We start from the raw sequence: 143821 nt of genomic DNA on the forward strand, positions 1-143821 counted from the left end.
CCCTAGACTGTAAGCCCATTGTGGGCAGGAACTGTCTCTATTGCTGTACTGTGCTTTCCAAGCGCTTAGTACAGGGCTCTGTGCACAGTAAGTGCTCAATAAATACGATTGAATGAATGACTTTTCATTATTGGGACCTTCACCCCTTCTACTACAATAGAATCTTTTCCTGCCTTTGGAATATTGTCCTGCCTTCTAGACACCTCTACCAGAATGTCACACCGACACTTCAAACTTAACATAACCAAAACAGAAGTCCTCACCTTCTCATGCACACCCTGTTCTCCCCATGACGTTCTCATCACTATAGACAGTACCACGCTCCTCCCTGTCTCACAAGCCCACGGTAACCTTGGCATTATCCTCAACTCATCTCTCTCATTCAACCCACATAATCAATCTGTCAACAAATGCTGCCAGATCTACCTTCACAGCATCTTTAGAATCCACCCTTTCCTTTCCAACCAAACTGCTACCAAGACTGAGCCAAGCACACATCACTTCCCACTTGACTACTCCATCAGCCTCCTCGCTGATATCCCTGCCTCTCCCCTCTCCGGTCCAAACTATTTCACTCTGCTGCCCAGATCATTTTTAAGAAAAAACATTCAGTCTATATCATCTGACTCAAGAACCTCTAGTCACTGCCCATTAAATAGAAACTCCTTACCAAAGGCTTTAAGGCACTTAATCAGCTCTCTCCCTTACCTTACCTCATTGATTTCCTACCACGACCCAACAAATCAATCTGCTCACTATAACTAGATCTCCTCCATCTTGTCCCTGACACTTTGCCCATGTCATTCCTCTGCCCTGGAACTCCCTTCCCCTTCAAATCCGACCCTTCACCACTCTCCCCACCTTCAAACAACTCCTTAAATGGCATCTCTTCCAGGAGACCTCCCCAGACTAAGCCTTTTATTCCCTCTATTTGCCTTCCCCTTTCTATAGACTGTGTACTTGGCTTTGTAACCCTTACGGACTTTGATACACACCCCAAAACCGCAGAACCTAATGTAAATATTCCTATACTCAACTATTTCCCTTATCGGTAATCTATTTTAGTGTTTGTCTTCCTGTAGACTATAAGCAACTGCGGCCAGGGAATGCAACTACCAACTCTGTTGTAGTGTATGTCCCCAAGTGTTTAATACAGTACTCTGCATATAGTAAGCACTCAATAAATTCAATGGATTGATAGGACAAGTCCAGTTTATTTAAAGTTATAGATTATGTCATATTCAACCACTGTTTTATGGCACTAATTTACAGAAACCTCTCCCCGACCATACCCCAGTTCTTTTTTAAAATGCCAGTGCTTTCTGCTAGTATTTATCTGGTATTTGCTCCACTGCAATTTTCCTAACATCTTTACTTCCTTTTGCATTTGTAAAGTTGAGGGTTCAGGATTAGCAATTATGATCAAATCTCAAAAGTGAGAAGTCATCGGTGCCATTTCCTGAACTTGAAACTTATCCTCTTGGTAAGTTTCACCCTGATTCCACCCCATCCACAGTCTTCCTTTTTAAGAAAACAGGACTTGCCAGGTGCTCTGCACTTTGAATTTCCACTATGAACAGCTTTCTCCAGCTGCTCTGGGATTGTCAACCTCTTGGATTGTCAATTCCCAGATGATGCTTTCTCGCTGGTCTGTGCTGAGGACGGGTAGAACCCTGCAGTAGTTCTGTCCTAGATCAGATAGATTCAAAGCTGCTATATTGTTCATTTTTTGCAATTTTCTATTTTTTATTTACATCCACAGCCTCCAGGCAATGGAAACATTTTTAATGAACTAATACAAATGCTACATATTAATTTTAAACAGCTTACATAGTCAGCTGTGAAATTATGGTTTGGTTTAAAAAATGGCTCAATAATTTATGACTATTACCTCCATATGTAAGATAAAATAGTGATTTTAAATAACCAAATATATAATTATCATCATCACCATCAGAAAACAATCTGATACCCCTGGGTGCAAGCTGAATTCCAATGGCAATCAGCAAATAATTTTCTCTATTTGTATTCCTCATTAAACAATTGCATAGGCACTAATTTGAGGTTGCCTTGCTCCACAGCATCAGGTACTAGCTGTCAATGGAGGGAGAATACAAAGTTAAATAGACTAATTACTTAAAGTGTGGAGCATTTAGAATAATCCACACTTAATGCAGTACGGCTTAAGTGTGTCATTCTGTAGAAAGAACAGAACAATTTCTACGTAACAATAATTCCCTCATCCTGGACTCTATTTGACTAGCTTCAAAAGCTAGGATGTTCTCGAAAAAAATACAAGCTAGCTTCGCCACACACAACCCAATGTAACTGGACTTACATGTACTTCACAACATAGAAGAATCTTGCTCCACATTTATAAACTCAGCTGTTTTGAACCAAACAGATTGCATCCTTAAAATATATGCAACACCCCCAATTGATGAACAAATCAATGGAATTTGAATGCCTACTGTGTGCAGAGCACTGTACTAATGTTTTGTAAGTCCTCCTCCCACCTTACCTCACTGATTTACTATTACGACCCACTCACTTCACTCCTCTAACGCCAACCTGACTGTACCTTGATCTCAACTGTCTCGTTGCCCACCTCTTGCCCGCATCCTCTCTCCGGTCTGGAACTCCCACCGGCCTTCATCGCTGTGGAAAACCCCCTTCTCTTGGAAACATTATCTAACTTTGGCTTCACTGATACCGTCTTCTCCTGGTTCTCCTCCTATCTCTCTGGCCGCTCCCTTCTCAGTCTCTCTAACAGGCTCCTCCTCTGACTCCCACCCTCTAACTGTGAGAGCCCCTCAAGGCTCAGTTCTGGGTCCCCTTCTATTCTCCATCTACACCCACTCCCTTGGAGAACTCATTCTCTCCCATGGCTTCAAGTACTATCTCTTTGTGGATGATTCCCAAATCTACAACTCCAGCCCTGATCGCTCTCCTTCTCGGCAGTCTTGTATTTCCTCCTGCCATCGGGACATCTCTATTTGTATGTTCCGCCGATAACCTCAAACTTAATATATCCAAACCAGAACTCCATCTTTCCATCCAATTTCTGTCCTTCTCCCTGACTTCTCTAATGCTGTAGATAGCTCTATCATCCTCCCCATCGCACAAACCCGTAACCTTGGCATTATCATTGATTCATATCTCTCGTTCAACCCACACGTTCAATCGGTCATGAAATCCCGATGGTTCTACTTTCCCCACATCACTAAAATCGCACCTTTCCATCCAAACTGCAACTACACTGATCCGAGCACTGATCCGAGTCTCACCTTGACTACCTTATCAGCCTCTTTGCTGACCTTCCTGCCTCCTGTCTCTCCCCACTTCAGTCCATAGCTCACTCCGTTGCCCACATCATTTTTCTGAAAAATTGTTCGGTTCATGTTTCCCCTACTCCTCAAACATGTCCAGTGGTTGGACATCCACTTCCTATCAAACAAAAACTCCTTATCATTGGTTTTAAAGCACTCAATCAGGAGAGTGCTCTGCACAGTAAGCGTACAATGAGTTTATTGGATGAAACTCCCCCTCCCCTCATTTCCACAGACCGGCACGCTTCCCACCCTCAAAGCTTTACTAAAATCATGTCTCCTTCAAGAGGCCTTCCCAGACGAGGTCCTCATTAGCTCTACTCACCCTCTCTTCTGTGTTGCCTATGATTAATCAATTGTATTTACTGAGTGCTTACTGTGCGCAGAGCGCTGTACTAACCCCTCGGGAGAGTACAATACATTGAACTGTCCCCCTTAAGCAGCTGATATTCACCCCACCCTCAGCCCCCTCCTATCTTACCTCACTCATTTCTTACCGCAACCCAGCCCACATACTTTGTTCCTCTAATGTCGACCTACTCACTGTTAAAAGATTTAATTCTTGTAAAGTGGCAAGCAGTGTAGCCTACAGGAAAGAGCAGAGGCTGGAATTCAGAGGACTTGAGTTCTAATCCCAGGTATCCCACTTGCCTGCTGTGTGACCTTGGGCAATTCACTGATTTCTCTGTGCCTCAGATTGCTCACAGTTTTAACCCGCATTTTACAGATGAGGTAACTGAGCACAGAGAAGTTAAGTGACTTGTTCAAGGTCACACAGCAGACAAGTGGTGAAGTCATGACTAGAACTTAGTTTTTTCTTCCCCTCCTCAAAAATCAGGGTGAGAAAACTACACAATGAAGGCAGTCAGAGTAAATATCTTAAAACCCACATGTCCACTTGAGGGTATAGTACATTTTAAGCACTTAGTAAACACTATAGTTTGGTCCTATGTCTCCCAAACCAAGCCTAGCTAGATGTTAAGCCAGTTTAGACAGTTCACTGATGTTCCCTTAGCCCCTCATTTCTGCCTATTTTGATCTGTGAGGCCCCCTGGGTGCCCTTTAGACCAAAAAGGGATCCTGGGCCATATAACCTCTCTCTGCCCCAGCCTCCAAAACGTGCTCCCTACTTTTCTGGCAGGGGTGGTAGAATCTAGCTAAAAAGGTGACTTCTGGGGCAGCAAGCTTCCCCTGTTCCTGCTTTCCTGGCAGATTCATTCATTCATTCATTCATTCATTCAATAGTATTTATTTAGTGCTTACTATTTGCAGAGCACCGTATTAAGCGCTTGGAATGTACAATTCGGCAACAGAAGACATCCAGGGGGAGATGTCCTGGAGGCAGGAGGAGATACGAGCCTGGAGGGAGGAGGAGAGATTCTAAGCGCTTAGTACAGTGCCCTGCACACAGTAAGTGCTCAATAAATACAATTGAATGAATGAATCTAAGCTCCTTTTGGGCAGGGAATGTAACTACCAACTCTGCTATATTGTACTCTCCCAAGCACTTAGTACAGTATTCCGCCCACCAGGTCAGTGGTGGAAGAACTCCATTCCCCTTCTAGGAAAGCAGATTTCTCCTTAGGTGAAACCCTGACTGAACCTTGAGTTTGCTAATCTGCTACCCTGCCCTGGTCCCAGCCTGGGTGTCTCATGAAACACAGTATAAATGTGGTGAGGTTGTTTAATTTCTGCTTAAGCTATATCTGGGGGTTAAAAAAACCCAAAAAGCGAGGTGAACTAATCTGGGGCTTTTTCAGTCTAAGCCTATTTCCATCCCCTTCCTCCAAGTAAAAGCCTTAGGGCACCCATGCAGCCTTGCAAAACGCTTGTGTAACCAGGCATTCAGCTGTCCAGTTACAGCTTTAAACCTCTGTGTCTTTAAATATCTTTCTCTGTGCCTCAGTCTTTGTAGCCCTCTGTTGGAATTCTTTTCACTTCGTAATATTGCCTAAATCTTGACTTTGGTCATTATTCAGTTTCAGGATCTCATTCAGCCATGATTACTGGGGCTTTCACAGAGTTAGCAAACTGATCGTGGCCAACTTTTACACTCCCACTTTTTTTCTGGATCGCTCTGAAAATAGGATGGGTCATTCTCAGTCCTAGTTTGGGGTTATGTAGCTAGCGGCCCCATCCGTCTCTTGAAGCGAAAGCTCTCAAGTCTCATAGATGGCTTTCAGGAGGCAGTTTTATAATCAGCAATTCCTGGGAACTGGTCTTCTAAATCTGCCTGACTATGTAAGTGGCTTTCTGGCAGCCCTGCAACATCTCCCAAAGCAACTCTGGTCACCTATATGTGCCCGTCTTCTGTGCTGTTTTCTGACTTGATCTCCCTAGTTGTGCGGAGGACAATTGTATTTTTTTTTCTTCCTGTGGTTATTCTTAGGGTTTTTTTTATTTTTTATTTTCTGCAATAAAGAAGAAGAGACTTCCCCGGGCTTTACTAAGCCACCCTGAACAACATAAGTAGAGAAATGGGTGAAGGCACAATAGCATCTGCTGCTGTTGAGGTCCCGGTCATTTCGTTCTGTGTCTAAAATGGCCACCCATCCTCCAATCTGGCCACCACTCAGTGGAATACCACCAAGTTAAGGAGAAATCAGGAGAAAGGAGTATAGTTGGCCGAGTGCTACTGTAAAAACAACTCAAGCCCGTGTCCTACTTGGAATAAGACACATCTTTCCTTTCCTAGCCATTGTCGACTGAGAAATACTCCCCTGGAGAGCAAGGAGCCAAAAAAGCACTATTCTACTTTCCGGGACACAGCGTACAAGATTCTCTCTTAACATACTAGCAACCACTACAATCTCATTGTCAACAGCTTTGAACTGAAAGACAACTCTAAATGCGTCAAATACCCTAAGTTTTCCTGGAGAACACGGACGGGAGAGGTGATCGCTTAGAACCTCAGAGAGTCCTTGGGTTAAGCCCTGTTAGCTAAATCAGAGCTAGACTACGGACAGTTCTTCAAAGTAGGAGGTCCTTTTGCAAATCCTTGGGAAACAGTGTTTGAAAAGCAGCATGGCCTAGTAGGAAGAGTAAAGGTCTGGGAGTCCAAGATGCTGTGTTCAAATCCCAGCTCTGCTACATTCATTCAATCGTATTTATTGAGCGCTTACTATGTGCAGAGCACCTCACTAAGCGCTTGACGTCTGTTGTGTGACTTTGGGCAAGTCACTTTACTTTTCTGTGCCTCAGTTGCCCCATTTATAAAATGGGGATTAAGTCCTTGAGCCCCAGGTGAGACGTGGACTGTGTCCAGCCTGATTAGCTCGTATGTGCCCTAGTGCTTAGTATAGCGCCTGGCACATAATAGTTTACAAATACTATTTTTTAAAAAAAGTCCTGGCTGCCTCAATGGTAGTCCCACTACCATCTCTCAGTTCAATTCTCGACCTTCTAGTCTACCTAAATGGCCAATTTCACTAAGTTATCTCAGGTCCTGGCCCTACCGTTACTTTCTCCTTGTTTGGATCGGAGCCACGGTGTTGTCTCTGCCCTATCCTCTTGAATCTTTTTTCTGTTATCTTTTAGGGGGAACCATCTGGCTAGGCTTTTTAATGCCAAGGGCCTCTGAGCCCAGTTCAGTGTCTGCAACAACCGACTCATCATCCTTATCTGGACTCCTGCTCAGCTCCCACTCTCTGACAGCTACCTCTGGAAAGGTAATGGGACGCAGTCCAAGAGGTAGATCCAAATTAGGGTTGACACCCTACGTTCCTTAACTCAAGTTGTCCCTGATAGCCCTCTGAGTTATTAATAAACCCAGGGACGCTGTCAGGAACTCTGAAATCTAAGACGCCAACATAAGTAGTATCGGACACTTCCGAGGCAAAGTCCCCCGAAGCAATACAGTGAGCACCTTAGGGCACTTCTACTGCCTGGTTTGAAGATGTCATTATTCGGGCCACATTCAATATGCCTTCTAACCACCGTGAAAATGTGACAGCTTTGCACTATCATTTATATTTGACTTCAACATCCCTGGGGAAGCATCAAGAAACATGCCGGCCACACTAGACATTTTTTATTTCTCTGTGACCATATTAAAAACTGAAAATTTCGCTATAAAAAATACCAACTCGATGCAACACACTGCGATATTGTAGTAGATATTCAGAAAAAGAAATCTGCAGCATATCCCACTTGCTGCCACAAGATATTTTGTTGAAAAGTTCCAGTCCTTCAGAACTGAATAATAATGACCTTCTATAATCTGTCAGCTTTCTCTGTCCAATAATTATAATATCTAGGAAATGCTTATTAATAGTCCCTGGCAACAGGTACTCTTTGTTACCTGGATATTTTCTTTACTGAAGGAGGAAAAACCAACAAGCTCAGGATCAACAACAACACTGGGAACCCACACGACAACAGCACAATTCACTGAAACAGTGATGGAACCAAAAAAAATTCAACATCACTAACATGGCTTGTGCGTTTTCCAACATCCATTTCTCGCACTTCTCATGCCGATTCTGTCTTCCCTTTAGAAATTTATCTTGGTTCTTTGATCCCAAAGGAAAGGCTGTAGATGCCAGTCGGCTTTTGCTGTTTACCTCGCAACCGCTTAATTTAAAATTGAAGTATTTCTGAACATAGCATCTCCGCCTCTTATTACAGTAAATATGTTCCTCGCTTTGTGACATAGTTTAGATGCAAAGCAAAGTTAAATTTAGAATAGGATTTTAACCTTTCAATAAAATCAGAACTGTAGCATTTGGAAAGAAGTATTTGGAAGTATTTCTAGTATTTGGAAAGAAAACGATTCCTCTCTGCAGACTTTGGTACTCTTGTCCAAATATTCCCAAAGATCGAACCAACACAGAGCACAATACTATAGGCAGAGACACAGAGCTTCAAATTAATTTGTAGCATCCATTTCATAACATTTAGATTGAAGGGACAGTTCAAAATGGCCATGAGGGATTTAAATTTTTCTGCCAGCTCACGTACTATTACAATTATCAGGAAAGTGTTTTAATGTCTATTCAGAAATGCCATTTATTGGGCGTACAGACCTTCACCCATTGGAAGGAGACACACATTTGTTTAGGTCTGAAAGCAAGGAACAAATTGATACTGCCAGAAGCTCCTTTTAATTGTTCATTAACCCTCTCATAATTACACTCTTTCAGAATTCAAATTATCCCTTAACCAAATAGCAACGTCTTCTAATTGGATGGATAACACAATAGCTTCTTAATTCAAATTATGCTGTTTTGCAAAATCTTTTATAGACACTTCACACCACCTCAATTGGATGAGAAACAAGTGTCTGCCACCTCCCTCCTCTACCAATTTCCCCCTGTGCATAATCAGTTATTTGGTTCTCAATAGCGACTCCCATTTCATATGAATCTTCAGGAATATTTGGAATTCCACGCATTCACATGATCAACATGGTGACAAGCAACTGTGACAGAGTTACAACTCTCCAAAATCTAGGGCTCAGGTCCCAATAGCAGTTGTTTCTAGTTAGTATTTTTAATAACTTCTTCATAAATTAAAAAAATTAAAAACGATTAAGTTCTTGGTCCCCACTATAGTAACGATTAAAAGAACATGCAAGTAAATTCATTGAAATGTCTGCACCAATATCTCGAAAGCAACATGGCATAGTGGAAAAAGCACAGGCCTGGGAGTCAGAGGACCTGGGTTCTAATGACTTGGCTGTGTCACCTTGGGCAAGTCACTTCACTTTGTACCTCAGTTTCCTCGGCCGCCAAATGGGATTCACTACATGCTCTCCCCCCTATTTCGCATGTGAGCCCCATGTGGGACCTCATTATCCTGTATCCACCCCAGCACTTAGTACAGTGCTTGGCACACAGTAAATGCTTAACAAATACTGCAATTATTATCATTATTAAGATAATTCCTCATCAGCATCAGTATCAGACACATAGATTTAGTTTTAATGTGTGCTATAGTTACAATCACGTCTGCAGTCTTTCCACTTACACTATGATCGACTCCTTCCCACGGGTTCTCGGTCCTCAAGTTTTGGGGACTGGGTCGAAGTACCTCCTTCATTCTCCATAGGATTCTCCATCATCAACACCACTAGAGAAGCAGGGTGGCTCAATGGAAAGAGCCCGGGCTTGGGAGTCAGAGGACTTGGGTTCTAATCCTGGCTCCGCCACGTGTCTGCTGCGTGACCTTGGGCAAATCACTTAATAATAATACTGTTGGTATTTGTTAAGCGCTTACTATGTGCAGAGCACTGTTCTAAGCGCTGGGGGAGACACAGGGGTCATCAGGTTGTCCCACGTGGGGCTCACAGTCTTCATCCCCATTTTACAGATGAGGGAACTGAGGCACAGAGAAGTGAAGTGACAGTTACCTCATCATTAAAAGTGTGAGCCCTGCGTAGGACAAACTTATTACCCTCTGTCTACCGAGGCCCTTAGAACAGTGCTTGGCACATAGAAAACGCTTAACAAATATCATCATTATTATTACTATCTTTAAACTAAACCGCAGTTTTAAGATTGAGGCAGTAGATGGCATCAGAGTGACTAGGCCAGTAAATTGTGAGAAATTCAAATTGAGTACTTCTCTAAACGATATTATTCTTCAGCCCAGTTATACTTAGAATTCCCTTCTCCTCTTTCCCTAAATTAACTTCCTCTCTCTGAGTCATTGCTTCTTAAAAAAAAAAATTAGACCCCAACTGCGTGCAGAACGAGGCACAGGTACAGCAGCATTATGTACATCTTAAGCGCTCGGTACAGTGCTCTGAACACAGTAAGCGCTAAATAAATACGATTGAGTGAATTATGTTCCTATCAATTGTAGGATCATGAAAGGCAGTAGGTGCACTACGTTTTCCCAGAGATTTACAGGTTATAAATGAGGATCCATTCCAGAACTTCCAGAAAAATAACATGAATTCCTTTAGGTGCTGTATGTCGTATGTTTAACCTCACTAAGCGATTGTTTAATCTTTGTAAATGCAATTCAAAGCCCGTTATCACACTATTAAACGAGTTGAAATATTTGCCGGGGCCTGAAGAAGTTTGTTTTGTTGACTGGTAATGATTTCCAGGAGTCAAATTAAATAATGTTTCTGATCTGCATGCCCAGGCACTACACGATCTTTGAAGATCACCTGCCATCACACATTACCCTAGGCATACATCACATCATGATACATCATGAGCTGAGTCAGATTAAAATGGTAGAGAGGGTGCTTTTAATGAGTGTGATATGAGCTGGGGCGTGGGCCTGTGGGGAGCAGAGGCTGGAGACTGGGTGGGAGCGGATGCCAGAGGCCGGGAAGGAGCGGAGGCCAGAGGCCACAACCCATCTTCAACCTCCCAGCTGTTTCTACTGGGGAAGGAGCAGCAATTCAGGTCATGTGAGATCTGGGCCAGCCCACTCAAGCCCAAGATCAATAGGGGGGCTCACTATGACCACACCTAGAGGGGAATGGTCAAATGCCAACACAGCAGGTCTCCGGCCTGCTTCCTCCTGCTCTCCAAGGGCTTACAGACTGAAAAATAAGAAACGTCATTACTGGCTAATGGTCCAACCAGTCCCGGAGCCTGTCCCTGACAAGAGGAATGTAATGCTTAATGACTGCCCTCCAACCTAAATCGTTAGGAATGTACCATCCAACCTCCCTAACATTTCCCTGTTCAACCCTAGCCTTCCCCCTAGAAGCCCAAGATGGGCCATTTTTTCCTTAACATATTTACTTTTGAACTTTCCGATGCACTTTCCAACATAGGAATTAGTATCCAGGCACTCCATACTAGAATTTGACTCGAATCAGGGTAGAAATCCAGAGCACAGGGAAGTAGCTAAAGTTATATCAACATAGATGGGTCTCCCCTCAAATGCCCTTTACAAATATCAACTTTGCAGCAGAGAGGTGGTACATGTCAAGGATGAACTACACGCCTTATTTTGTCTTCAGGCCCAGCCTGGCTCGCTACCACTCTTTGACTAACCTTATCTCTTATCCACAGTTACCAGAAAATCATTTCTGTCTGAACTAATTATCTCTGAAAGCTGAGAAATTAGGCCTTCGCCTTTTCCACCGTGGCTTCACAGACCATTCACTGCATGGCCCATGTCAAGCTCCACAGTTTGTTCTCCAAGAAAGTAAGCCAAAATACTATCCTCAGCCTGAATAGGTCATAATGGCCTATGACTGATAACAATGCTGGTGGTAAAAAGGGAGGGTTTCACTCTATCTCAAGTTTAACAAATATAAAATTCAGCATATCCCTCTTCAGGGTCTAAACTCACCACATTTTCCTCACTCAAAATTTTATAACCAAATACAGGAGCTAGAATTGGCATCCTAGCACAACCCCAAAAAATTAAAATGACAAACCTGAAAACAGAAAGATCTACACAATTATCTGAACAATACCTTGAACTAAACCCACTCCACCACCACCCCCACACAGAAAAAATCTGCTTTTTGTTAAATCTGGTACTATGGCTATTACACCACTTTAGGTGACTTGTTTCTATAAGAAAAGTAGAGTGACAACAATGCCATTAAAAAGCTGAATACAACGAAACACTGCAAACTGTGATTCGTGTAGGGTGGTGTGGCAGCGAGGTCACAGAATCTTTCCTCAAACATTGTTGCACTGCCCTGAAGACTTCTAACTTGGCATAAGAGGTTTCTGGACATGCACAATGAGTCTACAGGTTCTCCCCATGGCCACCTGTTTATAACTCTGATAATGATATTGAACATCTTGTTGATCTGTTTATTTTCCCGGGATGAGCCTGTGGAGTGTTTGAGATTAGGCAAACTGTCAACATTTGCTGGAGGACATTAATAGTTATGTCTGTAGCAGATTTAGCACAGCATTTTAGCAGAACAATCACGAATCTGAGGACACAAGTGAAACACAGCCACTCTCTTGCCACTGGCAGCTACATTTTGTACCCTAAATTCATTCAATCGTATTTATTGAGCACTTACTGTGTGCAGAGCACTCTACTAAGCACTTGGAATGTAAAATTCGGCAACAGATAGAGTCAATCCCTGCCCGACAACAGGCTCATACGGTATGTACAGGTGAGCCAATTCTTGATAAGCAAGTCACCCACATTTTTCTTCTACGTCTTTATTAGTAGAAAATTGAAAATGCATTCAGCCTTCACGGTAGCGGAAAATACCTACCCCAAAAATGGCACAATTGGCAGATTCACAGTGAATCACTAAAGTCAGTGGAGGAAACTGGGATTAGGAGATTGTTGCCAACATAGTGTGTGGAAAATGTTTCGTGTAGAACTAATGCTATTTGGGGATCTGTTTTATTGCAGCATTCCTATGCAGGCAGAAATAAATCACCCGTGCGTGTCCATCACCAGAGAGATGGAGAGACAGGAAGAGACAGGGAGAGACAGAGAGGGCCCAGGTCTCAGTCATCTAGTGGTGGGAGGTCATGTACAGGACCGTGACTAAAGAGGAGAACGAGAATGAGCCGTGGCTGAGCTGTTGCCACTGTGGGGAGGAGGGAGGAAGGGAGGTTACCGCTTAGAATGGGGACCCGGGCAAGGCCTCCATCTGTGGCTTTATTCACATTAATATCTGTCTCCCCCTCAGGATCGGAAACTCGTTATGGGCAGGGAACGTGCCTGCTAATTCAATTGTACTGCACTCTCTCAAGTGCTTATTACAGTGCTCTACACATAGTAAGCGCTCGATAAATACAGTTGATTAAAGCAAGACCAGGCTGGGGCCACTACTGGCAGACCTTGGGGTATGCGGTGAGCCCCTGGGCCGTCCATCTTCTGCTATTTTGGTGCACTCTGCCTCCTCTCTTCACACCTTTCAGGTAGAGAGGGTCCCGGGGCATCCCGATCCCATCCTCTGACCAGCCACGGTCACGGGGGTGACCGTCATGGAAAACCTCGCTGCACCTCCGGGTGGCAAGGCAGATTCCAATCTTTTCCTCATCACAGCGACCTCCTCGGCAATTAACTGATGATGGGGGCCATAATCCCCATCGCGGAAGTAAAGTGGATCAGAGGGAGCATGGGGACCTGGATTCTAATCCAAGCAGGCCACTTGCCTGCTAGATGTGACCATGGGAGAGTCATTTAACTCCTCTAGCCTCAGTTTCCTCATCTGTAAAATGTGGATTCACTACCTCTTCTCTCCTACCGTGAGTCTCATGTGAGTTTCATCTAAGAGATTATGCCTGATCTGATTACCTTGTATCTACCACAGTGCTTGGCAAATAGTAAGTGCTTAATAAAACCTACAAGCATCATTATCATCACTGTTAATACCAAATACCACTATTATTATTACTTTCTTCACGGTGAAGGCACCCTTGGAGTGAATTAATTTTCAGGCAGGCTGACGACGTGTTAAAAGCTGACCTTAGGGAAAAAATATAATTTTGTAAAACTGCAATAAAGAACTTACAAAAACGGTGTCATCTGTAATGCTCTCAATTCACCAAAAAATATATTATTAATTTAGTAAATATCAGTTTTCAGAAAGTTCAATCAATCAGTAGTATTTACTGAGGGTGAAGCACTGTACTAATCACTTGGGAGAGGATAATAAAAGTCTCAAGGAGTTTGCAATTTGGACAGGTAGACACAAAAACTATCTATAAATAGTGTGGGTAAGGGGAGAGCAGAAAGGTGTTCAAGTATTTTACAATGAAGAGGGAGAATGTGTAACTGAATATACAAATGAAAATTCCAAACAAGTGCTAATGCTAGGAAAGAAAATAAATAGGTGCAAGGGTGGCTGTTGATTGATGCGCCTGGGTTGTTTGAATAATTAGCAGAAGTTTTCCTGAAGGTGAAATTTTAGCGGGGCTCTGAAAATGGGGCAAGTTATGGTCTAATGGGTTTGGTGGGGAAGTTACAAGCTGGGGAAACTGCAAGAACAAAGGGAGGAGGCAGGAGAGTAAAAAGCAAAGTGCAGATAAAAGGTGAGCTTGGGACAGGTGTATAGTGCCAGCTGGAATGTAGTGGGTTAAGAGAGTTACTTTGTAGAACTTGGAGAGTTGATTTAGAAATAGCAATCAAAAAAGAAGTCTCCTTAATTTGTTGTTTTTCAATCATCAAAATTCACTTTTCGAAATACCATTCCAAGAAACCATATTTTGTGGATCATTATTTGTGACAGTGCTGCATTTTGAACATGGAGGAATGATCTTCATTAAAGAATGAATGTGGAAATTGGCAAATGTTCATTGCATCTCCTTTATTTCAGAGTCCCTAATAGAGTAAAAGGGTTTTGTTTACACGCGTCCCCCCCCCGCAACTCAGCCTCCCTTCCACTCCCCCCAGCCCCATTCAGAACCAAACTGGGACTTTGTTTTCTGAGGGGAAAGAAAGAAAGAAATAAAACACAAATAAACTAAGCTGAAGACTGCCCGTGAAGGATAGAAAAATAAAGTTTAACAAAATTTGGATCAGTTTTCATTTCTTTTTCTCCTACTCAGGCTTTTCTCTTTCATTTTTTGTTGCAGCACAGGGTTTGTAACATGGACTAAGCCAGTAGTTCTGGTTGAAAACTAGGGGTAGAGGTAGGGATAGAGGAAAAGGAGGGGTGGGGGGAAAACAACAGGTCAACAAAATCTAAAAACTAAACAAAGGAATAGCATAGACACAGAGAAGGAAAAGAAACCCACCAATTAAATTTCCAACTCAGCAACTTTTGGGATAAATTTCTGAGCCTTATGCACCTCTCAATGAGAGGCAACAAGGCCTTCTAAAAAAGGCCAGGAATGGAAGACCTACACTCTGGTTCCGCCTCTGCCACTTGCTTGCTGTGTGACCCTGGGGTGCCACTTAACCTCCCTGGACCTCAATTTCCTCATCGGCAAAATGGGGATAAAATACCTGTTCTCCCTCCCTCTTAAATGGTGAGCCCAGTACTGCGATTCTCGTATATAATAATAATGTTGGTATTTGTTAAGCGCTTACTATGTGCCGAGCACTGTTCTAAGCGCTGGGGTAGACATAGGGGAATCAGGTTGTGCCACGTGGGGCTCACAGTCTTAATCCCCATTTTACAGATGAGGGAACTGAGGCACAGAGAAGTTAAGTGACTTGCCCACAGTCACACAGCGGACAAGTGGCAGAGCTGGGATTCAAACTCATGAGCCCTGACTCCAAAGCCCATGCTCTTTCCACTGAGCCACGCTGTATATAATAATTACGGTATTGTTAAGCGCTTACTCTGTGCCTAGCACTATTCTATGCACTAGGGTAAATACAGGATAATCAGGTTGTCCCAAATGGGGCTCACACTTTTAATCCCCATTTTACAGATGACGTAACAGGCACAGAGAAGTTAAGTGACTTGCCCAAGGTCACACAGCAGACAAGTGGCGGAGGCGGAATTAGAACCCAAGTCCTCTGACTCCCAAGCCCAGGCTCTCTATCCCAGAATTTAGCACATGATAAGCAGTTAACACTGTTATTGGTATTTTCTAAGTGAAGAATTTAAACATCATGCTTTGAATTCAAAGTTCAAAGTTGATGCTGCCTGAAATTTTGAAACGATGCACTCTAACGATTTTATTAAGGCATTCTTAACTGTAAAGAGCTGTCAATAGGGAATATTCAAGAAAAAGTAAAGGGTGTGTCTCCAAGTTATTCCATTTTCAGTCCACGGAGAAAACCTGTGGTAAGTCCAGAGAATTCCATTTTACACTGATTCACCAGCATGGGGAAAGTGGACTAGGTTTCAGCTATTACCCTTTGGAGCTAAATCTGTATATTGGGCCTTCCCCACACCCCATCAGGTCTCAAAGTGAACACTTGCTTATCAGTTCCATGGGTGAGGTTAAGAAGATATTAATTCCACTTTGCTTCTCAGCGGGCACATGAAACTCAACAGCAGGAATGCCCGAAAAAAGGAACCTCCATCTTGTACTACCATGTTGTTCTTTGACCGCCCCCCCCAAGCTGTGGCATGTCATTTTAAAAAATACAAGCCCCATTAAGCAAATTATATTCCCTCAAACAACAATATGAAGCAAAATCACCTAATAATGACCTACAATACACTCTCTATCCATTTTTAACTAAGTGCCTAAATACTCAAGAGTATTTACCGAGAAACTGTGTAGCCCATTGGGTAGACCCTGGGTTCTAATCGCTGCTCTGCCACTTGTCTACTATGTGACCTTGGGCAAGTACCTTCTCTTCTTCATACCTCAGTTACCTCATCTCTAAAAGAGAAGCAGCATGGCTTAGTGGAAAGAGCCCGGGCTTGGGAGTCAGAGGTCGTGGGTTCTAATCCCAGCTCCGCCACTTGGCAGCTGGGTGACTTTGGGCAAGTCACTTAACTTCTCTGGGCCTCAGTTACCTCCTCTGGAAAATGGGGATTAAGACTGTGAGCCCCATGTAGGACAACGTGGTGGCCTTGTATCTAACCCAGTGCTTAGAACAGTGCTTGGCACGTAGTAAGCACTTACCAACATTATTATTATTATTATTAAAATGGGGATTAAGACAGCGAGCTCTCTCTAGCACAGGGCCTGTGTCCAACCTGATTAACTTGTATCTACCCCAGCACTTAGTACAGTGACTGACACAGAGCAAGCATTTAATGAGATACCATAAAAATAAAATAAATACACCAGAGCCATACCGCAACCCTAATTTGAATTTTCTTCACTACCATGTTACAAAATGAGCTTTCCCTCGACTCTCCAGCATCACCCCAGTGAAATGAAATCGTATCTACTGCTCTGTGCCTCCGTTACCTCATCTGTAAAATGGGGATGAAGACTGTGAGCCTCCCGTGGGACAACCTGATCACCTTGTATCCTCCCCAGAGCTTAGAACAGTGCCTTGCACATAGTAAGCGCTTAACAAAAGTCATCATCATTATTATTATTATTATATTTCCCTGAATAGGGGCTATTTCCGGGAGCTTGAAATTACCTGTACCTGGGAGAGGTGTCCCAGTCTTCGCCCTGGAGGCCTGTGGAGTTGGGAAGGACCAAGATCACTCCCTTGGGAGAATAGCCAAAGTCCATTCAGGTCTTCCCGACCAGGGTCGGAGGAGACTTTGTTTGGACAAGGAGACTGTTAGAACCGTTGGGGTCACCTGAGGTCAGGAGAAAAAGCCCCTCCTCCCCTCCCACCTGCTGTGCCCATGAGCCATCCTGACCAATCAGCTTCCAACTACCCCTTCTTGCCCCGCCCCTAGCCGGTCATTCATTCATTCATGAATTCATCCATCCATCCATCCATCCATCCATCCATCCATCCATCCATCCATCCATCCACTCACCCACTCACTCATTCCTTCAATCGTATTTAATAAGAAGAAGAATCATGCTGTTGGCATTTGTTAAGCGCTTACTATGTGCCAAGCACTGTTCTAAGCGCCAGGGTAGATACAGGGGAATCAGGTTGTCCCACGTGGAGCTCACAGTCTTCAACCCCATTTTCCAGATGTAAGTGAGGCCCGGGGAAGTGATTTGCCCAAGGTCACACAGCTGACATTCATTCATTCATTCATTCAATCAGTTCCCTCATCTGTAAAATGGGGATTAAAACTGTGAGCCCCACATGAGCCCCATATTATTATGACAGTCAAGAGGGGGTAGAGTGGTGGGAAGACAGACTAATATAAATAAATGACAGATATGCACATAAGTGCAGCGTGGCTCAGTGGAAAGAGCCTGGGCTTGGGAGTCAGAGGTCATGGGTTCTAACCCCCGTTCTGCCACTTGTCTGCTGTGTGAACTTGGGCAAGCTGCTTAACTTCTCTGTGCCTCAGTTACCTCATCTGTAAAATGGGGATGAAGACTGTGATTCCCATGGGGGACAGCCTGATGACCCTGTATCTACCCCAGTGCTTAGAACAGTGCTTGGCAGAGAGTAAGCGCTTAACAAATACCATCATTATTATTCAGCGCTTAGAACAGTGCTTGGCATATAGTAAGCGCTTAACAAATACCATCGTCATCATCATAAGTGCTGATGGGTTGGGAGAGGGGGTGAATGGAGAGAGAGAGAGTCAGGGTGATGCAGAAGGGAGTGGGGGAAGAGGAAAGGGGGGCTTAATCAGGGAAAGCCTCTTGGAGGAGGTGGGCCTTCAATAAACTTTGAAGTGAGGAAAAGAGTTATTGTCAGCGGGACTTGAGGAGGGAGGGCAGTCCAGACAGGTGACATCGAGGCCCCCCTGCAACGCTTCATACTATTCATCCATTCATTCAATCGTATTTATTGAGCGCTTCGTATGTGCAGAGCACTGTACTGAGTGCTTGGAAAGTACACTTCTGCAACTGATAGAGACCATCCCTACCCAACAACGGGCTCACAGTCTAGAGCAGCAGCGTGGCTCAGTGGCAAGAGCCCGGGTTTAGGAGTCAAAGGTCATGGGTTCTAATCCCCGCTCCTCCACCTGCCCGCCAGGTGACTTTGAGTAAGTCACTTCACTTCTCGATGCCTCAGTTCCCTCTTCTGGAAAATGGGGATGAAGACTGTGAGCCTTAAGTGGGACAACCTGGTGGCCTCGTATCTACCCCGGCGCTTAGGGCAGTGGCTGGCACATAGTAAACGCTTAACAAATATCATCATTTTATTATTATTATTAGAAGGGGGGGAGACAGACAACAGAATGGGGATGAAGACTGTGAGCCTCAAGTGGGACAACCTGGTGGCCTCGTATCTACTCCGGCGCCTAGAGCAGTGGCTGGCACATAGTAAGCGCTTAACAAATACCATCATTTTATTATTATTAGAAGGGGGGAGACAACTAAAGAAAACAGACAGACAACAGAATGGGGATGAAGACTGTGAGCCTCGAGTGGGACAACCTGGTGGCCCCGTATCTACCCCGGCACCTAGAGCAGTGCCCGGCACATAGTAAGCGCTTAACAAATACCGACATTTTCTTATTCTTAGAAGGGGGGAGACAGTCAACAAAAGAAAACAAGAGAGACAACGGAATGGGGATGAAGACCGAGAGCCCCACATGGGACAAGCTGATGACCTTAGATCTACTCCAGTGCTTAGAACGGTGCTTGGCACATAGTAAGCGCTTAGCAAATACTATCATCGTTATTATTATTATTATTATCATTAAAACAAAAAAGTAGACAGGCATCACGACTTCTACTACTTCTGTGCGGGTTTTTTCTTTCTCCTTAGAGTGTTCCACCCTCTCTGCTCCCCTTTCCCCACTCCCTAGTCCTCCCCTTCTTCCCCCCACCTGCCTCCCCACGTCTTCCCCTTCTCTCCCTTTCCCTGGATTCATCCATTCATTCGTTCAATCGTATTTATTGAGCGCTTACTCTGTGCAGAGCACTGGACTAAGCGCTGGGCCTGGACCATTCGGCCACAGAGAGAGAGAGAGAGAGAGAGAGAGACCGTCCCTGCCCAGTGACGGGCAGAGCAAAACAGGACAAAACAAGGACAAGACGACATCATCGAGATAAATAGGATCAAGGGGCTGGGCACCTCATTAACAGAATAAACAGGGTACTAAAGAATGAACGCGAAGGCGCAGAGGGCTGAGGGGCGGGGTAGGGGGAGGAGCAGAGGGAGGGGAGGAGAGGAGGAGGAGGAGGAGGAGTGGAATGGTTAGCGCCGGTCCCCGCCCCGTCCCCGCCCTGTCAGTCCTGCGGCGTTCGGCGGCCGGGCCTGCTCCGCGCCGGGTAAGGCCGGCAGAGCCTCGGCGCCCTCCTCTTCCCCCCTCTGCCCTCCTCCTCCCCCCTCTGCCCTTCTGTTCCCCCCTCTGCTCCCCTCTGCCTTCCCCCCCCGCCCTCCTCCTCCTCCTCCTCCTCCCTCCTCTAGCCTCCTCCTCCCTCCCTCTGCCCTCCTCCTGCTCCCTCTGCCCTCCTCCTCCCTCCTCTTCCTCCCTCTGCCCTCCTCCTCCCTCCTCTTCCTCCCTCTGCCCTCCTCCTCCTCTTCCTCCCTCTGCCCTCCTCCTCCTCTTCCTCCCTCTGCCCTCCTCCTCCTCCTCCCTCTGCCCGCCTCCTCCTCCCTCTGCCCGCCTCCTCCTCCCTCTGCCCTCCTTCTCCCTCTGCCCTCCTTCTCCCTCCCTCTGCCCTCCTTCTCCCTCCCTCTGCCCTCCTCCTGCTCCCTCTGCCCTCCTCCTGCTCCCTCTGCCCTCCTCCTCCCTCCTCTTCCTCCCTCTGCCCTCCTCCTCCTCCTCTTCCTCCCTTTGCCCTCCTCCTCCTCCTCCTCCTCCCTCCTCCTCCCTCTGCCCTCCTCCTCCTCCCTCTGCCCGCCTCCTCCTCCCTCTGCCCGCCTCCTCCTCCCTCTGCCCTCCTTCTCCCTCTGCCCGCCTCCTCCTCCCTCTGCCCTCCTTCTCCCTCCCTCTGCCCTCCTCCTGCTCCCTCTGCCCTCCTCCTGCTCCCTCTGCCCTCCTCCTCCCTCCTCTTCCTCCCTCTGCCCTCCTCCTCCTCCTCTTCCTCCCTTTGCCCTCCTCCTCCTCCTCCTCCTCCCTCCTCCTCCCTCTGCCCTCCTCCTCCTCCCTCTGCCCGCCTCCTCCTCCCTCTGCCCGCCTCCTCCTCCCTCTGCCCTCCTTCTCCCTCTGCCCTCCTTCTCCCTCCCTCTGCCCTCCTTCTCCCTCCCTCTGCCCTCCTCCTGCTCCCTCTGCCCTCCTCCTCCCTCCTCTTCCTCCCTCTGCCCTCCTCCTCCTCCTCTTCCTCCCTTTGCCCTCCTCCTCCTCCTCCTCCCTCCTCCTCCCTCTGCCCTCCTCCTCCTCCCTCTGCCCGCCTCCTCCTCCCTCTGCCCGCCTCCTCCTCCCTCTGCCCTCCTTCTCCCTCCCTCTGCCCTCCTCCTGCTCCCTCTGCCCTCCTCCTCTTCCTCCCTCTGACCTCCTCCCTCTGCCCTCCTCCTCCCTCCCTCTGCCCCCCTCCTCCCTCCTCCTCCTCCCCCCCGTGCCCTCCTCTTCCCCTCCCGTGCCGTCCTCCTCCCTCCTGGGCGCTTCCCGGTCCGGCCGGTTTCCCGCTGGCCCCCGCCCGTCCCCGGCCGGAGAAGCAGTTGGGCCTGGTGGGGAGAGGCCGGGCCGGCCAGACGGAAGGCCCTGGGGGCGAATCCCGCCGGCCCTGCCGGGTGACCTCGAGCAAGTCCCTCTGCTTTTCCCTTTCGGTGGCACCCTGTCGCTTTCCCTCTCGGGGCCTCCAGTCCCCCTTCTTTTTTTTTTTTTTTAGTGGTATTTGTAAGTACTTGCTATGTGCACTGGCATAAAGTTGGGGTTTAGAGACAAGGTAATCGGGAGGGGGGGCACATTTCCTTACCCACGTGGGGCTCGTAGGCTTATTTTACGGAGAATAATAATGATGATGATGGTATTTGTAAGCGCTTACCATGGGCAGAGCACTGTTCTAAGCGCAGGGGTAGATACAGGGTTATCAGGTTGTCCCACGTAGGGCCCACAGTCTTCATCCCCATTTTACAGATGAGGTCACTGAGGCCGGATTAGAACCCACGACCTCTGACTCCCAACCCGGGCTCCTTCCGCTAAGCCACGGATGAGGTGACGGAGGCACAGAAGTGAAGTGACTTACCCAAGGTCACACGGCTCGCTACGGGTGAGGCCAGGATTAGAACCCGAGTCCTTTGACTCCTAGTCTCCTGCTTTTCCCAATAGGCCAAACTGTCTCTTTGTTATTAAAATAGGGGTAAGGTACCTGATCTCCATTCATTCAATAGTATTTGTTGAGCGCTTATTATGTGCAGATCACTGTACTAAGCGCTTGGAATGTACAATTCGGCGATAGATAGGAACGATCCCTGCCCAACGGGCTCGCAGTCTAATCGGGGGAGACAGACGGCAGAGCGGAACGGAACAAAAACAAGGCTACTTTGTATGTACGTTCCAAGCGCTTAGTACAGTGCTCTGCACATAGTAAGTGCTCAATAAATACTATTGAACGAATGAATGTTATTAATCTTGTGTGAGACAGGGACTGACCGATGTAATTATCTTCTGTCTATCCCAACCCTTAGCACGACTTGGCCTCTATTTTAGAAGGTTACAGGGGACATCTCTAAGAGTGGGTACGTTGTGCTTCGACAAGCTTTTTTATCTTCTCCAGATAAGACACCAGAAGAATGTTAAAGGACGAGGCTACCTGAGGAAGATGAAATTCGGCTGCCTTTCTTTCCGGCAACCCTACGCGGGGTTGATCTTAAACCGAGTCAAAACCGTAGAAACTCGTTGGCGCCCTTTCCTCGTAGAGCACAAGAACCACACCGTTGCCGTTCACGTAGCTCACAGAGACTGGGAAGACGAAGCCTGGAAAGATATTCTGGAGAATAGACTTGGGATGGCACCCATTCAAGTACAGGCATTATTGCAAGAAGGGGAAAAATTTGGCAGAGGTGTTATTGCGGGTGAGTGATACTGACATATTAAATAACCCAAAACGTATATACCAACTCAGGAGCCAATAGGTAGATGTATTTCTTTTCCAAAATAAGGATTAAGATTTGATCCTGCGAGGGGTAGATAAATTGCCTCCTAAATAATCACTTGATTCACATATCATCTAACTCTGTGTCAGAGTGGAACTACAGTCATTTCTGTTAGAACGTAGGTTTTTGATACACAATTGGGAAGCAGCATGGCGTAGTGGTTAGAGCATGGGCCTGGGAGTCAGAAGGTCATGGATTCTAATCCCACCCCCACCACTTCTCCGCTTTGTGATCTTGGGCAAGTTACTACACTTCTTTGTGCCTCGGTTATTTCATCTGTAAATTTGGGGTTGAGACTGTGAGCCCCACATGGGACAGGGACTGGGCCCGACCCAATTTGCTTGTATCCACCCCAGCGCTTAGTACAGAGCCTGGCACTTAATAAGCACTTAACAAATACCACAATTATTATTATTATTATTACTATTATTACAACTCGGTGGATACTTTAGGCAATAGTTAACCTCACAATGCAAGAAGATTCAGTATAGGAAGAAATAGGCCCGTTATGCGGTGTCGGACAAGGTGAGGTGCCGCTTCAATTCCCAGCTTCATCATTACTGTTTCGTATCATATAGTACTGAATATTCCTTCGTGTTTTTGCCAATTTACAGTATTTAAATCAGTTAAATAACGTTGAGTTTCAAGAGCGTAAAGCATACCACTAATAGTGGGCCTAACGATAATGTGGGAATTTCTATCAGAAAATGCTGGTCGTGGTGGTAACTTGGAACCATCTACCCCATCGCTCATTAATTGCCACTGAGTCAGTGGTTACTGTAATGTGATTTTTCCAGACCATGAAATTCTTCAAGTACACAACTACATTCTTATAGCACAAATGCCTTTCAATGTGGCGTAGTTGAATTCTAGCCCCTCTACCTTTTTTTCCTCTTGGGTGAAAGGGACAACAGCCTGAACCTACTGGAATTTGAGGACATGAAATCAAGTCCATTTTATGAAAGCCCAGATATTAAGATCATTTCCAACTCTCTAGATGGACCTGAGGAAGACTACATTTTTAGGCAATCTTTCTTGTAATAATCTTGTCTTTTGAAATGAATTTTGATAGATCGCCCCTAACATTAAGTGCCAAATAAGCATTAACAAGTGGTCATGCTGCTTTGGATAGAAATCTTTTGAGATCCACATACGTTAGTTCTGTCTCCAGGAGCCCTGACTGGCATTTAGTAATGAGAGTTGTACTGCTGTCTATTGAGATCCCCCTGGACCTCCCGTGTGTATACACACATACCTCCCTCCACACCCCACGACAACCAACAGTCTAGAAGGGCAGACAAACATTAATATAAATAAATTATGAATATATGAGTGCTGCAGAGCTGAGGAGCAAGTGCAAGGTGACGCAGAAGGGAGTGAGAGAAGCGGAAATGAGAGCCTTGTTGGGGAAGGCCTCCAGGAGGAGACTTTGAAGGTGGGTAGAGTGATCATCTCTTGGATAAGAAGAAGTAGGATGTTCCAGGCCAGAGGCAGGATGTGGGAAAGAGGTCAGTGGAGAGATAGACAAGATTGAGGGAACGAAGTGTACCGGCTGGATTATAGTAGAAAATCAGGGTAGGAAGGTAGGAGGGGGCAAACTAAGGAGTTCCTGTTTGATGTGGAGGTGGTTGGGCAACTGCTGTACTCGTTTGAGGAGTGGAGAAACATGGACTGCCTGTTTTTATAGAAAAATGATCTGGGCACCAGAGTGAAATTTGGACTGGAGTGGGGAGAGACAGGAGCCAGGGAGGTCAGCAAGGAAGCTGATACAGTAATCAAGGCAGGATAGAGCAAGTGCTTGGATTAATGTAGCAGTTTGGATGGAGATGGAGAGGAAAGGGTGGATTTTAGTGACGTTGTGAAGGTTGAATTGACTAGATTGAATTTGTAGGTTGAATGAGAGGGATGAGTCGAGGATAACACTAAGGTTAGACTTGTGAGACAGGGAGGATGGTGGTGCTGTCTACAGTGACAGAAAAGTCAAGGAGAGGCAGTGTGATAAGGAGTTCATTAGGGCAAGAGATGGGGGAGGCGGGGGCCAGGGTGTTTGAGAAGGGAGTTAAGCGTCTGAAACAACTGATGAGGACAGTGGACATGAGAATCAATAGGGACGGAGAAATAATGTTAGCAGGTTGAGGAGAGAGCAGAGTTAAAGCGTGCTAGAATGAACTTGATTAGGACTAGGTGGACCTGTAGTGTTAACAGATAGTAATATTTACAGTCTGGAACAGTTAAACTGTTCACAATCAATCAATTGATCAGCGGTATTTATTAAGCACTTACTTTGTAGCAGAGCACTGTACTAAGCGCTTGGGAGAGAACAGTACAATAGAATTAGCAGACGCATTCCTTGCCCTTATCGAGTTTACAGTCTCCGTCGACACCTCGACTCTCATTTATTTAATAGCATATAATAGTCTTCTTGGGTTTTTTTTTTTAATAACAGTTGTGTTTTTAAAGTATGTGGAAAATTGTTGATTTTGTGAATCTGTGTTTGATTTCTGTATTTATGCACAGGGCTTGTTGACATTGAGGAGACATCAAAGTGTCCAGAAGATCTATCTCCTGAAGAGATGGTGGAACTTGAAAATAAAGCTGTATTGACCAACCTGGACCAAAAGTACTTGACTACTGTTTCAAATCCTAGATGGTTATTGGAACCAATTCCCGCTAAAGGGGGAAAAGATATATTTCAGGTAGATATCCCCAAAGAACTGATCCCTTTGGAGAAGTAAATAAAGTTGTGCCTTGGAGAAAACCTTGGTTACTGTTCCAGATGACTTTCACTTATTCTCTTTATACATAAGTAAAAAAATAATAATTTTGGTGTCTGTGAAGCCCTTGTTTTATGTCGTGCGCTGTACTATCACTGGGGTAGATTTAGGATAATCAGTTCCCACATGGAGCCCACAGAGTAAGCAGGAGGGAGAACAGGTATTGATCCCCCATTTTGCAGATGAGGGAACTGAGGCACAGAGCAGTTAAGTAACTTTTCCAAGTTCACACAGCAGCTCAGTGGTGCAGCCAGTCTTAGAAGCCAAGGCCTCAGACTCCCAGGCCCAGGCTCTTTCCACTAAGCCTCGCCGCTTCCCATAAATAATTCTCAAAATTGTTATTGATTTCAGTTCACTGAACATACTATGTTAGAGTTGTTGCTGAAAGCCTAAGCAGTCTTGAATTCTATACTTTTTTTTAAAAACTAGCAGTCAATGAAGGGAATGACTATTTTAGGTTACTGAAAAAAATATCCAGAATAGTTCATTCTATTCCAACTGAAAATTGTTAGTAAATGTATTTTGCTATTCAAAAAACTGAAAATTGTTCATAAATGTAATTTGCAAGATTCTTTTGGTATTAATGTTATCGCTCATTTGGATTGTGTTTTTCCCAGAATGTAATAAAATAATTGTCTAAAACAGTTTTTATGCTCGGACTGAATTATATATTTTTCCTATCCTAAGTTTAGAAGGACAAAAAGCAAACAATACTAGGAAAATACTGGATTTGGATCTGAATTCTAAGCTCACGCCATCCAATAATGGTAAGATGTTTCACTAGAATCTAAATAGTGCTAAGTAAAAAGAAACGGGTATTTCTCTGGGTACTTTTAACGTGTTAAAAGCGTATTTCATAGCATTGTCTAGGTCTGACAGATCCGAAGGATGTGTCGCTTGTACAAATCCTTTGCTTCGAAGAACTTGAAAAATAATATTTTTATTCAGTTAATAGTATTTACTGAGCACCTACTGCATGCAGAGCTCTGCTAAACGTTTGAGGGATACTGTTGGCTTAAAAGGGCTTTAAAAGGGATGATTCCTTACGATCTAACGGAGGAGACAGACAAGTAAATTACAGATAGAAGAAAGAAGAGGAAGAAAAGATGGATCTGGGGGATGAGAAAGTGCTTAAATATTATTTTGAAAATCAGTATATATTTATAAAAGGCTTCCGGGTGCATAAGTGTGGCGGCTGTGGTATTTTGGAGTTGGTGAAGTCAGGGTTGACCTCATATCTTTTGCCTCTCAAAAACAGGGCCTGATTGGGCTCCTGCCTCTGTTTTAGAGAAGCAACGTGGCTCCGTGGAAAGAGCCTGGGCTTGGGAGTCAGAGGGCATGGGTTCGAATCCTGGCTCTGCCACTTGTCAGCTGACTTTGAGCAAGTCACTTAACTTCTCTGTGCCTCAGTGACCTCATCTGTAAAATGGGGGATTAGAACTGTGAGCCCCACGTGGGACATCCTGATCAGCTTGTCTCCCCCCCAGCGCTTAGAACAGTACTTTGCATATAGCGCTTAACAAATACCACCATTATTATTATATTCCCCGGGACATCATACACACATAGAGTTAAAGTAATGACGTCATAGGTGATTTTTGCTTCAGGTTGTTTTTTTCAACCACCCTGCCGGCTGCTGCATTGCCTCCACCAGGCAGAACTCTGGAGGTCCAGTCAGCCCCGCAGCACTTATGTACATTTCTGTAATTTATTTATATTAATGCCCGTCTCCCTTTCTAGACCGTAAGCTGGCTGTGGGTAGAGATTGTCTATTGTTATATTGTACTCTCCCGAGCACTTAGTACAGTGCTCCGTACACAGGCACTCAATAAATACGACTGAATGAAGGCCAAGTGCCCCAGGAGCCACCCCTACCCGAAATCAGAGGGGCTGATGCGGTTGCTTGCCCCACGAGCCGCTTCTCGGAGCTCCAGATTAGTTGCTGCATCTTCTTGGAGTTCCAGGTTGGGTTCCTCCTTCCATCCCATCAGGAGCTGATTTGACCCCATATAGGTCCAAACCGGAGGTAGCCATTCCGAGGCGTTGTGACACGTATGGGTTACCGCTCTGGAGTTGTGGCGTCACGCACCCCTGCCAGAGCAGGACCTGATGCTCACAGTTGCCGTTGTCGCCCCAGGTAGCTCCCGTCGGCTCTCACCCTCCCTGACAAGTTGGGTGGGCAAAACTAATGCTGCGTGCCCCGGGGCCTAGCCATTAAGCGAACATATTTGCTCACCACCGAGGCTGCCCTCTGACAAAGTACCCCCTGCGCCTCGGCTCTGGGATCCCAATCTATTCCTCACTAGCCTCCTTTGAGAAGGGAAATGGCAGTCGCCTCAGAGACAAGCTGATCGGTGGATATCTGTGAGAAGAGCAGCAGCGTGGCTCAGTGGAAAGAGCACGGGCTTTGGAGTCAGAGGTCAATGGTTCGAATCCCTGCTCTGCCCCTTGTCAGCTGTGTGACCGTGGGCAAGTCACTTAACTTCTCCGCACCTCAGTTCCATCATCTGTAAAATGGGGATTAAAACGGTGAGCCCCACGTGGGACAACCTGATCACCCTGTATCTCCCCCCAGCGCTTAGAACAGCGCTCTGCACGTAGTAAGCGCTTAACCAATACCAACATTATTATTATCTTTGAGAAGGCCAACCTCTGAGAACTTGAAAAATAATATTTTTATTCAGTTAATAGTATTTACTGAGCACCTACTGCATGCAGAGTTCTGCTAAACGTTTGAGGGATACTGTTGGCTTAAAAGGGCTTTAAAAGGGATGATTCCTTACAATCTAACGGAGGAGACAGACAAGTAAATTACAGATAGAAGGAAGAAGAGGAAGAAAAGATGGATCTGGGGGATGAGAAAGTGCTTAAATATTATTTTGAAAATCAGTATATATTTATAAAAGGCTTCCGGATGCAGAGGTGTGGCGGAGAAGGTGTGATAGAGAAGGCCAACCTCTATCAGGTAACACTTGGAGGTGACGGTTAACCTCGTAGCCCGAAGCCAGGCCGGACCTAGAAATGGTGTACTGACTGCTAGTGAAGATGAGGGAGATCCAGTGGGAGAGCTAAAGTGGAGCAGAAAGTCTGCGGAGTTGAAAAATGACAAGAAGCTGGTGGCAGGAGGAATATCGGGAGCAAATGTGGGGCTTTTCCCCTGCCTAGGTTGCTATTTACAGCTCCCCCTTCTCCTCCCGGGTCATGGACCCAACTCAAATCTGGATCCAGACAACTTGAGCCCAGGCAACCCAGAACGTCAGTCCCTCTGCCACGGGGACTGACGGGCCTTTCGTCCCTTGATGACAAACTGGAAAAAAGGCCTCATTTTGCATCAGATTGTTTAAATAGTTTAATTTTATTCCTTTTTAAAAAGACAAAATATAGGTTAAGCCATTACCCAATCTCAGTCAGTCGAGCTCTGAGGCCTGGGAGGTCGCTTGACTTGCAGTTGACTGATGATGCCTGTTCCACACAGGTTCATCTAGGGCAAGGCTGACCTGATGAAGTGCGATTTCGGTCAGCAGGTTCTAAGGCGTAGCTGAAGCTGCAGCCGTCAGCACTGCCAGACAGCCATTATAAAAAGACATTAAAGTACTATCTGTTGCCGAATTGTACTTTCCAAATGCTTAGTACAGTGCTCTGCACATAGTAAGCACTCAATAAATACAATTAAATGAATTAAAGTTATAAACTGAGCATTTAAATGTGGTAACTCCATTAAAATGGTTCAAATCCTGTGGCTGAATGGAATAGATAATAATGTTGGTATTTAAGCGCTTGCTGTGTGCCAAGCACTAAGCGCTGGGGTAGATACAAGGTCATCAGGTTGTCCCACTTAGGGCTCACAGTCTTCATCCCCACTTTAGAGATGAGGGAACTGAGGCACAGAGAAGTTAAGTGACTTGCCCAAGGTCACACAGCTACCAAGCGGCAGAGCTGGGATTAGAACCCATGATCTCTGTCTCCCAAGCCCGGGCTCTTTCCACTGAGCCACGCTGCTTCTCTTCTAGATGCTGCTTCTAGATGAACCTGCTGGGTTTGGGATTCCCCAGACCATGGAGATTTTATGTGTTTTTTTGTGGATTGTTTCTTTTCTAGAAGGTGTTTGCAGATCATTTTGCTGGTTTCTTGAGTCCCTCGGCGAAATCGATTTTCTTGGCACTACCATTTTTCTTTTCTGAGAAGTTCAGGTGCAGTTTGGCTGAGTATTCTTTTTTGATTGCTACTCTTCTCTTTATTCTTTGAAGGAGGAAAGAGAAATCTCTTCTAAAATTTGGGTTGTGGTAAAACTGGTTTATTTTGTTAGATATAGAAATCACTAATTTTTAAATAATAGCCAATCTTTATTTGATTGCTAGCACTGTATGTAAAAAATACAAAAATCCCTCCCTCTCAAACTGTTGAATTTTCAATCTGCTGCAAATTCATTATGAACCACACTTTAGAATCTATGGTTTAGTCATTAGTCTGTAATTTCTAATAATAGGCTATAGTCCTCCTGCTTCGGGATATATGAAATTCATTACCAGGTTTCATAACCTTGCTTAATTTGCATATTTAAATAAAAGGTAGATTACCATCCTCTTTGCAGTTAGCACATTAAATACATTCAATTTAAGATAATATATGCATTTAATTTCTAATAGGCAATTAATTTCCTTTAAAATAGACTGGGCTCTTGAAATTTTCAGGCAGATTATCTTTCATATCATCTAAATGGTAATTCAACTGATCTGCCTCGGAAAAATGAATCATTCAAAACGTTGACGATACAGGTCCCAAGTATAAACCTTAATACCTAATTTTTAAACATTCTTTATCATCACCTGCAATTCACCCTTTGTAATATGAAAACATCCCCCTCTAGACAGTAAGCGTGTTGTGGGCTGGGAATGAGTCTGTTATATCGTACTCTCCCACATGCTTAGTACAGTGCTCTGCACACGGTAAGCGCTCGATAACTACGATTGACCGATTGTTACAGTGATGTCACAAACTGACTACTGTGAGTGGAAGGGGAGGTTAAATAATCTATTTAGACTTAATATAAATTGCATGTAACACTTTATGCCACCCCTCTCTCCCATGAAATATTCTAGCTCATTTTACTGTAATTTTTTAATTAGAAAAGGCTAATGATGATTGAGTCAACAGTTAGCACTATTAATTTCAAAGTTAAGCAACGATCAGTTACAAAGTGTGGATTTGATCCCTTTCGAGACAAAGAAGGGACTATGTACTTATTAGTACCAGGAGAGGTTAGTTTAGATTGAAGGCAAGTATCATGTGACTTGCTTCTGTTGGATTCCCCCCAGGCACTTAGTACTGCGTTGGACACTGGGTAAGCGCTCAGAAATGCAATTGATGATCACTATGGTGTTGTGCTAGGCCCTTAGGAACATTTGATAAAAGTAAAAGATGCAGTCTCTGCGAAAGAAGCAGTCTCTTATGAGAACCAGGATGGCCTAGTGGATAGAACACAGGCCTGGGAGTCAGAAGGACCTAGTTTCTAGTCCCTGCTCTGCCTGCTCTATGACCTTGGGCAAGTCACTTCTCTGTCCCTCCGTTTCCTCATCTGTAAAATGGGGATTAAGACTGTGAGCCCCAGGTGGGACATGAACTGTGTCCAACCTGGTTAGCTGGTATCTACTTCAGCGCTTAGACTAGTGCTTGGCACATAGTAAGTGCTTAAAAAAAATCGTAAAAAAGGACACAAAATGCGAATACAGAGTAGATAAGAGTAAGAGCACTGATACCAATGAAAAACGGCAGTGAAATAAACAGATATACACACGACTATCCTAATTTGGTCACCGAGCATGTGAGAATGTTTGAACACCCTACCAACTTCTCCACATCTGGGTCCAGAGCCTGTGGTTTATTGAAATGCAATGACAACATGTGTAGCCAATTATATGCCTGCCTTGAAGCTATGCGGACATCTGCTAATAGAAGATGTGATCGCATCTCAAAAGAGCATCCACATTTAACCCTATGTTTGCAGTCCTGAATTGATACCCTTCTCTGACGACGCCTTAGTTCCTTTTATGGTTCAAGAACTTTCCTGAGAGAATGTGATTTTTCACAAATTAATACATAGATTTTTTTTTACAATTACCAACCCTCTGACAGAGGTCTGTTCCTTGGATTTCATCCATTGTGCTAACTCCTCAAGCCAAGCAACCTTCGGAGAGGGTCTCATTTTGCTGTTTTGATTCAGAGAAAACAACCAGTGATTTCAAAATTTCTCCATATTTCAGTGGGCTTTGCACCTGATTAAAAATGTCAGGATCAACTTACTGTGTAGCAAATTCATCTCAAGTAACTAAGCCGTGACTATGAGGATATTTTAATTACTTCTATTTCCTACCATGATAAATTAATTTCAAAAATATATTTTGAGCATTGGTTATTTTTCACATACTTGGTTTTAGGCAATGTTTCTGAAATTTGGTGATTCTAAAGAACACTGTGATGTGGGATTGCAAGATGTTTGAACGGTAATTAAGATCTGGAACCTCAATTTTATTAGTACCATTTATAACTCCAGCATGTCATTAATTTACTTGTAAAAGTTTGTTTCTGCACATTTATTTTTAAAGGTAAATTGTTTAGATCTCATGCCTTACAAAAATAAAACCTATTTTTGGTATCCCTACTCTTAAATACTTTATCTACATGTTAAAATGAGTTCATTTTAAATGAATTGGGATTTTCTAAGTGTTTCCTTGGAAAATGTTTTTATTTGTAGGTGCTTTTGGAAAATTCCAATTGTTGTATGAACTTGTCTTCCAAAACTTCTACCCTCTGTATAACTTAAGTGAATGAGACCCGTCTTTTCTATTTTGGGTCTGTTGATTTTATTGGTCTTTTATCCTCAATGAGATTTAAGTCTATTGTGACTATGCCTAGCTAGGTGTAGAATATGCTTCCCATGAATTTATGAACTTGTAAGTTTTTTCTTGTGATTATAAATGTGAACCGCTGCAAGTGGAATCATCCATTAGATCATGTTGCAAGTCCAGTATCATGCAACGTGGCTCAGTGGAAAGAGCATGGGCTTGGGAGTCAGAGGTCATGGGTTCGAATCCCGGCTCGGCCACTCGTCAGCTGTGTGACTTTGGGCAAGTCACTTGACTTCTCGGTGCCTCAGTCACCTCATCTGTAAAATGGGGATTAAGACTGTGAGCCCCACGTGGGACGACTTGATTACCCTGTGTCTACCCCAGCGCTTAGAACAGTGCTCGGCACATAGTAAGCACTTAACAAATACCAACATTATTATTATTATTATGAGTGACTGAAAATCACTTTCACAGGAAGAAAAGGTTAACAAACGCGCTTTCTGTTATGGGATCTTGAAAGCACATCATTTGCCCTTTATAAGCTTTCTTGGAGATAGCACACATTGATGAAAACTAGGAAATTCAGGAAAAAGATCATCTGAATCAGAACTTTCATGCAGCACAAAACAAAAACAGCAAAACAGCACAAAGTACGTGGGTGACCTGCTGAAGCTTAGCATTTCATAGGTTCTGTTCAAATCCCGCAGTTCGTCCAACAGAAAGTTTGTGAACCAAGAGACCTGGGTTCTAGTCCTGGTTCCGCCTGTACCATTAAACCTCAAGCATTATCATATATTCCTCTGCCAAGGTGTTCAATCCTGAGGTTTCAGGACTAAGGGTCACCTGTTTTTCTCGACGGGAGACTTCATCGACATCATCAGATTTTGTTAACCCCGGGCACTTGATTTCTTTTTTTTAATGTCTGGCACCATAACGCATTATAAACGTTACCATAGGTTCTTTAAAATTAATTCTTCACCAGAACAACGTAAAGCAAGCCTCTTACAGAGCTGAAAAGCAAGAAAAAATGTGAACCATTATCTTTATTCTGCCAGTAAAACTGCAGGTATTCGTAATTTCAGTGTATAGACATTTTTACGATATCGGTGGAATCCTGGATGTTCACTCGCCTGAGGAGGGAGGCCCATTAGGGGGTGGAGTTGGAGCGTTACTTGCAGAACAGTTGCAGTTAGGGCAGTGGTAGTTGGATGGAGTTTGGTGATGATGGGAAGGAGCCCTTGACATTGAGATGGCAGATGCAGCTGCCAGCATATGCATCGACAACCACGGGTTGCAGAATGGCAGCAGGCTGGCTAGATGAGCTTGTACAGACGATAATTCCGGGTACGCGGGTGGGAAAGATGGAAGCCCCATCACAGGCCCAAAAGGACTACTTCGTACAGGAGGCATAACACGATAAAGGGAAGTAGCGGATGTTGTCACGGAGTCTATATCACGAGCATTAGCTTGAGCAAGGCAACTTTGCTGGGGTAGGAGAATGGGGGCCAGCTGGTTATGGGTCGCATTCTGCTCCGAGACCGAGTGTTCCGGTGGTCTCACTGAGGTTGCCGGCGGCGCAGAAAACCCACTTCTTATTTGAGGAGTGGCGCTGATTTGTCGCTTGCTGAGGGTAAACTTCACAGAAGACTTTTGCCCCTCCTCATTCGGTGATGTAGAAAACACATTTTTCTCGATGGCCTCAACTGGCGAAGCTACGTTCTGACCGTTTGGATTTTCGGTGGTCTTGGGGTATTCTTGAAAGAACGAGAAAGAAACTGGAGAGGCGTTCTTAATGCCTACTCTTCTCTTCAGCCTTACAAGCAGGTGAGGACAGCCTCTTTTAAAATTGGGATTGTGATAGAACTGTAACTAAAAACAGAGAATTATTCAGTTCGGAAAAATAATCGTTTGGCAACAAATCGACTGATTTATCATTGAACGGACCTATTTTTAAAATGTCAGAGGGAAATACTTTAAAACAAAACTTAAAGCATACTGAAGCAAGTGGAAATTTGGGGCAATTAAGTGTCTTAACAATTTTCAGTTTAACAACTCGTGATTCAGTACAGTGATCTGTCCAGAGAAGCGCACAATAAGTATCCTTGACGACTACAAAACCCTTGGTAAACCAGCAGCACGTGACGAATACGATAACAATTAGTGGTTAATTATTTTCTGGGTTTAAACTACTTTCAATATGTTCTGGATTTTAGTAATCAAGGTGTGGAATAACCAAATCAATCAATCAATAGTATCGAGTGCTTACTGCCTTGGGAGAATACAGTACAATAGGGTTGGAAGATACAATAGGGTTGGAAGACACATTTCCTGTCTACAAGGAGCTTACAGCCTAGAGGATGCATTAAGGATGAAAAAGAAGTGTCTCAATTTTTTGCTATAGTTGTCTCAAAAAGTCACAGTATAACCTAATCACAATAAATGCTCTCATTAAAATTTCATTTTCCATGTATTTCATTCTTTTCCAGGTACCTCTGCCTAATTTTTAAAGTTGCAGCCGTAAAGGTATCGTATATGCAATGCTAAATTTTATATTCTAAGGAACTATGAGCAAGAGGTGTCACGTTTAGTTTCGTCACGTAATGGATCTGTGGTTACCTTGTTCATTGCGGAGACTGCTTTTTCTTCCGCTAGAAAATCAGCGAGAGAGGCAGATCTCTGAAACTCGTATCGTATTTTACTAAATCCATAGAGATTAAGTTGCCGGATGAAACTTTTCATACAGTCTGTTTCAAAAATTCTGAAAGGGCCTTTGCTTTCCAATACCTCTTTTTTAAACAGTTCCTCATCGATCACTATAGAATTCCCATCATTATTCCACCAAATTGACTGAAACTGATCACTTTCGATTATCTTCCAAAGTTTTTTTGGAAAGGTGAAGGCGAAAAAGTCATTACTGTCGGATCCATCAGGCCAAATATACCGGCGTTTTTTTACCAAGGGTCCTTCGGCCAAAGGCTGAAAGACGTTTTCTTCGATCACAGATCTCAAATCACAGTCACCGGCTGATGTTTGCTCGCACTCAGGTGAAAGTTTTGAACCACCACAGGTCTCTGAGTCGGTTGTTCTGGCTCGAGGAGAAGTATCCGGATTTTCTGATGACGTACTGTCCAACTCAAATTCATCCATCTTAGTTTCTTCTTTTCAGCTTCAGCCGCAGTGACTGAGCTTTGTGTGTCTGAACACTGGGGAGTAAAAGTACTCCTTAAGGTGCAAATGGAGAAAAGTTCTAGAACACCATGATCGTGCTCAAGCTGTGACATCATAAAATGCCTGGCTTCCTAGTAAGTGATATGAGAACCAGCCCAAATAAGTTATTGAAGTGAAAGGTGTGTCTTAGACTTGTCAAAATAGAACACAGTGGTATGAATTTTCACATCCTGAAACTGTAGTGCCCGTACCCAGTAGGCAATACTTTCGATTGGTAGGAATTTAGAGCACAAACTGTGGAATCAATCGATCATATTTATTGAGCATTCGGCTGTGTGTAGCTTGGGAGGGTACAATACAGGGAAAGAACTGGTACAGAGCCTTAAAGCCAGTGGTCAGGAGTTTTTGCTTGTCACCAAGGCAAATGGAGAGCCACTAGAAGTTTCTGAGGAGGGTTTATGCATGAGCAGAGTGACATTTTGGGAAGACAATCCGAGTGTTGGAGTGAACCACTGTGACACCTACCTGGGAGATGAGAGCTTCAACAAAGTGGAAAAGGAAGAGGTGAATCTGGGAAAAAAAAACCCACCGTGGAGAAAAAACTGGCAGGATCTTTTTAGCAACAATGGGTAGTTTAGAGGTAAGAATCAAAGATGCACCCAAACCTGTGGACTTCTGGGAAAGGGAGGGTAAATGGTTTTAGCAGGAATGATGAAATTAGGAGGGAAGATGAGTTGAATTTTACACATATTCAGCTGAAGATGCAGAGAGAATAGCCAAGTGGAGATGCCCTGGAGGCAAGAAGAAACATGAGATTATATAGCAAGGGAGATGCCTGGCTAGGGAGGTGTATTTGGGGTCATGCAACTAGTGGGGATAGCGGAGAGTGCATTTAGAAAAAATGCACAAAAGAGATTTACTGGGTACCTTACAGTTAGGAGATGAGATATGAAAGAGCTCAAATGAGACTGAGAAGGAGCAGAGACACAAGGTGACTACGGTGTAAGGAAAACGACAAGGGGAGACAAGAAAAGTGATATGGAAATAATTAGGGGAACCAAAGAACATAGGGAATAAGAAAGGTGGAAGAACCAACAGTGCCTAAGAGTCAACAGAGTCAAAGGCAGCAGAGGTCAAGAAAGATTGAGTAAACTCCAGTAGATTTGACTGTGAGGAGTCACTAGGGAGCATTGTTTCAGAGGAGTGAAAAGAGTGAAAACCAAGATGTGGGTCAAGAAGAAAACTGATGGCCTGGGAAAAGGTAGCAGGAATATACAAACCTGATCATTTAATCAAATGGGAATGGAGATAGGGCTATAGCTGGAGAAATGGGATCCAGTGGCTTTTGAAAAATGGGAACATGTTTGAAGGGAGAGGGGAAGGAGCCAAAGGATAGAGGAAGACTGAAGGTGGCATTAAGGGAGGGAATGAAGGGGGCAGCAGAATTTTTAAGAAGTGAGATGATGAGTAGGGAATAAATGAGATCTTAATCTAACTGCCAAAACAGACTGAACATAGGGCCAATTAACTGCACATGTAATTCCATGACTTTAACACCACATTTTGACACTGGGATTCACACAACTCTTTTCTGCTACAGCCCTTATCAAGGATCAACATACCTCTATTTGCCCTTAAATCATTGGCTCTCATATGGAACTGTTCTTGACGATCACGTAGTAACTGATAGAAAATGTAATATACTCTGGTTGGGCATGAGCAGTATTACCACCGTGTATTGGTCAGCCGTATTTGAGTACAATTAAGGTAGCTCCTCAAAAGCACGAAAAGATGGCTAAATGATAGTCTCTTGCCAGAAGTATCTCAATTAAGGTACTTTTTAATCACCATCCAAATTTTAAAATCCCTGCTCAGCCTTAGGAGGTTCAAGTAAGTTTGACTGGTCCTTGAGTTCCTGCAGGCAATGACTTGGTACTTAAAATGCTGGAAGAATTGATTTCATTTCTTAGAAAACAGCAACAACAAAGTGTGTTTTCACTTGACTTAAAACAAATCTCTCACTGTAGCATTTCCTTAGCAGAGAAAGAAGTTAACTACGATAGCATTATTTGTTGAAATGACAGATACTCACATTTGGCTATTACATGCCATTACAATGTGTTAGGACTAGGACACAACCCAGTTTAATTTGATCCTAACTTTTAAGAACTGTCGTGACCGCAACTGAATTACTCTACTTAGCAAACATCTGTGGAATTGTTATGGGCTCCAAGTTTTTCTTCCTTAAAACACTTAAAATACCTTGTATCCCTGAATAAAGTTCTAAAGATGTTTCGCTGATAATCACGAGTTTGAGCTGTTTATACAGCAGCACCAAAGACTCCATAATGGCAGAATAAGTTCAACTACTTTGATCAAATAAAATAATCTACGCATTGTGCACATGAAAAATGGGAATTTATTGAACAGCTGGGTAGGGAAAAATAGTGAATTTAGCTAAACTGTTTACACACAAAACTGGAAGAACTACACTTTTTTTTTTTCCAACAGAACATATTTGCTCCAGGCCAGTGCAAAGGTTATTACGGTTATTTACATAATTTACATGAAGTTCAATCTAGACTTTTACCTAAATTATGACCCCACCATCTTCAAGTCATACCCTGAAGAGGAGTTACCATCAACACCCCAGTCCCCCCCCCCCCCCTTTTTTTTTTTTTGGAACTAAAAAAAGATGTGTATGAGAGATCGATTTTCTCACCTCTAATCACTGGAGCAGTATGGTACTGACAATACAAACACATTTTAATTGATAGAAAAGTATCAGGGTTCCTGTCTGCTGGCAGGTAAGAACGTTTTAGACTTTTCTCAAATTCTGATTTTTCTTATAAACCTTCAAATCTGAGGATATCAAATGGATAAAGCATATTTCTCTAGGTGTTCTAGAGGCTAGAGCTGAAATAGGCTTGGGACTTCAAGAGAGTCAGTGAGATGACTCTACGGTCTGATGCTTCATTAGGGAAAGGCAGGAATCAACTAGGGAAATTTGCCTACTTCCAATGGCATTAGATTTGTTCTTCTGCTAACTAGTTATCTGCTATACCAGAGTTTAAAAGTCACCAGTTTATTGATAGGTCTAGACCTGAGTATACAGAGACCTGAATTTCAGATCGACGCAGTTTTCGATCACCGTGGTCACCCTTCTTGAGTAAAATGCCACACTAAGAATGCAGTAATGGGTTCAAAGAATCGAAAGGACATTTTCTGAAATAGTATACATTTCCACATACAGGCTTTTAAAAAAATAGTTTAACACAATATATTTATACTGTACAGAACTGGAATTTAACCGAATATATTACATTGCTAAAATATATAAATACTATACAGTTATGGATTCACTCCATTAGAAAGGTCGCCATTTAGATAGTAAGACAGCTATCAACATGCCTAAAGAACAGTAGGAACACAAGAAATAATACCTATCTTTTCAAACAAGTGGTAGGGCAGAGAAATATTTACATTTGCAGCAGACTGTAACACACACAGGAAAAATATGAGATATTCGTTTAGATGATCCGGGGATAAAAAATAACATTTCCTAGCAATATTTTTGATAGGAATGGGTAGTATTTTAAAAGCAGTCACGTAGGCCATCTGTGAACTTTACTAAACCAATTCAATTCACAGCTAGTTTGAGCTTTTGTGCGCCAATCTAAACCGTTTATGCACCCAAAAGCTGAGTGAAAATATTTCCAATATCTATATTTCATACTTTCAATTCACTGGTGTCCATCAAATCCTCCAAACAAGGCATGAGATGAAGGCATTGGGCTATCCATTTTCAGTTCCAGTTTATGGGCATGAAAGGCAGGTAGAGTGTGAGAAAGATCTCGTATATTTCCCCTACTACATATTGTCCTTCTCCTGAACTTCAGGTTCTTAATCTGGCATATCTATATTTAACTTGGGAGGTGGGATGACATACTTTCCAGGACTCTGTGTAATGACTACCCTAGTCTTTTTTCGGAACATAGGGGCGATTTTTGGAGGTTCCGGAACAGGTGTTTCTTCAGTTTCCTCGTTATCTTCATGATGCAGATCATATGAAATATTTCCATATTCCCTAAGAAATGGGAAAATTTCCAGCAGGAACTGGCAGAAGTCTTTGCGAATTCCAAACCACCCTAAAAAAACGAGGTTAAAAATTCGTTTAAAGTTTTAAGGTGTTCATTTTTTTATAACTAGGTTTCTACTTCAATATTTTTAATTATTTTCATTTATTGGGCAAGAAGACTACTACACGTTTCTTTGGAGAATCTGACCGATCAAGAACAAAAAGGTTAAAATAACCCTGAGGATTAGTTCAAAGAGCTCTTTGATCTCAAATGCACGTACAATCCAAAATTACACCTCTCTCTCTCCTATTCACCCTTTCAGAACCAACCTAAATTGGTCAAACATTTGCCTTATGTGGAAAATGGAAAGAATTTAAGGTACCCTCTTTCTCTAGATAAACCAAACTTGTGGAAAATTGCTGAGACGGTCTTAGATCTTCTTAGACCCTCACCCTAGGTTTCTGGAAATCATGAAACACTAAATGGGATATCTTAAAGTCTGATGTCACTTTGCAGCCCAGAAGCCTCCAAAGCTTCTTTTTTTGGGACTTCTCGGAGCTACCAAAATTACCTCATTCATGGCCAAGTTCACCTTGGCTAAGTGTGTATGGCTGAAAAAAACACTACAGAATCTACAAACCCAAGCATACTGCACACAGACTGTCCTTCCTCACGTTTCTCTGAAATGCCTTTTGCCTTCTCGCCTCTTGTTCTGACTGCTGCAACTGTTCTCCGATTTCATAACTAAACTAGGATGTCAAAATAGTTCAAATTACCCATATTTTAGGGCAATACAAAATTACTCTTCAGGCATTAGAAATAGGTCAAAGACTTGCTTGGACCCAACTTAAGTAGGCCCAGGCAAATCAGATATAAAATGCACCTAAATATGGAAATTGGTTGTTCCTACATGACAGATTCCTTCAGAATGCTTCCTTAACTTCTTAAACTGTCAACTAGTCAATTAAAATGTAACTCTGTTAAAGCAGTGTTTACCGTATAAAAATCAGGCACGTTACTTACAGTGGTTTCCTCCTTTCTGTCCAAAAGTGGTAGCCATTAAAGTTATCAAGGAAAGCCAAAGTGGGACAAATATAGGTATACATGAGAAAGCATTATGGCCATCCAATTTGTGCACAAGTAGTATCTAAAAGAAAACAGTTAATGTAATTACTTTCAGATTACATATCATAAATCTTGAAATATTTTAAAAGAACTCTGTTAGTGAAGAAAATGAATCCAAACGAGAAATCTCTCAGGCAAGGTCTCTTCACTCTCATTCCCACACGTGTATTCTTTCTCAGCCCCTAGTACACAATAAGCACTTAATACTCTTCCTACTCTTGTGGGGTAGACAATTGGAATTCTAGAATACAGCCCACTAACATGGCTTTAGCCTTCACCTCTCTGACTCCCAAATCTGAGTGACCCCCCTACTCTCTAAGACAGTTCTCCGTCAACTCGCCGCCTTTCCAAAATGCCTTCCTTTCCAACTTTCCCATCAAGCCTTGGCTACTGATCACTGGCTTTCAGGCTGACTACTAGATGGCCCCTTCATGAAATTGCCCTCTTCTCCCTGCTTCACCCCAGCATGTGCTCACCACTCCAATCAGTCAATCAATGGTATTTACTGAGCACTTACTCTGTGCAGAGCACTGTACCGAGCACCTGGAAGAATACAATATGTCAAAGTTGGTCGACACACGCCCTGCACACTCCCCCCACATTAACCCACTAGCTGTGCTCCACACACACCACCACTTGGGCTTACTCCAACTCTTCTTCATGGCATTTCCTTCTCCTGGGGTGCTCTCCCCTCTCAGCTTCACCACACTAGGTTCCTCTTCCCCATGAAGATCCTACTGAATGGCCACCAACTGATTAAGCTCCTCCACTCTACATCAATCCCTCCCCCGAAATTCACCAAAAATCTGGGTGTATGTTTCCTTATATTTATCTTCCTGCCTTTTCTCTATCTATATGCCTATAATCTTATAGCTATGTTCAATTTTAACCTCAAGGGCTGGGCTTAATTGTTGGGTTTTTTTGCACAGGCTTCACCAGCACCAGCTCTGATTGTCAGCCTATTGGAAATTCCTCCTCCACCACATTTCCTGGACCTCCTCCACCATCTCCTTGCAAACGGCAGGACCACGATCCAGGCTCTCATCATATCCCAATTAATCTACTCAATCGGCCTCCTTATGTTGCCTTACTTCCAGCCTATACTTCACTCTGCTTTCCAAAACATTTCTTCCCACTCCTTAAAATCTCCTCCTACTCCTAAACATGGGTTTTAAAGCACTCTATCAACTCTCTCCCTCTTACAGTCCACCCCAAGGACTCAACCTGGTAGGTCCAGCCAGGCTGGTGGCTTCTGTGCAGAGCACTGTTCTAAGCACTGGGGTAGATACAAGGTAATCAGGTTGTCCCTCGTGGCGCTCAGTCTTAACCCCGATTTTACAAATGAGCTGAGGCACAGAGAGGTTAAGTGACTTGCCCAAGGACACACAACAGACAAGTGGCGGAGCCGGGATTAGAACCCACGATCTCTGACTCCCAAGCCCGGGTTCTTTCCACTGAGCCACACTGCTTCTCACGTGACTTCTCGTGAGCACTGTTATACTCTTCTAAGTGCTTAATACAGTGCTCTACACATAGAAGGCACATGATAATCACTACAGACTGATGGCGAAAAGGGTGAAGGATTCTTTGGGCTGGAGAGCTGAGGTTGCACATGAGCTCCTCCTGATTGTCACAATGAAGACTGAGGTGGGGAAAGCTCTAAGAGGCAGAAGTGGCTCTGTTTTCTTCCCACGGTGGCTCTCGAGCTGCCGTAGATGCACTCAGCACTCGCGCGCACAGTGGTCCTCTGGTTCAAGATGATGCTACAACTCACGCAGTCCTGGCGGCTACTGCCATGTTGAGTGCGTTTACAGCAGGCTAGCAGTCACCCAGGAGAAGCTGGGTGAAAAGGTAGCTCCTTTAGACCAATCGATTTGAGGCCTTAATCCAGCCAAATGGGACTCATTTGGTCCATCTAGAACAATGCCTCAGCCAAAGACCACCACCAATAAGTCTCATGGATCATTCTATACTTCCAGGGTAAACTAAATACTCTCTGGTTTCTCAACAAAGCCAAAAGGAGTGCCCATTATAATTATGTTTTTAAAATGTCATTAAGTTTTCAAGTTTCATAAAAAAAATCATTCTTACTGTGTGATCTATTAATAGTTAATCTATTTCCTAATATTTTTCAATCTTTCTACATAGAAACAAAAAAATACACCTACAAACTAGGGAAATTGGAAGTGGCTTGAAACTTGCTTGACCAAAACAAAAGATCAATTACACAACAATTTGACTTAAGAGGAATCATTTTAGTGACGGAAAGGGTCACTGAAAATGCAAACATTTTCACATATGGGTGCTTACTTCAAATGTAAGAAGTGGAACAACAATTGTCATCCAGCTGATGGCCATCGTTATGTGTGTCCTCCTTTGCTCGGCGATCACATCCATAGAACGCAAAAATAGCACAGACCAAACTATGTAGTACAGTACTACGAGGCACAGAAAAGACATTAAAATCCAAAGTGGAACACAAACAACCTGAAGAAAAAAGAAAAAGAAAACACTGTTGCAGCTACAGTCTTTTTTGTGCTGGTTACAAATCAAAAAATTTTTTTGCAAGGACTGCAACATTATTAGATCTATTAGCGTCTGACTGTTTTTGGATATCTCCATGATGATAAAACTCACAGAACTTCAACTTAGTCTTCATCTTACAACATTCAGCAATGTTTTGAACATTCTTTCTTCACATCTAAAAGAGTAACGTCCTGAAATATGTGTGAACAATTCCGCCAGAAACTTTATGACCTATTTCTTCTTCAGGCCTTTTCAGTCTTTCCTGAAAATCTTTCATTTACTCTTGAGCCCCATGTGGGACAGCGACTATGTCTCAACTGATAATTTTGACTCTACCCCAGTACTTAACCTATGGTAAATATTTAATGTCATTATTTTAAATCTTGCAGAAGAGTGTGGATACTGTTGATTTACATGTGTTCTAAACTATCAAGATTTAAGGCTTTAAAAACTCTTCTATCCACTTAATCTATATGGAATTCATTGGGAGGGCTGATAATTACATTAGAGATTTTACTAATAGTTCTTTTCACACTCATTAAAAGTGATTTTAAGTTTTCCAAGTACAGAGTTGAAACTGTCTGGAAAATTAATCACAGTTCATTGTCATTCACGTTTAATATGATTACTGAACCTTAGGTATACCTTTCACACAATAACCAGAAGAGCTTTTTGATTCTACTGACAAAAAAATTAAAGGTAGAAACATCAAATCCCACATTTTAAAATGTATTGTTGCTCCTAACCATATTCTACCTCTATATGTGCTGCCGGCTCTCTGTCCCAACTAGATAAGAACTTACTTCTCTGAGCCTGATAGGTAATTTTTAAAATGTCTCCACTCATGAAATTCAGAGTATTTATACAATCATGAACATAGTAAATGAACATACAAGCCATGGCCAGTGGATGATCTTGTCCAGTCTTAGTGCAATGAATATAAACTGCAGAATGTTGACAGAGCACAGGATTTCTAACTAAAAATAGAAACAAGAAAGATTTGAAAGCATGAACCAGAGACATGTATGATACTTTATTAAGTTATTAATGAAAATGACACCATACTCTAATTTCAATATTCATCTAATATACTCTATGAGCTAAGCAAAATAAAATAAGTGGAGTGACTCTGAAATGAGGGCTTTCAAGTTATTCTAATACCAATACACTCTGCTTCTGAAATATCTAATTAATGTTCTTCAAACTCACCATTAATATTTAGCGTGGTCAACATTTTCCAAATGAGTAACATTTGTACACAAAATGATTCCAACATAACTAGTGGCACAGCTCAGAAAATTTTCTGAAAATCTGGGAACTGGCAACATTAAAAAACCTGGGTCTTTGGTTTCCTTTCCCACAAATGGTCCTCCTATCAAGTCCCTCTTCTCACTCCATCTCACATCTCCCTCTGCCCAGCTCTCTTTGGTCTTTAACAGCTATTCAGCGTGGTTCTTTGAATAAAGAGCAGGCCTCTATTCCAACTTTTCCCATCAGCTCTGAAATTACCAAGATTGGGCCTGGTGAGCTGTACACCTCTTAAAATATCGAGTTTAAAAGCTACAAGGCTGATGGAGTACAGGAGCAGAGCAAGGGATATGACAAAGGGCCTGGCTCCACTTGGACACTCCACTCGCTTTCAGATCAAACAGTACAGTCTGAAAAATGCAATAACTACTGGAAATATACATTCTTTTCCTGAACAAAGATGAGATACTGAATTTCTTTTCTCCTTCTGATCATTTTCCTTCATTCCCTGTCTCTTCTCCCTTTTCTGTTTCCCACCTGTGGAACTCTGTTTTCCTCTTCTCTCTCTAGTCCTCTGTCCATTTTCGTTTCACACACCCTGTCCTTTTCCCAGTCCCTCTACATGCCTCATCTTCTCGGTTTACCTTCTCATTGCCCTTTTGGCTCTTCTGCCCTTTTCACTCTGTCTAGTCCGATTCCCTTCTCCATTCCTCTGTCCCTCTTTCCCTCGCTGCAGTTTAACTTTTTAATTGTTGCTTTCTTTCCTCTTTCTCCTTCCACTTATCCATTTCTCATGCCTATTTTTTTTAGATTGTAAGCTACACAAGAGCAGGGATCATGTGTACTTAATAATAATAATGGTGGTACCTGTTAACGGCTTACTATGTGCAAAGCACCGTTCTAAGCGCTGGGGGGATACAAGGTGATCAGCTTGTCCCACGTGGGGCTCACAGCTTTAACCATTTTACAGATGAGGGAACTGAGGCACAGAGAAGTTAAGTGACTTGCCCAAAGTCACACAACTGGCAAGTGGCAGAGCCGGGATTAGAATACACAACCTCTGACTCCCAAGCCCGGGCTCTTTCCACTGAGCCACGCTGCTTCTCTACTATTGTACTCTCCCAAACTTCCGGTTCAGTGCTCTGCACACAGTAAGCACTAACCAGATACCGTTGATTAACTGGTTCCTCTCAACCAGTATGCCCAGGGCTCCCTAGATATATGGGTAAGTTAAGGTCTCAACTCTTTCTAGATACCTTTTTATATTTCTCTCTATCTCTGCCATTTTGTTCGTTCAGATTCACACTCTCTCCTTCTTTCAGCCCCCTTTCGAATTCTCAGCAGTTCTCAGGCTTTTGTTCCTGGATGACTTTACTAGTTCCTCAAATCTATTCTTCCTGCCCCTGCTTCACTCTGGTCTCTAACTGGAGGCTGCACATGCCAATTAAACAGCCCCTCCTCCTGCTTTATGAGAACATGACTGAAGTAACAGCACGGGCCTGGGAGTAAGAGGACCTGGGTTCTGATTCCAGCTCCACCTCTTGCTTGCTATGTGACCTTGGGCAAGTCACTTTAATTTCTCTGTGCCTCGGTTCCCTCATCTGCAAAAGGGGAACTCAATCTCTCTTCTTCCTCCTACTCAGACTGCAAGACTCAGTACAGGGCTTGACACATAACAAGAGCTTAACAAATATCACAATTATTATTATTACTCTAGGATTACGATTATGAAAAGTAAAATACTTCTACAAATGTATTTGAGATGAATCTTTCCATTTTAATATTCTTAGATTGTAAACTCTTTGAGGGCAGGGACTGTGTCTACCAACTCTATTGTATTGTCCTCTCCCAAGTGTTTAGGACAGTGCTCTGCACACAGTGTTTAATAAATACCACTGATTGACCGAAAGTCTACGAACTCTCACCTCTAGAGACCTGTCATGTCGGAACCCCCACACACAAGCTGCAACTGACACCGGAGAGACGAAGAACAACGGCATGAAGACCAAAAGCCAGAAATGGCTTCCTCTTTCAATCCGGTCACAGACGAGAACTTCAAACATCAACAGTAGTAAGTGGATGCCTACTGCAATTAACATAGCTTTAAATTCCACACATGTTTCTCCTTCTGCTCTAAAGAGGAGGATGAAAACAAAAATGAAAATTATTTCAGTTCACCATTTCATTTCCGTATTATAAACGTACTTTTATGGGTTTAAAAAAATGATACCTTGAGGATTTTATTTAAATATGGTACTATTATATAATTCTATATTATGTTTGAAATAAATTGTGCAATTAAAGTAGTAAGAAATATTTTAAGCATTTCAAAAACATTTCAAGAAAACCTACCGACAGACTAACCTGGTAAGGGCACACTATCTAACTGTAGGCCTCTCTACTTTCTGAAAAGATGTATCGGTATCTCTGTAAGAATCCTCATTCTTAAGAAGCACAATGGAAACAGTTGCTTCCCTGTTTCCCTAGTATTCACTTCCCATCTCTATGGAGGACTTTAAAAGCGATCGGCCTCTGCTCGTATGGTTGCTTCCCGGCTGTTTCGTGCTCTCAATAAGTTAAAACGTTTACAAATTATATTTTAAACCCGCCGATCTAATACACAAAAAAGCTCTCCAAATTTTGAGCTTGAGGAATTATATAATCGAGAGGAAGAAGGCCCCATAAAATTCACTCCGAAGCACAAACGTGATGCAAACCGGGGGCTGTACAGCATCACTGTGTCTCTGCTAGAGCTCCGTAATAGCTTGGCCCTGTTTCTTCTGCTCTCAGAGCTTTGTGGTCTCCCCCTGACTGATGGAAGGGAACAGAAAGTGAGAACTGAGAGAAATAGGAGGAGGTCCTAACAAATGAGCTATCCGTGGCGTCGCTGCCCATCCACAATTGCACATGTGTCGAGTCCCTATGTGCCTAAACCCCTGAGGCCCACATAGTCTAGAAGGGCAACCATGTACCTCTCCACACTGTACAAGCGTTGCCCTATTTCCATTCGGAATGAGGCCGGACTCCACTGGGGCTTTAGCTGGATTCATGTCAGCACTCCCGGAGTCTGTCTACCAAATCTGATGTATTGAACTCTCTGAAAAGTGGGGATTAAGACTGTGAACTCCCTGTGGGGCATGGACTGTGTCCAACCTGATCAGCTTTTACCTACCCCAGTGCTTAGTACAGTACCTGATACAAAGTAGGGCTTAACATATGCTATTTTTTTAAAAAAATTAAATACACAAACTAATCAAAAATAAAAAATCCAAACTAAAGATATACCTGAACCTTACCGATATTGGGGGTTTCGTGCCCAAACTCCAGTTCCAACTGAAGCTCCAACAATGACCATTAGTTTCCACAGCCATATTGGAGCAAAGACAGCCCAGTAACTCCACTGAATTATGCCGTCCAGACGGAGAGCCAGTAGTACAGAAAACAGCAGCAGGCAGGCGTAGATAAGAAATTTGCTACAAAATCAATTAAAATGTCTTGTGAGGATTATTTTTTAAAAAAAGTGGCTTAGAATCGGAACAGAATTCCAAGTTTATTCTTTGGGCATCAAAATATCATACTTAGTTCATTATTTCAGTTCATTATTTCATTCCACGGGTACAGACACACTAATCACCATACTCAATGTCAATTAAATTATTTAAAAAATACGTAAGAACAACATATGTAAATTGCCATGTGGATACGAAGGGATAAATAATTCGAATATAAACAACTTGCCCTCCCACAGCATAAGACTACACCATCGTTAGTCACCTTTTCAACTTTTCTAACCTAAATAAATGGTTTTACTGACCCAGTTTCCTGGATTAGCTGTTACAGTCAGTTTCATCAAAATTTTCAGACCCACACCTAACTACAAAGAGAGGCTCTGCAGAATTCCCTGAAAACTGGCAGAGCTGGCTTCGGTCGGACAGAGACATTTATTAGCTGCCACCAAAACGTTATGCAAGAGCAGGCCACAAAAGGAAACAAAACACTCCAATTAGACTGTCAGGCAGCCAGGTACCTTGTCTTCTAAATTCTATTCCCTGTTCACTCTGAACCCAGTAGGTTCTAAGTTTTTGTCCCGTCTACAAAGTCCTCTTGGACACAAAGAGAAGGATTCATTTTTTACCAACTGGGTGTCATCACATGACGTGGCCAACATTTTCAAATCATTCCCATATTGAATGAATCACTGCGAGCAGAGCCTGCTCTGGGGTTTAATTCAAGCGCTGGCCTTCATTTTGAAATTCTTCAGAGATTAGCACTTAGGTACCTTAATATATTATTTCCCTAAATACCCATCAAATTACCAAGATGCCCTGGGAGAAACCCTTGAGTTCCTGACTCCAAGAACCCTAAGGTATTTCCTCCTAGTGATTTGACAAGATTACACTTCGGCTTATCTTCAAGGCCTGTGGAAAACCCTGTTTACTCACACCCTTATGTGAGTGGGACGCGGTAGTCGATGAAGAGTTCCTTTACGAGGGGCTTTCGGGTTTATTAAAGAGAGCGCTTCTAAACTTCCTCCATTCAAGACTGATCAGTCTGAGAGTTCAGATCACAGTTCTCCGCTAACTGGCTTCATAGGAAATTGGCGCACTGGGGAGAGGGAATGTGGAAAACAGTTAACGCTGATATCGTTTTCCCTAGCTCTGCTCCAATCTTTCTCCTTCTGCACTTCCCGGTCCTTATCGATTTTTCAACTAAATCTAAAACTCCAATCTTCTTGCTCTTTTCCTCCACTCCACTTATACTTTAGCCGGAGAAAAGTCAAAATGGATCTAATACGGCACGAAACCACCAATATCGGTTTTGCTGATATATGACGGTGGATCCCCCTGTTGAGAATGACAGAGGGGCCTCGGATCTGGAATTTCAGGACCGAGAACCTGCGCGCAGGAATCGAGGGGAGTGAATGGAGTGCAGGGAGCTCCTCCCTCGCCTCTTCCAGCAGTGTCCTTGTAGGTGAGCAGGAGTGCCGCACGCTGCAAAATGCCCGTGCAGGATCCAGGTCAAAGTGTTCCGAGCATAGTGCCCAAAACATACCACAGTGCCATAATCCATCTTTGCCTTTTCCAGAATTCCTGTGCGTCTCTCCCGAACTTCACAGGTGGCTAATCGGTCAGAAACCTTCCCCGCTCCTGGCATAGCCCCGGCCGGCATTCCCCTCCTTGCAGAGTCCTGACTAGAACCTAGATCTCCTGATTCTGAGAGCCCTGCTCTTTCCACGGGACCAACAGCAGACAAACAGGAAAGCGCTCACCGCTATCTCCGTTATCTACTATTTTATTGAAGAGAACCAGAGGATTAAAGAAAATCAAGTAAACTACTGTATTCAATTCTGTCTGACGGGAAACGGACTGAATAGCCGGCTGGCTCTTTACACTTCTCTGGCAGGTCAGATTTGCTGTACAATCATCTACACAGACTGAGTTTTTTAATCAAGATTGGCCTTGAAAATAATTACATTTACACGAGTGGCATCTCAAAAAAGATCGCATGATGATTATCTTCGGTTCAAACATTTCAATCCCGTCTATGTAATATTTAAACAATTGGCCGTCATCCCACAGAACACTTATTTCTTCTGACGTTGAAAGTACTCCCAATACTGAATCTCCTCCAGCTACTTTAAGGATATCCTAGAGAGTAAAAAAATCATGGCGTGTGCCCTGTACATTGTTGGGATTATGTGATCTGAGGACAAAGATCCAAAGAGCCTATCAATAGTAATTGAGAGTCTATTGTGTGCAGACTACTGATTGTGGAAGCAGAAGATTGAATTAAGCTCTTACAAGAGAGAACACAACAGAATTTGTAAACTTCTTGAGGGCAGGGACCTTGTTTACCATCTAGTGGGGAACACAGATACTAAAATCAATCAAGGGATAGGAGGATGTAAGGGAGTAATAAGTAAGGTTTCAATCTTGCCTATCTCCTCTGCCTCTGGCCTGGAACATCCTCCCTTCCTCTCCCCCTTTCAAAGCCTTATCTCCTCCATGAGGCCTTCCCAGACTGAACCCTTCCTCTCCTCTTCCGCCACTCCCTTCAGCATCACCCTGACTTGCTTCCGGTGTGGCTCAGTGGAAAGAGCCCGGGCTTGGGAGTCGGAGGTCATGGGTTCGAATCCCGGCTCCGCCCCTCGTCAGCTGTGCGACTGTGGGCAAGTCGCTTCACTTCTCTGGGCCTCAGTTCCCTCATCCGTAAAATGGGGATTAACTGTGAGCCTCACGTGGGACAACCTGATTACCCTGTATCTACTCCAGCGATCAGAACAGTGCTCTGCACATAGTAAGCGCTTAATAAGTACCAACATTATTATTCATTCATTCAATAGTATTTGTCGAGTGCTTACTATGTGCAGAGCATTGTACTAAGCGCTTGGAATGTACAATTCGGCAACAGACAGAGTTATTATTCCTTGGTTCTTCCCCCTCCAAGCCCGACACATAGGTACATATCTGCCATTTATTCATTTGTACTGATGCCTGTCTCCCCTCCTCTAGTCTGTAATGTGTCTGTTTATTGTTGTACTCTCCCAAGGGCTTAGTACAGTGCTGTGCACAGGAAGAGCTCAATAAATACGACTGAAAGAATGAACTACAGAGAAGGAGGAGTACTTCAATCAGTAGTACTCATCGAGTGCCGGCGGGCGGAGAACACTCCGTTAAGTTCTTGGGAAAGAACGACGCAATTGGTAAACCTGATTCCCGCTGGCAGGTGTGATGGCTGTTGGAGGATATGAGGTGAGGAGAAGAGAAAGCATTCAGAGGAGGCCTGACGGATCTGAATCTGAAGCGAGCAACGTCGGGCTGGTGCCGTCCCTACGCCTCAGCACCCGCCGGACATGGCAGTCAACATCCACATCTCCTTCGGGGCTTGGCACCACCTCCAAACTTCTTAGTTCGGAACCTTCCTCCTCCACTTCCTTAGACTCCACCCCAGTTTCATCTGGAACGTGTTGCAAACTTTTCCGTCCCTAACAAAACTCATTCCCAACCTGGAAAAATCTTTCGGGGCACTTAATACGCAATCAATCCCCACACCTCTCCGGTATATCCAAGTAACAGCGGTATTTGTGAAGCGCTCATTACGTGCCAAGCACCGTTCTAAACACTGAGGTAGACACGGGGTAATCAGGTCAGACACAGTCCCTGTCCCAGGGGCTCACAGTCTTAATCCCCAATGTACAGATGAGGGAACTGAGGCACAGAGGTGAAGTGACTTCCCCAAGGTCTCACAACGGAAACACGGTGGAGCCAGGATCAGAACCCAGGTCCTTCTAACTCCTCGGCCCGTGGCCTTCCACTAGGCCATGCTGCTTCTCTATACACAAATAGCATTTAATTCCTTCTACACACCAGCCGACAGAGTAAAGTGACTTGGCCAAGGCTGCATGGTACGTCGGTGATGGGGCAGCTTCTTTCTCTAGATGGGCACTGAACAGATATGCGATGTGGAAGCAGTCAACGTCCTTGACATCTTTACAGAGAAGCAGCGTGGCTCGGTGGAAGGAGCCCGGGCTTGGGAGTCAGAGGTCGTGAGTTCGAATCCCGGCTCTGCCACTTGTCAGCTGTGTGACTGTGGGCAAGTCACTTAACTTCTCTGGGCCTCAGTTACCTCATCTGTAAAATGGGGATTAACTGTGAGCCTCATGTGGGACAACCTGATTACTCTGTATCTACCCCAGCGCTTAGAACAGTGCTTGGCACATAGTAAGCGCTTAACAAATACCAACAATATTATTATTATTATTATTATTGTGATAACACAACAAACATGGGGTACATCCATAATCCACAAAAATTCAGGTAAAGACATTTTAAATTTCCTTCACTGCCTACTGCCCCTTGCCTCTCTCAAGTATGTCTTGGACACTGCCTCAACCTAGATGTATTTTTTAACCCACTGGCAGAATTCAGTCAGACCCAAACTGAGATCCTCCACACTCAGAGAAGCAGCGTGGCTTAGCGGAAGGAGCCCGGGCTTGGCAGTCAGAGGTCGTGGGTTCTAATCCCGGCTCCGCCACTTGTCTGCTGTGTGACCTTGGGCAAGTCACTTAACTTCTCTGTGCCTCAGTTACCTCACCTGTAAAAATGGGCATTAAAAAACGTGAGCCCCACCTGGGACGATCTCATTACCCCACCCTGGGCTTGGGAGTCGGAGGTCGTGGGTTCGAATCCCGGATCTGCCACGTCAGCTTGTGTGACTGTGGGCGAGTCACTTCACTTCTCTGTGCCTCAATGACCTCATCTGTAAAATGGGGATTAAGACCGTGAGCCTCACGTGGGGCAATCTGAGGACCCTGTATCTACGCCAGCGCTTAGAACAGTGCTCTGCACATAGTAAGCGCTTAACAAATACCATACTTATTATTATTATACTCTTTACCTTCCGCGAACCACTTTCCTGCCTGTCACCCATGAATGGACAGAGAGCCGCAAGCCCGGCCGGCCAAACATCCAGAGACACACTCTAACCGGCTCGATGATCACGGACAGGTCCCAACTTTTTTGCGCTTCAGGTTCCTCCGCGGTAAAATGGGGATAAAATGCCCCCTTTTCTCCCTACCTCAAGACTCTGAGCCCCGGGTGGGGTTGGGGCTGTGTCCCCTTCTGATTATCTTGCATCTACCCCGGGGTTTAGCGCAGTGCTCTGGCACAGCGAATGCACTTAAATCCCATCACCATTCGCGACAGTGGAAGGCACAGGAAGATCCCAATGCCTGGCCCGCCACCTGACCGGACAAATAAAAATCATCTTTTCGGATCCGCGGCTACCGCTCTCTCATTTTGAGAAGGGATAATCAGAAAACTGGAAGGAAGGCTGATTTCCTCGTAAAAGGTCACACCCTAAAAAGAACCCGGGCTGGAAGCGAACGTAACAACTCGAGGCAAAACCTCGGGGCAGAAGAGGGGCAACGGGGCACGGGAGAAAACGTGTAGGAAAAGGGGAAGAGAAGAGAACGTAGGAGCGAAAGCCCGGAGGGGAGGACCTGGGCCTCTTCCCGGGGAGCCGCGCAAAAAGCAGAGGGATCGGCAGCGTGGCTCAGTGGCCAGAGCCTGGGCCTGGGAGTCAGAGGACGTGGGTTCGAATCCCAGCTCCATCTGCCTGCTCCGTGACCCTAGAGAGGCGGCGCGGCTTAGCAGAAGGTGCACGGCTTGGGAGTCGGAGGAGACGGGTTCTGATCCCAGCTCCGCCACTCGTCTGTGGCGTGATCCCGGACTAGCCACTTAACTTCTCTGAGCCTCGGTCACCTCATCTGCAAAAAGGGGAGTGAAGATGGTGAGCCTGATTAGCTCGTATCTACCTACCCCAGCGTTCAGCACAGCGCTTGGCACGTAGTAAGCGCTTACCAAATACCATCATTACCGGGAGGCAGTGTGGCTTCGTGGAAACAGCCCGGGTCTTGGGAGGAGGTCATGAGTTCTAATCCCCGCTGCCACTTGTCTGCTGTGTGACTTTGGGCAAGCCACTTAATGTCTCTGTGCCTCAGTTGCCTCATCTGTAAAATGGGGATGAGGCCTGTGAGCCCCAATGTGGAACAGCCTGATGATTACCCTGTATCTACCTCAGCGCCTAGAACAGTGCTGGGCACAGAGTAAGCGCTTAACAGATGCCATCGATATGACTGTCTGGGCCTCAGTTGCCTCATCTGTAAAATGGGGATGAGGCCTGTCTGCCCCCCCGTGGGACGGCCTGATTAGCAAGTATCTACCTCAGCGCCTAGAACAGCGCCGGGCACAAAGTACGTGCTTAACAGACACCATTATGACTGGCTGAGCCTCGGTTACCTCATCTGTAAAATGGGGATGAAGACTGTGAGCTCCAACCTGGGAGAGCCTGATTAGCAGGTATCTACCCTGGCCCTTAGAACAGTGTTGGTATTTAAGCGCTTACTATGTGCACAGCACTGTTCTAAGCGCTGGGGGAGATCCAGGGTCATCAGGTTGTCCCCCGTGGGGCTCACAATCTTCATCCCCATTTGACAGATGAGGTCACTGAGGCCCACAGAGAAGTGAAGTGACTTGCCCACAGTAACCCAGCTGACAAGGGGCAGAGCCGGGATTGGAACCCATGACCTCTGGCTCACCAGCCCGGGCTCTTGCCACTGAGCCGTGTGGCTTCTGGTTGGGGAGGGTCATGGTGGGGGGATTTAAGTTGGGGGGGTCACGGTGGAGGCATCATGAGGGTTCTGATGGGGGTCACGGTGGGGGGGGGGGTTATGATGGGGGGTCACGGTGGGGGGGGTCAAGGGGGAACATGATGGGGGGTCACTGGGGGTTATGATGGGGGTCATGATGGGGGGTCACGGTGGGGGGGGGGGGTCACAGGGGGTTATGATGGGGGTAATAATAATAATAATGTTGGTATCTGTTAAGTGCTTACTATGTGCCGAGCACTGTTCTAAGCGCTGGGGTAGACACGGGAATCAGGTTGTCCCACGTGGGGCTCACAGTCTTAATCCCCATTTTACAGATGAGGTAACTGAGGCACCGAGAAGTTAAGTGACTTGCCCAAAGTCACACAGCTGACAAGTGGTAGAGCGAGGATTCGAACCCATGACCTCTGACTCCAAAGCCCATGCTCTTTCCACTGAGCCACGCTGCTTCTCTTGGGGGGGGGGGGTCATAGGGGGTCATGATGGGGGCTCACGGTGGGGGGGTCACAGGGGGTTATATTGGGGGTTCAGGGTGGGGGGGTCACAGGGGGTTATAGTGGGGGGTCAGGGTGGGGGGGCTCACAGGGAGTCATGATGGGGGGGTCACGGTGGGGGGGTCACAGGGGGTTATAATGGGGGGTCAGGGTGGGGGGTCACAGGGGGGTCACGATGGGGGGGTCACAGGGGGTTATAATGGGGGGTCAGGGTGGGGGGTCACAGGGGGTCATGATGGGGGGGGTCAGGGTGGGGGGTCACAGGGGGTTATAATGGGGGGTCAGGGTGGGGGGTCACAGGGGGTCATGATGGGGGGGTCACAGGGGGTTATAATGGGGGGTCAGGGTGGGGGGTCACAGGGGGTCATGATGGGGGGGGTCACGGTGGGGGGGTCACAGGGGATTATAATGGGGGGGTCAGGGTGGGGGGTCACAGGGGGTTATATTGGGGGGTCAGGGTGGGGGGGTCACAGGGGATCATGATGGGGGGTCACGGTGGGAGGGTCACAGGGGATTATAATGGGGGGGTCAGGGTGGGGGGTCACGGGGGTTATATTGGGGGGGTCAGGGTGGGGGGGTCACACGGGGTCACGATGGGGGGGTCACGGTGGGGGGGGTCACGGAGGACCATGATGGGGGGGGTCATGGTGGGGGGGTCACGTGAGTCCGCCCGCCCCTCCCCCAAGCGTCGGGGGCAGCGCGAGGCCCGGCGGCCGCCTCACCTGGGGTTAAAGTCCTGGAAGAGGCCCCGGAGATTCATGGCGATGGGGCGGCCCGCGCCGCACCAGCCTCCCCCCAACGCCAACGCCAAAGCCAACGCCGCCCCGACACCTACGGCGGGATCATGGGCAGCGCACGGGACCGGACGGGACGGGACGGGACGGGACCGGACTCCGTCGCCTCAGCCTCCGCCTCCGCCTCCTCCTCCGCCGCCTCCGCCTCGGCGGGAGGCCCCGCCCACTTCCGCCAGCGCACGGCGCATGCGCAGCGGGCCGCGCCCACCAACGGACGGACGGACGGGCTCCGGCCGGGCCCCGCTCCCCGCGCATGCGCGCGCCCCGCCCCGCCCCGTCCCTTCCCGCCGCTGGCCGGGGGGGGGCGCTCGGGCTGCGCTCGGGCTGCGCTCGGGCTGCGCTCGGGCTGCGCTCGGGCTGCGCTCGGGCTGCGCTCGGGCTGCGCTCGGGCGCCCCGGGACCCAGGCGCATCGCCCTTCTCTCCACTAGCGATGCTGCTATTTGCTAAGCGCTGACTAGGTGCTGAACGCTGTTCTAAGCGCTGAGTCAGCATCATCATCGTGGTGGTATTGGGTAAGCGCTTATTAGGCGCCGAGCGCTCAGCCCAGAGAGGAAGAATCCGGTCAGCAGGTCGCCCCACGGGAGGCTCACAATCTTCATCCCCATTTTGCAGATGAGGGAAGTGAGGCCCAGACAAGAAGAAGAATCATGTTGGGATTGGGTAAGCGCTTACTAGGCGCAGAGCACTGTTCTAAGCGCTGGGGGAGATCCAGGGTCATCAGGTTGTCCCCCGTGAGGCTCACAATCTTCATCCCCATTTTGCAGGTGAGAGAAGTGAGGCCCAGAGAAGAAGAATCATGTTGGTATTGGGTAAGCGCTTACTATGTGCACAGCACTGAGCCCACAGAAGAAGAATAATCATGTTGGTATTTGATAAGCGCTTACTAGGCACAGAGCACTGAGCCCAGACAAGAAGAATGATGTTGGCATTTGTTAAGCACTTACTAGGTGCAGAGCACTGAGCCCAGACAAGAAGAAGAATCATGTTGGTATTTGGTAAGCGCTTACTGTGTGCAGAGCACTGAGCCCACAGAAGAATAATCATGTTGGTATTTGATAAGCGCTTACTATGCGCAGAGCACTGAGTCCAGACAAGAAGAAGAATCATGTTGGTATTTGGTAAGCGCTTACTATGCGCAGAGCACTGAGCCCAGACAAGGAGAATAATCATGTTGGTATTTGGTAAGCGCTTGCTATGTTCAGAGCACTGTTCTAAGCGCTGGGGGAGATAGAGGGTCAGCAGGTCGCCCCACGGGAGGCTCACAATCTTCATCCCCATTTTGCAGATGAGGGAAGTGAGGCCCAGACAAGAAGAAGAATCATGTTGGTACTGGGTAAGCGCTTACTAGGCGCAGAGCACTGAGCCCAGAGAAGAAGAAGAATCATATTGGTATTTGGTAAGCGCTTACTATGTGCAGAGCTCTGAGCCCAGTCAAGAAGAAGAATCATGTTGGTATTTGGTAAGCACTTAGTAGGCGCAGAGCACTGTTCTAAGCGCTGGGGGAGATCCAAGGTCATCAGGTTGTCCCCCGTGGGGCTCACAGTCTTCATCCCCGTTTTGCAGGTGACGGAACTGAGACCCAGAGAAGAAGAATCATCTTGGTATTGGGTAAGCGCTTACTATGTGCACAGCACTGAGCCCACAGAAGAAGAATAATCATGTTGGTATTTGATAAGCGCTTGCTATGTGCAGAGCACTGTTCTAAGCGCCGGGGGAGATCCAGGGTCATCAGGTTGCCCCACATGAGGCTCTCAATCTTCATCCCCATTTTGCAGATGAGGGAACTGAGGCCCAGACAAGAAGAAGAATCATGTTGGTATTTGGTAAGCGCTTGCTATGTGCAGAGCACTGTTCTAAGCGCTGGGAGAGATAGAGGGTCATCAGGTTGCGCCACGTGAGGCTCACAGTCTTCATCCCCATTTTATAGATGCGGGAACTGAGGCCCAGAGAAGTGAAGGGACTCGCCCACAGTCACACAGCTGAAAAGTGGCGGATCTGGGATTCGAACCCATGACCTCTGACTCCCCAGCCCGGGCTCTTTCCCCTGAGCCACACTTTGAGAGGCAGCGCCCTGGCAAGAGCCCGGGCTGGGGAGTCAGAGGTCGTGGGTTCTGATTCCACCTCTGCCCCTTGTCAGCCGTGTGACTTGGGGCAAGCCACTTCTTCTCTGGGCCTCAGTTCCCTCATCTAAAAATGGGGACGAAGACTGTGCGCCCCACCGTGAGACCACCCGATTACCTCATCTCAACCCCAGCACTTAGAACAGTACTTGGCACGAGAAGCAGCACGGCTCAGTGAAAAGAGCCTGGGCTTGGGAGTCAGAGGCCGTGGATTTTAATCCCGGCTCTGCCACTTGTCTGCCGTGTGACCTTGGGCAAGTCACTTAACTTCTCTGCGCTCAGCTCTTCTGTAAAATGGAGATTGAGACTGTGAGCCCCATGTGGGACAACCTGATTACCTTGTACCTACCCCAGAGGTTAGAACAGTGCTTGGCACGTAATAAGTGCTTAACAAATACCACCGTTATCATTATTATTACATAGTGCATGCTAAACAAATATCATAATAATGACGATTATTACTAAAGCGTCCATGTAGATACAAGTCAATCAAGTTTGTCTCAGTCACTGTCCCGCATGGGGCTCCCGGTCTCCATCCCCTTTTTCCAGATGAGGTCACTGAGGCCCAAAGAAGTGAAGGGATTTAGGGACTTGCCCGAGGTCCCAAGGGGGACAAGTGATAGAGTTGGCATTAGAAGTCACGACGTTCTGACTTCCAGGCCCGGGCTCTAGCCACCAGGCCGTGCGGCTTAAAAAAGGGTATATCTGAAGAGGGTGTGGAAGAAAATGGGAACCAGTAAGGCAGGAGGCTCTCTGAGCGGAAGCAGCAACCCACGCTCATCAGAGGTTAGAAATCCACTGAAGCAGCGTGGCTCAATGGAAAGAGTCTGGGCTCGGGAGTCAGAGTTCATGGGTTCGAATTCCGACTCTGCCACTCGTCAGCTGTGTGACTGGGGGCAAGTCACTTCACTTCTCTGTGCCTCAGTTCCCTCATCTGTAAAATGGGGATTAATTGTGAGTCTCACGTGGGACAACCTGATTACCCTGTATCTACCCCAGCTCTTAGAACAGTGCTTTGCACATAGTAAGCGCTTAACAAATACCAACATTATTATATGTATAAATAAATACATATATATAAACACATATTTACTAGTGGGTCAGGGGCATAGGGTGCTATGGTCCAGTGAAAGCCTACTTCCTCATTAGTGGATTTCTTATATTGTGTGTGTGTCTGTGTGTGTGTATAGATAGATGGACTGTACCTGACGTATATGTGATTCCTTATATATAATTTAAGAACAAGTACATCAGTCGTATTTATTGAGCACTTATTGTGTGCAGAAGACTATACGAAGCACTTGGGAGAGTATAATAGAACAATAAACAGACATATTCCGGGCCCACAATGAGCTTACGGTCTATACACATTTGTAGCTCTTTATAGATAGGGAATGTATCTGTTTATTGTTATATTGTAGTTTCCCAAGCGCTTAGTACAGTGCTCTGCACACAGAAAGTGCTCAATAAATACAACTGAATGAATATATAAGAAATTCACTCTTTATAAGTATTATAACTACATATATAAGAAATCCACTAATCCATATGTATACATATACACAAATCGTGTGTATATCAAGAGGTCTCCCTCTCCAGTGGTAAATTGTAAGACCACTGAGGGCAGGAATCATGGCTACTCATTTTACTTCACTCTCTCAAACACACCTAATATAGTGCTCCACTTGATTGATTCCAGGAGAACTGGCCGGCCTACACGCAAGGGAGATACCTGCATTTCGGCAGAATGACGCCCTTGAGGACTTATCAATGAAGGCAACTTCTTTGTCACGGGCCGGACGACACAACGGTGAGGTCATCCTATGGATATTTTAAATACGTTTTTATGGTTTAGGGAGTGTCTCTTCTCAGTCCCCTCGACCGGCATATGAGGAATGTGATGAGGTGCTCATTCTCCTGTCATGTTATTCTGGAGCCATGTAGAATAATATAATTATGACACACGTACCATTGGGAGGAAATAGCCCAATTTCAGCCGAATTTCTAGGGTTTCTCTGGACGTGTCCCCTGACTTTTCCTCTCCCCTCACCCTCGGGTCCTATTCCCCTTTACTTGGGAGCGCTCGATAAATGTGATCGAATGAGTGAACGCCATCACGAGTCGCTGATGTCTGCCGTCTGCTGCCATCTGGCACCACCTTCTACCGGCGTTTTTGCCAGGACCGCGCTATTGTCACCTCCCCAGACACTCCCTCCTGCTCAAGCTAAATGGCAGCAGGGAGCGGCAGCCGGGTTTAGTGTGGGAGAGCAGCGATGGCCAGTGTTGATACGGTCTCTCCGAGCTGACCCTCCAGCTGGGAATTCGAGTTTCTGGCGCAGCCAGAAATGTATCGGAGAAGTCTCGTCCGTGTCCAGGTGTCCAGTGCAGCCTTAAGGCCGGCCGTGATAGTAGAGGTGGAGATTGTCGCTGCTGCCGAAGCAGTGGACACTTCATCCTTTTTTTCATCGGGGATGTCAACAGGCATCTGCTCCAGCTCCTGCTGTCGCTATCGCCACAGAGGTCGAGAGATGGGATGGAGAGATCCCCCCTTTACCTCTCCGCAGCTAAAGCCTCATTTTCCCCTTTTCCCTCTGCTCCTCCACCTCTCCCTTCCCATCCCCACAGCACTGTACTCGTCCGCTCAACTGTATATATTTTCGTTACCCTATTTATTTTGTTAATGAATTGTACATCGCCTTGATTCTATTTAGTTGCCATTGTTTTTACGAGATGTTCTTCCCCTTGACGCTGTTTAGTGCCATTGTTCTTGTCTGTCCGTCTCCCCCAATTAGACCGTAAGCCCGTCAAACGGCAGGGACTGTCTCTATCTGTTGCCGACTTGTTCATCCCAAGCGCTTAGTACAGTGCTCTGCACATAGTAAGTGCTCAATAAATACTATTGAATGAATGAATGAATGGTGCTTTGCACGTAGTCAGCGCTTAATAAATGCCATCATCATTATTATTATTATTAGGCCTGCTGGTGGCAAAAGGGACAACACCTCGCCCCAGTCAAACCGTCTTTTCGACTAGCCCTGTGACCACAAGCCTAGGGCAACATTCCTGTCTTGGCTGCTATTGTCTGAGGTCCTGGTCAGACAGAATTTCCTTGCTGCTGTTTACTTTCCTAGTTGAGGAGGAACATTGTATTCCAACTCTGGCTACTAGGACATCCTTGAGTAACGCACGTCTTTGTGTCTCAATATGGAAGAGGTTCGGGGATGAGGTGGGGCTGGCGGCGGGGCGGGGGAAATTACTTAATGAAAGGCCCAAGAACAGCACTGCGTCATTTGGGAGCAGTGATCTCATTGGGAACTTTGGTCAGAGGGACTCTTCCTCACTGCCCCACCCTTCCTCGGATTTAAAAGCCAATGTCACTGCCAGGCTGCTTTCTCAAACATCTACTCTCAGGAGAGCCAAAGGTCTTACTCATAGAGGGTGGAGTCTTATTACTGGAAGGGGAACTAGAGCAAATTGAAATAATTATAGCCATTTAAATGAAGTAAAAATAAGGGGGAGTATGTATTAAGATGAACACCGGAGAAGGAGATAGGAACTGGAGGAACAAGCAGCTAATGTGTGGTTCGCAGTCATGCACTCCATATCCATTTCTTAATACAGTGTCCGTGGTGAGGGTTTTTTTTTGGTAGAAGGAAGTTAAGTTTTTTGTCTCATGAGACGTTTCAAAAATGTTTGGGGCGTTTCATTTGTGTCACGTCCTTCATGTTTGGATTGGAAACAATTGTGTAGGTTGTACTCATTAGTGGATCGATTTTACTTTGCATTCTTTGCAGGTTGTGGAGGGACCTGTGAGCTCAAAATGGAAGCATCTAATTGGAATTTTGAAGCAAGAGATCTGGCACTTTATTTTAGCAAGACCGTAACCCAAGGGGTATTGACGTTTCTTTCACCAGCGTTTGTTTCTTCTCATAAATAAATGGACTGGATGTGCGTTCCTCATGACCTCAAATTTTATATATGTATAGGGACTCTTTTGGACTTAGAAACTTTGAGGGTGACGGTTAACTACTGTGTGATGATCTTATAAGGCAGTTTTTCCATAGGGAAGCCCAAGGTTGTTCTCTTTTTCGCCTCAGCTCGGGACAAATTTCAGTTAGTGAAATATTTCAAAACAGCTTCAGATCAGATAACATCAGATTTCTGTTAACAAATACTCTAAAACCCCTACGATGCCAATCAGGAATAATAATAATAATGTTGGTATTTGTTAAGCGCTTACCAGGTTCCGAGCACTGTTCTAAGCGCTGGGGGAGATACAGGGTGATCAGGTTGTCCCACGTGGGGCTCACCCACTTTTAATCCCTATTTTACAGATGAGGGAACTGAGGCACAGAGAAGTTAAGTGACTTGCCCACAGTCACCCAGCTGACAAGTGGCAGAGGCGGGAGTCGAACTCATGACCTCTGACTCCGAAGCCCAGGCTCTTTCCACTGAGCCACGCTGCTTCTCCTCCTAATGTCTATAAACTCTCCTTTCAGGCAGTGAGGCTTTAGGAGCAGCATGGCCTAGTGGGAGTCAGAAGGACCTGGGTTTTAATCCTGGATCCACCAGGTATCTGCTGCATGACCTTGGTTCAAGTCACTTAACTTCTCTGTGCCTCAGTTCCCTCATCTATAGCACGGGGATTAAGACTGTGAACCCTACTGGGACAGCGACTCTGTCCAACCTGATTATCTCGTTTAGAAAGTGCCCGGCACATAGTAAGCGCTTAACAAATGCCAGACTGTAAGCCCGTCACTGGGCAGGGACTGTCTCTATCTGTTGCCGAATTGTACATTCCAAGCGCTTAATACAGTGCTCTGCACATGGTAAGCACTCGATAAATACTATTGAATGAAGAATAATTATCTGTGGTGTTAAATCCAGTGTTTCAATCCCTCCCATACTGCGTAGCATGTACATTTTTCCCCTTACTTCAGTATTGCCTTTGTTATCCACAGTTCCTTTCCCTCTTTTCTTTCCCTTCCTCTCTTCTTCCTCCTGTCTTCTTCCTCTTCCCTCCTACTTGGCCCTGCCTTCCTTATGGTTCCTCCCTCATTAGACCCTCCCCTCCCCTCATCCAAGGTGACTAAAACTTCAGTCACTTGAGTCGTAAGAAAGGCATCCAATTTCTGGTTTCTGTACATTAGGATGATTGGTTGCTGCTTTCTTTTATAGGGATGGAGGGGGTTTTTTTCCTTCCCTCTGTATGGTTTCCTTTTTAGGGGGCTCCTCACAGGAAAGTCTTGGGTATCCATTCTACTCTGTGACCCCGGTGTCAGCCATGATGTGATGCAGTGAGCACTGCTTCAGTACCCGTGGGCTGATCAGAGAAGCAGCGTGGCTCAGTGGGAAGAGCCCGGGCTTGGGACTCAGGGGTCATGGGTCCGAATCCCGGCTCCGCCACTTGTCAGCTGTGTGACTTTGGGCAAATCACTTCACTTCTCTGTGCCTCAGTTACCTCATCTGTAAAATGGGGATTAAGACTGTGAGCCCCACATGGGACAACCTGCTTACCTTGTATCCCCCTAGCGCTTAGAACAGTGCTTGGCACATAGTAAGCGCTTAACAAATGCTGTCATTATTAGTATTATTGACTATGTTCCAGGACCTCGTGGTTTATCACCTGATGTTATATACGGTACAAGGGAGAAGCAACGTGGCCTAGTGGATTGAGCGTGGGCCCGAGCATCAGAAGGATCTAGATTCTAATCTCAGTTCCACCACTTGTCTGCTCTGTGAGCTTGGGCAAGTCACTTTGCTTTTTTGCACCTCAGTTATCTCGTCTATAAAATGGGAATTAAGACTGTAAACCCCATGTGGGACAGAGACTGGGCTCATCCTGATTAGCTTGCATCTACCCCAGGGCTTAGTACAGTGCCTGGCACCTAGTAAGTGCCTAAGAAATACCATAAAGCGGGGGGGAAGGGGAGCAGGGCATTGGTGAAACAGGTCAGATGTGACATCTGCTGCAAATCCAGCAGCGTGGCTCAGTGGAAAGAGCACGGGCTGGGGACTCAGAGGTCATGGGTTCAAATCCCAGCTCCGTCTACTGTCAGCTGTGTGACTTTGGGCCAGTCACTTAACTTCTCTGTGCCTCAGTTCCCTCAACTGTAAAATGGGGATGAACACTGTGAGCCCCACGTGGGACAACCTGATGACCTTGTATCCTCCCCAGCACTTAGAACAGTGCTTTGCACATAGTAAGAGCTTAACAAATGCCATCATTATTATTATTATTATCCAAGGCTTACAGAAAATGGATGTCGGAATATTGCACTCATTTTATAGACCTTTGGTTAATCCAGCTTTCGATAGTATGTTAGTGTCACGTCCTGCCACTTTCTTTAACTCACACTACCAGGGTGTATCTTTATGCCCTAGGAGGTATCGAACTCTAGATTCATGTTTGGGTGATCAGAATAGTCCTAGTGCTATTCGATTAACTTTTAGGATAACCAACTCACCTGGGCACTCTCTTAGAGTCCCCAATTATTTTCAATAGCGTAATTGGAATGGGCCATCATGATTACTCTGAAGATCCTAGAGCTGAGAGGGGCTTTGAAAAATTATCGAATGCTTCTCCTCACCTCCAGACAGAAGATGTAGAAGGGTCTTATAGTCACCGTAAAGCCTCTGAGGTTAGTTCAATGTCGTTACAGGTTATGGTGTGTTAGAAATAACAAAAGTCTCATAAAAGGCATACTTATGCAGGTAGGTCCTGGGGCCGTTTTGAAAAGTCACAAATTATGAAACGGCACCTTTTGTCTGAGAGCCCAAAATCATTTCAGAAAAGTAATTAAACTTAATAACTCCCACACTGAAATAATCATTATTTTTAAGGGTGAATAAACTAAGACTTTTTGCCCAAAGTCCTAGTAAATCAGCAATAGAATTGGGAATATAATGAGAAAAATCCTGATTTATAGTCCCCTTTTAATTATACTTCCTAGATCAGAATGATCATAAAAATGAGATATTTGGTTGGTAGAAACACATGATTAATGAGCACAGGAGTCTCATTACTTCATATGGAGTAAGAACCGACCCTAAGCTGAAACACAGCTAGTCGTGGCTTTTTGGGTGGAGAAAAAAAAGGGGGAACTTTAATTAAATCAGATGCAGCTTCTCGGGGAGTTGTTTTAAGAGAGGAGATCAGCCATGAAACTAGGGCTGCAGCAGTTCCAAAATAACAAGTAATGAGCCCTATTACCTAATGGGGTAGAACAAGGTTTACTAAAAAGAGTTTAGTGAGGGCACAACAGTTTGCCAATGTAAATTTGTATTATTTTTGTGTCAGGATTCGCCTCCCTGCCCCGCTCTTAACCACCGTCATCTTTGTCATCCTCCGTTTCTTTTGTCAGCAGGATGTTTAGTACTGTCCTAGACATTGGGAGTAGAAAGTAAAAGTAGAAGATGTGATCTCTGTCCCTGACACATTTACGAGCTAATGGGTCTGTGCATTCTCCCTGAGTGAGGTGCAGTGCTGATGACAGGACTTCTGTGGAGACTCTTCCCAGTCACCTCTTTTAATTGTTTTCAAGAACAGTCCGAGTATGGCTAGAATCCCCAAGCAGGAAGCAGTATGGCGGGAAGTCCTCAGGTTGGCTCCTTGAAACAAGCAAGCCCAGAGACTTTCCAGAGGTACACCTGTTCTCCCTCCCGCTCTGTCGTTCCAAGCTTTCCAGATCATTTTTCAAAATCTTGAACCAGCTGTCCTGGCCCTGCTCTTCCCAGGAACGCTTACCACATAAAGCAATCCCCACAACTTTTCCAGGTATCTGACCTCAGAGGATTTCAGAAGTCTCTGGGCTCACCAGCTACCTGGTGATGCCAAATCAATCAATCAGGCAATCAATCAGTGATATTTATTGAGTGCTTACTGTGGGCAGGGCCCTGGGCTAAATGCTTGGGAGTGTATAGCACAACAATATAACATTATAACATTATTCAATAGTATTTATTGAGCACTTACTATGTGCAGAGCACTGTACTAAGCGCTTGGAATGAACAAGTCGGCAACAGATAGAGACGGTCCCTGCCGTTTGACGGGCTTACGGTCTAATCGGGGGAGACGGACAGACGAGAACGATGGCGATAAATAGAGTCGAGGGGAAGAACATCTCGTAAAAACCGATGGCAACTAAATAGAATCGAGGCGATGTACAATTCATTAATAAAATAAATAGGGTAACGGAAATATATACAGTTGAGCGGACGAGTACAGTGCTGTGGGGATGGGAAGGGAGAGGTGGAGGAGCAGAGGGAAAGGGGGAAAAGAGGGTTTAGCTGCAGAGAGGTAAAGGGGGGGGTGGTAGAGGGAGTAGAGGGAGAAGAGGAGTTCAGTCTGGGAAGGCCTCTTGGAGGAGGTGAGTTTTAAGTAGGGTATTGAAGAGGGGAAGAGAATCAGTTTGGCGGAGGTGAGGAGGGAGGGCTTTCCAGGACCGATGGAGGACGTGATCCAGGGGTCGACGGCGGGATAGGCGAGACCGAGGGACGGTGAGGAGGTGGGCGGCGGAGGAGCGGAGCGTGCGGGCTGGGTGGTAGAAAGAGAGAAGGGAGGAGAGGTAGGAAGGGGCAAAGTGATGGAGAGCCTCGAAGCCTAGAGTGAGGAGTTTTTGTTTGGAGCGGAGGTCGATAGGCAACCACTGGAGTTGTTTAAGAAGGGGAGTGACATGCCCGGATCGTTTCTGCGGGAAGATGAGCCGGGCAGCGGAGTGAAGAATAGACCGGAGCGGGGCGAGAGAGGAGGAAGGGAGGTCAGAGAGAAGGCTGACACAGTAGTCTAGCCGGGATATAACGAGAGCCCGTAGCAGTAAGGTAGCCGTTTGGGTGGAGAGGAAAGGGCGGATCTTGGCGATATCGTAGAGGTGAAACCGGCAGGTCTCGGTAACGGATAGGATGCGTGGGGTGAACGAGAGGGACGAGTCAAGGATGACACCGAGATTGCGGGCCTGCGGGACGGGAAGGATGGTCGTGCCATCCACGGTGATAGAGAAGTCTGGGAGCGGACCGGGTTCGGGAGGGAAGATGAGGAGCTCAGTCTTGCTCATGTCGAGTTTTAGGTGGCGGGCCGACATCCAGGTGGAGACGTCCCGGAGGCGGGAGGAGATGCGAGCCTGAAGGGAGGGGGAGAGGACAGGGGCGGAGATGTAGATCTGCGTGTCATCTGCGTAGAGATGGTAGTCAAAGCCGTGAGAGCGAATGAGTTCACCGAGGGAGTGAGTGTAAATGGAGAACGGAATAGGGCCAAGAACTGACCCTTGAGGAACTCCAACAGTAATGGGTAACATTACCCATTACCCAGGTAATGGGTAACATTACCTACCCATATCCCCACCCCACCCTCTACTCTTCCCCCTCCCCACCATTCTCCTCCCCTCGCACTGTCCTCATTTGTGTCTATTATTTATTACCCTATTTAATGTGATGTACATCCCCTTGATTCTATTTATCGTGATAATGTTGTCTTGTTTTTGTTTTGTTCTGTTTTGCTGTCTGTCTCCCCCAGTTAGACTGTGAGCCCATCACTGGGCAGGGATTATCTCTATCTGTTGCCGAATTGTACATTCCGAGCGCTTAGTACAGTGCTCTGCGCATAGTAAGCGTTCAATAAATACTATTGAATGAATGAATGAACAAGCTTACAGCCTAGAGGGGGAGATGGACATTAATATAAATATATAAATTATGGGAGATGGACACCAATATAAATGCATAAATTATGGATATGTGTGGGGGTGCTGTGTTTGTGCTGTGGGGTTGGTAAATAAAGGGAGGAAGTCAAGACGATGCAGAAGGGAGTGGAAAATGAGAAAATGACACCTTAGGAAAGGCCTCTTGGAGGAAATGTGCCTTCAGTAAGGTTTTGAAGGTGGGGAGAGTAATCGTCTGTCAGATATGAAAAGGGAGGGTGTTCTAGGCCAGAGGCAGGATGTGGGCGTGAGGTCGGCGGCTAGAGAGACGAGCTCAAAGTATAGCGAGTAGGTTGGCATTAGAAGAACGAAGTGTGTGGGCTGGGTTGTAGTAGGACAGTAGTGAGGTGAAGTAGGAAGTGGTGAAGGGGATTGAGTGCTTTAAAGTAGATGATAACCTTGCAGACCACCAGAAAACACCAACCTTGTTCGAGTAGAACTCCCTATGTTTCAGGAATTCTGGGAGGATAACAGAATGGACAACTATATCTGTGGGCTGGCCATTTTATATTCTTATTTACAAGTCTGTCCCAAACTGTTATTAAGATCTACCACTCGATCTATGACACTAGATAAACCCTACAGTGAACCTACCTAAAGTGTCTGAATTTCTTCATCTCAAAGACAAAGCTTCATGTTGATCTACTTTCAGAGACACTGAATGGTATATCAAGTTAATGATTTGGATAAAACAATACACTTTATTCCGGTCAATATGATTAATTTCCATAACAAGAAATATTAGTATAATCATAATTGGCATTGGAGGACACTCTAGAAGTTAAAATAATACTGTCTAAGATGAATTTGAAGTTAACCTTTAACCCTTGAAGAAATTTTCAAACTGTTGCTCTTAAAGTTATTTATCGATACTGCAAGTATACTGGAACATAAATGGATGATTAGAGAAGCAGCAAGATCTCGTAGAAAAAGCACAGGCCTGGGAGTCAGAGGACCTGAGTTCTGATCTTGGCACCACCACTTGCCTGCTGTGTGACCTTGAGCGAGTCACTTAACTTATCTATGCCTCAGTTTCATCATCTGTAAAAGAGGGATTCAATACCTGTTCTCCCTCCCCTTTAGACCGTGAGATCCATGTGGAGCAAGGACTGAGCCTGACCTGATTATCCTTTATTTACCCCAGTGCTTAGTACAGTGCTTTTTACACGATGAGTGGTAACAGATTCCACAGATAGCACACAGTAAGCGCTTAACAAATACCATTATCTTTATTATTTAGAGCCCCTAAATTTAGAAACACTTATCTGTTTGGTCCCCTGGACCATTAGAGAATTGGCAGTTCATGCCTTCTCTGGTTAGAAGTTGTTTTTAGGTCTTTCAAGTGTTTCTAATTTGCTTAACAGGGATCTTCGTGGTCTAAGATTTACCCTTGTAGTGGGTCATTTTTATAACATTTCTGCCACATGCAAAGCCAGCTTATGGGTTATCTCTAGGAATCTGCAGACAGAGGCAGGGACTGTGTTCTGACAGCCTGCCCTCTGGCAGGTTAAGGTGTTCACAGGTGTTTGGAGCCCTGCTAGTGTCAGTAATAAGGATGCCTAAGACGCCTTATAAGGGTGCGTTATTAAGAGCACCAAATTGGGGAGGAACGGTGATTTATTAATGAATTCCTCAGGATATCTAAGCCGTGAAACTGCTATTAGGATTAAAAAAAAAAGATTGGGCTTTAGGGAGGAATCTGTCTATCATTTTGAAAGCAAAATGCCCACTGGCACAACATAGTTGTACTTTCTCAGTGGGTGATGTAAAGTTCAGATCTATTCCCAAATAGCTGGCCAAACAACAATTGAGAAACAAATCTGATGATGCCTAGTATTTGCTGTGAAAGAAGACCTTTTATCCTTACTAATGGGATAGATAACTTTAAATCAAGTGCTTTAGCAAGGTGTGCTGACAGTGCAGATCAGAAGATGCAATGGGTGCAAAAAAGTCTATGCAGTGGAAGCAGGAGGAGAGTCGTAGAAGAGCTGTATAAAAAGCACTATGACAAATGACAGTAGATAAGCTTTTTAAAATTTAAAAATCTGCACTCGTTCTGGTAGGGTGTCTAGAGAGTTTTCTTGGTAAAAATACGGAAGTGGTTTACCATTGCTTCCTTCCATGCAGTAAACCTGAGTCCCTGCCCTCGGCTCTCTCCCACGCCGCTGCTGCCCAGCACAGGTGAGTTTTGACTTGTAGCAGATGGCCTTCCTCTCGCGAGCCACTGCCCAAGCTAGCAATGGAATTGGTAATAATAATAATAATAATAATAATGTTGGTATTTGTTAAGCGCTTACTATGTGCAGAGCACTGTTCTAAGCGCTGAGGTAGATACAGGGTAATCAGGTTGTCCCATGTGAGGCTCACAGTTAATCCCCATTTTACAGATGAGGGAACTGAGGCACAGAGAAGTTAAGTGACTTGCCCACAGTCACACAGCTGACAAGTGGCAGATCTGGGATTCGAACCCATGACCTCTGACTCCCAAGCCCGGGCTCTTTCCACTGAGCCACGCTGCTTCTCTGCTTGACTGGAACACTGGAGCAAGTTTCTAAGGAAGGTTTGGAGTCATCAACCCTGAAGAGGGTAAGAAAATAAAGGGAACTACCTATCAAAGGACCAGAGGGTAGACCGGAAATCCCTCCAGGTCCCTTCCAGCTCAGTGGGAAAGAGAGACGGTGAGGTGGAGGGGAGAAGGAGAAACAGAGGCAGGGGAGAAAGAGTACGTTGTCCTTTGGTTCAAAAATGACACTCCCGATAGCCATGCCACATCATATAAATATATAGATCTTTCTCAAATATATCCATATGTTTATATATCTACAGCTCTCTCTCTCTCTCTCTCTCTCTCTTTATATATGTATATCTGAATACATATAGATATATCTATAAGAGAAAGATATTGTTGTAGTAGTTACTTGACCACTTGCCTACGAGGGGAAATAACTGCCATAAGGAGAAAAAACATAAAGAAAATGAAGATAAGTAAAAACAGAAAAGATGTCAAACAAGTCTGAGGGACTATGGCCGCAGACAGAAATGAAGGGGAAAATACTCTTACTATGTGCCAGGGGCTACACTAAGTGCAGGGGTAGATATCAATCAATTAATCAATGGTATTTATTGAGCACTTATGTGCAGAGCACTAAACTAAGCACTTGGGAGAGTACAGTACAGCAGGAATGGAGGACACATTCCCTTATCATTAACGAGCTTACGGTGTAGAGGGGACACAAGCTAAAATAAATCAATAGTAAATACAAGCTCATCAGGCTGGACACAGTCCATGTCCCATATAAGACTCAGTCTTAATCCCCCTTTCACAGATGAGGGATGCCTCACTCCTCCAGCTCCACAGTCACATTTAGTTCCAAAAATTGCAGCATTTATTTGGGCAGACACTTGGCCTAAAAGAGCCTGGGTTTATTGACTCTAAAAGAGCAAGCACAATTAAATTATCCATTGGGGAGGGAAAAACCTACACAGAGGATATAAATTAAATCCATATGAAAGAGCCAAAGACACCTATTGTCCATTGGTAACTGAAGTCCTGAAATGTTAGAGGTTTCTCTTTGAAGCTTTCCCTGTAATCACCTGCACTAATAGAGTGTCATACTGAGGTTTGTCTCTCTTGTAACATGCTAATGGAATAAGGATCAGATGGAATTCAGATGGAAGAGTAAATTCTCTTACTTTCCTTCGTGAAACCAAAAGGTAAACATTTGAGTATCATATGTATATTGAACACAAGAGTAGGCTCTTGGGAACCATGCAAAAGAAGTAAAAAAAAAAAAGTGGTTTCTTCCCTCAAGTAGCTTATAATAATAAAAATGGTATTTGTTAAGTGCTTATTATGTGCCTGGCAGTGTACTAAGTGCAGGGGTGGATACAAGCAAATTGAGTTGGACACAGTCTCTGTCCCTTGTGGGACTCAGAGTCTTAATCCCCATTTCACAGATGAGGTAACAGAGGCAGAGAGAAGGAAAATGATTTGCCCAAGATCACACAGCAGACAAGCGGTGGAGCTGGGATTAGAACCCCTGACCTTCTGACTCCTAGGCTTGTGCTCTTTCCACTAGGCCACACTCCTTTCCAGCTTATAGTCGGGCAGTGTCAAATCATCAAACAGTAGGAAAGGTAAAGGGCATAAATAATGAGGGATTGAAAACAGAAGGAGCCAATTCATAAATGAACACATGAGTATTAAGGTGATTGACATCGCGACTAGGAAGATGGTGATAATTTCACAGGTGGCTTCTATTTTTAATGTGAAGATTTTTGTATTTTAAGGAAAAATTTGAAAATGATTTCTATGGACTCGATTTCAAATCCTAAATAACCCTCCAGTAGCATAGTTTGAAAGAGGCAGAAAGTCTGGTTCTAGGATCCAATTTCTGTTCCAGTGAATGACTTTGGTCAAGACATGTAGCTTAAATTTTTTGAACTTCAGTATTTACTTTTTGGGATGCTGTGAAGCACAAGGGTTTTGAGATTGTTTTATGAAAGGTTCCAAATTAAGTGCAAATTATAATTATTTTTACCCATAAAGCACCCTGCGTGTATTTAGAAAGAAATATATTTAGAAGATTACTGAAAGGGCAGATAAGGCAGAAACGGTGTGGTCTAGTGTAAAGAATACCAGCCTGAGAGTCAGAGGACCTGGGTTCTAATCCCCAAACTGCCATTTGTTTTCTGTGTGACCCTGGTCAATCCACTTAACTTCTCTGTGCCTGTTTTCTCATCCATAAAATGAGGATTCATTACCTGTTCTTTCTCCCCCTTAGTCTGTGAGCCCCATGTGGGACAGAGTCTGTGTCTGACCTGATTATCTTATGTCTTTCCCAGTGCTTAGTACAGTGTCTGGCATGATGTGAGTGCTTAACAAATACAGTTATCATGTCAAACATTTTGATGCAATACATCATGTTCAAGATGGTGTAATAAGAATATTCTATTTTATAAAATATGATGGCCTTAAAGCAAAACTGTTTCCTAGTAAATCATTACATTTACAGGGGCTGGGGCCTGTAAATTCAGACTGTAAAGGAGATCAGAGAGATCTGCTATTGCACACCATTCCTTCTTTAGAAACAAGGCATTGTGTTCCCCCAGAATGGAGATGGAAAAGGAAATATATAAAGTCAATCACCGATTTGTCTTGAAATGTCATGGAAACCATCAGATGGGAGCTCTCCTACATCAGCTCTCTCATCCTTCCCAGCCGTTACTTAAGAGGAGGTCTCCTATGTGCTTTTAGAATGTACATCATCTTCCCCTCCCATCTTCAACCAATCAATAGTATTTATTGAGCGCTGACTATGTGCAGAACACTGTACTAAGCACTTGGGAGAGTACAACAGTCAGTACACGTTCCCTACCCACAACTTCAACTTCACATTTCAACTGATCCTAGCCACACCCCCTGCCCTCTATCATTAAGAGAAGCAGCGTGGCTCAGCGGAAAGAGGCCGGGCTTGGGAGTCAGAGGTCATGGGTTCGAATCCTGGCTCTGCCACTTGTCAGCTGTGTGACCGTGGGCAAGTCACTTAACTTCTCTGTGCCTGTTACCTCATCTATAAAATGGGGATTAAGACTGTGAGCCTCACGTGGGACAACCGGATTACCCTGTATCTATCCCAGCGCTTAGAACAGTGTTTTGCACATAGTAAGAGCTTCACAAATACCAACATTATTATTATTACCACCAAATATGCTCCCAACTCCCTTATACTACAGTAATGTGTGTCCCCTTTATGGCACTGTACCCTTTAACTTTCGCCTATTTCCTTACTCACATTCCTGTCCATACTTCTGGGAAGGATTGTATACGCACCCTCCCTCCACTTCCTATCTGCCATCTTTTTGACCCACTTGCACTCTTCGAGGTCACCAGTGACCTCCTCCTCCTCCTTGCCAAAAGTAATGGACTCCACTCTGCCTTAATCCTCCTTGTCCTCTTGGTTGCCCTTGATACCACGGACCAGTCCCTTCTCCTGGCAACTGGGCTGGTGGTTGGTGCAGCTCATCTTGTGCTCTCTCATCCCTTGAAGTCGAACACTTTGCTCCTCTAATGCTAACCTTCTCACTCTACCTCGATCTCATCTATCTCGCCGTCGACCTCTCACCCACGTCCTGCCTCTGGCCTGGAACAGCCTCCCTCGTATCAGGCAGACAGTTACTCTCCCCACCTTCATAGCCTTACTGAAGGCACATCTCCTCTAAGAGGCCTTTCCTGACTATGACCTCCTTTCCTTTTCTCGGATTTGCTCCCTTTATTCATCCCCCCTCCCAGCCCCACAGCACTCTCGTACATATCTATAATTTAATTACATTAATATCTGTCTTCCCCTCTAGACTGTAAACTCACTGAGGGCCGGGAATGTGTCGGTTTATTGTTACATTGTACTCTCCCAAGCGCTGAGTACAGTGCTTTGCACACAGTAAGCTCTCAGTAAGTACGATTGATTGAATGAACGAATGAAGTTCCTGCTGGGTTGTGGATACTTTTTAAAGAACATGGGTACTGTACGATTTTCTTATTTCAGCCCCCAAATGGGACTGGGATAGAATCTTGAATAATTGAGGATCCCTTAAACGGTAAGCTCTCTTATCTCTGCCCCCTTAGAATAGAAAGCATCTACCATAACACTTATGAGAAACTCAGCCTAAAAGGCAACTTTGGAAACGTCTGTGAAACAAAGGTGTACAGGGAAGCAGAATGGCCTAGTGGAAAGAGCATGGGGCCGGGAGTCAGAAGGACAGAATCTCGGCTAGGCCACTTGTCGGCTGTGTGACCTTGGACAGGTCACCTCTTTTCTCTGTGCCTCAGTTTCCTCATCTGTAAAGGACCGTGAGTCCCACATGGGACAGTGACTGTGTCCAACCCAATTATCTTGTAACTACCCCAGCGCTTAATACAGTGCCTGGCACACAGTATGCATTTAACAAATACCACAATTATTATTGATTATTATTATTATCATTCCCATCCCGAGACGTACCGAACACTTCGATGTTTGTTTCCAGGAGCGGTCCTGTGAAGAAAAATGACAGTTCCAGATAAACATGTCAGAGAGAATGCTCCATAATTGTTCTTTCCTTGCCTCAGAGAGGAGAGCCAAAATGTCACCTTGCTAATGTCAAACTGTTGGTCTCAAGATCTAAATTAGGAGAAGAAGCAATTAAGACAAGTGAGTGAGTGTTCTCAAGTTCCTGAAATAGCCCTCACGAGTATAAACCATTTCACTCTGCTGCTTTAGTTCCCAACGTAGGAGTACTGAGGGTGCTGGTTAATTCTTTATTAAAACGTACAAAGATAAAGCCATTACAAAAATATTCAGCTAGGCATTTTTGCTTAATTGATTAAAATCATCCCTCTTTTTTTAGGCACAGTAAAGCCCAAGTGTTTCATATGAGACTTATAAAATATGTTCAGTAATTGTTCGTATTTTAATTTCAAACAACGTAACATGCCCCAAGTACAAAACGTAATCCCTGCGGTACTTCTTGGGTTTCATCAAATACATATTCTGTTGTATTAACTGTCTCAGCATTCTTCATATCCCCCACCTTTTCCCTTGGATCTGGGGTGCTGGGGAGGGGGTGTCTATCTCTTCTCAGTTTATCCTCACCCACCCAGAGGACAACTTCTGTTCTAACATGGGAGCTCTCCTTCATTAGCTATTCTAAGATGACTATTTTTTGGAACCATTTATCATGATCCCAGCCTCTAAGGTTGACTTTAAGGTTTCCATATGATTGACCCAGAGCCACTCAGGCTTTCCTGCGTCTGCTGACCCTGCTCAGACCACCAAAGTCCAGAAGGTGGATGACGGGTGGAGGGCCTTGCCGCAACCAGCAACATTAGCCATTTGAAAGATACACACGTGCGTGTGGGCTCGCCGGAAAAATACCGTGGCTGCAAAAGCACAACTTACTGTTTCCCTGCCATATTATACCAAATTGCAATGAAGAATACTAAGACCAAGCACGGGCCTGGCAGTCAGAAGAACCTGGCTTCTAATCTCAGTTCTGCCATTTATCTGCTGAGTGACCTTGGGCAAGTCACCTCACTTCTCTGTGCCTCAGTTACCTCATCTGTAAAATGTGATTAAGACTGTGAGCCCCATGTGGGACAAGGACTGTGTCCAACTCAATTATCTTCTCTCTACCCCAGCTCTTAGAACAGAACCTGGCACACAGCGAGAGCTTTACAAATACCGCAATTGTCATTATTATTATTATTATTATGATCTGCCTGCTAAATCAGATATAAAGATCATTAAGAGATGGGCCACATAACCTACCATTAGTTTCACCTTATGAAGAAAAGCCCGTGACTAGAGTCACTTAGAAATAAGAATTACAACTCTAGTAATGATAATGTGGAGAGGAAAATTAAATAAGAGATGAAGAAATGATAGTGATATAACCATTCAGTTTACAGTACCTAGGAGAGTGTTCCCAAGTCTGAGGGTGCTCTCATTCTGCTCACTGATTAATGTTGAGAAGGTGAGAATATGTGAAGAAAACTTAGAGAAGCAAGAGAGGGAGAGAGAAGAGAAAAGAGATAAAGCCTGGCCCTTCTGGTTCTTTCTTTCCATAAACTTAGAAGGCTTGTTTATTTCCCCTGTTTTATTGGAAAGGAAGGAAAATATCGATTGAGTGCCAGATGCAGAACTCACACAGTGTGAGTGATGTATGAGTTTTGCAGAAAGATGACAGAATCAATAATGCATTTTTTCTTTTAGATGAAGGTTTAAAGTGCTTCCTTCATAATAACACAAAAATGAACATTAAAATAAAGGACATCAGTAACGTTGACTGAAATCTAACTCAGAAAGGGAAAGCGCTCAGAAATTAGCCCTGTTAAAGAGACTGACATAGTCTCTGTTTTAGATCCATGTTAGTTTTCTGTATTCTAATGTAATCAACTCCTTACAATATCCTTCCAGTCATTCTCATATTACTGATAATAAATAGCCTCCAAATGGTATTGCGTCATTGGGATGGATTTTCTGTCAAACGTATGAAAGAGGTAATCTGTTACACAATTTCAAATGGTTCCATTGAGCTTTTCTTTTCACTATCTGTTCTTACCTCTCTCTATCTTCTCAAAGTTTTCTTCTCACACACTTTTGCTCCCTCAACATCAATCAATGAACAGAATTTATTGAGCAGCCTCTATCTCTGGTGAGCATCACTACTTAATCAGCTTTGTCTCACCGGCATAGTGGTATACAGAGTCAAAACAACTTGAGTGTGCTTTCGGTTAACTCCTTAAGGACTGATAGGAAGCGGACAGAACCTCCATTCTCCGTACCATAGTAATAATAATAATTATTATTGTTTTGTGTACCTCCACTAGCGGTTTCCTGCCCAGCCTGTTCTGTCCCTGTGTCGCCCACGTGGGATCCTCGCTTCGGTTCTGCGAAGCAGCTGGTGGCTTGCTGGACCCTGGGAGGATGGGGTTGTGGCCAACTACAGGGGCAGGTCCGTGGTCCTTTCCTCTCCCTACCCCTCACCACACACACATCAGGCTTGACATTTCTCTCTCTCCACCTTCAAAAAATAGAAATAAAAAATGAGACCTGGTCGTTCCAGACACCTCTCACAGCAAGCAGCAGTGTGTGGCTGTTAGGGGGCCATGGATAGCGATGTGTGGGAGCCTAGGTACAGGGTAAGGGAGCCAATTAAGGTCCTAGGAACCATGGAGAAGGGATGTGTGTATGGGTGTGTATGTTTGGTTTTTATTTTCAGAAAGATTTTGAAGCTTGGAAGAGTGGTGGTCTGGGGGATTTTAAGGAAGAAGGAGTTAGAGTCTTAGGGGAGAGATACGTCACAATGAGATGATGCAGTCATGTCACACTCTGTGTCGTCACCACACAGTGGTCCACGTGACATCATTCATGCGGTTGTATTTATTGAGCACTTACTGTGTGCAGAACACTGTAATAAGTGCTTGTCTTATGCTGTCGAGTCATCTCTGACCCATAGCTATGCCATGGACACATCTCTCCCAGAACACCCCACCTCCATCTGCATTCATTCTGGTAGGGTATTCATAGAATTTTCTTGGTAAAAATATGCAAGTGGCTTACCATTGCCTCCTGACGCACAGTAAACTTGAGTCTCCGCCCTTGACTCTCTCCCATGCCGCTATTGCCCAGCACAGGTGAGTTTTGACTTGTAGCAGATTGCCTTCCACTCGCTAGCCACTGCCCAAGCTACGATTGGAATAGATATCCTTCTGCTTGACTCTCCCTCCCCTAGTCGAGACTGATAGAGTACTGGAAACTCTCCAGGTGTGACCCTGAGAGGGGAATAAGTGCTTGGGGGAGTACAATATAACAATAAACGGACACATTCCCTGCTCACAACAAGCTTACACTTTAGAGGGAGCTTACAGTCTTGTGTCATAGGTCCCCAAAGTGCCGGGGGGAACTGAAACACAAATGAGACCAGGCGTGCCCTGTCCTCAAGCATGATCTTTACAACTTGTCTGGATTGGGTGCTTCATGAATATAAAAAAGACAAGAATGTTTAGAACCTGTGAAAGATATGTTCCCTTCTCCCTTGAAGATTTAGAGTGCAACTCTGCACTAAAGTGAAATGGAAAACTTGGGCTATTATCTGGTGAATCAGACCAACGTAGACAGCCAATCGGGATAATTAAGATTAAAAAAAATATTTCTTTCATAACTGATAAATTCTTGAATTATCAAGAATTATCAAGAATTAACACTTCTTGAATTATCCTTAATTAGTCTCATCTCTTTACTTCATCTGGCCATGTAGAAGCATCCTGAATAATGTAAAATGCTAGACACTTAAGTGAAGCTACCAGCTCGTTTCATGGAGGTCACCAACTATTGCAGAAAAATTAGACCCTTTCAGTCACTGTCAACCAATTGTCAGATGAATTTGAACTGCATCGCACTACAGTTGTGTTATAGAGTCTTGATACCTTGGAGCCAATCTTTCTTTATATCTTCTAAAATTGAAAGTCCCTTTTTATTACACTGCATTCTAATGCCGTTACCACCGACATGTCCAAAATCAAACAAAATACACAATGTAGATTTGGAATGCAAATACTTTGTGGTACAATTATTTTACTCTTTCTTTCTTTTTTAAACTATATTGCTGAATATCTCACTTTGTCCACTTTGACCCAAAAGTGGTCTACCACTCTGATATTTTACAAGAAGATGCATTAGTTATCTGTTTGCTTGTCAGATACAGGGACTTTTTTAAAATCACTTTTTTTGATCTTCAGCTAAAGAGTAAGGATGAATTTGATTTTCCAGTATGCTTTTATGGATCTATAACAAAACCTCTAAAAATAAACATCAATCACTTTAGCTTTGACATATGAGTTCCATTAATATCTTCAGTGACAGCGCAATTGACGATCAAACTATAGGAGAAAAGATTGCTAGATTGTACTGATATATGACAATATAGAGTCTTGCCGTGCCAGCTGGAATTGGCACTGCAGAAGCCTAAACAGCAGGCTTTCTGAAAGCGGAATTTTGATAGAGATTGACATGTGTATCTACCAGGACAGGTGAGCTCTAGGAATAGTGTTTACTGAGCACCAACTGGGTGCAGTGCACTGTACTAAATTAATGATAATTTCACCCCCTGAAACGTTTCCTACCTTTGATTTAGAGAAGCAGCGTGGCTCAGTGGAAAGAGCGCGGGCTTTGGAGTCAGAGATCATGGGTTCGAATCCCGGCTCTGCCACTTGTCAGCTGTGTGACCGTGGGCAAGTCACTTAACTTCTCTGTGCCTCAGTTGCCTCATCTGTAAAATGGGGATTAAGACTGTGAGCCCCACGTGGGACAACCTGATCCCCTTGTGTCTACCCCAACACTTAGAACAGTGCTCTGCACATAGTAAGCGCTTCACAAATACCAACATCATTATTATTATTATTTCCTCCTACAACTCACCCCGCACACTTTGCTCCTTTAACATCAACCTACTCACTGTGCCTCGACCTTTTCTAACTCTCTGCCGATTCCTAACCCACATCCTCCTTCTGGCCAGGAGTTCTCTCCCCCTTCATAAGTGACAGCCCAGTCCTTTCCCTACTTTCAAAGCCCTCCTAAAATCACATCTGTTCCACAAAGCCTTCCCTGACTTGCCCAAGATCACACACATGGCAGAAAACTGGCGGAGCTAGGATTAGAACCCAAGTCCTTCTGCCTCCGGACCTGTGTTCTAACCACTAGAACACACTGCCTCTCTATTCTGCTTATGCCCCATCCTGTGATACAAGCCCATTTTAAAAAGATTCCCACTTGGAAAATACATTTCAACCTCCAAGGGTTTTTCTGAAGAATTTTCTTGCGTGGCCATTTCTTGGAGCTCAGTATAAAAATGATAAATTGACCTTCCAGTACTGTAACTGATTGATTTAAATAAAAGTACCTTCTGGCAGAAGGCTCAAGTTCTGGTAATTGCAAAATTTTATAAAATTTAGGTAAAATGCAAGAAATAGCAAAAATCAATAATTGTTAATGGTCAGAATTATTTTAGAGGCTCAGTAAGGACCAATGGAATTTTGATTATCACCTGTTCAAACATTAAACATTAAAGCATTAACATTAGAATCAGCGTGGCTTAGTGGAAAGAGCCCAGGCTTGGGAGTCAGAGGTCATGGTTTCTAATCCCGGCTCTGCCGCTTGTCAGCTGTGTGACCGTGGGCAAGTCACTTAACTTCTCTGTGCCTCAGTTACCTCATCTATAAAATGGGGATTAAGACTGTGAGCCTCACGTGGGACAACCGGTTTACCCTGTATCTACCCTTGTGCTTAGAAGAGTGCTTGGCACATAGTAAGCGCTTAACAAATACCAACATTATTATTATTATTATTAAAAATATCAATAAGCCCAAACCCCTACTCCTCCTAAAATGTAATAGCCATAGTGTGTGCATCATCTTAGCCCCAAATTGGAAATTGAGAAGCTTTATTGTTTCAAAGGAGGAATTGCTCCATAGAAGACATGTGATCCCACCCATAGTAGCTATTTCCTCTATCAGTAACTTCTATTTCCTCTATCAGTAACTTATTTTAATGTCCGTCTCTGCCTGGAAACGGTACGCTCCTTGTGAGCGGGGATCACAACTCTGTTGTATCGTACTTTCCCAAGCACCTAGTACGGTGCTTTGCGCACCGTAAGCACTCAATAAATACCTTTGATTGAGGAGTTTGTTCCCTGTGGAAAGAATCATGGCCTAGCAGATAGAACACAGGCCTAGGAATCAGAAGGACCTGGGTTCTAATCCCAGCTCTGCCACTTGTCTGTTGTGTGACCTCGGGCAAGTCGCTTAATTTCTCTGTGCCTCAGTTACCTCATCTGTAAAATGGGGATTAAGACTGTGAAACATGTGGGACAGGGACTGAGTGCAACCTGATTATCTTGTGTCTTGTGCATGGCAAATAGTAAATGCTTAACAAATACTATTTTTTTTAAAAAAAGGCATAGTCCTGGGAGTCAGGAGACCTGGGTTCTAATCCTGGCTCTGCCACTTGCCTGCTTCTTGGAAGGTCACTGTACCTCAGTTTAATCATCTGTGAAATGGGTTAAATATCCATTTTTCCTCTTGCATAGAGAAAGAACCTTGTGTGGGACAAGGACTATTTCTGATTTGATTGTATTTTACTTACTACAGTGCTTGGCATCGAACCAGCACTTTCATTATTATTATTATTATGCCACAATTATTATTATTATTACTACTATGCCAAGCCTCTTCCCAGGAACAGAAGTATCGATATTTTCTATCAATAGGTTGTTTACTCTGTTTTTGTCCCGTATGGACCAGCTTTGACTTTCCAGTTCATTTACATCATTTAATTTCATTTTCTGGATGATTTCCTGATTTTGTTTACATTTAAATCAGCCATGGTGAACTTAAAAAAATAAATAGATCTTTCCATTTTGAATGTTTGCAGCCATTAGCCTGAATTTGAACTAAAGGGATTGTGGGGGATAGGAAATGGCTCCTTGACCTTGGCTTTCCTGAAAAATGGCTGGGGTGGCGATGGGTGGGTGGGGACACCAAACGGAGAAAGTCGGACGTCACAGCCCACTCACCGCTAGCTGTCGGACCCCCGAGTCTGTGTGGCTAGTTGAAATTCTGATCCACCTTTTGGGATTTGAAAAAAGCAAATCTTATGCCTTCTTTGGATTTAAATATATCTCATCTTTATGCCTCACACTCTGTGCATATGGGCCCTGTAGACTATAAGCTCATTGTGGGCAGGGAATGTGTCTGTTATGTTGTTGTATCATCCTCTCCCAAGGGCCTAGTACAGTGCTCTGCGCACAGTAAGCTCTCAATAAATATCATCGATTGATTGATTGACTGAGCTAGAGACTTGGGACCAGCACCAGAGCCGGTGGCTAGTGGTGGCTAGCGTGGGATCTGGGGCAAATGTTGGAAGGGGAATCAGGGCTGGAGAACGTTTATGCCCTGAGTGTTTTGTTTGTGACATATGGGCCTCAGCGCTGATTGCTAAGAATATATAGGGAAAATCCAAATAGAACATGTTCTCTTAAGGGTGGGGGCTAACCCCTTGGAAAAATAATAGTAATAATTATGGTACTTGTTAAGCGCTTTCTAAGTGCCAAGCACTGTTCTAACCACTGGGGTAGGTACAAGTTAATCAGGGTTAGACACAGTCCCTGTCCCACATGGGGCTCACAGTCTTAATCCACATTTCACAGATGAAGCTACTGAGGCCCAGGTCATATGTTTGCATGACTGTCAACTCCATTCAGCCATGACAGAATTAGGATGAATTTGTAAATTAATTCCAATCTATAAGGTTTTGTTATAATTTAAAAATGGATTGGGGGGGGGCAGGTAAAACATCAAAATAAATCATGGTAAACACTAAAAATCCACTCATCATTTGAGTGCCTATTTCCATTCTAGGAGCCAGCTACTTTACTGTATTATTTTTTGCCCTCCTTACTAGTTCTTCATCCTGAGATTTCCTCTCATTCTGTTGTACTCTGAGAAAGATAACGTAGAGGTTTTATTTTTTTTTCCAAAGTCTCAAGTGTCATATCCTCAAAATCTTCAGGTGCAATTTTACCCCGGACTTACAGATCTTTATCTGTCAAACCACCCTCCAGTCTCTGGTTCTTTTCTTATCCCTGGGTTTCTTGCTACCTCTTAATAGCTGACTTATCTCTTTACTTTCTTGTCCTGTTGGAGTTGATGGGGCCATAGTTTAAGGGGTATCGGCTGCTGTCTGTGTTCAAAAGCTTGTTTCAGACAAGGAGTTTTTCTACTGAAATGTTTCTTGCGGTTCTTTTTTATAGATTCCAATCCAATTTGCTCAGTTCTGCTACAGGGCATGCTTTCACCACATGTCTTGGATAGAGTGTGATTAGGGTGTTGGGGAAATGTTCTTCCCATAATGGACACTGGGCTCGGGAAGGGCTTGTGTGAATTTTTGCTTGCTATATCAGGAATAGAGCCCTCTAGACTGTAAACCCGGTGTGGGCAGGGATTGTCTCTCTTTGTGGCTGAATTGTACTTTCCAAGTGCTTAATCCAGTGCTCTGCCCACAGTACGTGCTCAATAAATATGATTGAATTCATTCAGTAGTATTTGAGTGCTTACTATGTGCAGAGCACTGTATTAAGCGCTTGGAAAGTACAATTCCACAACAGTTAGGGACAATCCCTGCCCACAACGGGCTCATGGTACAGAAAAGGTGGTAGACATGATTCCTGCCTACAAGGGAGTAACAGTCTATTGGGGCACTGGGGACAGATATTAAAATAAATTGCAGATGGGGGAAATGGAGAGGATAAGTATATGTACATAAGTGCTGTGGGGCTGGGGGTGGGATGAATATCAAGTGCTTAAGGTTGAACAGATTCAAGTGCACAGGCATGATCCATAATTTATTTTGACGTCAGCCTGCAGACTATAAGCTCCTTGTGGTCTGGGATCATGCCTACCAACTCTGTTTTATTGTACTTTCCCAAACACTTAGTACAATGTTCTGCAAGCAGTAAGCACTCAATACCACTGATAGACTGGCGATGCAGATGGGAGGGTTAATGTGGGAGATGGGGGCTTAGGCAGGGAGGGCCTCTGGGGAGAGATGTGATCTTTAGGAGGGCTTGGAAGGTGGGGAGAGCGGTGGACTGTCGAAAATGAAGCGGGGAGGGAGTTTCAGGTCAGAGGGAATGTGAGTGTGGAAGAAAAACTTCACAGACTCTGTGTTGCGTTTACAAGGGTGTGTTGGAGAAAAGTTTATTTCTATTAGCACTTCTTCCAGCACTTCCAGTACTGCAGTTTCCCCTGCTAGTCAAGACCACCTCAACTTCAAGCAATCCAGAATTTCTTTATATCCCATTGGTACAACATTCGTAATGATCAGAAGAATACAATATAAGGGAAATACTTTAGGATAGAAAGCAGTAAGTCCCTTGGGTGTTTTCCGTTCAGCGCCGGACCTGCTTTGCTGTAGGTGATCTGATACTACTGATAAGCAGGGCCAGGGGTCTTGATTAGGTCGGGGGATAGTTTCATCTCGTTTAGGATATGTCGTAATGTGCTTGGCTCAGGTCAAGCTTGACTACTCGATTTGAGTCAATCAAATAACAAAGCTATTTGAGTCAATCGAACAGCTGGCTTGAGCAAACCAAGTCATCAGGTACACCCCGAGTGGTCGAACAGACCTAAGCCTGAAGCAACTTGGAGGGGAAAGGTCAGAGAAAAAGGGGGACAGATGCAAGGCCTTGACCGTTGTGCTTCCACATGGGAAGGGTCAAGCAGCGAGACAGATGGGATTGAGGTAAGAAAGTTATAGAGAGAAGTCTGAAGACTGGGTTTTAGTAAGAGATCATTGAGGTAAAATAGGAAAGGAAGAGCTGATTGAGTGCATTAATGCTGACGGTAAGGAGCTTCTGTTTGATGCAGAGGTGGATGGGCAACTATTGGAGGTTTTTGAGGAATGGGAAGACATAAACTAAGCAGTGTTTTAGAATAATGATCCGTGCAGCAGAATGAAGTAAGGACCGGAGTGGGGAGAGACAGGAGTCAGGCAGAAGGTTGAAGCAGAAGTCAAGGCAGGAGTATGATGGCAGTTTTGATGGAGAGAAAAGTGTTGATTCCAGAGAAATTGTAAAGGTGGAACCAACAGGATCTGGTGACAGAATATGTCAGTTGAATGAGATAGATAATAATAATTATTATTATTATGGTATTTCTTAAGCGCTTATTATGTGCCAAGCACTTTTCTAAGTGCTGGGGTAGATACAAGGCAATCTGGTTGGTTACAGTCCCTGTCCCACATGAGGCTCACAGTCTCCATCCCCATTTTACAGATGAGGGAACTGAGGCACAGAGAAGTGAAGTGACTTGCCCAAGGTCACGCAGCAGGCAAGTGGCAGAGGCGGGATTAGAACCCACGATCTTCTGCCTCCCAGGCCCATGCTGCTTCTCCCTATGGGCTAGATTAGAGCACATGGCCTCCTGACTCCCAGACCCGTGCTCTATCTACTACCCCATGCTGCTTCTCTACGTGAGTTGATGAGTTGAGGATATTGCCAAGGTTACTTAAGGGCTTTTTCATTCATTCAGTTGTATTTATTGAGAGCTTACTGTGTGTAGAGTAATATACTAGGTGCTTGGGAGCGTATAATATAACAATAAACTGACACATTCCCTGCCCACAGCAAGCTTAGAGTCTAGAGGCTTGTGAAATGGAGAGGATTATGGTGCTGTCTAAAGTGAAGGGAAAGTGAGGATGAAGGCAGGGTTTGGGTGGGAAGATGAGTTCTGTTTTGGACACGTTAAGTTTGAGGTGTCAGAGGGACATCCAAGTAGAGATGTCCTGAAGGCAGGAGAAAATGTGAGACTGTGAAGAAAGAGTAGGCCCGAAGAGGTAGACTTGGGAATCAACTGCTTAGAGATGGCAGTTGAAGCTGTGGGAGTGAATAAATTCTCCAAAGGAAGTGGGTGTAAATGAAGAATAGAAGGGGACCTGGAACTGAGCCTTGAGAGTCTCCCACAGTTACAGGGTAAGAGGTAGAGGAGCTGGAGAAAGAGACAGAGGAGGAGCTGCCAGAGAGGAGAAGAACCAGGACAAGGGTTCGAAATAGACACAGTCCCTTTCCCTCAGGGGGCTCACGATCTATTTTGCTCTGGATGACGAGGGAGAGGGTTGGCGAGGGACTCATAGAGAAAGATTGAAATGAATGACGGGGGAGAGGGTTGGCGAGGGACTCATAGAGAAAGATTGAAATGATAAAAAACAGCTCTACAGTTTAACACCAGGACCACAGTCTGAGCTGCAGAATGCTATGGCAGAGCTCCAGGCTCTTCGCCCCTCAGGCTGGGCGGGCCGACTCCAACAGTCACCACAGCCACAGCTTCCCAACAATCTAAAACGAGAAGCCTGGTGCCGCACCAGCTTCCCGATACTCTGGAACAAGGCAGGTTGGGAGGCCCGGGTGGCGTGGGGGCGATGGGCGTCAACTCTTGGAGGTGGCAGGGTTTGGCACACTAACGTGAGAGAAGCAGTAAGGGCCTCACGCTTGCCGTTTCAGTTTCTCATATCACTTCCTGGCGAACCACTGGGGGAGTTTGAGTTCCAGGATCGACACGGTGTACACCATGTGCGAACATCAAAACATCTCAGAGCTGCAGGGTTTGCGTAACTGTGAACATCAAGGTAGCCGTAGGATCTCCTGGCACTTAGCTTGAGAACGGTCAATCAAGGAATTCTAATATTGATGGAGCCTCAGAGAGTTACTTAACTAGGAACAAGGCAAGGTAAAGAACAGCACAGAACCGATAACCATCTTTAGAACGTGTAGTGAGATCTGGAAAAGCAACAAGCAAAGCAAGCGATAAGGTGTACCTCACAGTCACCCCTCACAGTATGAAATCTCCCAAGCCTGTGTATTTCCAATTCCGTATAAAAACATCAACATGCTATAACTGGCCAAATGCCACAACTTGTGCAAAGTTTGGATTAAGGTTTTATGGGATTTTTCTGGATAAAATGGGAATGGAATTGGAACCTTTGGGAGAAAATACTAGTAATGATATTTTTCAAGCACTCATGTGACAACCTCTCTTCTAAATGCTGTGGTGGATCCAGGATTATCAAATTAGACACAAATATGACTTTGGAGAGTTGCCAGATCTTTTTCTGGATAGGAGTTAATTCTCTCCCATTAATAATGATATAATAATAATAATTGCGGTATTTGTTAAGTGCTTACTGGGTGCCAGGCACTGTGGTAAGCGCTGGGATGGATACGAGCAAATCAGGTTGGACACAGTCCCTGTCCCACATGGGGCTCACAGTCTCAATCCCCATTTTACAGATGAGAGAACTGAAGCACAGAGAAGTGAAGTGACTTGCCCAAGGTCACACAGTGGACAAATGGCAGAGGCGGGATTAGAACCCACGATCTTCTGACTCCCAGGCCCATGCTGCTTCTCCCTATGGGCTAGATCTGCTCAGCATGGCTTACAACTCTATTGTATCACTTGATGTGACCCGTAATCATTTTAAATAAGGGCTGTGACCAAAATTGAGTTAGTAATGGATTTAGCTCCATTCAAATCATTAAAAAAAGGGGTGATAAAACTTATTCTGAAGATGTGCTGGACAGAGAATTTTAAAGTTTCTGAGAAATGTAATTAGTATAGTTAACAATTAGATTAGCCATTGAAAGAAAAGTCAACTATTCCCTGGGAAAAAGTCACATAAACCTAATGCATTTCCTTACAAAATGACCTCAGTTATTGGCTTCCAAACTCATTACAACTATGTGTTCAAATTCTTATTCAAATAAAACTCAATCTTTTATATAACCAGGTGCCACAAAGGATACCTTAAGAGATTGTATCCTTACTTGACATTCATGATCATGGTTTTAGATGCCTTTTAAAAATCTCTGTCTCTTGTTATAGTTATGTTTATAGACCCTGTAAAGCTATTGATATTTATGATCTGTGACTGTTACTGTTAGCTTTGTTAAAACCCTTTTTTTTTTTCGGTTTTGAACCTCCACTTTCAAGCTTCAGTAAGTGCCTCTGGCACTGTGGGCTTTAAGCAGCTTGGGTTCAGAAAACCAGGCAGAATTAATGTCGTAGGTGGCAGTAAATAAAGCCTTATTAGAGTATTTATTCCCTTAATCTCAGTTCTATAAACTCCACTGAGAAAAGTCACCTAGAAAGGATGAAAACCATCAAAGATGAGAAATTTATTAGTAACTGAAGACATCTTAGTGATCAAAATGCTATCTTGGAAACTCTTCATCCCAGGGAAAGCTGCAGCGACGCCCGGGTCTCTAAGAAGAAAACTGTTTTGAAATCTGTTATTTCACATTGTTCCCAATTCTGAGGTTGCTGAAGGTTTAAATATTTTTGTCCCTTCCAAGATAAAGAGGTAACTAGTTTTGGTCAAAGATTCAAGGGAGAGGAACTAGCTACCGCTTTTGAAACTGGATAGGTATGTTCTTTAGTAAAAAAAATTCCCTTAGTGTTACTGTTGGTCCCTTAGTGACTCTTAAGACAATTTTCCCATACTGATAGACTTTTTAGTGATGTTAGGGAAATATCACCAGTCAGAGCAATTCCACAAGGAGTAAAAGACTGCTAAGTGCCAGCCTCATATGAAGCAATCACCGCAGTTGGGTAACATTTCACAGAAAACTATTGATCTGCTTTCCAAATACCACATTTCTGCAATATAAAAATGATATGACAGAGTGCAGTACACAGGGAATTCATGTCTTGGATTAGACACCTACTTGAAATTCTTGAAAAGGATTCTGACGATTTAGTAATCAACCCTTTCCTTCTTTCTGCCTTTAATGTGATCATTTTATACCAGAATGGCAAAGTGCAATTGACATACCTTAGAATCTCAGCTTCACACTGCTTCATCTACTTCTCTCTGAAAATGCCATATTTTGACTTTATCCTCTGATATTGTTTTATTTATTTAATCAGGTAAGCCAATTATCCACAGATTTCCTGGCACTGTATCAGACATAAACACAAAGAGACGCACACACAGAGACACACAAAAGGTGTAATTCCTACAAATTCATGATGCAATTATGTCTTCATATTTTCACTGCCCATATAATTATACTCTTCTGCCTACTGTATTCAAGCCTGAATTCTGGGTTTAAAAGTAGCTTTTATTCTGGTTATCTAATCCTTGAACCTAAAACCACTAAAAACAAGGTCTGTGGAGGGCAAGACAAATCAGTTGGGGCAGAAAGGTCTATTAAGCAAAATGTACATTATTAACCTCAATGTCTACACATGGGGGAAATGAAGAGGGGGAGAAGGTTGGAGGGAAGAGATAAGGAAAAACCCAAATAATTACAGGACTCACAACTATCCCCTCATTTTGGGTCATAGGACCTCAAGTATACAATATAGGCCTTTTACACTCCTGAGTCAGAGGGCAGAAGCTGATGTTTCTTCATCAAATTACTATTACCTGTTTTTTGTTTTGTTTTTATGAGGGCGTTCCAAATAGTATTTAACTAGCTGGTTTCTTGCGGGACAAAAATCTACTTACTGTGGCCATGGCCTCTACGTCTCTTTTTATTGACAACTAATTTTTTTGTGATGTTGGCATGGCTTCTATAAATTAGATCTAGAGATTTATTTTCTGTTCAATTCTAAGGTTGGGTGAAAGATTGCTATTTCAGAACAGAATTAGAGGATTGCATTGTGTTGATGTCTAAACTCATTTTTTATCAGCCACCCGCGACAATGATTTTTGCAGCTCAGGATCAAATCTTCAGTCCGGCTATGCCACAGAAAACATACATCAAACCTTTGAAACTTGAAATCAGCAATCAGCCTCCTGAAATGTGGTGTACTGATCAATTAATTAGTGTTTCAACAGCCTCTTGTACGTGGAACGAGTGTGTTTCTGAAAGTCACCTAAATCTTCTAGAATCGCATTATCATTTCACTGAACTTTAGACTTCTGGCTGTCTTTTTTGTTAGTATTTGTTAAATTAAGCTTAATAAGCGTGGGGGAGAAACTGGATAATTAGGACTAACGGTCTAAGGGGGAGGTAGAGTAGGTATTTTATTCCCATTTTATTAAAAAGTAAACTGAGGCACAGAGAGGTTAAGGGAGTTGCCCTAGGTCTCGTAACAGGGAGATAGCAGAGCTGGGACCTAAACTGTGCTGCCTCTCTGAAAAGTTAGGTGGAGGAGAGGGTTTGGAAGAGAGCTCCGGGTGGAATAAGGACTGAATCCACCACCATTATCTTGTATCTACCCCAAGGCTTTGTAGAGTGCTTGGCTCATCTTACGCACTTAACAAATTAACAATTATTATTCAGATGAGGAAGATGAAGCTAGAGGGTTGGGATTAGAGACAGAGGAGACAGCAGAAGAGGAGGTTTGAAGTGGAGAGGGGAGAACAGGGCTGCTGAGGAGGCTTGAAACGAGATTCAGAATTGATGGGGTTACTCGCATTTGCTCAGCTTTGGTTACGTATCAATCTGTTTGCTTTGGTAAAGGCCTTGGAGGAAACCTTACAGATACCAGGTATTCCCCTTTTTTCTTACTTAGGAGAATCCAATCTTGATATGTGGTGTACTGGAAGAAAGCTCTGTTTAGTTTGCTTCAGAGGAGTTGACAGGTTGTTTAAATCCCTACCGCATCCTGTTGAGTTCTGGGTATTGCTTCTGGACAATAACAGACTAGACAAGATGGCATTCTAATATTTTCAAGTTTATTGGTGATTTCTTATGGCAGCCGTGAACTTAATTGCAGATTCTGTTGCTGAGATACTATTATCTTTTAAATCATTTTAAAGCTCATATTCCAAATAATATAATGCAGCTTTTTTTCTGCCCCCCATTCCCTAACCACGATTGTACCTCAAGGCTCGGTTCTGGATCCCCTTCTCTTCTCCAGTTACACTCATTCTTTTAGGGGGTGCAACTACTATATGGTTTCAGCTATCTCTGTGGGCTCTGACCCAAATCGACCTCACTGGCTCTGATCTTCTTCCCTCTCTGAGCTTTCCTCTGCATTACTTCCCACCTCCAGCACACTTCTCCATGGATAATAATAATAATAATAATGTTGGTATTTGTTAAGCACTTACGATGTGCAGAGCTCTGCTCTAAGCGCTGGGGTAGATACAGGGTCATCAGGTTGTCCCACGTGAGGCTCACGGTTAATCCCCCTTTTCCAGATGAGGGAAGTGAGGCCCAGAGAAGTGAAGTGACTCGCCCACAGTCACACAGCTGACAAGTGGCAGAGCCGGGAGTCGAACCCATGTCCTCTGACTCCGAAGTCCAGGCTCTTTTCCACCGAGTCACGCTGTTTCCCATGTCCTACTAGCCCTTCCAGCTCAGTATGACCTGACCTGATCTCCTCATCTTCCTCTCTTCACAGTTGACAGCACCTCCCATCTCACTCAAGCCTCAGAATTATCCTGCACCACCTCCTCTCTTTCAACCTTCATTTTTAATCAGTTACCAAGCCTTAAAGTCCTTGCTGTGGCCTGGCTACAGTACAACATCAGCCTCCTCTCTGACCTGCTTGCTACCAGCTTCTCCCCTTTCCCGACCATACTTCACTCTGCTGCCCCGATCACTGTTTCATCAATCATATTTATAATAATGTTGGTATTTGTTAAGCGCTTACTATGTGCAGAGCACAGTTCTAAGCGCTAGGGTAGATACAGGGTGATCAGGTTGTCCCACGTGAGGCTCACAATCTTCACCCCCATTTTACAGATGAGGGAACTGAGGCACAGAGAAGTTAAGTGACTTGCCCACGGTCACAAAGCTGACAAGCGGCAGAGCCGGGATTCGAACCCATGACCTCGGACTCCCAAGCCCGGGCTCTTTCCACCGAGCCACGCTGCTTCTACCTTTTTATTAGGTATTTATTTTGTGCTTACTATGTGCTATGTGTTGGGGTAGATACAAGGGTATCTTATTGGCTTAAGTCCGTGTGGGGTTCGCAATCTATCTTATCCCCATTTCCCGATTAAGGAAATTGATCCTAGAACTTCGTACAGTGCCCTGCTCATCGTAGACTTTCAGTAACAGCTACTATTTGATTGATACGGCAACCACAAATATGGGAAAAAGCTCCCACACCATTTTTCTCTTTCCATTGCCGATAAGCAGTCGAGGCCCTTGAATTGCTTCGGGATGGAGGTAAGGAATTCTTCCTAATTTCTAACCTAATTTTCTGGGTAGGTCCATTCATTCGATCGTATTTATTGAGCGCTTCCTGTGTGCAGAGCACTGTACTAAGCGCTTGGAAGGTACAATTCAGCAAAAAAGAGAGACAATCCCTGCCCACTACGGGCTCACGGTCTCTAGAATCACCTTTTCTGATTAATTTCTAGAAGACAGCCTTAGTTGAGGAGACGCTCTGATAAAAACCTGCCAGGAAGACTCTATAACGTGGGGTGCCCGTCTATTGAGTATGGAGAAGCAGCGCGGCTCAGTGGCAAGAGCCCGGGCTTGGGAGTCAGAGGTCATGGGTTCGAATCCCGGCTCTGCCCCTTGTCAGCTGTGTGACTGTGGGTGAGTCATTTAACTTCTCTGTGCCTCAGTTCCCTCATCTGTAAAAGGGGGATTAACTGTGAGCCTCACATGGGACAACCTGATAACCCCGTATCTCCCCCAGCGCTGAGAACGGTGCTCTGCACGTAGTAAGCACTTAACAGATACCAACATTATTATTATTATTGTGTAGTAGTGATTGTGAGAAGCAGCGTGGCTCAGTGGAAAGAGCCCGGGCTTGGGAGTCAGAGATCATGGGTTCGAATCCCGGCTCTGCCACCTGTCAGCCGTGGGACCGTGGGCAAATCATTTAACCTCTCTGTGCCTCAGTTACCTCACCTGTAAAATGGGGATTAAAACTGTGAGCCCCACGTGGGACAACCTGATCACCTTGTATCCCCCAGCGCTTAGAACAGTGCTCTCTATGTAGTGAGCGCTTAACAAATACCAACACGATTATTATTATTATTATTATTAAGGGCTTACAGTGCACGCTACTGTACGAAGCGCTGTGAGAGAATACACGGATGGGGATTAGACATCCATATGTTGGACTAAAGTCTTGATGTGTACTTCGTAGGGGTCCATTTTATTGAAAACCTGATTTTGCCTCTCACTGGTATAATACCCAGATTCAAGAAGGAATGAAGACCCAGAAAACCTCAGCAATCATTTCTGGAAAATGTTTAGTAAACACGGTACTTAAATCAGAGTCATTTGAATTGCAAAGATGTTCGCTGGAAATGCTTTTAGCACGTATATTTATAATTGTCCTCAGATTTATTTTTTTTTAAGAATAAAAAAAATCAAAGGCATAACGTATAGCCTCTGGTTTCTAACTAGACAGAGCATCAGTTTTCTGAATTTAATGCCGGCTAATCTTCAGAGCTCCTGCGAACTCTGGTGGTCACATGCAGGAATCCGCTCTTCTGAAGATGATTTATGGAAGGCTGTTCAACGAGGGTCATGGGTTCGACTCCCGGCTCTGCCCCTTGTCAGCTGTGTGACCGTGGGCAAGTCACTTCACTTCTCTGGGCCTCAGTGACCTCATCTGGAAAATGGGGATGAAGACCGTGAGCCTCACGTGGGACAACCTGATGACCCTGTATCTACCCCAGCGCTTAGAACAGTGCTCTGCACATAGTAAGCGCTTAACAATTACCAACGTTATTATTATTATTATGTGAGACAACTTAATTACCCTGCACCTACCCCGGCGCTTAGAACAGTGCTCTGCACATAGTAAGCGCTTACCAAATACCAACATTATTATTATTATGTGGGACAACTTAAATTACCCTGTATCTACCCCGGCGCTTAGAACAGTGCTCTGCACATAGTAAGCGCTTAACAAATACCAACATTATTATTATTATGTGGGACAACTTAATTACCCTGTATCTACCCCGGCGCTTACAACAGTGCTCTGCACATAGTAAGCGCTTACCAAATACCAACATTATTATTATGTGGGACAACTTAATTACCCTGTATCTACCCCGGCGCTTAGAACAGTGGTCTGCACATAGTAAGCGCTTAACAAATACCAACATTATTATTATTAGGGTAATCAATCAACTGAATTTATTGAGTGGTCACTGTGTGCAGAACACTGTCCTAAGCCCTCGAGGGAGTCCGACCTAAGAGTTGGTAGAGAACAGTGGTCGGCACTTAGTAAGCGCTTAACAAATACCAACATTATTATTATTATATGTTCCCTATCCGCAAGGAGGGAGCAGTCTACGGTTTAATTAAGCGCCTAGCGATAAGCTGAACAGAGAAGTTAAGTGACTGGCCCACGGTCACACAGCTGATAAGTGGCAGAGACAGATAGAGAAGCAGCGTGGCTCAGTGGAAAGAGCCCGGGCTTGGGCGTCAGAGGCCATGGGTTCGACTCCCGGCTCTGCCACTTGTCAGCTGTGTGACTGTGGGCGAGTCACTTGACTTCCCTGTGCCTCAGTGACCTCATATGTAAAATGGGGATTAACTGTGAGCCTCACGTGGGACAACCTGATGACCCTGTCTCTCCCCCAGCGCTTAGCACAGTGCTCTGCACCTAGTAAGCGCTTAACAAATACCAACATTAGTATTAGAACCCACGTCCTCTGACTCTCAAGCCCGCGCTCTTGCCACTAAGCCACGCTGCTTCCCAAACTCCCAATAATGTTGGTATTTGTTAAGCGCTTATTAGGTGGAGCACTGTGCTAAGCGCTGGGGGAGAGACAGGGTCATCAGGTTGTTCCACGTGGGGCACCCAGTGTTCATCCCCATTTTACAGATGAGGCAAGTGAGGCCCAGAGAATGATAATAATCATGTTGGTATTTGTTAAGCCCTTACTATGAGCAGAGCACTGTGCTAAGTGCTGGGGGAGAGACAGGGTCATCAGGTTGTCCCACGTGAGGCTCAAAGTTAATCCCCATTTTCCAGATGAGGGAACTGATGCCCAGAGAAGTGAAGTGACTTGCCCACAGTCACCCAGCTGACAAGGGGCAGAGCCGGGATTCGAACCCGTGACCTCTGACTTCCAAGCCCGGGCTCTTGCCACTGAGCCACGCTGTGAATAATGATGATAATGATAATATAATGATAATAACGATGATAATGATAATATAATGATGATAATGATGATAATAATAATGTTGGTATTTGTTAAGCGCTTACTAGGTGCGGAGCACTGTTCTAAGCGCTGGGGTAGACACAGGGGAATCAGGTTGTCCCACGTGGGGCTCACAGTCTTCATCCCCATTTTACAGATGAGGAAACTGAGGCACAGAGAAGTGAAGTGACTTGCCCACAGTCACACAGCTGACAAGTGGCGGAGCCGGGATTCGAACTCATGAGCCCTGACTCCAAAGCCCGTGCTCTTTCCACTGCGCCACGCTGCTTAATGATAATATAATGATAATAATGATGATAATGATAATAAAATGATGATAATGATAATATAATGATGATAAGGATAATGTAATGATAATATAATAATAATGATGATAATGATAATAAAATGATGATAATGATAATATAATGATAATAATGATAATATAATGATAATATGATGATGATAACGATAATATAGTAATGATGATGATAATGATAATATAATGATGATAATAATATAATGATAATGATAATAATGATGATAATGATAATATAATGATGATAATGTAATGGTGATAATGATGATAATATAATGATGATACTGATAATGATGATAATAATATAATGATAATGATGATAATAATATAATGATAATGATGATAATGATAATATAATGATGATAATGATGATGATGATGATAATAATATAATGATAATGATGATAATGATAATATAATGATGATAATGATGATTATATAATGATGATGATAATAATATAATGATAATGATGATAATGATAATATAATGATGATAATGATGATTATATAATGATGATGATGATGATAATAATAATATAATGATTATGATGATGATAATAATAACAACAAAATGAGACATAATAACAATGATAATAATGACAACAATAATACTAATGACAACAATAACAATACATGGTCCCGGGCGACGCCGGCCGCGCCGGGCCCCGGAGGACAGTCCCCCCTCCCCCCCCCCCCAGCGCCGCAGTGCGCAGGCGCGGCCGGGAGTGGGCGGGGCCCCGGGCGCCTATAAAAGCGGGGCGGCGGGCGGGGGCGGGCAGTCGGCTCGGGGGCGGCCGCGGCTCCTCATCCTCCCCCCCTCGCGCTCGCTCGTCCGCGCGGCGGGATGCGGGCGGGGCGGGTCTGGCCGAGCCTGGCGCTCTCCTTCGCTCTCCTGCTCGGGCCCGGGGCGCCCCGACCCTCCGCAGGTGGGCCGGGGGGGGAGGGGAGGGGGAACCTGCTCCCTCTTGGGGGCGGGGCCGCGTGCGGACGGGGCTCGTGATTGGCTCGTCCCTCTTGGGGGCGGGGCAGGTGGATGGTCACACCCCCCTGCATGCGGGGGGGCGTGGTTGGCTCCTCCCTCTTGGGGGCGGGGAAAGGGATAGGCCCCCACCCCCTCGTGGGCGGGGCCATGGACGGCGGGGCTCGTGATTGGCTAGTCCTCCGGGGGGCGGGGCCGGTGGAGGGCCACACCCCTGGGGGAGGGGCTTTGTGCGGGCACGGCTCGTGGTTGGCCGCTCCCTCTCGTGGGCGGGGCTCGGGTCTGACCCCGCCCCTATGCGAGCGGGGCCGTATGCGGACGGGATTCATGGTTGGCTAGTCCCTCTTGGGGGCGGGGAAGCGATGTCCCCCCCCAAAAGGCGGGGCAAAAGGTTGGCCACACCCATTGGGGGGCGGGGCCTTGGTTGGGGGGCTCGTGATTGGCTAGTCCCTCTTGGGGCGGGGGCTCGGGGGCCGGCCACGCCCCCCCACGTGGGCGGGGCCATAGGCAGGCGGGGCTTGTGGTTGGCTACTCCTGGTGGGCGGGGAAAGAGTGACCACACCCCCTTGGGGGCGGTGCCGTGGGCGGGCGGGACTCGTGATTGGCTCGTCCCTCTCGGGGGCGGGGCCACGCCCGTGGGCGGGGCGGTGAGCGGGAGCGGCTCGTGGTTGGCTGGTCCCTCCTGGGGGCGGGACTGGCGGTTGGCCACACCCCTTGGGGGCGAACGGGGCTCGCGATTGGCTAGTTCCTCCTGGGGGCGGGGCTGGTGTTTGGCCACACCCCCTTGGGGGCGGGGCCGTGCGCGGGCGGGGCTCGTGATTGGCTAGTTCCTCTTGGGGGCGGGGCCGCGGCTCCTCCCCCGCCCCGCCGCCTCCGCTGCTGCTCCAACTGGGAATTACTAGTCATAATAATAATAATGTTGGTATTTGTTAAGAGCTTACTACGTGCCGGGCACTGTTCTAAGCGCTGGGATAGACACAGGGGAATCAGGTGGTCCCACGTGGGGCTCCCAGTCTGCATCCCCATTTTCCAGATGGGGGAACTGAGGCCCCGAGAAGTGAAGTGACTTGCCCACAGTCACACAGCTGATAAATGGCAGAGCCGGGATTCGAACCCATGACCTCTGACTCCAAAGCCCGGGCTCTTTCCACTGAGCCATGCGGCTTCATTCAATGGCATTTACTGAGCGCTCACTCTGTGCAGGGCGCTGGACTGAGCGCTTGCCAAGTATAATTCGGCCACATTCATTCATTCAGTCGTATTTATTGAGCGCTTACTATGGGCAGGGCGCTGGACTGAGCGCTTGCAACGTACAATTCGACCACATTCATTCAATTGTATTTATTGAGCGCTCACTCTATGCAGAGCGCTGGACTGAGCGCTTGCAACGTACAATCGGCCACATTCATTCAGTCGGATTTATTGAGCGCTCACTCTATGCAGAGCGCTGGACTGAGCGCTTGCCAAGTATAATTCGGCCACAGTCATTCATTCAATTGTATTTACTGAGCGCTGACTATGTGCAGGGCGCTGGACTGAGCGCTTGCAACGTACAATCGGCCACATTCATTCAGTCGGATTTATTGAGCGCTCACTATGTGCAGGGCGCTGGACTGAGCGCTTGCAAAGTACAATTCGGCCACATTCATTCATTCAGTCATATTTACTGAGCGCTCACAATGTGCAGGGCGCTGGACTGAGCGCTTGCAAAGTATACTTCGGCCACATTCAGTCGTATTTATTGAGCGCTCACTATTTGCAGGGCGCTGTACTGAGCGCTTGCAAAGTACAGTCGCCCTCATTCATTCAGTCGGATTTACTGAGCGCTCACTATGTGCAGGGCACTGTACTGAGCGCTTCCAAAGTATACTTCGGCCGCATTCATTCATTCAATTGTATTTATTGAGCGCTTACTATGGGCAGAGTGCTGTACTGAGCGCTTGCAAAGTACAATCGCCCTCATTCAATCGTATTTACTGAACGCTCACTATGTGCAGGGCGCTGTACTGAGCGCTTCCAAAGTATACTTCGGCCACATTCATTCAGTCCTATTTATTGAGCGCTCACTATATGCAGAATTTATTGAGCGCTCACTATGTGCAGGGCGCTGGACTGAGCGCTTGCAGAGTACACTTCGGCCACATTCATTCATTCAGTCGTATTTATTGAGCGCTTACTATGGGCAGAGCGCTGTAGTGAACGCTTGCAAAGTAGGCCACAGGGAAGCAGCGTGGCTCAGTGGAAAGGGCCCGGGCTCGGGAATCGGAGGTCATGGGTTCGACTCCCGGCTCTGCCCCTTGTCAGCTGGGTGACTGTGGGCGAGTCACTTCACTTCTCTGGGCCTCAGTGGCCTCATCTGTAAAATGGGGATGAAGGCTGTGAGCCCCACGTGGGGCAACCTGATGACCCTGTATCTCCCCCAGCGCTTAGAACGGTGCTCGGCACATAGTAAGCGCCTAACAAAGACCAACGTTATAAAGTACAATTCGGCCACATTCATTCAATCGCATTTATTGAGCGCTTACTGAGCTTTCTTTATTGTTTATTATTATTATTTATTTATTGAGAAGCAGCGTGGCTCAGTGGAAAGAGCCCGGGCTTGGCAGTCAGAAGTCACGGGTTCGAATCCCAGCTCTGCCACTTGTCAGCCGTGTGACCGTGGGCGGGTCACTTCACTTCTCTGGGCCTCAGTGACCTCATCTGGAAAATGGGGATGAAGACCGTGAGCCTCCCATGGGACAACCCGCTGTCCCTGGATCTCCCCCAGCGCTTAGAACGGTCCTCTGCACATAGTAAGCGCTTAACAAATACCAGCATTATTATTATCGTTACTGTGCCTGCGAGGACTTTAAGTTAATGCTACTTATGGGACGCTTTACTCTGCGCAGCGTGCCGTTAAGCGCTTGAGGGCCTATGATACCGTTGGTCATTTTTATTGTTCTTCCTTCCATCCAGACGGCCCGAATGTCCTCTTCGTCGTAGTTGATGACCTGCGCCCTGCCTTGGGCAGCTACGGGGATGATCTTGTGAAGTCTCCAAATATCGATCAGCTTGCATCGCGGAGCGTTGTGTTTCAAAACGCCTTTGCCCAAGTAGGAGAACGAAGTCGAATAGCTGTTAACGTGCTTTTGTGAGGCGGCCCCTTCTAGGGGCTGTCAGTAATTGGGGTGGAGGTGGGGGGAGGAAAAGGCGAGATGCTGCCCCAAGCAGCGTGGCTCAGTGGCAAGAGCCTGGGTTTGGGAGTCCGAGGTCATGGGTTCGAATCCCGGATCTGCCCCCTTGTCAGCTGTGGGACCGTGGGCAAGTCATTTCACTTCTCTGTCCCCCAGTTTCCTCATCTGTAAAATGGGGCCGAAGACCTCGAGCCTCACGTGGGACAACCTGATGACCCTGAATCTCCCCCAGCGCTTAGAACGGTGCTCGGCACGTCGTAAGCGCTTAGCAAATACCGACATTATTATTATTATCTCTCGTAAAAACCATTGGCTTTAATTAAGCCTTTTGGGTATCACAGCCCAATTCGATGTCACGGCCTCCCGAACTCCTTTTAGACCACACAGTCAGACCTTAAACTATTCCCGGTAACAAGAAATGCGACTTAAGTCGTTCTTGGGGACCTCCGAACTCATCCCTCCCAGAGCGGTGCAATATTTTTGATTAGTATTCATTCAATAGTATTTATTGAGCGCTTACTATGTGCAGAGCACTGGACTAAGCGCTTGGAATGGACAGATCGGTAACAGATAGAGACAGTCCCTGCCCAGTGACGGGCTTACGGTCTAATCTGTCTGTCTCCCCCGACTGTCTGCCCGTCTCCCCCGATTAGACCGTAAACCCGTCAAACGGCAGGGATTGTCTCTATCTGTTGCCGACTTGTTCGTTCCAAGCGCTTAGTCCAGTGCTCTGCACGTAGTAAGCGCTCAATAAATACTATTGAATGAATGAATAATCGGGGGAGACGGACAAAAACAATAGCGATAAATAGAATCAGGGGGATGAACGGCCCATTAAGACAATAGCAAATAAATCGAATCAAGGTGATGTACATCTCGTTAACAAAATAAATAGGGGAATGAAAATAAATACAGTTGAGCGGACGAGTACAGTGCTGAGGGGATGGGAAGGGAGGGGGGAGGAGCAGAGGGAAATGGGGGGAAAGGGGGTTGTGAAGATGTGAAAGATGTGAAGGGGGGGGTGGTAGAGGGAGTAGAGGGAGAAGAGGAGCTCAGTCTGGGAAGGCTTCCTGGAGGAGGTGAGCTCTCAGCAGGGCTCTGAAGAGGGGAAGAGAGTGAGTTTGGCGGAGGTGAGGAGGGAGGGCGTTCCGGGACCGCGGGAGGACGCGGCCCGGGGGTCGCCGGCGGGATGGGCGAGAACGGGGGTCGGTGAGGAGGTGGGCTAATGAGTGAAATTCTAAACTCAAAATCAAGTCAATGTTTTCTACTGAGCACTTACTACGGTCAGAGCATACGGTAAGATTGGGTGGAAACTTTTTTCTTTAGGTGCAGGGCAGACCAGAACTCTGAAGATTTCTTAAAACGTGACTTCTTCTTATGGTGTTTGTTAAGCACTCACTACGGGCCAAGCACCGTTCTAAGCGCTGATCTCATTTTAGCGGTCCGACTTTCTCTAGACTCTAAGCTCGTTATGGGCAGTGAACGTGTCTGCTAGTTCTTTTGTGTCGTACTCCCCCAAGCGCTTCGTACAGTGCTCGGCACAGAGGAAGCGCTCGACGCCGTCGATTGCTAATATCCTTAAAAAGGTCATCGGTTATTCCTGCGCTGCAAAATCGGTTCACTTCTGAAGACGTTGATTTTTCTTGATTATGGGTGTGGTTTTTTTTTTGTTCTGTGACAGCAAGCTGTGTGTGCCCCGAGTAGAGTGTCTTTTTTAACTGGACGGAGACCCGATACCACTAGACTATATGACTTCAATTCCTACTGGAGAGCGCGTGCCGGAAACTATTCCACGATTCCTCAGTATTTCAAGGAGCACGGCTATGTGACCATGTCGGTTGGAAAGGTGTTTCATCCTGGTACTGATCATTTTAACTGGCGTAATTAGCTTCCTTTCATTTCCCCCCTTTCCCTCCCCGGCCCCCGGTCACTTAAATGATTCGTTAGTAGTATTTATTGAGCGCTTACTTTGTGCAGAGCACTGTACTAAGCGCTTGGAATGTACAATTCAGCAACAGGTAGAGACAATCCCTGCCCATTGACGGGCTTACGGTCTAATCGGGAGAGACGGACAAGAACAATAGCAATAAATAGAATCAAGGGGAAGAACGTCTCATTAAAACAGTAGCAAATTGGCCTTTTTGCCATGGAACCTATAATCAGAAGAGTTCTTGTGCAGAGAGTGACTGTAGAAGTGTGGTCTCTTTTATTCTCTCCTTGACTTTGCTGAGTGTTTTCACTTAAACTTCAGATCAAGGGAGAGCGGTTTAGGTCCTTTCGGGTGCTAGTCACCTCAGCGACTCTAAAATTCCCCCGTATCCCTGTAAACGTGAGGGTTACCGTCGGATGAGCTTCTAAATGTGAAGAGAGATCGCGTTTCCCTGACTCGACTAAGAAATCGAAGCACGTACTGCTGTTGTCTGGCATTTCTTAGCTATTTTTCATGTTCCATTTGTCATTTTGCATGAAGCGAGATCTCTGATGGATGTACTTCAGAGGCCCCAGCTAAATAAAAAGTAATTTAAAATGCGATGTTTACGCAATCGAGCGCTATGCTAAGTCCAGTACCGATGGGGTTTGTGAAGATGGAGTTTCCCTCAAGGTCCCGACTCTGCCCCTTGTCAGCTGTGACTGCGGCCAAGTCGGTTAACTTCTCTGTGCCTCAGTTAGCTCATCTGTAAAATGGGGATTAAGACTGTGAGCCTCACGTGGGACAATCTGATTACCCTGTATCTACCCCAGCACTTAGAACAGTGTTCTGCACGTAGTAAGTACTTAACAAATACCAACATTATCATCATTATCAGCAGAAGAGCTTTAGGCTTGGGGCTGAGGACCTGAGCAAAGGAATTCATTATTGTGCTAGTGGCTTACCCAGTGCCGTTTACGCCATCATCTCTGACAGTCTTGTTCCTGCTGGGGGCCACGGGGCGATGAATGAGTAGGTAGGCAAGGGGTCAGTGCGTTTTGAGATGCGTGAAGACGGCCAGGTAAAGGTCAGTTAATCATATCTGAGTGCTTACCGCGTGCAGAGAACTGTTCTCGGAAGTGTACAGTATAACAGATTTGGTAGACGTATTTCCTGCCCACAAGGTATTTACAGTCTAGAAGGGGAGACAGGCACTGAAGTAAATTATGGATACGTACGTAGGTGCTTTGGGGCTGAAGGTGGGGCAAATAAAGAGAATAAATACAAGTGCCAGGGCGAAGCAGAAGAGAGAGGGCGATGGGGAAATGAGGGCTTAGTTGGGGAAGGCCTCTTGGAGATGTGATTTTAATAAGGCTTTGAGGGTGAGAAGAGTGATCATCTATCAGCTAGGAAGTGGGAGGGAGTTCTAGGACAGGGAGAGGATGTGAGCGAGGGGTCGGTAGTGGGGCAGGCGAGATCGAGGTACGGTGAGTAAGGTGTTCGAGTGAAGTGAGCATTCTGGGCTGTAGAAGGAAATCGGCGAGGTAAGATAGGAGGGGGCAAGGCGATTGAGTGCTTAAAAGTCAATGGTAAGGAGTCTCTGTTTGCGGAGGTGGATGGCCAAGCGCCGGATGTTCACGAAGAGTGGAGAAACCTGGACTGAATGGGTTTTTTTGAAAAATGATCCAGCCGGCAGAGGAGAGTATGGACTGGAGTGGGGAAAGATAGGTGGCAGGGAAGTCTGATGCAGTAGTCAGGTGGGTTAGGAGAAGTGCTCGGATCAATATGGTAGCAGTTGGGAGAGGAAAGGGAAGACTTTAGCGATGTGGTGAAGTTAGAACTGACAGGATTTGGTGACAGATGAAATTTGTAGGTTGAATGAGAGAGGCGAGTTGAGGATAATGGTTGTTGATAGTGTAGGCCTTTATTTCTTAGGGAGAAGGAAATATTTCAGGTGAGGTAGCCCCAGTTGTTTATGCTTTTTGCACCATTTTTTCCATTGGTATAACATTTCTGTCTTGTAGTTTTCTCAACTGTAGAAAATGTTTACCTACAGTGCTCGTGAATTCAGAGTTGTGCCTGTACATTTCTGAGTCCTGCTTTGCATGTTTAGTAGATGGGTTGTGAGGTGGGGCAGGTGAATGGGTTTATACTTGTATCCAGAGTTTTGCATTTAACGGAACTGAGAGAATCTGCCAAGTTCTACCAAATTGCTTTCCTTGCCTCTCTTCCAGGAATTTCTTCTAATCATAGTGACGATTCTCCATATAGCTGGTCAATTCCACCTTTTCATCCTTCCACAGAAAAATATGAGAACACGAAGGTAAGAGTGTGATCAGATAATTTCAAAAGTGTTCTTTCTTTTCGTTCAGATAATATTGGAAAAGTGTGACTCTTAAGGGTCATTTTATAACCACTGCTGTCATTATTTTCCTAAAAGAGCCAAATTGTAGTTATTAAGTAAGCCTGGCTCTAAAGAGTGATGCATTTTAAATGATGGTATTATGTGCTCTTGGAAATTCCGGTGCGGACTGTGTGGTCTGTTACGTGATGCTTTAACTTATGGGTCCTGTGGTGGGTAATGAGCAAAAATATTGAAGAAGTGATGAAAAAATTGAGTTTGAAGTTGTGTATTTTAAAAAGAAGAGAAAAGCATCACCAGATCTAAAAATAAAAACACTAATTCATGGCCTGAAGAATTATGGTGAAAAGGAGTGGCTGTGTCTGGGATACTTCCACATATCAAGGTTATTGAAGCTGAAGTATTACGTTAAAATCATTTGGCTTAGGCAAGGGTTCCTGGTTTAACTTGGATATGTGGTGAAAAATCTCTGGGTACTGCCCAGCTACAAAATCCTTTAGGTTGTAGGGGCACTGGACCAAATGCCTCTGCACTGTACTGCCCATTTACTACCTAATAATGGTTGGGCCGAAAGTCCAGACAGATGTAGTTAATGAAAAAAGGCCGGGCAGCAGTCTTGTGCCTTCTTGAACAAGAGTAGGCTCTCGGTGGACTTATATTTGAGCTCGTCTTCTAAACCAGACACATATACTGTGATTGATTTTAAGTGGAGAGAGGCCTATGAAACTTGACAAACAGTTCTTGGAAAATCACGATGTAGGCCCAAGTTTTTCTGCTGTAACTTGTATGGTAGAGAATCCAGAAGCCCCATTATCCATCACTGGTATTTATTAATAATGATGGTATTTTAAGCGCTTACTATGTGCCTGGCACTGTTCTAAGTGCTGGGGTAGACACAGGGGAATCAGGTTGTCCCACATGGGGCTCACAGTCTTAATCCCCATTTTACAGATGAGGTAACGGAGGCTCAGAGAAGTTAAGTGACTTGCCGGAAGTCACACAGCTGACGAGTGTAGGAGCCGGGATTAGAACCCACGACTAATGAGCACGTACTGTGTGCAGTGCACTGTACTAAGCACTCGAAAAAGTACAATCCAGCAGAATTAGAGGACACGTTCCGAGACCATTAATGAGCTTAAGGTCTAGAGACGAGCTTACGTCTTGAGAGAGTCTTATGGGAAAGATCGGTTTATCCAGTTAACTGAATCCTTGTAACTCAGAGGTGAGTTGTCCTAGTTAAGACACATCAGCACAAGTGTAATGATAACCGTGTGTGGGCTTTTCATTAAACTTGAGCTGGAGAGAGAGTCGGTGGCTTCCCGACTTGTCCGACTTAAAACTTAAAAACTTTTCCTGTTTTAATAAACCTTTTGAACTTTCTTACCAGATGACAGCATTCATGAATGTACTGGCGAGAATCCCTAAATATTTGCACCTCTAGTTGTTTTTTTTTTCCTTGTGAGCTGAATTTAAAAATCTTAATTTTTCTATTGAAAGACGTGTAGAGGGAAAGATGGAAAACTTCATGCCAACTTGATCTGCCCCGTGGATGTAGCGGATGTGCCCGAGGGAACACTGCCTGATAAACAGAGCACGGAGGAGGCTGTGCGACTGCTGGAAAGGATGAGAAATCAGAACAGTCCTTTCTTTCTAGCTGTCGGTTATCACAAGCCACATATCCCCTTCAGGTACCCCAAGGTAAAGAGATTGGAGCTCAGCCCTTGAACTCAGTTGTCAATGCCTCTCCCCTCTAAAGGACTCTGAAAGACCAGTATTAATTTCCGGAAACGAGTTTCCAAGAACCGTGTCGTACCGGTTTGCTAAACAAGGAGGAAAATAATCTGGTTAGTGGGTAATTTCCACTGTTTGTGCAGGGAGAATGAACATACGATCTTCTGTAGGGCAGCAGTGGTTGATTTTTCTGGAATTTCCATGCAAGAGGCAGTTGTTAATTTTTTCCCGCTGCTCCCCACAAGGATCAATAGCAGGGAAGGAGAGGTTGTTGCATGGAAGAGTGTCAGTCAGGGAGAGAGCCTCATGGGAGTAGGTTGTGGGGAGGTTGGGAGAAGCTGGTGGAAGCAGACGACTACCGGATCTCTTATTGGCTCTCCTGCCTCTCCTTCCCTGAAGCACTCTCGTCCTCTTCCTGCCATGGTTCCAACAGCCCCTCTGCTGCCCACAGCTATTTTACAGGTCCTTTCTAATCCATGGTATATTAAGCCTAATAGTTTCCAGCTAATTTCATTAGGCAAATATTAATTCGGTGAGAAAGCTTCAACTATTAAGGAGCTGAACTTGTCTTAAGTGCCCTTTCCTCACCTGTTCCCTCCAATTGAGGGATTTTTAAAATTGCATTTGTCTTATAAAAATTGTGAATTTGAAAATGTGTGGCCTAGAGGACTTGCTATTCGGAACTCAAGAAGGATGCTGTCCCTGGAAAGCATTCCTAGAAACACCAGACCGCTTTAAACTACTTTGTCTTTTACTATCGAAAGACAGATACACACACACATACACACACACTCACTCTCTCAAACCTTTAGCAAGGTTATGCTTGTTAGTACATAATTGAAAAGTCTTTTACAAAAGAATGTCCTTCCCAGCATGGATTTTTTTTTCTTTTTTGCCTTTCTGAAAATGGAGGAGGATTGTGATTCTCCACCTCACTCTTTTAGCAGTTTTTTCATTTTTCACCCCTTTTTGTCCTTGATAACCCCTGCATAGCATAGGTCATTTTGTTTTTCTCAAAAGTACTTCTCATGTGGACAATGGTGATGAAAAATTCGTTTCCATCTCCTCAAAGGTTCTTACCTCTGCAGCAGCAGGGGCCCTGCAGTATGTTGTCCTTCGGAGCTACCATCTGCTCTCGCTATTTCAAGAGGGGAGATGAGAAAATACTCTTTTCATAGTGGGCCCTGGCTTGGATTAGTTTTTCATTTTTATTCCCTTTTTGGAATAAAAATTTTAGGGGGAAGATTTTTGGAAATATTCACCTTTCACAGACAAATTAAACCATTCGTCTGTGAAAGGTGAATATTTTCTACATCAGGATCTAATGTAGAGGAACATTTTTCTTGCTCTTAGGGTATAGGAAAAGGCATAACTTTGGGCAGTACCTCTCAGGATAGGTCATGAGCAGTGCCCAATACACCTTATCCAAATGTTTTATGTAATGAAAGGACAACATTCTTCTCCTCTGTACTTCTCCCTAAGGAATTTCAGAAGTTGTATCCATTGGAAAACATCACGTTGGCACCAGATCCTCAGATCCCTATCGAACTTCCTCCTGTGGCATACAATCCCTGGATGGATATCCGACAGAGGGAGGATGTCCAAGCTTTAAACATCAGCGTGCCATACGGTCCGATTCCTGTGGAATTTCAGGTACGGAAAGCTCCCTTTGAGCGTACGAACGTGGAATGCCTATTTTAAGAGAGCTACTTCTGCCGTTTTGAAGTGTACAGGTTTGCTTCACATAACCGTAGAGCACGGGGCCTCGTTTTCCTGACAGAAGAGCATTTTAGAGTTTTGCTTGTGGGTCTGCCACATGGTTATAATCCTGTCTTTAAAGGCCGCTAGGAAGAATCCAGAATTTCCCATGGAAGTCCTTCCAGGGGTTGTTTTAATTTGACTTTGGAGGCCATCAAGCTGGATACCCCAAGCCAGCGTCAACCTGAGGGTGAGGGGGAGGAAGAAGAGGAGGTGGCCTTGCCAATCCCCCTCATGACATGGGATTGCACCCCCCACCTTGTACAGGAGCTGGGAAACACCCAAAACCTGTTCCACCACAGGAGAAGCACTGTTGTCTAGTGGAAAGAGCACGGGTTTAGGAACCGGAAGGACCTGGGTTCTAATCCTGCCTCTGCCACTTGTGTGTTGTGTGACCTTGGACAAGTCACTTAACTTATTCTTGCCTCATTTACCTCCTGTAAAATTCAGACTGTGAGCCCCATGTGGGACATGGACTGTGTCCAAGCTGATTAGCTTGTATCTTCTCTGCAGAAGCAGCGTGGCTCAGTGAAAAGAGCCGGGGCTTGGAAGTCAGAGGTCATGGATTCTAATCCCGGCTCCGTCACTTGTCAGCTGGGGGACTTTGGGCAAGTCACTTCTCTGTGCCTCAGCTCATCTGGAAAATGGGTATTAAAACTGTGAGCCCCATGTGGGGCAACCCGATTACCTTGTATTTACCCCAGCACTTAGAACACATAATGAGCACTTAACAAATGTCAATATAATTATTATTATTTATTCCAGTGCTTAGTACAGTGCCTGGCATGTAGTAAGTACTTAAATATCATTTAAAGATAGTATTAGAATGCCGGGCCGTTAGCTCCTGAGGACTGTGTCTGGAAGCCCAGATGAGCCTCCCTGCCCCCACCTAAATGCTGTTTGTAGATCTATTTATGCTTAGAGGGTTTCCATTTTCAAATACTCTCATTGTCATTTGGGATCTGTAATTTATTCCAGTTTCCTATGTTCTGGCTTTCACCCGAGGGTCACTTCCCAAATTCGAAATCCGAATACTCGCTTAATTTGAGTACAGATTAAATTGTAATATTTGCATTTTGCAAATATTCGATCAACAATTTGATTATAGTATCATTCGTGGCTTAGTCCCACCGTGTTCATCTTAAGATGCATGCTCTTTGCAACCATACGATTACCTGCGAAGGAGGCAAACTTGACTTTCCGGGAAATTCACTGGCAACCGACTGTAATGGAACTAGATCCCAGGTCTATTTTCTAGAATCTCTTCCTTCTTCTCCCCCTCCTCTTTTACCAATTCTGCTTTTTCTCTTCTGTCACCACTACATCTACCCTTCCGGTTACTGCCGTCTTCCTCCTCCTCCTAGTTATCCCCTCCTCCTTTTCCTCAGATCCTGCTTTAGGGAGAGGAGCTTGCTTGGGGGCTGTGCGAGAGAAGGAATAAGGAAGAGAGATTCTTGGGTGCTACCTGGTCGACAGAGCTGAGGTGGCAGCTGTGGGAGCAATGGGAAACCAGGAGAGTGGGAAGCAGCACTGCCAGCAGGTATGATGATGAGGGTGGAGTAAGCCACCTAAAGCCTTCTTGGGTAACACCTGCAGCCCAGTGCCCAAAGTGAGGGATAAAGAAAAGGTGTCGGCAGCTGAGACGAGGAGGAGAAGCAGGGTAGTGCGACTCCGGCCTTGATACCTGGAGAAAAGTAGTGATGGAAGCTCCGTGAGAAGAGAAGGAAGGGATAGCGGTAGGGGAGAAGGCCCCGAAGAGTATCGAGGAGAGACCTCTTCCAGTCCAGGTGACACTGTCACTTTCCAAGCTGGGAATCTAATCAGCTTTTCTTCCTTTTTGAGAAGAAAACCAGTAGCACGCAGTTCAGAGCTCTGCAAATTCAGGGCTTCTAGGAGCTGAGGCAAACAGACCAAGGACTCGGGGACTTGCCTATCAACTCTGTCCTCATCCAAATGCTCGGTTCAGTGTTCTGCGCTGAGAAGCAGCAAGGTCTAGTTGATAGAGCACAGGGTTCTAGTCCTGGCTCCACCACTTGTCTGCCGAGTGACCTGGAGCAAGTCACTTAACTTCTCTGTACGTCCATCACCTCTTCTGTAAATTGGGCATTAATTAGACTGTGAGCCCCATGTGGGATAGGGACTGTGTCCAATCTGATGAGCTTATATCTACCCCAGGGTTGAGTACAATGGCTGGCACATAGTAAGGACTTAACAAATAACGAAAAAAGCTACCTATCGGGGCTCCTCCGTCTTACCACAAGCCATTGTGGGAGAGAGGCAGCACCACCACCGGCGTGAAGAAACCCATCACACGTGCTCTGGGACAACCCCCAGCCTCCCATCCACCATAGTGGGAGCGGGGGCCCAGGCCAACCTTTAGAGGGTTGGGGAAAGTTAAAGCAGTTTTGACAGGGTATTCTTGTCTGGAGTGGTGAGGAAGTCAAGTAGGTAAGATATAAACTGTTATTTTCTGAACTTAACGCCTCTTTTCCCGTCTTCCTTATCTGTCTTAGATTGTGATCTCCTTGCAGACCAGGGTCTCTAATGAACATCCGGACATTCTTCCTGGTCCTTTCCACTGCATGTCATAAATATTTAGAAGTGCTCATTTAGTGACTGGACCTGGAAGCAAAGAATTCAAGTTAACTGGCTTAGAAAAGACTCTCCTTTTCTAGTATTTAACTGTAGAGAAGGGTAAGATATACACAGGGTGGCAAAAGTCAGTGATAACTGGTACTCTCTGCTTTTTTGTACAACTCGCAGCGGAAAATTCGTCAGAGCTATTTTGCGTCAGTTTCCTACTTGGATACCCAGGTCGGGCTCCTGTTGAAAGCTCTGGATGATCTTCAGCTGTCTAATGACACAGTTGTCGTATTTACGTCGGACCACGGTAAGCCTTTTCGGATGCTCCGAGGAGGAATTCTAAGCAGGTGAGCCTTTGCCTAAGACATTTTACTGCTGCGAAAAGATCAGCGACGCTCTTTAAATAGTGCGTACCGAAAGGTTTCCGTGAGAGCGGGTGTAGCCGGACCCATAGACTTGCCAGCCTCTGTTTCTCTACCTGTACAGATTGCACCCTTGAAGAGAATTTTTTTGTGGCTATTAATCTGAGAGTTTTATTGATTAAAAGTTGTACTTGTTTCCCTGGAGCTATTTCTGATCCAGGCAGTAGAGAGAGAGTTGATCCACGCTTGTGTTTTAACTTCAGTATGCAGTACACCTATAAACCACATCGTGGAGATCTAACACTTTCTAACTGAAGGCACTCTACGTTTCATTAACTATTTGAATATCCTGCAATGTGGCTCCCTTACGTTCCCGTAGTTGTTGGTCTATTTCATTGCTGTACTTGTCCATTACATTTGCACTTTGTGTGCACTGGGGAGGATTAGGGATTATCCTAAGGCTGCTAAAACACTAGATAGATTAGGAAATTGGGGATAGCAATGAGAACAGTAGTTTGCGTTACCTAATACCGAGCTTGATTCATTTATCGGGCCTGTAAACTTAGCTCCGAGGAACTATGTAAGGCGAGTTAGTTGCGAACCAACCGAAATCCTACACTTTGTTGGTTTCGGGATTTTTTTTTTATTGGGCACAAGCTTTGCCCCTAAATAATAATCCTTGGTTTTCTCTAGGGCTTTTACTTCCCCTATCTCATCCTACCCCATTGAAATAGGGGAGAGCAGTCATTATTTCCCATTTTCCTGATGAAGGAACTGAGGCCCAAAGAGGCTGTAAGTTCCCCAAGGTCACACAGCAGGCCAATGGCAAGGCTGGGGCCACATCCCAGGTTTCCTGATAGCCAGTCCTGTGGCCTTCCCATTAATAATGTTGGTATTTGTTAAGCGCTTACTATGTGCAGAGCACTGTTCTAGCACTGGAGTAGATACAGGGTGGTCAGGTTGTCCCACGTGGGGCTAACAGTTTTAATCCCCATTTTACAGATGAGGGAACTGAGGCACAGAGAAGTTAAGTGACTTGCCCACAGTCACACAGCTGACAAGTGGCAGAGCCGGGATTCGAACCCGTGACCTCTGACTCCCAAGCCCGGGCTCTTGCCCCTGAGCCACGCTGCTGCTTAGGCCATTGGACCATGTGGTGTCCCATGAAGTTCCAAGACTTTCAAAATGTGGGAAAGGCAAGATCATTTGTTTCTCCAATGTACTTAGAGACCTGAAAAGGTCCTTTGTGGAGAAAGAATCCAATAGTGGGTTGGGAGGTTGGGGGGATGGCGGGGGAGCCCAGACCAGAAAAGCTGTGCCCTAGTGAAAAATGATTAAGAATTTGGAAATACTAAGGAGAGAGAAAGCAAGTTAAAAATAACCTCTCAAATTTGGCCAGCAAAATAATAATGTTGGTATTTGTTAAGGGCTTACTATGTGCAGAGCACTGTTCTAAGCGCTGGGTAGATACAGAATAATCAGATTGTCCCACGTGAGGCTCACAGTCTTAATCCCCCTTTTACAGATGAGGGAACTGAGGCTCAGAGAAGTTAAGCGACTTGCCCACAGTCACACAGCTGACAAGCGGCGGAGCCTGGATTCGAACCCATGACCGGTGACTCTAAAGCCCATGCTCTTTCCACTGAGCCACGCTGCTTCTCCTACCTTCCTAGTGAAGTCCTTAGGAGAAAAAGCTGGAGAAACATGAACGCAGCAAAATATTTGTCATCGTGTAAAGTAATAGCTAATACTTTTACAAGACTCAGTCATTAAGTGCAATTTGGGGTGATCATAAGGCCTTGAAAGCTTTTTGATAGACCGAACATACAGTCGGGGGTACTTGGAACGGTCCTGGATTTCTATAAGGAGTTTCTGGACAACTTTAGAAAAATATGCCAATGTTCCAGGCCTGAGCAGTTAAAATTTGGTGAGTTTACTCTCATAATCCCCAGCTGTTTTTGCTCACTTTCAACGTCTGGATGACCTTATCTGGGCTGAGACATGCTTACTTTAGATCCCACAGTACTTTGGAACTTGTAGTAGAGACTGAAACTTTGTGGCTTCTTTTGCTCTTTCTGTCCTTCAGCCATCTCAGTCTAAAAGAAAAATAATATGGCCAGTATTCTTTGTGGGTGTGGACTTGAACCATCCGGGGGAAAGGTAAATAATCAAGTGGAATACAGTAGATGGAATAGAAAGCTACATTTCCTCAGGGAGGGCATGTTTGGGAAGCAGCGTGCCTCAGTGGAAAGAGCCCGGGCTTGGGAGTCAGAGGTCATGGGTTTGAATCCTGGCTCTGCCGCTTGTCAGCTGTGGGACTGTGGGCAAGTCACTTCACTTCTCTGTGCCTCATTTACCTCATCTGTAAAATGGGGATTCAGACTGTGAGCCTCATGAGGGACAATCTGATTACCCTGTATCTACCCCAGCGCTTAGAAAAGTGCTCTGCACGTAGTAAGCGCTTAACAAATACCAACATTATTATTTTTCAGCAGAGACCAAGAAATCCTAATATCATCATGCCCGCTCTCCTTTCCTCTGAGGGATCTTAGATTAATGGGCCACGAGTTCTTGTCAAGTCTTGGCTTCTAATGGACACAGACACATTGGGATTGATATAATAATAACACAACCCAGATAATACCGAAAAGCAGTTGAGGGCTGTGGCTAGGAGACCAGAATTTGAGGCTCCTTGTGACTAAGAGCCCAAGGCATAGTTGTTGTCCGGTGACAACAGCCACCATTTTCCAGGGGGTTTACGTAGGCCTCATGCTGGAGGCAGCGTGGCTCAGTGGAAGGAGCACAGGCTTGGGAGTCAGAGGTCGTGGGTTCTAATCCCGGCTCCGCCGCTTGCCAGCTGCGTGACTTTGGGCAAGTCACTTAACTTCTCTGTGCCTCAGTTACCTCATCTGTAAAATGGGGATTAAGACTGTGAGCCCCACGTGGGACAATCTGATCACCTTGTATCCCCCCAGTGCTTAGAACAGTGCCTTGCACATAGTAAGCGCTTAACAAATACCACCATTCATTCTTTCTTTCCTACCAGGGTGGTGGAAGTCAGGATGGGATGGAATCTCCTCGATGACTTTGTTGGGGGGAGACTGAAGGTGCACTGTAGTTGCTTTTCCCGCCCGGGTGGTGGAAAGCAGAACATGATGGAGTGTGCTCGATGGCCTGGAGGACAGCTAGTGCTCCAGTCGAGGGGGAGTCTGAGAGTGCGTGGGAGCAGTTTTATTCCCTGCTTGGGGGGCACAGACCATGCTGGGATCAGGGACGATGGCAGTTACCATGGGTGCTGTGCTCAGCTGCGAGGAAGGGATCTGAGAGCGTCAGCTTTTAATTCCGGGCCGGCGCACGTGAAGCATGCCAAAGGTGGGGACCATTGGTGGCTGGAGGGAAGGTGGTGGTTACCCTGTATGCCTTGCTCGGCCACCTTAGCGAGGCTTGGTGGATGTCTCACTGTTGCTTATGTTGAGCTGTTTCCAGAAAGAACCTTTTCAGTTGAAAAATTGATGTAAGCTAGAGCCTATTGTACATTTAAAAACCTAAGGTTTGGGCCTTCTAATGGAAATTAAGACCAGATGTTTACAGATGCTGTGACGTAGCTATCCAAGATAGGCAGACCTTCCTTGCCGGCATTGAATTAACTATCATGTATGTTCTCTGTCAATCAGGATGGTCCCTGGGTGAACATGGAGAATGGGCCAAATACAGCAATTTTGATGTAGCTACTCGGGTTCCCTTGATGTTTTATGTTCCTGGGAAGACTGCTCCATTTGTTCATCCAGGGGAGAAACGTTTTCCGTACATCAGCCCCTTCGACTCGCTCTCAGAGGTGTTTTCTCCAGGTAAAATAAGTTTCTAATATTCATGTGGATGTGCACACACACACACACACACACACACACACACACAACTACTAGATTCAGGAAAAATGGTAGAGCTCCCAAATAAGGGCTGGCTGCCAGAGTCTACAGGAAGGAAAGAAACACATTGCTCAAGGGTCTATACAGGCTTTCCTTAGACATATGGAACACGGAGGAAATGTCACAGAATTTCAGAGTTGCTGCTAGGACTCCCATATTCAAGGAGAAAGGAGAGACTGTGGAAACTTAGAGAAATAGCACTGCTCTGCATTGCTAGCAAAATCACCGCCAAACACCCGGCTTCTCTCTCATCTTACCAGACTGGCTACTGAAGAGTATCCTTAACCAGGTTCTTGCAGAAGGACATCAGAATTGAAAAAGGTCAGGAGATAGTTAAAGCCTACACATGATCTGTGAACCTCCCTAAAGCAATTGAATGACACAGTTAGTCAGGGCTCTAATTTTTCTTCTGGGCCTGTCTAATTCATGCAACTCCTTGAATGGTTTTTTGGTCAGAAACCTTTACTGTTGATGGTGTATCCACATCAGGTATTCCCTTATTGCAGAGCTGGGACTAGAACTCAGATGATTATTATTATTGATCGTGTTTAAGTGCGTACATTGTCAGGCACTGTAGTAAATGCTGGTTAGATTCAAGTTAATCAGATCGGCTCACAGTCTCAGTGGGTAGGAGTACATAATAATAATAATAGTAATGTTGGTATTTGTTAAGCGCTTACTATGTGCCGAGCACTGTTCTAAGCGCTGGGGGAAGATACAGGGTAATTAGGTTGTCCCACGTGAGGCTCACAGTCTTTATCCCCATTTTACAGATGAGGGAACTGAGGCCCGGAGAAGTCAAGTGACTTGCCCACAGTCACACAGCTGACAAGTGGTAGAGTGGGGATTCGAACCCATGACCTCTGACTCCAAAGCCCGTGCTCTTTCCACTGAGCCATGCTGCTTCTCATACATGAGGACATGCATTGCATCCCCATTTTACAAATAAACAAACAGAGAAGTTGTGACTTGCCCAAGGTCACAAGGCAGACCAGTGGCAGAGCTGGGATTAGAACCCACGTCCTCTGACTCCCAGGCCTGGGCTCTTTCAGTGAAGTAACTAAACAGCAGCGGGATTAAAGGGGTCATAGCTGACCCTTTCTCTATCACAATTTGAGAAGAGTGGGGTTAAGTAACATTAGACCTATGTAATGATGGGTTTGAGAGTAAGAGACCTGTAAACTGAAATCAGAATGGTCGTCAGGTCCTCCAGGAAATTCTTCCAATTTAACAGCCTGGAAGCAGTCACTTACGAGCCATTATATGCTGAGAGTTGTGCTTTGGAAGTACACAAACAAGAAGCCAGCATATGATCTTGACTGCTCTGTAGAATTGGCAAAATGCTAATTTGTAACTTCACTGAAGACGACAGGTTATGTACCAGCTTGCACCTGTCAGGCCTCTACATGACACTGTTTCCAGAGGAAATGCCCAATGAAAGGCTGAATCCTGCTGCTGAGGCAGTATACTGTCCAACAGTGAATGGATTCAGAAAGTAGAAACCTGAATCGAAAAAAGCAAACGATCCTTTGAGAGTGACAGTGTGGTGACTGCAACATCAACCTTCAAATGCAGCTGTTAGTAGCGCAGTTAGTTGTCTTTGGTAGGTGCAGATCTTAAATCCACATCCCATCCAATTTTTTGAGAATTTTCAAAACAAGTGTCACTTAGGCAGCTTATTCAGCAACAATCAGCAAGAAAGAACCACAGACAATGGATTCTTCCAACTGTCAGTCCATCCCCCTGAAGCAATGCCTGATGCATCCTGTTTTTCCTTGGGAAGGATTTATGAGGAGAATGGCCAGTAATAGGACATCCAAGCCTATTTTGCATGATGAGATGAATAGGACCAGTGAGAGCAGAAAAAATATTGTAAAGACATAGTCAAATACAAAGTGAGGTAATATGGTGTACCTGAGGACTGCTGGGAAACAGCAGCAGTTGATACATCAGCTTGGTGTGAAGTAATCGGGAACGGGAGGATTACTTTAGAGCAAGGGCTTTTAGGAAAGATGTGCTACCAAAAGGCAAAACGGAAGATTATGCGGGAGGCTGCAGGTAACAGATTAGCAGGGAATTCTACCCGATACCTTTTGAAATACAACTTTTGAAACCTAAACTGTAAATTAAAATGGTACCGAGTTATGGAGATTTCATTCAGGCAAATCTGTCAGAGGCCTTAGATGTGCATGTTTAGTTTTTTAAAATAAGCATTCACGTTAATTACTCAATTGTACAAGAGTAAAAAATTAACTGATTGGTGATTATAGTTTTGAAAGTCATCTGACTGGAAGGTCAATTAGGAGAACTATACTAGAGAAGCAGCGTGGCTCAGTGGAAAGAGCACGGGCTTTGGAGTCAGGGCTCATGAGTTTGAATCCCAGCTCTGCCACTTGTCGGCTGTGTGACTGTGGGCAAGTCACTTAACTTCTCTGTGCCTCAGTTCCCTCATCTGTAAAATGGGGATTAAGACTGTGAGCCCCACGTGGGACAACCTGATTCCCCTATGTCTACCCCAGCGCTTAGAACAGTGCTCGGCACATAGTAAGCGCTTAACAAATACCAACATTATTATTATTATTCTTGAAACTACAGTTTCTGAAACCAGGTCTTCTCAGAAAGTTGTGGTAAGATGACAAAACAGCTCGAGTAACTTCTGAGATGTAAATATGGAACGTGACCACTACCATCAGCAGCAGCAGCATTAGGATATTTTGAAAGCCTCCTGGGTGCAAAGCACTATATTAAACACTTGGAGAATTCGTAGAAGTCAGTTAAGACCTAGCCTCTTCTCTTGTGGCCCAACATAATAGGAAAGACAAGCAAACTTGAGTTAGCGGATGTGGACTAGTGGTTTTTTTTTAAAGTACGACTAGGCAAATAAATAGAATTACAGTGTATAACATCAATGGTATTAAGCACTTACTTTGTACAGAACACTCTACTAAGCACTTGGGAGAGTACACTGCAACAGAATTGGTAGACACGTTCCCTACCCACAGTGAGCTTCCAGTCTATAGATGAGCTGTTCCTTTCATTATCAAATCATGTTCTATCCAGAGGGATATGGGTTCTCAAAAGAACTTCGATGACTTGTAGCAAGACCACACCTTAGGGAAGAACCGAGTGTACCTTCTGGATGTTCAGCAAACTCTAGTCGAAGTTGTTTACACGGAGAGGGGAAAATGATCACTTCTGAAAGGGAGAGCTGGGAGCCACTCAGAAGTGTTTTAGCCGTTTGTTAATTATAGAGCATGTTCTTTTTCTTTTTTTCCCTTTAGGCCTCATAATTCCCAGAGACAAAATTGTTTATATCCTATCTTTTTTTTTTCTTCTAGGAGTACAAGCCACAGAACTAGTTGAACTCCTGTGTCTCTTTTCAACTCTCTCCGAACTTGCTGGCCTGAAAGTACCGCCTGTCTGCCCTAGCTCTTCATTTCACATTGACCTCTGCACAGAAGCGCCGAGCATCGTTAAATATTTTAACTTCTCCGAAAGGGAGGAAGACGGCTACTCTGAAGGGAGTCCTTTGGACCTTGTAGCCTATAGCCAGTATCCCAGACCTGCGGTGTTCCCTCAGTGGAATTCTGACAAGCCATACTTAAAGGACATAAAGATTATGGGCTATTCTATCCGAACAGTAGACTACAGATTTACTGTGTGGGTGAAATTTCATCCTGAAAATTTCACTGCTGACTTTACTAATGTTCAGGCAGGTGAGTTGTATTTTGTAGCCAGTGATCCATTACAGGATCATAATGTATATAACCGTTCCCTGAATGATCTAAAGCTTTCTTCGATGTTGAATCCATAATTTTTTTTTCTTTTTTTCGGTATGAGGCCTGTGTGTTTAACATTTTCCTTTTACCTACCTCTGTGGCTGTTGTCAAAATGAGTGAGGTTAAGTTCCTTCAATCTTTAAGTAGAAAAATCCCTAGAGGTCCAAATTTATCCTTCTCTAATTTTTGTCAGAAAAATTTGTTTTGTACTGCAAATCTAAACTGCTCGGCCCAGTGGGGAAAGCACTTCATATACAGGGAGAATTGTTTTTTATATAAAAATCAAGAATTCTTCCTTTTGTCTATGATTAGGATAAATTTCAAAAGAAATTGTATTTACTGAGTTCCTTAGTAGGGGGATGGTATTGTATTCTGCATCGCATATTAATGGATATAGAGAGGTTTGTAACCATAAATGTATTATGTAATTTCTGGATTTTTCTAAATAAATGGGGAAATCAGATGATTTATATACATATATATATTTTTGGTTAGGCCCAGCTAAATCACCGAAGAAATATTGTAGGTAACACAGTTCTCAGCTTTCAGCAGTAGGCATACTTTTTTCAGGACCTGAAGAGCTTGTGCTCCACTAGAGGCCAGTAGTAAATTGACTCAAACCCTAACTGTTTCTTACATTAAGTGCGTTTCATTTATCTGAACCTGCAACAGATAAAACTTTCTCTTTAAACGTAACTGATCCTCCTTGGGCTACACCGCAGGACAACAAAATGAAGCATTTAGATACTTATGAAAATGAGGCTCCATTTTTCTCCACAATACTACAGCTAATAATACCAAAGAAGAAGGGATTATGGGTTCTTCAACTACTCTTGACCTTTTGGGTTGTGATAAATGGGGGAGGAAAAAATCCTAAGAAATAACTTAATATCCTTTAATTGCAGTATAAAGCCAAGTATAATATTCATTTTACCCCAGGAAGCCTGGAGCTGTGAATTCCAGAGGAAAGTTCTGTTTAACCCTCTAATTTGGTCTTCCTACTCTTTGGGTTCATGCTATTGTTCGGATCGCAGGATCACCTCGATTTAAAAGTGACGTGCGCCTGCTTACGGGCTGTGATTGAAAGATGTCTGCCGGTTCAACCAGCTTACACCCACCCCTTAATATCAGTATTTCAGAGTTGACAATTCCAGTTCACGAGTTCAGAAGTCACTAACCACAGCTGAGTTCTGCTCTTAAATCTTCCATTATCTCAGTGTGACAAAGACGTCGGTAAGTTTTCAGCAACCCTTAGGCCTGGATCAAGAATTTCTGGCCATGAAATCTCGCGTGACCAAGGCCAGAGAGAGCCCTCCCGGCCCACCCGCTGCCCTTCCTCCAAGTTCTGGGACCCAGGCTCTCTGTGCGGCCCTTGCCTCCGCTGCTGCTTCTTCCCACAACGCTGCTGCCTCCTGCCATTTAATGGGACCTCGCGACCCATATGTAACCAAGTAAGAATGGAATGAAGAAAGCAGGCTTGGTGTTCATTGCCTTTAATATAAAACAACCCCAGTTGGTAGGGTTCCGTGAGAGTTGAGACGTTTTTTACCATCAGGGTGGCTGACTCATTTTCATTTGTTGGCTGATGCAGCCAACTTTTTTTTTTTTTACAAGCAATTATCACTTTAATGAAGACATTCTCCCACTGAGATGTAATAATCAACTCTTCTAGAGATCAGTGTGTTTGTGTGTGTTTGTGTTTTGGGTAGTGCAGGGGCGGCTGTAGGGGAGGGAGGAAGAAAAAAATGCCATTGAGAGGCATCCCAGACCATGAGTGCTTACTGTGTGCAGAGTACTGTAGTAAGTAGTTGGGAGAGTACAGTATAATAAGGGCATTTGTTAAGCGCTTACTATGAGCAAAGCACTGTTCTAAGCACAGGGGAGGATACAAGGTGAACAGGTTGTCCCACGTGGAGCTCACACTCTTAATCCCCATTTTACAGATGGGGTAACTGAGGCTCAGAGAAGTTGAGTGATTTGCCCAAAGTCACACAGCTGACAAGTGGCTGAGCCAGGATTTGAACCCGTGACCTCTGACTCCCAAGCCCGGGCTCTTTCCACTGAGCCACGCTGCTTCTCTGTAACTGTCTGTTACAGACACCCTGTCCACATGTTTAGACTATGAGCCTGTTATTGGGCAGGAATTGTCTCTACCTGTTGCCGAATTGTACATTCCAAGGGCTTAGTACAGTGCTCTGCACATAGTAAGTGCTCAATAAATACGATTGAATGAATAAATGAATGAGCCTTCAGTATAGACACTAATATAAATAAAATTACAGATATGAACATAAGTCCTGGGGGCTGGGATGGAAAGAATGAGTCGGGATGGGACTAGGCATCTGTGCGCACCTTGTCCCCCTGTCTTTGTGTCTGCCCCATGTTCCTAAACTGTGAGGGAGTGCGGGGGACTGGGGAAGCACCTTCTTCAACCCACACCGAAGTGGGGGAGGGCTGCAGATGGAGGGCTTCCCCGGACAGGAAAGAAGTCTGGGAATGCTGAGAGGAGCCATTCCCCTTTCCTCCTACCCCTGATCCTTTCCCTCTGTCCCCAGCAGTTTGGATCATTGTGACCAGGCAGGGTGGGACATCCCTGGGATCGAAGTGGGAGGACTGGGATTTAAGGTGGAGGTGTAAGTGGGCTGGGAGGGAGAGTTGGTGCTGGGATGTGGGTGGAGATTTCTACAGGGATTTAGGCCTGAGGTGGCGACAAGGGACTATCAAATGACAATGGGGTCGATGGCCTAGTGTGAAATAGGCAATTGGCATTTAAGGGATTATCTCTTCGCTTGTAAAGAAGGCAATGAAGGGAAACCCCATGAAGGGAAAATGAAGGGAAACAAAGAGAAGTCAAGACCCCTTAGGCAAAGTAAAAGTATGAGATTGTTTTTCTTTTTTTAAGGTAATTGTTTCTGTTTGGGATGCTATGTGGAACACAAGGTATTTAAGTGATCTTCTTTCTTGTAAACAAGATTTTTTTTTAAAAAAAATGGTATTTAAGCATTTACTATGTGCCAGACACTGGGGTAGCTAGAAGCTAATTGGATTGCACAGAGTCCATGTCCCACAAAAGTCTCACAGTCTTATTCTTCATTTATTATTCCTAGGCTGAGGCATAGGAAAGTTAAGTGATTTGCCCAAGGTCACACAGCAGACAAAAGGCCTGCCGCTTCTCCAAAATCTTAATATTGTAGTCTGTATACTTTGATTGCATTGTTGTGGGACTGCTGAAACAAACTAATATATTTGTCAAGACCTCTGCAAAAGCAAAGCAAATCAATGACTAGAGAGACAGATCCCATTCAGCCTCGTACCTATAAATAAGGGAACTTGGAGCTTTGATAATTTAGCCGTAGCAATGATTTGGGATCCAAAACCTGGTCTGAAGTGATAAACTTTTATACCTTTCCAAAGTCCAGTGTGGAGGATAATTGTATTGCCTACTCAGTGAGGGTAGAGCCCAAATAGAAATTAGATTAATTTACAGTTGGCAATTAGATGATACTCCATCTTTCAGTGTGAGTTACTTAAAAGAGCTCTTTAAAGAATTACAATTCTTGTTATATTGCTGCAATGATCTTTTATCCCAAAATATGTATTTGCACACTTTGGAAAATATAGAACTCTGGAGGTACATTGACTTTCCTGGTTTGAATAATCATGTTTAAGTATATGCAGCTTGTGGCTAAATCTAGTTTCCACCAAGCAGTACCGCATACATGAACGTAAAACTCTTTTCTGTGACAATGTCTTGCAGTGGCACGTGAGTGAGAGGAGAAATTGGTGCTTGTAAAATTCACCAGTATCTCCATAAATTTAACACATATGAGGTCATTTTGAATTTATGAAGTTGCAGTGTTAGACATACAATTTATCACCTGGAGGGCAGATGATATAAGTCTTCTTGCCTCAGGGCTTTGAAGATCTGCATAGAATTTGGAGCCAGAAGACTTCAGAGTAGCTATTTCTTGGCTTTATTAATGTGACACCAGCTTTCTCCTAGTCCACGGCCTTTCATTAAGAGTCATGTTTTTGGGGATCAGTCGATCGATGGTATTAATTGAGCGCTTATTCCGTACAGAGCACTAAGTGCTTTGGAAATTATAATACGACAGACTCGGTCGACATGTTACCCCTGCCCCCAGCAGCTAACAGTCTGAAGGGGGAGATGGACATTCAAGTAGATTAGGGATAACGGGAATAGAGTATTAAGATATTTGCATGAGTATTGTGAGGCTGGGGTGGGTATCAAAGTGCAGAAGGGGTAAACGAGGAGGTTTGTGGTCAACGCAGAGGGGAGGGCAGATGGGAAAATCAAGGGCTTACTCTGGGAAGACCTGTTGGTGTTGTGATTTGTAAGTGCGTCGTGAAGGTGGGAAGAGTGGTAGACTGTTGGATGGGAAGGCGAAAGGAATTCCAGGTCCAAGGTAGAGTGTGTGGAGATAGTCGGTGAGATTGATGAGACTGAGGAACAGAGAGAAGGTTTGTGTTTAGACGAGTGGAATGTGCGGTTGCTCTGCACAGAGTAAGCGCTCAATAAATACGAGTGAAAGAATGAAAAGAATGAATGCAGGTTGGCTGGTAGTAGGAATAAGCGAGGTTAGGAGGAAGAGAGCTGATTGAATGCCTTAAAACCAATGGTAGGGAGGCTGTTTGTTGCCGAGGTGGGTGGGCAACCATGGGAGGTTTTGAGTAGTGGGGAGATATGGACTGAAAGTTTTTTTCAGAAAAAATGACCCGGACAACAGTGACGTACGGATTGGAATGGGGAGTGAGGATGCAGGGTGGTCAGTGAGGAGGCTGATACAGTAGTTCCAGCAGAAAATGAGTGCTTGGATCAGCGTGGTAACAGGATGGAGAGGAAAGGGCAGATTCTAGAGATGTTGTGAAGGCAGAACTGACGGGATTTGGTAACAGGTTGAACACGTGGGATGAATGAGAACCGAGTCGAGGATAACGTCAAGGTTATGGGCTTGTGAGACAAGGAAGATGTTGGTGCTGCCTACAGTGACAGGAAAGTCAGAGGGAGGATAGGGTTTGGAGGGAAAGATGAAGAGTTCTGTTTTGGACATGTTTAAGTTTAAGGTTTTGGTGGGATATGCAGGTATCCATGTCCTGAAGGCAGGAGGGAATGCAAGGTTGCAGAGAAGGAGAGAGCTCGGGGATGGAGAGAGAAATTTGGGATTCATCCACGTAGAGATGGCAGTTGAAGCTATGGGAGGAAATGAGTTCTCCAAGGGAGTGGGTGTAGCTGGGGAATGGAAGAGGACCCAGAACTGAGCCTGAAGGGAGTCCTACAGTTAGCAGGTGGGAGTCAGAGGAGGAGCCTATGATAGAGATTGAGAAGGCACAGTCAGGAGGAAAACCGTGAGAGGACAGTGTCAGCGAAGGCCAAGTTTAGGTAACGTTTCCAGGAGAAGGGAGTGCTGTTTAAAAGGCAGCACGAAGATCGAGAAGGATTAGCATGGAATAATGGCAGTCGGATTTGGCAAGAAGATCCGTTTCCGTGGAGCGGAGGTGCAGGAGCCAGATTACAGGGGGTTGAGGAGAGAGGTGGAGGCAGAGTGTAGGCAACTTACTCAAGGATCTTGGAGAGGGATGGTAGGAGGAGATAGGGCAATAGCTAGAGCATGCCATGAGGTCAAAGGAGGGTGTGGATATGGACATTTATTCACTGCACCCTCTGCCCCATAGCGGTTATGTACATAGCCATAGTTTAGTACAGTGTTCTGCACCCAGTAAGCGCTCAATGAATGCGATCGAATGAATGAATTTAAATGTCTGTCTCCCACTCTTGATGTAAGCTCCTTGTGGTCAGGGACCGTGTCTACCAGCTGTTTCATTGCATTCTCCCAAGCGCTTAGTACAGTGCTCTTCCCATAGTATGTGCTCAGTAAAGATTGAGCAGTTGAAGATGGCAGTCAGGGAGGAAAGAAAAGAGGGGACAATTACTTCCATAACGTGAGAAGGCATGGGTCAGAAGCAAAGGTGGAGAAGGTAGAATTTGCAAGGAGGCAGGAGAGCTGTCAACTGTCAATTGGTTCAAAAACATGGAATTTTTTCACGATGGGCCCTGCCTTCAGTCTAGCTGCTCTAAAACTGAGCTTGAGCCATGGATGGAGTATATCTCAGGTGCATCAAGAGGTTGCTTTGCCTTAAACTTGGGTTTCCGGAAATACTTTTACATTTGTCGTCGTGCACGTGACCCATTTAATTGTTCCCGCCAAGAAGCTGGAACAGAGGAAATAGCATGCGAATGAAGAGAGCAAAGGGTAGGGTTACAATTCTGGACATGAGCAAGAGGTAGGATTCAGACAAAATTGAAAAAGAACAGAAGTTAACTAGTTTCTCTTTTTACTGTCTATTAAAAATGAAGGGCTATTATTTACGAGGGTTGTGTAGGGGAGGTGGGGCGGGGGTTTCACGACAGTAATGAGACTGACATTTACAGATCCCGAGCTCTAATTTATTGCTATAGTTTCTGAAGTGTATTTTCTAAAACCTTTGCAGGTGATTTATGTACAAAACTCATTATTTACTTAACAGGTTTTATGAATTCCTCTCTTGTGCACTGTTGAAAAAAGTACCCTTGTATTATTTGTGTTAAGTGCAGCATGATTTATTGTATGAATAAATCATATTAAATTTGCCATTATCAGTGCATGTGCAATTCTTGCTGCTGTTCCAGTACTGCTTGATTCTACATTAAAATAAATGAAGCTATTAACTCTTATGGATAACGTGGTACATAACCCTTTTTCCCCCACACCCTCCTCCTCCCCAAACCGCCCCCTTCCAAAAAAAAGTGCTCAACGTACTCTTTACTGTGAGGACAGGTCAATTAGTCATAGCTTTATGAAAGAGTATAATTCTTGATTGTATGTGATGAGTGATGTTTGCAATTGTTAAAGCATCCTGAATGTGCCGGAATCCATTTCCAAGTTCGCGGTGGGAGAGAACCAACTTGGTAGACACGGGGAGGTTGGTAGTGTGCCTTCTCAAAATGGACAAAAAGCTATTGAATCAGGGAGGAGACGTAAAAATTTCTGCCGAATAGAGGAAGTGCCCTTTTGCTTTATGTTCTGTATTGATGTTCTCTTGATGACTCCCTTCTTTATTCTTGCACCGGAGAATCCTGTCTCCTAATCAAATCAAAGGCACTTTACAGTAATACAATTCTGGAGTGAATTTCTGAGTGTTCCTCCGTCTCCACAGTATGATAAAAACATATAATATTAATTACATTCCTCATGTTTCTGTGGCGTCTTGCAGCTGCTCCAGCATGCAGTGACTTTAATGAGCGCATGTTTTTTCGCTCTGCACAGTAAGCGCTCAATAAATACCGATGATTAATTGATATCCCCAAAACACGATGAGGGATGGTACCCTGATAGCCAGCCAGAAGAACCCAATTAAAACTTCCCTCTACATAAAGAGATGGCTAAAAATAATGGTCTCACACATACCTTATATGAGATCTGATCTTTTATAGAAACTACCTAGGATTTTCAGATGCCCTCTGAAGTTATCCACAGGAAAATATTAAATCTTTCAACAGGGATACTCACCTACTGCTTCCCTGGCATTTTCTACATGTACATGCACCAAAGTAGTTTGATCTTCCTCCAAATGGAGCTGGTTCTCTAAGTCCTCTCAAATCTTTGACAGCAAGAATGATGTGATCCATTCTTTAAGGAGCCATCATTACATTCAGCTATGTGATATTCATGGGTTTTTTTTTTCTACATCTGCCCTGCTGGAAGTTTCAGATACCTTGTTTCACCAAACAAAATCAAGGTCAGGAACATTAAAGACAAATTCCCAGGCTGATTGAACTTGAAAGTATAATCATTTTCTTGTTGATAGTTCAGGTTTCTTTTTGGTGAAACAAGATTAACACAGATTAAAGCTATTTATTGTGCAGTTGTGAAATTTAGATGGGACCTGCAACCCAGATTCTTAGGTAATATAATTTTGTACTTAGTTACATTTATTTTATGTGTTTGTGCTACAATAATGAAACTCAATTTTCATCACTGGTTTATCCTTAAAATATCCCACTGGCACCCTTGATATTCATCTCCAAAGATCAAAAGTGTTCTTTTGCCTCTGTGGGCTTTGTTATAAACAGCTACATAGAGCCTTTGATAACAAAGCTCATAAGCTTAGGACACTACTGTATTTACCCATTATTATTACCCTCGGAAACCAGGAACTTTCCTCTGTGACTCAGGAGTAGGGAGGGGAGAAAAAAGATAGCAAACCTCTCAAAGATGAGATAAAGAACCATAATTATTAATAATGCTTATCTCAAAAAACATCGAAAGAGTGTACAGAAGCATTCTCCTGATCCACATGGTATTTTCTTCTGTTTCACTGAGGCTTGTTGGAACTGGAAAGTCAGAGATACACGGTCCCCCAGCAGATTTCCTGGACCAGTTTAACTGGTCCTCTCATGCTGGGTTCGCTCAGGTTGATTGCAAAAGAATCTCTTTAACAGGTGATTATGTTTCCCAGAGCACGTTTCTTGTTTCTCACTTCTCCAGGCTTACCTCACATTCGTTAGTCAGTCCCTGGTCTGAGAGGAACCCAGGGTCTTCAGGAGCTCTGGTTTATCTCTACAGAAGCACTGGCACCTTTCTTTGGGGTTTGCTGCCCTAGGGAGGCCTATTCTGCCAACGCCCCCTCATCCCATCCGTTTTACATCCCCCCTGACGTCAAACGCTGGAGAAGCAGCAAAACCTAGCGGAAAGAGCACAGGCCTGGCAGTCAGAGGACCCGGGTTCTAATTCCGACTCTGCCTCTTGCCTGCTGGCCCCCTCAAACGTTCACCTTTGCCTGTTTATGCCCTGCTTGGATGTTCCTGCTGTTGTCTGTTTTCACTCTCTTTTATATGGTTTTTGCTGCTGACATTACTCTTTATTTTGGTTTTCATTCCTTTTACTTTTCTCCTGCATCTCACAAACAAATGTCAATCAGTGGTATTTTCTGAGCACCTACAGTATGCAGAGCAGTCAGTTAATCGTATTTATTGAGCACTTACTGCCTGCCCACAGTGGGCTACTAAGCGAACACTGAGTTAGTGAGCAGTGAGTAGTGTGCTCCTGGATGGTCTATGAAATGGGTGCAAGCCCAATCGGCTCCTTCTATGAATATCGTACTTTTCCAAGCATTTAGTGCACTGCTTTGCACACAGTAGAAGCTCAGTGAATACTGCAGATTGATGATAACTGTAATGCTTTTACTCGGCTTTGGATGAAGAAGGCCCTAGGGGGAATACAACCAAATAAATTTAAGGTTTTGCTTTGAGGGCTGTGTTTGTAAAACTGCATGGCTTAGTGGAAAAAAACATGGGCTTGGGAGTCAGAGGTGGTGGATTCTCATCCCAGCTCCACCACTTGTCTGCTGTGTGACTTTGGGCAAGTCACTTCACTTCTCTTTGCCTCAGTTACCTCATCTGTAAAATGGGGGTTGAGACTGTGAGCCCCATGTGGGACAGCCCGGTTACCTTGTGTCTCCCCCAGCTTTTAGAACAGTGCTCGGCACGTAGTAAGCACTTAACAAATGCCATCGTTATTAAAACTGATTTGAAGTATTTCCGTGGTATGTGCTTAAAATCTAATACTCTTAACTATCTTATGTGGTGCAAGGACTTGCTTTTTGGAAGATCATAAAGTAGTTGGCTCAGATCTGTGGTGGGGCTGTGATTTGCAAAGAGGCATTTATTTGGATTGTATCCAGGAGTCCTATCCTATCTACCAATCCCTAGGAGAAGGGATCATTCATTCATTCAATAGTATTTATTGAGTGCTTACTATGTGCAGAGCACTGTACTAAGCACTTGGAATGAACAAGTCGGCAACAGATAGAGACAGTCCCTGCCGTTTGACGGGCTTACGGTCTAATCGGGGGAAACGGACGGACAAGGACAATGGTGATAAATAGAGTCGAGGGGAAGAACATCTCGTAAAAACAATGGCAACTAAATAGAATCGAGGCGATGTACATTTCACTAACAAAATAAATAGTAATGAAAATATATACAGTTGAGCGGACGAGTACAGTGCCGAGGGGATGGGAAGGGAGAGGGGGAGGAGCAGAGGGAAATGGGGGGAAAAGAGGGTTAAGCTGCGGAGAGGTGAGGGGGGGTGGTAGAGGGAGTAGAGGGAGAAGAGGAGCTCAGTCTGGGAAGGCCTCTTGGAGGAGGTGAGTTTTAAGTAGGGTTTTGAAGAGGGGAAGAGGATCAATTTAGTGGAGGTGAGGAGGGAGGGCGTTCCTTATGACCTATGGGGAGCAGTGTCCCCTATGATTGACATGTGCCATCATTCATTCAATCATATTTATTGAGCACTTAATGTGTCCAAAGCACTTTACTGAGCGCTTGACATGGGTTCTACTCCCAGCTCCACTACTTGTCTGCTGTGTGACCTTGGGCAAGTCACTTCACTTCTCTGTGTCTGTTACCTCATCTGTGAACCCCAGGCGGGGCAGGGACTGTGTCAACCTGATTTGCTTCTACCCACCCCGGCACAGAACAGGCGCTGGCACAGATACGTTCCCTGCCCACAACGAAAATACACTCTATGATGCAAACGAACACTGACCTGGCGCTTGCCCCCCATTCTGCTTCCCGCCCCTCACGATCCACATGTGAGTCTGGTTGAGGAAATTATACAACATGAATTCTGTCCCCCAAGCCTGCGCTGCAGGGCCTCTCCTCCCAATTCCCACCGCGGAGGTCAGATCCAGAAGAAGGGCCCGTGTGGCCTCAACCCCTCGCCCCCACTATGGGGATCAGCTCCAGAGGACAGTGCCCTCCTCCAGAAAGTGGGACCTGGGATCACAAACTGCCCGGGGAGGGGGAACAGGGGAGAGAAAGAAGCTGGGGTGGGGGAGGGCATCTGGTCACCAAATCCTGCCTCCCTCTTCCAGGCATTGCCCCCTGTCCTAAAATGGGGCAACATTATAGTTTAAACAATGAAAGTGATAAGCACTGACATAAACCGCTCAATTATCAGATTGTCTTGAAGGATCTCCACCCTGCGTTAAAGTGCCAGTCCATCACTGAACTGTTGCCTTACCTCTGAGGAGTCGAATAACATAGCAAGGAGATGCTCGAAACAAACTTTTTGAAGAAAAGCACTGCAAAACCTAATTCTTAAACTCTTATTTAGTAAACTAATTATCCCACTGTGCTCTGTGGTATTGCAGTAATCTGAAAAGGTGAAGGTAGCTTCCTCACTTTCCCCAGTGGGCCTGCTGGGACTAGGCAACGATAAAGCTTTCTGAAAAAGAACCGTCTGGGGTGTCTCCGGGTGGAGCGGCACAGCAGGAATCCTGAAAATAGCTGGCTAACATGTATGGCGGGGGCCACTTCAGCCACCGGGGTGGCTAGCTTGGGAATTGCCCCTGGTGCTTGACACTGTAACTGAGGGTCATCGCTATGCTATGGTCTCTCTGGCTTTATACGTAAAACTCTTGCATGTGCTGCTTTTTTTTAAGTTTTTGCTAAGTGTTTACTTTGTGCCAGATATTATATTAAGCTAGGCAGGTTGGACACAGTCCTTGTCTCACATGGGGCTCCCAGTCTTAATCTCCATCGTACAGATGAGGTAACAGGCACAGAGAAGTTAAGTGATTTGCCCAAGGTCACACAGACACACAGTTCCAGCTCCACCACTTGTCTGCAGTGTGACCTTGGGCAAATCACTTAACTTCTCTGTGCCTCAGTTACTAGGTCCTGAGTCCTAGAACTCAGAACCTCTGACTCCCAGGCCCATGCTCTTTCCACTAGGCCACGCTGCTGCAGCCTTGGGCAGGGTCAGGAGGCCCGGCCTCGGGGAGGAAGGAGGAGGAGGAGTGATCTCTCCGGGCTCCCATTAATGAGAGGGGAGGGAGAGGGGTCCTGACTTGACAGTGTACTGGCCCCCTGCCCACTTAAACGTATAGCAGCCGCTCTGTTGCCGAATTGGACATTGCAAGCGCTTAGTATAGTGCTCTGCACATAGTAAGCGCTCGATAAATACTATTGAATGAATGTTCCTGTGGGATTGTGACTGGCAGGAATAATAGAATTCTAGTGGCATTGGGCTAATCACTAGCGCGGCATCCTCATGGATGGAGTGAGCACCGGCCTAGGAGTCAGAGCGCCTGGGTTCTAATCCCGACTCTGCCACTTGCTGGGTGAACTTGGGCAAGTCGCTTCACTTCTCTGTGCTACAGCTGCCTCATCTGTAACCAATCAATTGTATTTATTGAGCACTTACTACGTGCAGAGCACTGTTCTAAGTGCTTGGGAGAGCACAATACCACAGAATTAGCAGACCTGTTCCCATTTGCTATTATTTTAATGAGCTGTTCATCCCCTTGATTCCGTTTATTGCTATTGTTCTTGTCTGTCCGTCTCCCCCGATTAGCCTGTGAGCCCGTCAAAGGGGAGGGACTGTCTCTATCTGTTACCGATTTGTACATTCCAAGCGCTTAGTACGGTGCTCTGCACATAATAAGCGCTCAATAAATACTATTGAATGAATGGACGGGGAGACGGACATTCAAGAGGGGCCTAAATCCTACTTCCTCCTACTTAGGCTGCGAGCCCCATGTAGGCAGGGACTCTGTTCAACCTGCTCATTCATTCACTCAGTTGTATTTATCGAGCTCTTGCTGGGTGCAGAGCACTGTACTAAGTGCTTGGAAAGTACAATTCCACAGCAAATAGAGACAATCCCCGCCCACGACGGGCTCACAGTCTGTCTCTACCCTAGTACTTGGTACATAATAAGCGCTTAAATACCACAACCGTCACATTTCCTTCATGGAGGTGCTTGGTCCTGAAGGTTTAGACTGTGAACCTGTGACTCTAAAACACCCCTTAGACCAGCTTGGGAATTGCCCCTGGTGCTTGGCACTGTTACTCAGGGTGTAACTCACTGTGTGGGTTAGCGACTATGTGTCTGACCTGATTATCTTGAATTTACCCCAGCGATTAGTACAGTGTTTGGCACAAAGTAAGTGCTGAACAAATACCACTGTCATTAATATCTTGCTTTTGGGTACACAACTGAGGAAACTGTCATATAATTAGAGAAGCAGCGCGGCTCAGTGGAAAGAGCCCGGGCTTGGGAGTCAGAGGTCGTGGGTTTGAATCCCGGCTCCGCCACTTGTCAGCTGTGTGACTGTGGGCAAGTCACTTCACTTCTCTGTGCCTCAGTTACCTCATCTGTAAAATGAGGATTAACTGTGAGCCTCACTTGGGACAACCTGATTACCCTGTAACTACCCCAGCGCTTAGAACAGTGCTCTGCACATAAGAAGCGCTTAACAAATACCAACATTATTATTTTATATATATATAAACATATATCACATTTTCTATATATATTTGATATATATATATTTCTCTATATTTTATATATATATATACACATATATATCTAGCACCTGAGCTATATTCATTATCATCCCCCTCACCCTAGAAGGTGAAGATGAACCACAGTGAATGTTAACAATTTTTAAGGGAAATTTTAAATCCGCTTTACTCATATGTTTGTTCCCCAAATCCCTTCATCGACATTTTATAGGGTAATAAACCCTTTGGAGAAGACTCCTATTTGATTTCAAAAGCCTTTATGAGTCTAGGATCATAGCTTTTAAAGTTAGAGAAAAGAATTCAAACAGCTCAGCCTGTTTGGAACTGAACATTTGTAAAGCGAGGTCACCAGACGCGGTGCCGGCTAACTCCAGATAAAACAAAAACTTTCGTCTTGCCGTAGCTTCACAGCCACAGGGAAAAGCTTCGTTTCCCTATCTGTTGCTTGGAGTTTGCACCTCGGGGTTTTGATCCGTTGACACAGCAGAAAGCAGAAAAAAAAAGCCAAGAGTCTGAGCCTTTTAACCCCTCGATTAGGAATTTAGTCTCAATCTTGTGTTTTCAGAAAGGCGCTTGGTATTTTGCAGAGGGTTCCACAAGAGGTCTCCCTGACATAAAGAACACGTGAGGAAAGCGAGAAACCTCACCTTCCAACAAGGAATATTGTTTGTGAAAATACCCTTCATTCTACTCCGAGGTTTGAAACTCTCAATGTCATAAAGAAGCACTCGAAAGAACTCTGCGGGGCTGTCACCGAAAGGCTTTTCAGCTTGACAGATTTGACCGTTTTCCAGCTGAGTTAATTTTTCCTCTTATAACTAATGACATTTGTTAAGCGCTTACTATGTGCAAAGCACGGTTCTAAGCGCTGGGGAGGATACAAGGTGATCAGATTGTCCCACGTGGGGCTTTCAGTCTTAATCCGCATTTTACAGATGGGATAACTGAGGCCCAGAGAAGTGAAGTGACTTGCCCGCCGTCACACAGCTGACAAGTGGCGGAGTTGGAATATGAACCCATGACCTCTGACTCCCAAGCCCAGGCTCTTTCCACTGAGCCACCCTGCTTCTCTTATATCAGAGTTCCCGAGAAGTACTCATTTCGTGGGGGTGAGAAATGTTTTGGTTTTTTGTCTCTATGCTGATGGATTTTTTTCTGAAAATGCTGTCCTCTTCCCTTTTCCAAATTGTAAATATCACTGTTGTTTGGAGAAAACAGGTATGAGGTTTAACCCTCTTCATTTTATGTGGAAACTTGTGAAAATGGAGGAAAGCTGCCCCAAAACTGTACTATTTCCATCCTCGCTGCTTCTGCACCCTCCGTGTCCTAATAATGATAATAATTATGGTATTTGTTAAGCGTTTACTGTGTACCAAGCACATTACTAGGCTCTAGGGTGGTGGAACCCCTTATCCCACATGGGGGTTCACTGTCTCAGTCCCCATTTTATAGATGAGGTGACTGAGGCCCAGAGAAGTGAAGTCACTTGCCTAAGGTCACACAGCAGACATGTGGCGGGGCCAGGATTAGAACCCATGACCTTCTGACGCCCAGGCCCGAGCTCTATCATTACACCACACTGCTTCTCACCCTAGAACTTCCTTTTCACTAGGTAGATTGGAGGATTTGAAGAAGCTGGAGGAATGTCCAAAGCCTCATTTGCCATAATTCATTCATTCAATGGTACTTATCGAACACTTGCTGTGTGCAAAGCACTGTACTAAGCCCTTGGGAAAGTACAATATCACACACACATCCCCTGCCCCGGGCCTCAATCTGACTGCCCCTATCTATTCAGCAGCATCTCCCAAGAAAAAAGAGCTAAGTCCTCTTGCAATATAAAATCAGTTAGTCCTTTTATTTAGCACCTACTCTGTGCCCGAGCACTTTCCTGAGTGCTTTGAAGATTGCGACAGAAATAAAATATACAGATTCTGCCCTCAAGGTTCTGACCATTTGCTGGAGGAGATAGAACTAATTTATAAGTAGCGGTGACTGGAAAAATGAACATTCGAGATCGGTCGATCGGTGGTATTTATTGAGCATTTACTTTGATCAGAGCACTGTACTAAGGGCTTGTGAATGGGCAGGGAATGCGCATGTTTACTGTTGGTTGTATGGCACTCTCCCAAGCGCTCAGTACAGTGCTTCGCATGCACTAAGCACCCAATAAATATGATTGAATAAATGAACAACAATGCAAGAGTGTGGAAAAATGGAAAGGTGAATGAATAAGCAGGTGACCGACTAGTATGAGCGGAGCAATATATTCAGAAGTGCTAAGGAAGCTTGCATTTCATTTTACATCCCTTCCGATTGGTCACAGTGAGAAGGCTCATCGCTCACAAAGGGGGTCACCCCCTGTTGCATAGCACATGGGCCGGCTGAGAGTTGATAGCACCGGGTAAGACCTGACAGTTTGGCTCACGGAGTCTGAAGGGACCTCGTTTTGCAGAGGCCTTCCCTCGGTGGAGCAGTGGCTGCCAGGAGCTGGTTTTGCAGTCAGATAACTGCTGGAATCAAGCCTTACAAATCCACCGGCCCTCTCAAACATTCACCCTTGCCTGTTTATGCCCGGCTTTGATGTTCCTGCTGTTGTCTGTTTTCGCTCTGTTTTGTATGTTTTGACATTGCTCTTTATTTTGGTTTTCATTCCTTTTACTTTTCTCCTGCGTCTTACAGACAAATGTCAATCAGTGGTATTTCCTGAGCACCTACCGTATGCAGAGCAGTCAGTCGGTTAATCGTATCTATCGAGCACTTACTGCCTGCCCACAGTGGGCTACTAAGCCAACAGTGAGTTAGTGAGCAGTGAGTAGTGTGCTCCCGGATGGCCCGTGAAATGGGTGCAAGCCCAATCGGCTCCTGCCGAGGTCTTAGAGACATTCTGTTCCGGGACCACAATCTGCCTTGGCTCTCCAGGCAAATCGTCTTGGCACCGGTTACTGGGAGACCAGGTTAGCGAGAGTGGATGGCTCAGCATCAAACAACTCGAGGGAATAGTCCTGTTAGCCCTATTGTTATTATTATTATGGTATTTGTTAAGCACTTACTATGTGCCAAGCGCTCTTCTAAGCGCTGGGATAGATACAAGGTAATCAGGTTGTCTCTCGTGGGGCTCACAGTCTTAATCCCCATTGTACAGATGAGATAACAGAGACCCAGAGGAGCTGAGTGACTTCCCCAAGGTCACACAGCAGGCAGGTGGTGGAGTCGGGATTAGAACCCAAGTCCTCTGACTCCCAAATCCCAGGCTCTTGACACTTCTGATGCGCCTTTTTGAACCACTGGTTAACCAATTCCCATTCCGGATGCAAGAGGCACTACTTTATTTTCATGGTCAAAGTGTGCAAATATGCAAGATACTCTCTCTCAGAAACACTGACATCTGTGGATTCCGTGGAAAGCAGTGTGGCCTAGTGGAAAGCGCGTGGGCCCAAGAATCAGAGGTTCTGGGTTCTGATTCCAGCTCTGCCGCTTGCCTGCTCTGTGCCTCAGTTTCCTCATCTGTAAAATGGAGATTAAAGCCAACTCCCTCCCACTTAAACTGTTATCCCCTGAATCCAACCCGATGATCTTGTATTTACCCCAGCCCTTAGTACGGTGCTTGGCACATAGTAAGTGCTTAATAAATATTGTTATTAATAATGATAATAATAAATTTCACCATCGACATTATTTCCCAACCAAAGAACAATTCTAGGATTAATGATAGCATTGTTTGATGTATTGAAATGGAAGGAACGTGCCTTCTGTGGTAGCTGTTAGCTAAAAAAAGGTACGTTACATAAAGATAGGTTATTGTTGCTGCTTATTGCTGTTTTATGATCAGTGAATTTTATAATGCAGCCTTCCAACCAGGGTCCCATTTACTAAATGGCTGCCTTTCATCGAAATTTTGAGAATGCCTTCTGTAGGGGCATAATAAATGATTGATGATTCTCCAGTCATTTCATGCTTTGGATTTTTAAAAATAGTCTGTTTTCCTAATGATCCCAGAGTCTCTGGTGATCGCTTAATTCGGGAGGGTTTGGAGATCTGACTATTTGATCAATGGCATGTATTGAGAATTTATTGAATTCAGAGCATTAGACCAAGTGCTTGGGAGCGTACAAAACAGCAAAACAGCGCTTAATGTAGAGTTCTGGACACAGTGAGTAATCAGTAAATACCATCGATTAATTGATTGATCCTCCTCCATTCATTCATTCAATAGTATTTATTGAGCGCTTGTACTGTACTAAGCGCTTGGAATGGACAATTCGGCAACAGATGGAGACAATCCCTGCCCAATGATGGACACACAGTCTAATTGGGGGAGACAGACAAAGCACTCACACACAGATTAGTTCAAGTACAAGCTTTTTATGGACAGGGAACTTGGTTGTTCTGTTCTTCGCAAGTGCTCAGTACAGTGCACCGCCCCACACTACATTAAATGTTCTAGGGACTGTCCCTTCCAAAGCCATCGATCAGTCGGTCCACGGTATTTATCGAGCGCTTTCCGTGTGCAGAGATCCCGTTTGGAAAACTACTGTTCTAGGCTTTTTAGCAACATACAGTAGAGGAACGCACAATCCAGTGAGGGAGACAAGCGGACACAGATCGCATACGTGTTGGAGTTGGAGCGTATGTACGAGCGATGTAAATTAAAGGGTGCAGTTAAACGAATAAATAATCCTGTCTACAGATATAATAGGCTAGGAACTCTTTTGGTATCTTTAAATATATAGTTAATTGGTTGGCAGCACCAGAAACACAGAACCTCAGATATTGGGGAGTTGAGTAACCAGCTGATGATTGCCATTGAAAGTATTCATGATGCTCTAAGGCAAGTGTTTGAGAAGCAGCACCCGTGGCGTCGTGGAGAGAGCACAGACCTGGGAGTCAGAAGGACCTGGGTTCTAATCCTGTTCGAGCACTTATCTGTTGGGTGATCTAGGGTAAGTCACTTGTCTGTGCTTCACTTACCTCATCTGTAAAATGGAGATTAAGACTGCGAGCCCTATGTGGGACATGGACTCTGCCTAACCTCATTAGCTTGTATCTTCCCCAGTGCTCAATACAGTGTCTGGCACGTAATAAGCGCTTTAACAAATATCGTGAAAAAAATGCTGGCCTTAAACCTGGGGAAGGAGGAATCCTCCAGAGAAGAAGAGAGCGAAATACAAATGTGTGTTTGTGCCTGTTTGTGCATTTATCCAATGAAAAGATCCCTAACCCTCAGTATGGGCCGTGTGTGTAATAATAATAATGATAATAACGGTATTTGTTAAGTGCTCACTATGTGCTAAGCACCGTTCTGAGCACTGGGGTAGATACAAGGTAATCAGGTTGTCCCCCCTGGGGCTCACAGTCTTAATCCCCATTTTACAGATGAAGTAACTGAGGGCACAGAGAAGTTAAATGACTTGCCCACAGTCACGCAACTGATAAGTGGCAGAGCGGGGATTAGAACCCATGTGTACCCCACTCAATGACAATGGTGGTATTTAAGAGTCAGTCAGTCGTATTTATGAAGCGCTTACTGCGTGCAGAGCACTCTACTAAGCGCTTGGGAGAATACAGTATAACACTGACGGGCACATCCCCTGCTCGCAGTCAGAGAAGAGGAAGAACATGTCTTTAATCCTCATTTGACAGAGGAGGAAACTGAGGCATAGAGAAGTTAAGTGTCTTGACTAAGGTCATGCAACAGGCAACTAGCCTAGCTGGAGCTGAAATTAAAACTCAGATCCCCTGACTCCCAGACCCGTGTTCTTTGGTTTGAAACAGGTGTCGGGCCACAGGTTTTTGCTGTTGGAAAAGGTCTTTCGGAACTGTTCGCTTCAGGGATCCAGATTGCCTTTCAGGCTTTGCCAGCGTCTTGCAGTGTGGGCTTTAATTGTAGTGTAGGGGCGGGGGGTAGCTAGACAGTTGCAGAGGACCCAGCACAAAACACCACCGTGACAGGAAAAATGATTAAGCACATGTCTTTTTGGTGGAGGGATAATAATGTTGGTATTTGTTAAGCGCTTACTATGTGCCGAGCACTGTTCTAAGCGCTGGGGTAGACCCAGGGGAATCAGGTTGTCCTACGTGGGGCTCACAGTCTTAATCCCCATTTTACAGATGAGGTAACTGAGGCACGGAGAAGTTAAGTGACTTGCCCAAAGTCACACAGCTGACAAGTGGCCGAGCCGGGATTCGAACCCATGACCTCTGACTCCAAAACCCGGGCTCTTTCCACTGCTCTCTCTCCTTCCCTGTCCCCTCAAATTACTCTTTGGAAATGGGCAGCCTCGTGCCATTCAGCAGCAATCTGGGGTCTGAGCTGTTCTGCCAAAGGGTGTCCTTCTGTGGAGAAGAAAGTGGACTTGAGTACCACTCACACATTTGGGTCACGTCCGGCCCTCCACCGCTATCATCTTGAAATGTGAAGAACGAGCTTAGTGGAAAGAGCACGGGTTAGGGAGTCAGAGGTCGTGAGTTCTAATGCCGGCTCCGCCACTCGTCAGCTGCGTGACTTCGGGCAAGTCACAACTCCTCTGTGCCTCAGTTACCTCTTCTGTAAAATGAGGATTAAGACCGAGAGCCTCACGTGGGACAACCTGATTACCTTGTATCTGCTCCAGCGCTTAGAGCACTGCTTGGCACGGAGTAAGCGCTTAACAAATACCATCATTATTATTATTATTATTATTGTTGTCTACCTGTGAATCTGTATGAGCTGGTGCTCTCAATCACCTCGCCTCTTCCTTACCTCACTTGACTGATCTCCTACTACAACCCAGCCCGCTCACTCTGCTCCTTTAGGGCCAACCTACTCATTGTACATCAGTCACGTTTATCTTGCCGCCCACTCCTTGCCAGCATCCTCCTATGGCTCCCCCCTTCACATCCAACAGACCACCACTCTCCCCACCTACAAAGCCTTACTAAAATCACATCGGGCCTTCCCCGACTAAGCCCTCTCCCCCTTCTCCCTCTCCCTTCCGTGTTACCTATGTTGGATTTGGATCTCCATCTTTTGAATCACTTGATATTCACGTAGCCCTCAGACCCTCAGTACTTACATATATGCCCATAATTATTTTCATGTCTGTCACCCCCTCTAGACTGCAAGCTCCCTCTAGCCAGGGAATATGCCTACCAACTCCATTGTAATGTACCCCTTTAAGTGTCTAGTACGATGCTCTGCACGCGGAAGGAGTCAATAAACGCCACTGATTGACGTGCACTTGGGAATAAACATACGTCTATAAACGTTTAGACTGTGAACCCGTTATTGGGCAGAGATTGTCTCTGTCTGTTGCCGAATTGTACACTCCAAGCGCTTAATACAGTGCTCTGCACATAGTAAGCGCTCAATAAATACTATGAAATAAAATGTGCTCTGGAAAGTCTGAATGAGGGATATGCTGTTTGGGTGCATTGTGGGCACGATCACGCACCTCTATAAGCACAGGAAGACGCGCGAAGGCGAGGTCTGGGAACCGAAGACAAAACTGAAGATTTCAAAAATGAGCAGAATGAAATAGAGTCGATTGAAATAATCTCTTCCACGGGACTTTGAGATGAAAAAGGAGATCGAGTCAAATGTGGAAGAAATCCAAGGTTTCACTGAAGAGCCGCAAACGTCTCAAGGGAAGATTGTGTAATTATCATCTAATTGTTCAGGGTGATTCTACAAGTTATAAAACACTTCCAACTCTACAGCACTCCTTAAAATACGGTTTACCTGGTTTATAAACCGATTTTAACGTTTAAAAATTTCAGGTGACATAGAAATATCATTTTTCTATTTAGGGGATGTCAATACCCGAACCAACTCGCTGAGGAACGTTTAGAGAGTTACATTTGGATGAGCTAAAATTGAGATAGTTTAATATACCTAAATTATTATGGAATTATTGAAGGTGTTACAGCAATAAGCCAAACTCTAGGGAGACTATTAATAAATTAGCATTTTCACTCATGTGGGAATGTTAATTCCATTTTCTGAGGAGAAGAACAGAAATTTTGTTCATGATGATTAATAAGACCTTGGAACTTTAAGTGTGAAATCTATCGAATTATAAGCATGTTTAGTCTAAAATGGAAACCATGCAGAAGGGGAGCTGGGAATTCCTTAAACCCAAGACAGGCTAGCATCTTTCATCTAAAATAGAGACTAATGTAAATTAGCATCTTAAGTCAATCTCCTAAAGTTAAGACAACCACTTTTACTGACCACCAGCCTGATGGCCTGGAACTTGACTGCTCCACTCCCAGGAGGCCAGTCTGGTTTAGGATGGGTGAATGTAGCACTGGGCCTGCCGTTTTCCTCAGCGTATGGATTTTAGGGGGGAACTTGGGTCATTCTGTCCCAAACACAGCTACTGAAAAAGCCGATTCCCTCAGTCGACTGTGCTCTGACATGTGATGCTATTAGACTTCATACTGTAGTAAAATGTTTCATTTGTTAGGCCAAATATTTCAATTTCGTCAGATAACGGGGGCTGTAAATGCCTATTTCCTTGCGTGTTGCAGCTGACACCGTTCAGTTCCTCGGGCAATAATAATTCCTGTGGTACTTAAGTGCTTACTATGCGCCAAACACTGAGCGCCGGAGCAGGTACAAGATAATTAGGTGAGACAGTCCCTGCCTCGCGTAGGGCCGACTGTCTAAGTGGGAGGGCGTCACGGCCTAAGCAGGAGGGAGGTAGAGAGAGAGAGAGCAGGCAGTGTCAGTCTAGACACAGTGTGGGTGGGTGGATTGAGTTTTGTCCTCTGACGGCATATTTCCTCGATCGTTCCTCTTTCTCCGCAATTCCCGCCCTTGTTCCCCCTTTTATTTTTCCCTTTTTTTCATGATTCTTTGCAGCTGTGTATGCTTCATACAGAATGAAGGCAGGAGGAGGGAGGGTCAGCTTTTCCCGAGGCTGAAATTATGACTGGTCCATGGTTTCGTCTTTCAAGCGTTGCCAAGAAAAATGCCGAGGGCCTTCTCTCCGGAGACCATTCCTGTCCCGACTCCCAGCCCTCATAACCCTGTAGACCTGAGCGTACAATGTCATTACAGATCCAGGTACCTCTTGTGACATTGCATTTTGCCATCTGCCAAACCGCCAGAACTGCTCCTCTGTTTAATCAAAACCAGAGCTGAAGATGAAGATCCGCTTCTTGAAACGAGATGGCATTTCATTTTGCAACAAGGAAAGTTGTATCATCTGTAACCGCTTTGGCAAATATTTGAATGAGTCCTACACTTATTTATGGGGACTCTCAGCAGAAGGCTGTTTTAGAATAACAGTAGCAGCTGTGTAGCTCTTTTTCACGCTCCCCCACTCCCCCCAGACAGCTTCACTGAAGTCCGCTGGAAATGCAGTACAGATTTTGAAAGACCTCACTTTAGGATAAAGACATTCAGCATTAAGTTCCAAATAGGATAAAATGTTGTGCAAGATGTATGCCTTTGAAAATTCCTAGATATATACTGAATTTATAAATGAATCACATAGCCTATGATTGTCAAAAGAGAGAGAGATGGTAGTAAAATACAATCACTAAAAAAGAGGCAAAACAGCTGCTTCGAAACACCACCAAATGTATTCATCTCTGAAATGGGCGGCTTTTTTCAAGTTCAGTGGGGAATTTCAAGTCAGTCAGCCCGAGCATCTGATGACCACAGGGTATTACCTTTTTCGCTCAGCTACTTTCTCAGGTTTAAAAATTAGAAATCCCAGATTGTGAGATAAAAGACTTTTCTTGCATTTGTATATAAAATAAAGTGGGAAAATAATAATAATTATGGCATCTGTTAAGCGCTTGCTATGTGCCAGGCACTGTACTAAGCGCTGAAAGTAAGGTATGACTTTTCTCTCCCCATCCTTACCACATTTCCTAAGAAAATAACAGAATTTTAGGGAGCTTTAAAAGGGAAAAATAACAGAATTGTGTGTGTGTGTACTTCTGTGAGCGAGAGGGGAGGAGAGAAATAAAATCCCCACTCGGGTGGATTATTTCCACCACCCCTCTTCTCACCTTGTGGGGCACATTTTTAACTGAAGGGCAAGAGAAACAAATCTTGAATGTGCTTTTTGTTTGTTTTTAAAATGGAGGATAAATGGAGGACAAATCCCTCCCTCTTGAGTTGGAAAGTAAAATAGAGTTTCTTTACAAAGTCAATAAAACACTGGTGTGGGTAACACTTGGGCTGGAGAAAGCAGAATTTTGGTCAGGATGGGGAAAAAAATTCTAAGAGCCAAACTGCAGTAACACAAAACCCCTCCTATCCACAAAGCAAATGGATTTGAACTCCCTTTCTGAGACTCTGCCTGAGAGATGTCAGTCCCAGCATCGTAACTGGTCACGCAGTTGGTTAGAAAATTTGCTTCCAGCATTCCCCAGAGTTTTCTCTGGGTGGGAATAAGCTTCCTTTTCTTCTACCTTCCCACTGCTCTGAAATGACACTGTTCTCAACAACCGCAGAAGAGGATTCTGAAAAAGAGGTCCTGAATTTTTTTTTAATTAAAAAAAATATTTCAGCAATTTTACTTCTCGTGACTGACAACCTGGAGACTGAAGTGCTCTGTTGACACAGAGGCCGAATCCCAAGTCGGCAAGAAAGAGAGAATATGCCTCTGCAGGCGCCGGCTCTACAGAATCAGAACCCGTGAGCCGTAGAAAGTCCGGGGAACTGGATTTTATGAGATTGTGGGGTGGTGAGGAGAAGAAGGTGCTATATTTCATTCTTGCCAAGGTGACAGTCAGACTGTACTTCAGAGAAGAGTCCGTGCTTGGGAGTCAGAAGACTTGAGTTCGAATTCTGGTCTGCCACTTATCTTCTATGCGACCTTCGACAAATCACTTAAATTCCCTGTGCCTCAGACGCCTCATCTGTAAAATGGGGATTAAGACCGTGAGCCTTGTGTGGGACTGGGACTGTGTCCGACCTGATTATCTTGTGTCTCCTCCAGTGCTTAATGCAGTCTCTGTCACATAGTAAACTCTTGGCAAATAATAAAAAGATTACTATAATCATTATTATTTTTATTATTATTAATTAGTATCAGAGTTCCCTCACTGTAACAGCTCGTTGTGGGCAGGCAATGTGTCTGTTTATTGTTGTATTGTACTCTCCCAAATGCTTAGCTAAGTGCTCTGCACACAGTAAACACTCAATACTCATTACTGAAAGCTCACCTCCTCCAGGAGGCCTTCCCTGACTAAACCCCCTTTTCCTCTGCTCCTCCTCCCCTCCGCTTCACCCCGACTCGCTCCCTCTGCTCTTCCCCCCTCCCTGCCCCATAACCCTTGCGTATATATGTAAGTATTTCTCATTCTATTTATTTTATTAATGATGTGTATATATCTATATTTCTACTTATTTATATTGATGCTATTGTTGCCTGCTTACTTATCTTGACGTCTGTCTCTCCCCCTTGTAGTCCGTGAGCCCCTTGTTGGGCAGGGATCGTCTCTATCTGTTGCTGAATTGTACTTTCCAAGCACTTAGTACACCTATTTATTTTGTTTAATGAGATGCACATCACCCTGATTCTATTTATTTGCCATTGTTTTAATGAGCTGTTCTTCCCCTTGACTCTATTTATTGCCATTGTTCTTGTCTGCCCGTCCCCCCGGATTAGACCGTAAGCCCGTCAAAGGGCAGAGAATGTATCTGTTGCCGATTTGTACATTCCAAGCGCTCAGTCCGGTGCCCTGCACATAGTAAGAGCTCAATAAATACTATTGAATGAATGAATGAATGCTCTGCACATGGTAAGCGCTCAATCAATACGATTGAATGAATAAAGACGATTGACTGACTGACTGAGGCCGTGACTAGTGGTGGTCTAGTCTCTGAGAGCTTCTGGGCCCTGGGGAATTGTACCCAGTTCTCCTTTCCACCTGGGCAGGCAGAGAGAGGGTCTTCGAACGGACAGACTTTCCCAGGGACTCAGAAGCGGTTCCCTCATTTTGTACCTCACGGGCGTTTTGCATTCAGCGTCCAGTAGCGTAATAAGCGACGCTTAACTTCAGCGCATTCTCCAGGAGGCTTTGAAATGGGCTTAGGGCTGATGTTGGTCCTCTGGCAATGTTTTATTTCTAGGTCGGAATGTTCTTCGGTGCAAATCGGCTCTTTTGCCGTCAACCCTAATCACGGCTCTTTCCCTGTTCCCGCAGTGATCTGGAACCTTGAAATTTAGAATTAAACCTCGGTAATGAGGTTTGGTTAAAACCAGCCCGAGGTTGGATTCAAACCAGTGACCTCAAGGGGAAAGAATTTTTTTTTAATGACTTTCCTTTTTCTCGCAGGTTTTCAAAGGGGCTCGTACTGTACTTTTCATTTCATTTCACACATCACAAATTTACATCTTCAAAAGCTGGAAAATGTCAACACCTCAGGAAAATCTAGTGTAAAATATGTTTGGACATCTGCTCACCTGGAACAGCAGTAATCACAGAGAAAATATTAGTTTCATAAAATAGGACATCATTAGACAGCAAGTCCCTGAACTTCATATAACTTAGGGCCATCTTAAAGGTTCTTAGTTTTGCAAGTTAAAGAAATTGAAGGTGAAGATTTACCTGAATTAGATTGCTGTTCAAGTTGCCCTTCAACAATGAATTGTTTATTTCACCTTGAAATTTACTCTTCACTTGTTTTAAATTTA

The 143821-nt window shown here is 44.9% G+C and overlaps 4 protein-coding genes and 1 non-coding gene across 11 annotated transcripts; 2 read left to right on the plus strand and 3 right to left on the minus strand.

Moving 5' to 3' along the window:
• The first annotated feature begins 19884 nt into the window (after positions 1–19884).
• On the plus strand, positions 19885–26146 carry LOC100081277 (protein EOLA1-like). Of its 3 annotated transcripts, none has more exons than XM_029068123.2 (3): positions 19885–19957; positions 22349–22646; positions 25245–26146. In XM_029068123.2, the coding sequence occupies exons 2-3, from the start codon at positions 22394–22396 to the stop codon at positions 25460–25462; spliced, it is 471 nt and encodes a 156-aa protein (XP_028923956.1). In that variant the 5' UTR covers positions 19885–19957; positions 22349–22393; the 3' UTR covers positions 25463–26146. The 3 variants fall into 3 exon arrangements, with proteins under 3 accessions (XP_028923956.1, XP_007663992.1, XP_001508768.1); XM_007665802.3 differs by lacking the exon at positions 19885–19957 and adding an exon at positions 21494–21517; XM_001508718.5 differs by lacking the exon at positions 19885–19957 and adding an exon at positions 21821–21841.
• A 7224-nt stretch (positions 26147–33370) lies between these two features.
• On the minus strand, positions 33371–35593 carry LOC100081922 (heat shock transcription factor, Y-linked-like). The gene is made up of 2 exons (XM_007665795.3): positions 34963–35593; positions 33371–34215 (listed from the first exon to the last, which is right to left on the minus strand). The coding sequence occupies exons 1-2, from the start codon at positions 35491–35493 to the stop codon at positions 33469–33471; spliced, it is 1278 nt and encodes a 425-aa protein (XP_007663985.2). The 5' UTR covers positions 35494–35593; the 3' UTR covers positions 33371–33468.
• Positions 35594–37913: 2320 nt separating this feature from the next.
• On the minus strand, positions 37914–56060 carry TMEM185A (transmembrane protein 185A). Its single transcript, XM_029067594.2, has 7 exons — positions 55877–56060; positions 47789–47965; positions 46418–46625; positions 44138–44221; positions 43029–43205; positions 40617–40740; positions 37914–39662 (listed from the first exon to the last, which is right to left on the minus strand). The coding sequence occupies exons 1-7, from the start codon at positions 55912–55914 to the stop codon at positions 39418–39420; spliced, it is 1053 nt and encodes a 350-aa protein (XP_028923427.1). The 5' UTR covers positions 55915–56060; the 3' UTR covers positions 37914–39417.
• Positions 56061–56585: 525 nt separating this feature from the next.
• On the plus strand, positions 56586–119536 carry IDS (iduronate 2-sulfatase). Of its 5 annotated transcripts, XM_029067927.2 has the most exons (11): positions 56586–56609; positions 59769–59879; positions 99184–99320; positions 101083–101260; positions 103545–103633; positions 105170–105370; positions 106886–107056; positions 109925–110051; positions 113781–113954; positions 117371–117748; positions 118943–119536. In XM_029067927.2, the coding sequence occupies exons 1-11, from the start codon at positions 56597–56599 to the stop codon at positions 118954–118956; spliced, it is 1593 nt and encodes a 530-aa protein (XP_028923760.1). In that variant the 5' UTR covers positions 56586–56596; the 3' UTR covers positions 118957–119536. The 5 variants fall into 5 exon arrangements, with proteins under 5 accessions (XP_028923760.1, XP_028923757.1, XP_039768342.1 ...); XM_029067924.1 differs by lacking the exon at positions 118943–119536 and having other exon boundaries at positions 117371–118281; XM_029067926.1 differs by lacking the exons at positions 56586–56609; positions 118943–119536 and adding an exon at positions 57526–57557 and having other exon boundaries at positions 117371–118281.
• Positions 77949–78086, minus strand: LOC114813005. Its single transcript, XR_003760616.1, has one exon. It is a non-coding gene; the product is annotated as a small nucleolar RNA SNORA7 (small nucleolar RNA).
• Positions 119537–143821: the final 24285 nt, after the last annotated feature.

This window comes from Ornithorhynchus anatinus, chromosome 6, assembly GCF_004115215.2.
Source record: "Ornithorhynchus anatinus isolate Pmale09 chromosome 6, mOrnAna1.pri.v4, whole genome shotgun sequence".
In the NCBI taxonomy this organism is placed as follows: domain Eukaryota; kingdom Metazoa; phylum Chordata; class Mammalia; order Monotremata; family Ornithorhynchidae; genus Ornithorhynchus; species Ornithorhynchus anatinus.

Bases quoted from the DNA above. Each gene is read 5' to 3' on its own strand.
- LOC100081277 (XM_029068123.2), top strand. From the start codon at position 22,394: ATGAAATTCGGCTGCCTTTCTTTCCGGCAACCCTACGCGGGGTTGATC. The intron at 22,647-25,244 runs GTGAGTGATACT...ATTTATGCACAG, and splicing joins TGGCAGAGGTGTTATTGCGG to GGCTTGTTGACATTGAGGAG.
- LOC100081922 (XM_007665795.3), bottom strand. From the start codon at position 35,493: ATGGATGAATTTGAGTTGGACAGTACGTCATCAGAAAATCCGGATACT. The intron at 34,216-34,962 runs GTAACCACAGAT...CTCTGTTTTTAG, and splicing joins CAGTCTCCGCAATGAACAAG to TTACAGTTCTATCACAATCC.
- TMEM185A (XM_029067594.2), bottom strand. From the start codon at position 55,914: ATGAATCTCCGGGGCCTCTTCCAGGACTTTAACCCCAG. The intron at 47,966-55,876 runs GTGAGGCGGCCG...TTGATTTTGTAG, and splicing joins TTCCAGGACTTTAACCCCAG to CAAATTTCTTATCTACGCCT. The intron at 40,741-43,028 runs GTAAGCACCCAT...GTTTTCTTTTAG, and splicing joins TTCCACTTCTTACATTTGAA to ATACTACTTGTGCACAAATT.
- IDS (XM_029067924.1), top strand. The intron at 105,371-106,885 runs GTAAAGAGATTG...CTTCTCCCTAAG, and splicing joins TCCCCTTCAGGTACCCCAAG to GAATTTCAGAAGTTGTATCC. The intron at 113,955-117,370 runs GTAAAATAAGTT...TTTTTCTTCTAG, and splicing joins CTCAGAGGTGTTTTCTCCAG to GAGTACAAGCCACAGAACTA.